Source organism: Magnolia sinica, chromosome 19 (assembly GCF_029962835.1).
Source record: "Magnolia sinica isolate HGM2019 chromosome 19, MsV1, whole genome shotgun sequence".
Classification (NCBI taxonomy): domain Eukaryota; kingdom Viridiplantae; phylum Streptophyta; class Magnoliopsida; order Magnoliales; family Magnoliaceae; genus Magnolia; species Magnolia sinica.
Window position 1 is genome coordinate 66,501,729 of NC_080591.1, and position 144,179 is coordinate 66,645,907.

General features: G+C 39.5%; 2 protein-coding genes, 1 long non-coding RNA gene and 1 other non-coding gene across 7 annotated transcripts; 1 reads left to right on the plus strand and 3 right to left on the minus strand.

Moving 5' to 3' along the window:
- Nucleotides 1-10,517: 10,517 nt before the first annotated feature.
- LOC131235266 (vacuolar iron transporter homolog 4-like) lies at nt 10,518-11,343 on the minus strand. The gene has a single exon (XM_058232402.1). It carries the CDS (start codon nt 11,295-11,297, stop codon nt 10,710-10,712), a length of 588 nt encoding a protein of 195 aa, XP_058088385.1. The 5' UTR covers nt 11,298-11,343; the 3' UTR covers nt 10,518-10,709.
- Nucleotides 11,344-28,771: 17,428 nt separating this feature from the next.
- On the minus strand, nt 28,772-31,878 carry LOC131235525 (uncharacterized). The gene is made up of 3 exons (XR_009166190.1): nt 31,535-31,878; nt 31,375-31,440; nt 28,772-29,100 (listed from the first exon to the last, which is right to left on the minus strand). It is a non-coding gene; the product is annotated as an uncharacterized LOC131235525 (long non-coding RNA).
- Nucleotides 31,879-48,579: 16,701 nt separating this feature from the next.
- Nucleotides 48,580-84,780, minus strand: LOC131235646 (cellulose synthase-like protein H1). Of its 4 annotated transcripts, none has more exons than XM_058232913.1 (9): nt 84,477-84,780; nt 84,053-84,377; nt 73,468-73,593; nt 72,010-72,126; nt 69,939-70,151; nt 57,744-57,882; nt 57,332-57,504; nt 53,507-53,857; nt 48,580-49,494 (listed from the first exon to the last, which is right to left on the minus strand). In XM_058232913.1, the coding sequence occupies exons 1-9, from the start codon at nt 84,731-84,733 to the stop codon at nt 48,946-48,948; spliced, it is 2,250 nt and encodes a 749-aa protein (XP_058088896.1). In that variant the 5' UTR covers nt 84,734-84,780; the 3' UTR covers nt 48,580-48,945. The 4 variants fall into 4 exon arrangements, with proteins under 4 accessions (XP_058088896.1, XP_058088897.1, XP_058088898.1 ...); XM_058232914.1 differs by having other exon boundaries at nt 57,332-57,501; nt 84,477-84,779; XM_058232915.1 differs by lacking the exon at nt 73,468-73,593.
- Nucleotides 84,781-106,946: 22,166 nt separating this feature from the next.
- LOC131235802 (small nucleolar RNA R71) lies at nt 106,947-107,053 on the plus strand. The gene has a single exon (XR_009166323.1). It is a non-coding gene; the product is annotated as a small nucleolar RNA R71 (small nucleolar RNA).
- Nucleotides 107,054-144,179: the final 37,126 nt, after the last annotated feature.

Below are 144,179 nucleotides of genomic sequence, written 5' to 3' on the forward strand. Positions count from 1 at the left end.
GTAAAAATCCGAAGCCTTTCGCAACAAGATGCGGAAGGGAGTTTCCAAAACTATAAATAGGGGTGCTTAGGGCTTTTCTAGGTAAACTTATTATTTATAGACAGTCGTGATGTCTACTAGTGCGCAAGCTTTTCGGCCAAAAATAGTAAGTGTCCTATTTGGCTTCACCAAACCGTTCTCCTAATTATTCTAAGCTCTTTTCACGTTGGGCGCAACTCCTAAAGCCCGACGGATGAAGAGTTATAATCAAACTAAAACTTACTATTTATAGTAAAAACGAAATTAAAACAGGGAAACGACCGCTGATTCAGGGGTTTTTCACAATTTCGGCCTGTGCAACCCGGCGTAGCGGGGTTGGTTGGCTTCAATAGCTCGTTCAACCCCAAAATCATATATTTTACGTCAGATAACTCATTCTGAATTGCAAGATATGTCCGATTTAAGGTTCGATGGTCTGGATCACTTCTGTCGTCGATCGGGCCTTTTCTGATCCATCTTGGCCATGTAACTGTCGGCGACCCGCTCTACATCAGTCTCCTCCACTTCAAAAGAACTCGTCCTCGAGTTCTCATCATGCTCCGGTTCATGATACTCGGTTAAGTCCGCGACATTGAAAGTCCGTGAGATTGCCATGTCATCTAGGAGATCAACAACATAAGTGTTGTCATTGATCTTTCGGATGATTGGTACCGGTCCAATCTTTTTATTTTTCGACTTGTTGTACGTCCTGGTCGGAAATCTCTCTTTGCGCAGATGGACCATAACGCGGTCGCCCACCTCGAACACTTTTTGTCACCGATGCTTGTCCGCTTGTTCTTTGTACTTCTCATTCGAGGCATGTAGCTTGGTCTGTACTTCTGCATGGATGCCCATGATCTTGTCTGTCATATGTTCTACTGCAATACTCGTGCCTGGGTGCTTGGGCAGAGGGACCAAGTCAAGTGTGTGGCGAGGCACTCGTCCGTAGATAATCTAGAACGGTGATCTCCCTATCGAGCGGTTCACCATATTGTTGAATGCAAACTCTGCTTGAGACAAGGCCAAATCTCACTGCTTCGATTTTTCTCCTGAAATACGGTAAAGGAGGTTTCCCAACGTGCGATTCACAACTTCGGTCTGCCCATCAGTTTGTGGGTGGTAAGTACTGCTGAACTAAAGTCATGTATCGAATCGATTACATAAAGTCCGCCAAAAGTGGCTAATGAACTTCGTGTCACAATCGGAAGTAATGGTCTTGGGGACCCGGTGTAGCCGTACGACCTCCCTGAAAAATAGATTAACCACGTGTGTTGCATCAAGGGTCTTCTTGCATGGGATAAAGTGCGCCATCTTGGAGAAACGATCTACCACCACGAACACCGAATCCATGTCGCGTTGTATTCATGGGAGACCAAGCACGAAGTCCATTGATAAATCCTCTCAAAGAGTGTTAGGCACAGGTAACGGGGTGTAGAGGCCCGTATTCTAAGATTACCCATTGGAGGTCTGACAAACATGGCAACGTTGTACGGCTTTTCCCACATCGGGTACTAATTGTGGCCAGTAATACCGCTCTTCCACAAGAGCTCGCGTCTTGTCTCGCCCCAGGTGTCCACCAAGGCCACCTCCATGTAGCTCCGGAATAATCTGCTCTCTCAGAGAACTTTGGGGGATGTACAATCGATTCCCTTTGAAGAGAAAATCGTCATGTATATGAAGGTCACTGGAGTGACCTTCTTGGCACTTCATCCAAGAATCTTTGAAGTCCTCATCCTCGGCATACAGCTCCTTGAGACAGTCGAAGCCGACCACCTCGTTGCTCATCGTAACAGTAGTGATGCACGACGACTAAGTGCATCATCCACCTTGTTCTGCTGCCCTAACTTGTGCTTCAGAACGAACGTGAATTCCTATAAAAATGTAACCCATCTAGCATGCACACGATTTACATTAGTCTAACTATTAATAAACTTTAATGCTTGATGGTCAATATACAAAACAAACTCTCTTTGAATCAGATAATGCCGTCAATGTCACAGCGCCTGAACAACTGCGTACAACTCAAGCTCATAAGTCGACCACTTCTTTCGGGCTTCGCTAAGCTTCTTGCTGTAGAAGGCTACCGGCCTGCCTTCCTGTGATAATACTCCTCCAATTCCGACGTATGAAGCGTCACGCTCAACCTCAAACAATTTGTCGAAATTAGGAAGCACCAAAACCGGTGTTGTATACAAACGGTGCTTGATCTCATGAAAGCTCTTGTCAGCTTTATCGGTCCACTGGAATAGTCCTTTTTTCATGCAATCTGTTATAGGCGCGATTATGGTACTAAAATCTCGCACAAATCGACGATAAAAAGTCGCCAACTCGTGAAAATTCCTCACCTCATGAATGTTTGTCGGGATCGTGTATTCCCTAATAACTCGCACATTTTCATCGTCCATAGAATGCCTGTGGATGTTACAACAAATCCTAGAAACAACAAGTTGTTAGTTAAAAAACTACACTTCTTCAAGTTGAGGTACAACTTGTTAATTTGTAGGACCTGCAGCACCTGCCTGAGATGTTTCCTGTGCTCCGCCTCATCCTGGCTATATATCCATATGTCATCAAAATATACTACCACAAATCGGCCAGTGAACGGTTTTAGAACTTGATTCATCAAACGCATAAAAGTACTTGGTGATTTCGATAGGCCGAAGGGCATGACCAGCCACTCATACAACCCTTCCTTGGTCTTGAATGTCGTTTTCCACTCATCACAAGGTCGAATACGAATCTGATGGTACCCGCTCTTTAAATCTAGTTTAGAGAACACCTTGGCCCCTTCTAACATATCGAGCATGTCATCCAACCGTGGTATTGGGAATCGATATTTGATGGTAATTTTGTTAATTATCTGGCTGTCAACACACATGCGCCATCTTCCATCTTTTTTTGGCGTTAATAATGCTAGTACGACACATGGGCTCATGCTCTCTCTCAAGAGACTCTTACGGATCAATTCCTCCACTTGCCCCTGAAGTATCTCACACTCCTTCGGACTTATCCAATAATGAGAGCAGTTGGGCAGGCTAGCCCCAGGAACGAGGTCTATGTGATGTTGGATGTTCCTCATAGGGGAGCAATCCATCAGGTAAATCCTCAAGCCAGATTTCTTTGAATTCATTTAGCAACAGTCTTAAACTTGGAGGGATGTTTGAGGGTTCTTCTTCCTCGCCCTTCACCACTACAGCGTATACCTCGCCGGTTTTCTTGGATTCCTCCATAAAATTTCGAATGGTCAAGAGGGAACTCCCCTCCACTTCAGAGGCTTCGGGGTGGTTCTCTGGTGCCATAGGGGTAAGGATTATTTTTCGACTATCCTTGACGAATACGTAAATATTATCTCGTCCCCGATGGGTCGCATCACGGTCCGACTTTCAGGGTCGACCAAGTAACATATGACAAGCTTCCATATCGACCACGTCACAAAGTATTTGATCTTTATAATTTTTGCCAATTGAAAACGAGATAGTGCATTGTTCAGTTACCTTGGTCTCATTCAACTTTTTTTATCCAATCAATTGAGTACGAGGAAGGATGTTTCATCGTTGGTAGCCGCAACTCGTCCACCATCACTCTTGAGACGATGTTCTCGTTACTACCACTGTCCATTATCACATCACAGACCTTTCCATTGACGGTACACCAAGTACGAAATATATTGTGTCGTTGTGGATGTAATTCCTTTTATGGGGCATACAACAATCGCCTCACAACTAAAAATTCACCACGATCATCGCCCGTCATTTTATCGCCACCTGCTATTTCTTCAGTGATTTGTTCATGTTCATCAAAGCAATGGTCTCCCTTTGCGGCCTCATCTTCAGTGCCCCCTTCGTTTATAGTCAAGTGTGCTGCAGGACGTTGAGGACAAGTGTTTGATAAGTGGCCTGGTTGGCCACAGCGGTAACAATTGTTCAACCTTGGCCGAGCAGAAGGATTCGGAATCCTACTCGGAATCACTGTTGTAGGTGCTGCATGTTGAGGTCTGGATGAGCCGCTCCCCATATCACAGTTTGCGGTTGTAGGAAGTTGAGGTACTGGGTCTTTTCCTCGTGGCAGCACTGGATCCTGCGTGGGACCCGTCATAGGGGGTCGAGTTGAAGGATATGAATGAGCAGGGGCTCTTGCAAGTTGTGTTTCTGCCCTACCCGTGAATTGAACTGCTTCATCCATAGTCCTGACTGGGTACATCTGAACTCGGTCCTGAATTGTCAGTCGCAACCCACCTATAAATCGTGCCACCTTCTGTGACTCAGATTCTGACAGATCATTTCGCGTAGCCAGCCGTTGAAATTCTTCAGTATAATCTGTAACTGTTCGATTTCCTTGTCTGCAATTTTAATATTGCTAGAATAATATCTGCTCATAATCACTGGAGAGAAATCAAGATTGAAGAAGACGTCTTATCCGTGGCCATGATGAGATAGGCACCTTATTCTGGCGGGCTCGTGAGAGTTATAATTGTTCCCACCATGCAGAAGTACCAGATTTTAATTTAAACGCTACCAATTTTACCATTTTATGATTTGACACGTCCATGTAATCAAAATATCTCTCTACCAATCGAGAAAATCTTCTATACATAATAAACCGTTAAAACTAGGAAGTTCGGCCTTACCTCGATAGTCTCTTTCAGCATGATTTAGATGATCACCTCTATGGATTGGTCGCCTAGCAAAACCCTCATTAAGGTCCTCGTCGCTAGAACTTGAATCATCTAGTGTGGCCCTACGGTTTGCCACTGGTAGTGCTCTACGAAAATCAGAGTTGCGTCGTACAGCAACCATGGGTGGTGGAGCCACCATGGGTGGGAGAGCAACCAAAGGTGGTGGAGCATCACCTAGGGCTCGAGGCGGGAGTAGCGCATCTGCAAGATGGTCGAGAGTTGCTTGCAACCCTTGCATGGTCAACTGACTCTCCCGGTGGAAAGCTTCCATTCTTTCTGAAAGATAACGAATCCCTGGATCACCGTCCACAGGATTTTGATTCATACCTTCATTGATTGTCATCGACCCGAGAGGAATCCTCGCTCTGATACCAATTGACGCAGGGATGAACGTGATGAGGATAACTACTCTAAATCAACAGAGCTTCTCTGGACTCCTCACAAAGACTTCTCGAATCCACGAGGAAAGAAAGCAGAAAATAGAAATAAATTTTAAGAAATTCGAAATTGATTAATTGATGAATAAAAACGAGTTCACAACCCTTTAAATAGGGGTACCAAGCAATGAGAAATAAATTAGAATCAAACTACAACTCAAACTCCTAGAATCCGCGACTTACTATAAATAGTAAACTTACTATTTATAGACGGTCGTGATGTCTACTAGTGCGCAAGGTTTTCGGCCAAAAATAGTAAGTGTCCTATTTGGCTTCACCAAACCGTTCTCCTAATTATTCTAAGCTCTTTTCACGTTGGGCGCAACTCCTAAAGCCCGACGGATGAAGAGTTATAATCAAACTAAAACTTACTATTTATAGTAAAAACGAAATTAAAACAGAGAAACGACCGTCAATCCAGGGGTTTTTCGCAATTCCGGGCTATGCAACCCGGTATAGCGGGGTTGGTTGGCTTCAGTAGCTCGTTCTACCTCAAAATCATATATTTTACATCAGATAACTCATTCCGGATTGCAAGATACGCCCGATTTAAGGTTCAATGGTCTGGATCACTTCTGTCATCGACCGGGCCTTTTCTGATCCATCTTGGCCATGTAACTGTCCGCGACCTGCTCTACATCATTTATGCACCAGGTGGTCCTCACGCTTTTGCCAGCCTATTAGAAGGGTTGGAATTTACATGCACTAAACATATTAGAAGTTATGGATTGGAGTGGGGACATTCTTGTGCTCCCACTTTTGCAATTTTTGTTAATTTGGTGGAATTTAGTACATGCATCAGGAGCCGTGGAGCTCACCTTTGTATATGTCCTTTATCCATCCTTTTTCCATGCTCTTCATTTGTTTGTCCATTTCATTTTAAGGCATGAGTTCAAAAATGAAGCAGATTCAAAGCTCAAGTAGACCACACAATAAGAAACAGTGGTGATTGAAGACCCACCATAAGGGCTAGAAAAGAGGGTTTTGGATCAAGCTGATATTTGTGTTTTCCCTTCACCCAAGTTTGTGTGACCCTATCGATGGGCTCGCCTTGGGAAGGTATCACTAGTGGTGTCATTGTTCTTGTTGTTTCCAATTGTCTGGTTCACTTGAGCTTTGAATCTGCCTCATTGAACTGAGTTTCGATCCCTGAGGAACTTGAGTTCCTCAATCTTTCCAAAATTGGAAAACTCATCTTCAAGCTGTTCCTTTGTGACAGATGAACTGATTGCTCCAACCCAAAGAAGCAAATCCTCTGCATTGACAGCATCAAGCAAGCAATAGCCTATGGCATAAATCAATCATACATTGAGTAGGCCTTATCTTATGACTATGGGTCAAAATGAGATGAAATTTGATTCGAATGATATTTTCAATGTGCTCTTCGAAATAGATTAGTCAGATTTTACATATTTTATTCAAATCTGACCAGATTGATTGTGAACCATTCGCGGGTTGGTCATGGCCGTTTATAGATTGTTCTGGACAATGATTGTTCTGAAATCAAATTAAGTTGAAAATTGCTATCTTGCCCAATTGGAATACTCTAAAAACATTCATTGTGTTAGACCACTGCCGAAGGGGTGGCTCGATCATGGATATCTTCAAGATATTGGACAGTTTCTTCTTTCGAATTACAGTAAGGAACAGCGGATTTAAGCATTGAGATCACCTCTGGATCAGATGGAACTTGGTTGCCCTTCGATGGGGAGCGTGTCTACCTCATTTTACCATTCAAAACCTGCAAGAGGAGGTTGGAATATGGTCTGATTCTTGCTGGACAGAGCAGAGTTGCTGCAGCTTAGAGTAAAAAGGAAAGAAATGAGTAAAAGAGAGAAGAGCCTAAAAAGTGCAACAGCAAAAAAAACAGTGTGTTGCAGGTAGACACACTTTAGATTTGTCATATCCTATAAATCATGTTGGACCGGTTATCATGTGGACCATCAAGTACTTCAAATGTAAGTCCATGACCATCCCTTTTCTATGGACAAGCTTGGCCATTCTGACTGATGGATAAACTAGATTTCAAAGCAACATGGACACCTCATAGTGATTAGAGGACACATTTTTATTTTTTATTTTTTAATAAAATCACACAACATACACCTTATAGCTTGCCTGGCGAATGTCCTTGATCATGCATGCGATTTGGTCGTGCAGCAACTTAATGGTACCATTCCTCCATATGAAAATCCAAGAGTATTTGCTCACATCAAAATGAATTCACCCTCACATCATTTGTAGGGTCTTGGACATTCTTTAAGTAAGACTCAATGTGAGCGTGACCTGACCCCAAAAATCATTCATATCCAACCATCAAAAGGCCAAACTGTTGTCATAACTAAAAATGGATGGGTAAGGAAAAAGAAAGACGAGTGCAAACACACACACACAGAAATAGTGCTGTCAAGGGAGAACAGACACTTTGAGAAATAGTGCAGAGAGAGAGAGAGAGAGAGAGAGAGAGAGAGAGAGAGAGAGAGAGAGACTTTGAGAAATAGTGCTGTCAAGGGAGAACAGGCACAAGGTTAAAAGTCGAATGCCATTTTAAAGCAAGCCAGGCTTAGACTTTGGTATCCAAAATCCCGTCAACTCAGCCCAACCATTAAGGGTTTGGGCTATTTTATTTTAATATTCCCTTCTCCTTCTCTCTTCCAAACAACACCTCCCCCCTCTCCTGCATGTTGTTGATTGATATATTAAATCTGTAAATCAACATGTTTGTCGATGACAGTTCGATGCCATCGAGCATACTTCAATGCCATCGAAGTCCTGCTCGATGACATCGCAAAAATCCAAAATTTCCCTAGTTGGTTGCTAGACACTCCAGGTGTCATGTTCGATGCCATCAAAGGAAGTTCGATGACATCGAAGTCATGCTCGATGCCATCATGAAAATCTGGAATTTTCATGTTTAGTCATTGAAACGTTTTGGTGTTAGTTGGATGCAATAAAAAACTGTTCGATGATATCAAAGGCTGTTTGATTGCGCAAAGTTAAACAAAGTTGCGTATCTACGGAATTTGTTTACGATTTCGATTGTAATTCTCCCAAAGGCTATATATATGGGTGTAATAGGGATTAGGGTGTATCAAGGAGCTTTTTAATTCGTTCTTAGGATTTTCAAGGGCTTGTAAGGAGAGATTTGAGGCTTATTTGAATCGTGTATTCTCTTTATCTCTTCTAATTTATGCTTTCATATCGATATATGTCACTTAGTGCCGTTTTCCCGAAAGGATTTTTTCACATTAAATTCGGAGTCTTTGTGATTGGATTTGATTGTGTGATTGTAATACTTTACTTGATTCATCTCTGTGTGCTTCCGCGGTCCCCCAACACATGTGACAGGCAATCCTAACCTTTCAATATGGCCTGCAAACATATGGTCAGGAGGCCCGTGTTAGATATTAGAGATATCCTCGTGGAAGTACTTCTAGCTGGCTTATTTAGCGGGATAGGAATGAGAATTGCATCGAACGAATTTTTATTTCACTATAAGTCCCTTGCCTGTCATGCACAAGTGGTATCGGTGCCCTATTGGATGTAATCTTCTTCTGTGGGATAGATGGCCTTTGCAAAAATACGTAGTGTCTAATGCGAGTGCCATCAACAGAAGTCTTGGTGTCATAAAAAATATTGTAGCTCTTGGCATGTTCATCTTTTAAAAGATTAATCTCCCCAAGTATATGGATTGTTGAAGACATTTCTAAGTACAATGTCGTCTCTTAGGTCTCATAAAGATAGGTTGATATGGATAACATTTCCTAATAATTGTTTATGAGTTGAATTAACACATGAAAGAGCGTGATAAGGAAGATCACTCTCTACCTTTAGTGTGCAAAACCTTGAATCAATACGGTTATTTTAAAAATCCACAAGAAGACCCAAAAAAAAAAAAAAAAAGAAAGAAATTCAGAATTTTATTAAACAATAATGCTCACTTAAAAAAAGCGAAACTCTAATTATGAGTATTAATTCGACTAAACTAAAATTTACCCGAAATAGTAAAATTTAATAAAAATTGAAAGTCTTAATTTAATGATGTCGAATGATTCCTAACATGATTAGAAGCAAATCGAAAGTCTTAATTTAATGATGTCGAATGATTCCTAACATGATTAGAAGCAAATCGAAGTCTTAATTTAATGATGTTGAATGATTCCTAACATGATTAGAAGCAAATCCCAAGGGCATATTTGAGAGCGTGGATTTGGAAACCCCTGAATTTGAAACCCCTTCAATTTGAAATCCTTCTATACTGTTTCGCACCCTGAATTCAAAATCCCATGTAATCCAAAAGTACCTATGCATGGTATACTTACACGAGTTTGAATTTAATTACTAAATCAACATTAATATCTCTAATTAGTGTATGTATGTAATGTTTGACACAATAGTTGTAATAAGCCCATTGAAATATATATTTTGCCTGAAAATGATGAAATTTCAAGTCTCGAGATAGGCCACGAGCATAAGATCACATTCAAGTGACTAACCAATGATTTTTAACCGTTGATTTACATTGACAATGTTTGGACTACGCAACATCATATTAAAGTAATTACGTGGTGCAATTAATAATCTAATTGTTTTGGGATATCATCAGTGGGCCATGTGCCCACTAGATTAATAGTCTAGTGACACATGTTACACATGTAACTCTTGAAAAGATTTTAGATTAATCCAAGCTTTCACCATAGATTTCAAACTCACTCTTTGAGGGATTTGAAACCCCCGGTTACTTTATGGTGCCAAACATACCAGGGGATTTGAAAATCTCCTTCAACACCACCCCCTAATGACCCCTAAGAAGATTGCATAAATGTTCAAACTAAAACTTACTAAAAATAGTAAGTTTCTCCTAAAATTGCAATTTTGAATTAGAAGTGTTTTTTTTTTTTTTTTGGCAAAATGGTAGCAGCACACTTAAGGGGGTCAATTAACCTCGGTTGGTCTGTTCCAGTTAAAATTCATAAGTTGTGCATATGTAATAATACCTTGATCAAAAGTCATCGCCAATTTAAATGAATTTCTTCAATCAGAATGTGCCTGGTCCTAGTTAAATCATGCCCTATGTAAGAATGGACCTGGATCCGACATATTAAGTCCGCTTCCGTTCGAACTTCCTTCAGTCCAGCTGTGCCAAGAATAGGTCTGAGGCCCGCTCTGCACCGTGAATCTGCTTGGAATTTGGTGAATTTATACTCTTATTTGGAAAGCTCTTTTTCACAAGATTTTGGCCGTGCGAATTCGAACTCTTGTGAAATTGAGTGGATTTGAAATCAGAGCTTCGATATGATTTGGGAGTTCTAAAAGAGCACTTTGGAGGATTTGATTCCCTTCAAATCCAAATTCTTTTAATTCCTACTAACCAAACCCCCCAAAAATAATAATCCCAGGTGATCATAGATTACATGAACAAGACTCTCCACCATCTAATGGCATGCCAAACTTGCTAACTTCAGAAAGACAGAAAAGAAAAAGAAAAAGGAAAAAAAAAAAAAAAAAAAAAAGGAAAGAGGGGAGGAAAAGCAGAAGAAGAGAAGCATACCTACAGAAGAAAAGAAGCACACCTATCTTTACAGCACATGAGACTCAAACAACTTCATTAACCCAAAAGTGACAAACATAGCTAACCAACCACCTACCAACAACCTCACACAAGACCTAACCACCGGCACCCTCCCCAACTTCGCACCCACCACTCCAAGCACCATCAACGCCAAGCTCACCGCTCCGACCACCACCGCTAACCTCACCTTGTATGGCGTTATAAACGCAGCCGCCAGAATCGGCACCATCGCCGCCACTGAGAAAGCCAGAGCTGACAGCAGAGCCACCTGCACCGTGCTACTCAACTTCACCTCTCCCTTATATTCCTCTCTCTTCATCTGGGCTACCTCTATACCCACTTGCCAGTAGACTCTGAAAAACTTTCTTATGGCAGTGTTAGAAGTCCCTGCAATGAGGCCGGCGAACCCGGAGAGGACCATGGCCCTTTTGTCCTCCTTCAAAGCACCGACTCCCATCATAAGCGAGGCCGTGAACAGCAGCCCTTCGATGGCGGATCGCATCCATTGCGCCTTCTGGGAGCTGTTGATGTTGGTATCAGCTGCTTGCCTTTGGACTCCGGAAGGCTGGTGATTTGATTGCTCAAGGACCGCCATAATCACATGTTAAAAAAATTGGGGGAGGATTTGGTGCTGGGAGTTTGTGGAGATGGTGAAGGAAGTTCGTGGTGCCAGAGACCCAGGGCTATTTATAGTGGAAGACTCTGGAGCCCGGGTTGGGTGAGTCCCTGACCGTGGGGTCCACCTGATGTACATGGTGTACATCCACGCCACTTATCAGTTTTTTCCCTGATTTTAAGGCATGGTCCCGAAAAATGAGGGGGATCTAAGTTTTAAGTAGACCACAAAGTGGAGATTAATTTCCCCCCGTTAAAACCTTTTGGGCCCATCCATTTGAAGAGATCATTTAAGAAATGATCCAAAGCTCAAGTGGACCGAAAAAAAAACAAACAGTCAGATTGAAAATTTTCGTTCCAGCTAATATTTATGTTTTCCCTTACTCCATGTCTTTATTAACCTATAAATGGGTTGGATCTTAAATAAACATCATGGTGGCCCTAGGAAGGTTTCAACGGTGGTTGTCATTGTCACGCTATTTTCTGAGGTGGGGTCTACTTGAACCATGGATCTACCTCATTTGTTAGCTCATGCCCTACAAGGAACTCTCCAAATGGATGGATGGTGTGGATACAACACACAACATGGTAGGGCCCAAAGAACGTGGTGACATCACTTCTTGAGTTCAGTAGTTAATCCAAAGGCTCGGAGGCCATCCCACTTCATTTTGGGAAACGGATTGGCTACTCATCTTGCCACCACCGGTTGGTGCTCTGTGGGCCCCACCATGATGTATGTGTTTCATCCATGTCATCCACTCATTCTTCCATGTCATTTTATGGTATAAGCCCAAAAACGAGTTTGATCCAAATCTCTAGTGGACCACACAGTTGGCCCTCAGAGGTTTTTAATGGTGTAATTCAATCACTACTGTTTTCCCATGGTGTGGTCCACCTCATATTTAAATCTACCTCATTTTTGAAATCAAGCCCTAAAATTATATTTCAAAATGGATGGACGGCATGGATAAAACACATACATCATGGTAGGGTCCACATAGCACCGACCACTAGCCAAACCCCCCCTCATGTTAGTGTACAAAATCCATTCTCCCTAAGGGGAGGATGAGGAGGGTTGGTTGGATCAGGTGGGATGGAATTGCATTGCAAGATTTTTGTCAATTTTGAAATTTACTACAAATGTGGCTGATGCAGGGATGAAAGCAATGAGGCCGATCACCGTCTTTCCCATCACTGTCTTCCCCAAGGATAACTACTTTGAGTTCACAGAGCTTGTCTTGACTCCTCGGAGAGACTCCTCAAATCCACAAGGAAAAAACCAAAGAAAATAGTTATAAATTTTCTAAAATTTGTAATTTGATTGATGAATGAAATAAACGAGTTCCCAACCCTTTAAATATAGATACCAAGCAATGAGAGAAATTTCATAATCATACTACAACTAAAACTCCTAGAATTTGCAACTTACTATTTATGGTCGTGATGTCTACTAGTGCGCAAGGTTTTCGGCCAAAAATAATAAGTGTCCTATTTGGCTTCACCAAGTTATTCTCCTAATTATTCTAAGCACTTTTCACATTGGGCGCAACTCATGAATCCCAACGGATGAAGAGTTATAATCAAACTAAAACTAACTATTTATAGTAAAAACGAAATTAGAATAGGAAAGCGACTTTTGATCTGATGGTATTTTGCAAATCCGGCTTGCGCAACCTGATGTAGCAGGTTGGGTGGCTAAAGCAACTCGTTCTACCTCAAAATCATATATTTTACGTATGATAACTCATTCCAGATTGCGAGATACGCCCGATTTAAGGTTTGACAATCCGGATCACTTCGGTCATCAACCAGGCCTTTTCTGATCCATCTTGGCCATGAAACTGTCTGCGACCCACTCTACATCAATAGCCCTACATTAATGGACACATTTTATTCATGTCGTCCATCCATGTCCTTTACATGTGACATTATGGTTATATGTGTTGGCGGGATTTTACTTAATCCAGTGTTTTTCCAGTAGCAAGAATTTTATCCCCAACATAGGGATTAGATGGCCAAACCATGATATTTCCGGTCGTGCAATTATTGTGTAATAATGGTGTTAATCACATCTAATACAATTCCATACCATTTAATCTCATGGACTAAGTAGGCACAAGGGCCATCCTTAATGAACGTATTCTATACCTATGTAGTCAATGTATTTTGCCTAATTATTTTAGAGCATATGTGCAAAAAAAAAAAAAAAAGTATATACAAATCTCAAGTGGCTTATATTATATGAAATAGTGGTGATTGAACACCCCTATTATTAAAAACTTTTTTTTTTTCTTCGTAATGTTTAATTTTCATCCAACTTGTCGATAAGGTCAAATGTGTAGGATCTCTACTCATGCCTCGGTCTTAGACTTATAAGAGTTTCAACACTGAGGTCATGGGATTGAGTACCTATTGTGGTTGAGGTGTGAGTGCATGAAAAAAAAATAATCATATAAATCATAGACAAAGTTTTTTTTTTTTTTTTTTTTTTAAAAAAAAAAACCACTTGAAACAAAGCTTTTGCCGCTCATTAATGGTCAATCACCACGGTCTCCTAAGCTATGGTTGGACTAGGAATTGGAACTGCTTCATTTTTTAACTCACGCTCTCCATGTGGATATAGAATACATGCATGGGTGGGTTCCAAATTAAGGGCATACCATCTTGGGTGAAGTTGAGGCCCACCTAATCTCCTCCTACATAAGTTTGAATTAAGCTGCTATTTGTGTTTTCTCTTGGTTTAGATCTATGTGACCTTATCAACATTTGGACGTCAAATAAACACTTAAGCCTAAAGAATTTAGCGGTGCACATTCAATAACCACTGTTTTTCTGTGATATGGTCCACTTGAGATTTATATCTAACTCTAAAATAAGCTGAAAAAAACCTGATGAATGGCACGGATATACAACATATATATCAAGGCAGGACCCACCGTTAGGGCTTGGCCAACTACTCTGTCGCCCTTGCCTCACCTAACCTGCTCCACTACAGAGATGAAGTACACCCTATCCACGTGAAAATGATCGGGAACTTCCCTCGGTGCCATAAGCTTCCCTAAGGGGTTGTTTGATCTTCAATTTCCCATGGTAAATACATGGAAATTGACCAGAACGACTGCCTCCATCTGTTTAATGGAGATGAAAGTCCCGAGAATTCTGTCTTGAAAATTGATCAGGAGAAAAGCCTGATGTTACTGAATTTAATTCGTGGGCCCACTATGATATACGTAATTTATCAATGCCTTCCATCCGTTTTAATAGCACATTTTAGGGCAGGAGCTCAAAAATGGGACAGATCCAAACATGGAATGTTACATACTTCTGGAAAAAAAAAATGGTCCTAAAGATGTTGACCGTTGAAAGTTGTTCTCTCTAAGGCCCACATTGATGTTTATTTGTCATCCAAATTGTTCATAAGGTCACAATCAATTTTTTTTTTAAAGACATTCCTTGCCCATACACACAATCACCTATTAAGGCGAGACCATTCACAAAGTCATGGATAAAGGGAAAACAAAAATATCAGCTTGATCCAAAACTTCTAAAGCCCTTGACAAGCTTTCAATGATAGGTGTTAAATTTCTTATGTTTCTTTTGGTGTGGTCCACTTGAGCTTGGGATTGTTGATCGCTCGATTTTTTATTTTTTTTAATTATGTGGGCGTGCTGGAATCGATACAACGGCTCAATCCAAATTGATCAACTTTGACTCCCAAGCATCAAAATAAGCATATATGTCTAATATGAATGTATATGACCAGATTCTAAGAAGATTGGTCACTTACTCAGCCACTTGTATAAATTTATAACGATCAGGTGACAACTGGAGGGTGGGGTTCTTTCGTAGAAGATGAGTTACTTTGTGCCTTTCACAAGAAAAGATTTTTAGAATACCAGTGCAAATCAAACAAAAGAAAAAACTCAAAATCAGTCATTAGGAGCAATTGCAAGAATACGTCTCTTAAAAGAACTACTTGATATTGGGTAAAGAACAAATCTAGCGTACGAGTGTTTACTTTGATTACAACTACAGATTATAGTTAAGAATTACCACTACTAAATTATTGATACTCTTAGGATAAGTTGAGATAAAGTAAATTGATAGGTTTGTTTGTTTGGTTTGATTGGTGTGGGGCAATCCTTCCTTGTCACATTTTTCTACTATTTATAGATTTCTACCATGGCTTATTTATCTAGATCCTTCTTCCATTACTACAACGGTTACAATAGTTAAAAAGCCCCTCTCTAGATCATTCTCTTGTTACATTTCTCTTTTGCGACTATTCCTCTTCCGAACGACTCTCGACTCCGTGCTTTACTTTTGTCGGCCAAGGTTCTGTTTTGGTTGCCCTCAGCTACCTTTTATATCTTAAACAGCTCGACCACACTTCTTGTATATCAACTGTAACATTTTGTCGACCATCCACTAATGTGTAGAATTAGACTTACGCCAACTGTAAACCCGTAAAAAGCGCTCCAAATCTTTGAAGATCCTTCTATCCACTTCATATTTCTCATACAATGTCACATGTCACCCTCCTATTGGCTTTCTCAAAATTGCTAGAAATAGGGACAACATTTCCCCCCACGTTGCTTCGCCTTTGATGAAAATGTGACAATGACGTTGTTCCGTTGTCCGATACCATAAATGTAATCGGTTGTTAATCCACGTGTTGTTTCCCTATTGATTCTACTCGACCAATGTCATATCAAAAGATATTCTTTGCCTCACGCTTCACACTTCTAAGCTATTTATGCAACACGTCGCTTAAAGCGTATCATACGAGGAGTCATGATCACATCTTCGTTAATGCACATATATCATAACTGATACATAAACAACTTTGAAGTCGGTGCTTTGCCCCTCTCATTCTTTCTTCTCTCTTTGGCACTAGTACTTCTCGATTTCCTCTTCTCAAATCATTGCTATGGCTACGTCTTCTTCTTCTTCTGTCTAGCTTTCCATTTGAAATCCTTCATTAAAGACATTGGTATCTTATCGTCCAAAGTGATTAATGATCTCCTCTTCAATACTCTAACTGACCTAGACACTACAGTGTTGACACTTGGTTCTGCTTTCCATCTCGCAGTCACTTATGAACACCTTCGCTAAATCAAATACAATTTTTCAAAGTGCCTTAATGAAGTTCTGCTTATTCAATCAGACGATCTTCTGAATCCTTCCAATGCATTCAAGTCCCAGCGAGAATGGCTGAAACCAATGAATGCATGGGCTTAGTGGTTTGCTCACGTTAAAGCACAACATGGTGATACGTGGAAGCAAGTAGGAATTTATGAGTACATTAAACTTTCTCTGCACGAATTTTCAACCAATCCCTTCCTTCTTGCAACAGCATCAACCTTTCGAAGTTGATCAATCAATACATTCCATTTCAGATGCGGCCCCATGAGTCCATCGGTCATTGATGTATATGCATTCACTCACCTTCTTCATTTTAATGAATCTGTCTACCTAGGCTTCGCTTTGAAAACTCCACATCCCTTCACTCTCCAAGACAAGACTAGCAAGGCATACTTTTCCTTCATGGCTCTTTGACGTAAGTCTCGGGATGAGATAGATGAACAAGAACATACGGCATTTCTGCTGATGTGGATTTGCCGTTTTCTGTTATGTGTGAGCACTCTATAAATCACTAAGGAATATATTCACTTGGCCGAGGCGCTTGCTCAGGGACATAAACTTGCCCTTGACCCTTTCGTGCTCGATCACCTTTACCGTAGCATGTATGAAGCAACCACTAAAGGATTCTACCAATCTGGTGGGCCTATCTGGCTTGTTCAGATGTGATTTTAACACGGGGTTTGCAGTTCACATGCTACACATGCATTTGTGTATAACGTACATTGTAATAATGAAATCAATCTTCCATGGTCATTTTAAACTTTCCATTTTCATTCAAATTGCTACGCAAGGGATGATGATGATCCAGTTTTGAGTTGAATAAACACTAACCCCTCCAAAAACCAGAGAAAGCTAAATAACTGATAATTCCTCCCAGCACGAAATTGACAGATTTTTTATAAGGTGATGGATAGACTACTTTCCAATATGAAACATATAGATCATGCGCAGATTCAACACACAGGTCCAAGTAGGGTTTGCAAGTGCATATAAGATTTTCTAGTGTCAGAAGATTGGGAAGAGCAGTATCTGGGTGTTAATCAAATGATCATCCCTCAGCCTGTTTTGGACAAATGCCAGATAACCCTAGATACGAATGAGGATTTATGGGTCCCACTTCCCTTTTGCTTCAATCTTATGTGGCTTGAGTAGGAAAGCTCTATTGATAAGGTGAAAACCTGGATCTTTTAGCACTGAGGGGTGGGTTGGTCACAGGCTAAAGATGAAACTGAAGAAACTAAAAAAGGCTGCATAACGGGATAGAGGAGCATCTTGGCATTTGGTCATCATAAAAGTGCCAATTCTTCAGGAAATCCACAACGTTGATTGCAAAGAAGAAGCAGTGACATTGACAATCGGTAAAAATGAAGAGAAAAACTATCAAGTTTGATTACAAGATAAAGGTCTGAGAAGAAGAAATCATGCAGGGCCAAAGATCTAGAGCAGTTAGGTTTAAGGGAGGGAATAGAAATACGAAATTCTTCCATAGAATCATGAGTACGAGGAGAAGGCAAAACAGAATTAGCAGTCTTGTTGTGGATGGTGGGGGCTGCAGTGGAGTTTTACTCTGAGCTTCTATCTGATGAAGGTTGGAATTGTCCTTGGCTTGATAATTGCAATTTAACCACATTAGTGAAGAAGAATCTGATTGGTTAGAAAGGTTGTTTGTGGAAGATGAGGACAAGCAAGAGGTGTTAGATCTTGGAACAGATGAGGCATCTGGTCCGGATGGCTACCCCATCACATTTTTACAAGTGTTTTAGGAGGAAACAAAAGGGGGCCTTTTGGAATTTATTTCATAACTTTATCATAGAAGAAACATATCAAAAGAAATGGGAGCATCCTTCATTGGGCCAATCCTAAGAAGGGGCAGAGAACTTAAGGGACTTCAGACCAATCAGCTTGATTGCTAGTCTGAATAAATTTCTAGTAAAAGTCCTTGTGCGGAGGCTAAGGTCAGTGTTGGAGGTTATCTCTGTCGCAGGGGCCTTTTATGCATGCTAGACAAAAATAGATAGTGCTCTAATTGCACATGGTGCATCAACTCTTGGCACAAAGTAGATAAGCCGGGCATTATTTGCAAGTTTGACATGGCGAAACCATCATGAACTAGGACTTCTTGCAGCATGTGCGCAGGAGATTGGGATCCAGAATTAGATGAAGACAATGGATGTATGCTTGTGGTTCTTCACCAACTTATTTTGTTCTCATTAATTTTTTGAAAGGTTGCTATTTTATTAAAAGGCATAGACGGGAGATCTACATCAAAGAGAAACAAACGGAGACAACTCGGCCAAAAGACTATGGATAAAATATTAAAAAAAAAAAAAAAAAAACCTTGACACAATCAACCCATGCTATAATATCCATATTCTCCCTACTTAAGAGTAAAGACTGCCTCTAGCTACTTGCACCGATTACAAAAGCCTCTATCATTCCTTCTTGTCCAAATGGCCCATGGACCGGCAAGAAGAGCAAGCCTCCACAGCTTCCTCCCTTTGTTGCCCACACCACCACCATGCCAAGCGAGATACACTTGACTAATCCTTTTAGGCATCGCCCGATGCACCTGGAACAGACTTAAGGATTCTATCCCAAATTTCCTTGGTGAATACACAATGTGAAAAGAGATAGTTAACAGTTTCAGTATCTCGCAGGCACATAATACAACCATTGGGAATAATCATTTGCCTCTTTTGCAGATTGTCTACCGTAAGAACCTTATTTCTACCCACCAGCCAAGCAAACACTGCTACCTCCAGGGGACCACCATAAGACCAGATGAAAGCCATGGGAGCCTCAGCTAACCTGCCCCCTTGAAAGCCTGTAAGGAACTAATTCAGAACTTTCTGGACTTTTCCCATCTCCAAACCCAATTATCCTCATCTGATTGGTATAGGAACCTATTCTGAAGCAGAGATAGCAACCTAATCCTATCCTCTAATTCTTCCTCTGATGGCTTCCTTCTGCATATAGTTGTCAAACAGTGGAACTACCAGTTGTGGAACAACGCTGAAAAACTAAGATGCTCAGATCCAGTGCTAACCTGGCCAAGGAAAACCAATTTGAGTGGTCTATCACCCCATCCTCCCAAAAATGGGTGCAAGAACTGTCTCCTGGAATAAAGTTGACCCTTTTTTAAATCTACTTGCGACCCTCGCAACTGCCTTCCAAGTAGATGAAACTTTTGTGAAGGGGAGAGTCCCTGGTGAACCACCCTCCAATCATGGTTCCATATTTACATGCAATCACCTCTTTCCATAAGCTAGTGTCTTCCATCCAAATCTCCACAACCATTTACCCAAGATGGCCAAGTTCATTTACCTTAGGTACCTTAACCTCGCTCCGCCCTCTGAAACCAGTTTGCAAACCTCCTTCCATTGAATCAAATTAAATTTGTGCTTACCTTCCGCTCTGGCTGAAGATGGGAAACAGGATTCATGTCGCCTACCCCAATTAATTGGTATAAGGCTTGGATGATGATGATGATGATTCAAAGGTATTTTGGTTCTATTCATGTTGCATATAAATGGATATCAGTCCTCAATTTAATAATTATGAATGCACATTCTGCAGAGCAAATTTCTTTTAAGCACTGTAGATATTTCTAGATTGTGGGCCCTCTCATTCTCTCCCAAAGGCTTTTTTCTCTCTACATGGTATCAAAGCAAAGCCAAAAAAAAAAACTCCAAGGTTTCTCTTCTCGTCCTCCCTTCTTGATCTCTCTCTCTTTTATCTCTTTCGGCTTCTTTTTTCTCTTCCTTTTGTTCTTCTTTTCAGACTTTTCGCTCAATTTGAGAGTCGTTGCAGCCTAAGAAACGATTGAAAGTGATTAACAAGGAGGGATCTTACAGCAGTTTCTGATTTCCTTTTTAGTTGTTGGACATTCAGTTTTGTTAAGGTTTTGGAGTGTTTTCTTCCAGTTTTTCCATTAACTGGTTTGTGGCAGCTAGGATTTGCTGGATAATTTTGTTTGGACATTTTTTTAGGTTTTTTCATCCTGATTTACAGCAAGCCTTTTCAGGCTAGCAATCAGTTATTTGAGATTGTTTTTTTTTTAAGATTGTCACGATCTGTTGATATCAGGTGACTATAGCAGTTTGTTTTGTTTTTTCATAACTGATACATAAACAACTTTGAAGTCGGTGCTTCGCCCCTCTCATTCTTTCTTCTCTCTTTGGCATTAATACTTCTCAATTTCCTCTTCTCAAATCATCACTATGGCTACATCTTCTTCTACTTCTGTCCAGCTTTCCATTTGAAATCCTTCATTAAAGACATTGATATCTTGTCATCCAAAGTGATTAATGATCTCCTCTTCAATACTCTAACTGACCTAGACACTACAGTGTTGACACTTGATTCTGCTTTCCATCTGACAGTCACTTATGAACACCTTCGCTAAATCGAATACAGTTTTTCGAAGTGCCTTAATGAAATTCTGCTTGTTCAATCAGATGGTCTTTTGAATCCTTCCAATGCATTCAAGTCCGGGCGACAATAGCCGAAACCAATGAATGCATGGGCTTAGTGGTTTGCTCACGTTGAAGCACAACATGGTGATACATGGAAGCAAGTAGGAATTTATGAGTACATTAAACTTTCTCTGCACGAATTTTCAACCAATCCCTTCCTTCTTGCAGCAGCATCAACCTTTCGGAGTTGATCGATCAATACATTCCATTTCAGATGCGGCCCCATGGGTCCATCGGTCATGGATGTATGTGCATTCACTCACCTTCTTCCTTTTAACGAATCTGTCTACCTAGGCTTCGCTTTGAAAACTCCACATCCCTTCACTCTCCAAGACAGACCAGCAAGGCATACTTTTCCTTCATGGCTCTTTGACGTAAGTCTCGGCATGAGATAGATGAACAAGAACATACGGCGTTTCTACTGATGTGGATTTGCCGTTTTCTGTTATGTGTGAGCACTCTATAAATCACTAAAGAATATATTCACTTGGCCGAGGCGCTTGCTCAGGGACATAAACTTGCCCTTGACCCTTTCGTGCTCGATTACCTTTACCGTAGCATGTATGAAGCAACCATTAAAGGATTCTACCAATCTGGTGGGCCTATCTGGTTTGTTCAGATGTGATTTTAACACGGGGTTTGCAGTTCACATGCTACACATGCATTTGTGTATAAATTACATTGTCACAATGAAATCAATCTTCCGTGGTCATTTTAAACTTTCCATTTTCACTCAAATTGCTATGCAAGGGATGATGATGATCCAGTTTTGAGTTGAATAAACACTAACCCCTCCAAAAACCAGAGAAAGCTAAATAACTGATAATTCCTCCCAGCACGAAACTGACAGATTTTTTCTAAGGTGATGGATAGACTACTTTCCAATATGAAACATATAGATCATGCACAGATTCAACACAGGTCCAAGTAGGGTTTGCAAGTGTATATAAGATTTTCTAGTGTCAGAAGATTGGGAAGAGCAGTATCTGGGTGTTAATCAAATGATCATCCCTCAGCCTGTTTTGGACAAATGCCAAATAACTCTAGATACGAATGAGGATTTATGGGTCCCACTTCCCTTTTGCTTCAATCTTATGTGGCTTGAGTAGGAAAGCTCTATTGATAAGGTGAAAGCCTGGCGAGGATCTTTTAGCACTGAGGGGTGGGCTGGTCACAGGCTAAAGACGAAACTGAAGGAACTAAAAAAGGCTGCATAATGGGATAGAGGAGCATCTTGGCATTTGGTCATCATAAAAGTGCCAATTCTTCAGGAAATCCACAACCTTGATTGCAAAGAAGAAGCAGTGACATTGGCAATCGGTAAAAACGAAGAGAGAATCTATCAAGTTTGATTATAAGATAAAGGTCTGAGAAGAAGAAATCATGCAGGGCCAAAGATCTAGAGCAGTTAGGTTTAAGGGAGGGAATAGAAATATGAAATTCTTCCATAGAATCATGAGTAGGAGGAGAAGGCAAAACAGAATTAGCAGTCTTGTTGTGGATGGTGGGGGGTGCAGTGGAGTTTTACTCTGAGCTTCTATCTGATGAAGGTTGGAATTGTCCTTGGCTTGATAATTGCAATTTAACCACATTAGTGAAGAAGAATCGGATTGGTTAGAAAGGTTGTTTGTGGAAGATGAGGACAAGCAAGAGGTGTTAGATCTTGGAACAGATAAGGCATCTGGTCCAGATGGCTACCCCATCACATTTTTACAAGTGTTTTAGGAGGAAACAAAAGGGGGCCTTTTGGAATTTATTTCGTAACTTTATCATAGAAGAAACATATCAAAAGAAATGGAAGCATCCTTCATTGGGCCAATTCTAAGAAGAGGCAGAGAACTTAAGGGACTTCAGACCAATCATCTTGATTGCTAGTCTGAATAAAATTCTAGTAAAAGTCCTTGTGGAGAGTAAAAGTCCTTGTGGGAGGCTAAGGTCAGTGTTGGAGGTTATCTCTGTCCAGGGGCCTTTTATGCATGGTAGACAAAAATAGATGGAGCTCTAATTGCACATGGTGCATCAACTCCTGGCACAAAGTAGATAAGCCGGGCATTATTTGCAAGTTTGACTTGGCGAAACCATATGATATCATGAACTAGGACTTCTTGCAGCATGTGCGCAGGAGATTGGGATCCAGAATTAGATGAAGACAATGGATGTATGCTTGTGTTTCTTCACCAACTTATTTTGTTCTCACTAATTTTTTGAAAGGTTGCTATTTTATTAAAAGGCATAGACGAGAGATCTACATCAAAGAGAAACAAACGGAGCCAACTCGGCCAAAAGACTATGGATAAAATATATTTTAAAAAAAAAATTTGACACAATCAACCCTTGCTATAATATCCATATTCTCCCTACTAAAGAGTAAAGACTGCCTCTAGCTACTTGCACTGATTACAAAAGCCTCTATCATTCCTTCTTGTCCAAATGGCCCACGGACCGGCAAGAAGAGAAAGCCTCCACAGCTTCCTCCCTTTGTTGCCCGCGCCACCACCATGCCAAGCGAGAAACACTTGACTAATCCTTTTAGGCATCGCCCGATGCACCTGGAACAGACTTAAGGATTCTATCCAAAATTTCCTTGGTGAATACACAATGCGAAAAGAGATGGTTAACAGTTTCAGTATCTCACAGGCACATAATACAACCATGGGGAATAATCATTTGCCTCTTCTACAGATTGTCCACCGTAAGAACCTTATTTCTACCCACCAGCCAAGCAAACACTGCTACCTCCAGGGGACCACCATACCGGATGAAAGCCATGGGAGCCTCAGCTAACCTGCCCCCTTGAAAGCCTGTAAGGAACTAATTCATAAATTTCTGGACTTTTCCCATCTCCAAACCCAATTATCCTCATCTGATTGGCATAGGAACCTATTCTGAAGCAGAGATAGCAACCTAATCATATCCTCTAATTCTTGCTCCGATGGCTTCCTTCTGCATATAGGAGTCAAACAGTGGAACTACCAGTTGTGGAACAACGCTGCGAGACTAAGATGCTCGGATCCAGTGCTAACCTGGCCAAGGAAAACCAATTTGAGTGGTCTATCACCCCATCCTCCCAAAAATGGGTGCAAGAACTGTCTCCTGGAATAAAGTTGACCCTTTTTTAAATCTACTTGCAACCAGTGTTCGAGTTGTCGGTATCGCTACAAGTTTTGCTGGCCGGAGATAAAGATATAATATCGTTATCGCCGATAATATCGCCGATAACCGGAAATGCAGGGAAAAGGGGAAAATATGGAGAAAATGGTGGAATTTTTCAGTGAAACTTCAGGACATGCCTAAATACACATATTTATATATTCAGGAATGAAAATTTTGCAAAAAGAATGCTTTAAATTAGAAGTTTCCATTTAATGGGGGCCAAAAAAGTATGCGTTGTCGTAAGAAATCACTCAAACAGTAACCAAAATTAGTTTATATAATACAAATGCAAGCTTACAACAATTAAGACATACAAAAGTAAATGAATTGGAAAAAAATACACATTTCTGCCCATGTTTCATCCCCACATAGAGTGACGAGGTGGCTCGTAATCATTGTCCGGATCCTGTGGCAGTTGAGAGTGGTACTGCTCCTCAACATATTGGCAGTACTGTTCCCAGGTCATCCTCTGCTCATACCAATTGAGGAACTATCTTATGTACCTCTGATAGTCATCCTCCCCAAATTAATGGGTGGTATAGATACAACACATGCATCATGGTTGGGTCCACATAGGGATCGATACCATGTGTTGAAAGGAATCGGATTGCGTACTGAGTTACTCAGTACGCTCTTATCGTACTAAGTAAAATCTGTTGGGCCCATTGTGAATGTATGTGGTTCATCCACGCCATCCATCCGTTTTCTTAGCTCATTTAAGCAGTTGAAACCAAATTTGAAGCACATACAAAGCTCAAAGTGGACCATAGAAAAGGAAATAGTGGGAATAATGATTTCCACCGTTGAAACCTTGCTAGGCCCCAGAGTGATGTTTATTTATCATCCAACCTGTTTATAACATTAAAAAAAACATGGATTAAGGGAAAACACAAATATAAGCTTAATCCAAAACTTCAGTGGCCCTCAAGAAATTTACAATGGTAGATATTCAATTCACACTGTTTCGGTGGTGTGGTCCATTTGAGCTTTTGATATGCTTCATTTTTTGGCTTAAATCATAAAATTATATGGTAATATGAATGGAAGGAATGGATAAAATATATAAATCACGGTGGACCTAACAGAGTTTACTCAGTACGGTCAATCCGCCTCCGTGTTGAAACAGGTATCACCACTCAGGCTGCATTTTGAGCTGTGCTTCTGGGCGTCTTTGGCTACAGCTTTTATCTGTAGCCAATCCAGAAATCAGCTTCCCTCCTGATTTCAACAATACGTTCTAAGTTGGGCCCACTTTTCCCTTGCCATGCTCTGTGGGCCCCACCATGAGGTATGTATTTCATCCATGCCATCCATCTATTTTTATAAATTATATTATGATAAGAAAAAAAAAAGGATGTATATCCCATTCTCAATTGGACCACATTAAAAGAAACAGTGTTGAATGAACTTTGACCATTAAAAACTTTTTGGGGACCATAAAGATTTTGGAACAACCAGATCTTTGTTTTTTCCCTTCATCTGAGTCTTCATGAGCTAATTAACAGATTGGATGTCAACTAAACAATACAGTGGGCCTTAGGAGGATTTAAATGGTGTATATCCAATCACTACTGTTTTCCCGTTGTGTGGTCCACCTGAGACTTAGATCTACCTCATTTTTTGAGGAAAGCTCTAAAATAATATTTAAAAATTAATGAACAGCGTGGATACAACAGATGCATCATGGTGGAGCCTATATAGCACCTGCCTGCACCAAAGTCCAAGCCGTGGTAGGTGGTGAGATTCCAACAGTGAAAGTGAAGCAACCGCTTGCATCATCAAAGCCCACCTGTGGGTCCACCATGATTTATGTAATTTATCCACTCCGTCCATCTATTTTAACAGATAATTTTAGGTCTTGAGCCTAAAAATTAAATTTATCGAAACCTCAAGTGGACCACACCATAGGAAACAGTAAGAATTGAACATTTACCGTTGAAAACATCTTGGGGGCCACAGAAGTTTTGGATCAAACTTCTATTTGTTTTTTCCCTTCATCCATGTCTGTGTGATCTTATGAACAGGTTGGATGAGAAATAAACATCACCGTGGGCCCTAGAAAATTTTTAACGGTGGATGTCATTCTTCAAACTGTTTTCAATGGTGTGGTCCACTTGATCTTTTGGTACCCTTAAGTTTTTGTCTCAACCCCTAAAATAATATAGAAAAACGGATGGACCGCATGGATGGACCAGATGCATTCTCGGTGGGCCCAACTGAGTGTGCTCAGTACGATAAAAGCGTACAGAGTAACCCGGTACGCAATCCTATTCACCCCGCGGCCCTCCCGATCCCCAATTTGGGAAAAAAACCTCAAATCCCTCTCCCATTTTGAAATTTTCAAAAATTCCTTCCTTCCCACCGATTTCTCCGAGGTTTTCGACCGCAAATCTCTCTTCCTCATCACAAATTTTTAAAAAAAACCTCTATTTTCGAAGAAATCTCGGCCCGCAAGTGGCTTCCGCAGCTTACAGAGGATTCTTCGACGGGAAAAAAAGAATTTTTTGGGGTTAAATCTTACCAGAAATGCCGATCTGCACTCGACAGCAGCTGAATCCACGTCTTCCTCCAAATCCGGGCGAAAAAACAGGTATTTCTTCTTCTTTTTTTTTTTGTGATTTTGTCGCCGACAACCCCCCCTTTTATCGATAAAAGTGGGTTGTTGGCTACAGTTCCCACCCGTGGTTGGTGGGAACAGCGATATATCGGACGTATTTTGAAAATACCGATAATATCGACGAGATTTCGGCGAAATCTGGAAACGAAACGAAATTTTGGGGTTTCGGTGTCGCTGCACTGGCGACACCGAAATTATCGGCGACAATTTGTACACTGCTTGCAACCTTCACAACTGCCTTCCAAGTAGATGAAACTTTTGTGAAGGGGAGAGTCCCTGGTGAACCACCCTCCAATCATGGTTCCATATTTACATGCAATCACCTCTTTCCATAAGCTAGTGTCTTCCATCCAAATCTCCACAACCATTTACCCAAGATGGCCAAGTTCATTTACCTTAGGTCCCTTAACCTCGCTCCGCCCTCTGAAACCAGTTTGCAAACCTCCTTCCATTGAATCAAATTAAATTTGTGCTTACCTTCCACTCTGGCTGAAGATGGGAAACAGGATTCATGTCGCCTACCCCAATTAATTGGTATAAGGCTTCAATGATGATGATGATTCAAAGGTATTTTGGTTCTATTCATGTTGCATATAAATGGATATCAGTCCTCAATTTAATAATTATGAATGCACATTCTGCAGAGCAAATTTCTTTTAAGCACTGTAAATATTTCTAGATTGTGGGCCCTCTCATTCTCTCCCAAAGGCTTTTTTCTCTCTACATGGTATCAAAGCAAAGGAAAAAAAAAAAAAAAACTCCAAGGTTTCTCTTCTCATCCTCCCTTCTTGATCTCTCTCTTTTATCTCTTTCGGCTTCTTTTTTCTCTTCCTTTTGTTCTTCTTTTCAAACTTTTCGCTCAATTTGAGAGTCGTTGCAGCCTATGAAATGATTGGAAGTGATTAATGAGGAGGGATCTTACAGCAGTTTCTGATTTTCTTTAGAGTTGTTGGACATTCAGTTTTGTTAAGGTTTTGGAGTGTTTTCTTCCAGTTTTTGCATTAACTGGTTTGTGGCAGCTAGGATTTGCTGGATAATTTTGTTTGGACATTTTTTTAGGTTTTTTCATCCTGATTTACAGCAAGCCTTTTCAGGCTAGCAATCAGTTATTTGAGATGGTTTTTTTTTTTAAGATTATCACGATCTGTTGATATCAGGTGACTATAGCAGTTTTTTTTTTTTTTTTTTTTAATTGATTAGAGTGAAGTCTTGATATTTAGTACTCATGTAATCGTTTGGGATTAAATATAACTTCATCATCATCATCTGAGACAGTTGATCCCATCACCGAAGTTACGATGTTTATCAGGAAATTCGTTATTTGAGACAATGAGAAATTGGTGTCTAATTATTATGCTAAGGTACAAGGTTTGCAGCAGTAATTGTCTTTCTTGGATGATCTTCAATCTATTTATTCTAAAAATACCATATGTGTATAAAAGAAGTGTTGAGTAACAAAAAAAAATGGGGGACATTTGAATTATTGGCAGGTCTTAATTTTGATAAAATCTTACGATTTACAATACAGTTTGCAATTCAATACAATTCAACCCTTATTATGATTTGGGATACAATAACGATTTTGACAACATTCTCATATGTAATATCTTGTAAGCACGCATTTGATACTCTGCAGAATTGATGTGAAAAAATTGGCGCCAGCATAGACCATAGGCTAGGCAGAGAGCCTTTGGCATATCCATCAAAAGCCATTACCAACGCCCTGGACTTCAGTTGAAGGCATTGGTGGAACCAAAGGTCACAAACTACTCAAAAATCCATCAGCAGTAGATACAATCATAAGTACAGATTTAAAAGCCATCTGGACAGTCTTTAATGTTTTATCAAAAAACATTGAGGATAGGGATGGTATGTCCATGACATGGAATGGGAGTATGGGACAGGTATAAGTCCTTGTCCTACTCGCATGTCAATGAAGGTAGTTCTTTTTGCTTCTCGTCTAGAATTGTAATAGGCCATGATCCCGGGAGGAACGTCACTCCGATCTAAACCTATCATGGTCTCTGCAGTCCTTAGGGGACAAACATTCAATCCCGCATTACATGTTGACCAATTATTCTCATGATGATGTAGTGTTCTACAAGCATGTTTCATGTGTAACAGAAAATAAAATAGAAAATGAACTTCCAATCAAAATATACAAGGAGAAACTGTGTTGTGCAACAGAAAATATACAGTAGAAACTTATTATATCAAGCAATAAAATGGAAATATAAATACTTGCGTAGAAAAGCTTAATAAGGATAAACAGCAAGGAGTAAAGTTTTAAAATGTCTCCAGCGCCGCATAGATCTCGTGAGCCAAGATGATGGCATTGAACCGGCAATATCCACAGCAAAATTGGGATGACTACTGAATTTAGAATAATTATACTGCAGTTGAGAATTTAAAAGAGTTTAACCAAAATATGCACAAGATGAACAAGATATTCCAACATCCAATGAATAATTCAAATATATAGGAGAATGCTTGCATGGTACAAGTACTACCGCTGTTAGTGATGGTAGCTGGCTATTGTGGGGCCCATGTGATGTGTGTCCATCAGATCCACCCCATCCATCAGGGTCATCCTTTGATGTTAGACCATGGTGCCGAAAATCAACCTAGCTAGAAAATCATGCGGGCCACGCAAAGTGGACAATCAAGCGGGGATGCACAACCAATAAAAACTCCCCAGAATTTTGTGGGGCCCACCATGTCGCGCATATGTATCCAAGCCATTTATGAGAGACGCCTCCAAGATGAAGGGTTTGCCATTGTTCCCTATGTTGTGGCCTGCTTAAGTCTTGGATCTACCTAATTGTTGGGCTCTACATTGAACATGAAGAGGCTAACATGATGGACAGTGCAGAACATATGCACGCACCATGTGGGCCCCACAAGAGCTCAGGGGCACCACAAGTTGTGGTTCATATTGGTACTATGTGAGTGCATTTGGGTGCAGGCGGGAGCGAGTGTGTGTGTGTGTGTGGTTATGCATGCCCCACTATACATATAGGAAAATAATTTCATGCTAACCTTTGCATTTTGGTGCAAATGTTTTTTTTTTTTTTTGTGGGCCCCACCATGATGTGTTGATGGCATCCACTCCAACCATCAAAAGGGCCCTCCCCTATTTGGCCATGGACCAAAAAAACAGGTTAATCAATTACTTAGGTGGGCCACAAGACAGGAAATATTTGAGGTGGAATGCCCACCCATGGTTGGAAAAGGTTCCCTCCATGCAACAATGTTATCGTATTTCTCATCCTCCTAACCATCTAAGTCTTTTGGCCCAAGGTAGATCCTTGTTTCTTCCCTTGACTCAATTGATATTCCCTCTACCAACCGACAAGCATCTAACAGAGCATGTTGGAAGGAAGTAATGGATGCACAAATTAGTGCCTTGTAAGAGAATGATACAAGAGACCTTAACCTTAGCCTTCTATTATATATGAGTGTTCTATATGTAACTTAGACTTGATGTATATTCTGCTGTATAAAGCAAGATTAATTGCTTCAAGCTACAAACATGACTATGGCATTGATTATGAAGAAACTTTTGTTCTAGTAGCCAAAATGACCATCGTACAACCATAATTACTCTCTTACCTATTCACAAATGGACTCGTTTTTCTTCTTTTTTTTGAAAGCCACTAACATATGGACAAGTTCCAAATGGATGTGAAGAATGCCTTCCTTCTTAGTCATCTAAGGAAGACTATACATGCAACCTCCCCCTTTGTACCACCATGACAAGAAATCGTTGCATAGCTTGAAGCAAGCTCCTCACACATGGTTTGAATGGTTCCAACATGTATTCTTGATGTTGGATATGTACAAAAGCTCTCATGAGTCATGACTATTCATAACTTAACCTCCTTTTGTATATGGACGACATCCTCATCATGGGAGATAATCATACGATACAAATTGTGAAAAAGCTTCTCAATCAAGCATGCAAGATCCAGGATTTTGGGCCACTAATATACTTCTTGGGTTTAAAAGTTCAGTACTCATCCCTTAGGTATGGTTGTTGATCAAAAGTAGACTTCATCAACCAGCTCCCCATCATTTTCTCTTATTGGTTTTACTCTTATTATAATCTCATTCTTAATTATATCATCTTAGTCTTTCCATATATACATCTCAACATCTCCATTTCTAAAATGCCCATCCAAAAATATCCTATACTTATGTTACCTCCTAATCACCCAACTTTTCCTCATTTCACATAGCTGGTTGTTACCTCCTAATCACCCAAACTCCTCGTTTCACATAGCTGGTTGACACATAGAAATTGCATTCCTCTAATTCTATTAGAAATATTCCCATTAATCACTCCATCATTTTGAATTATAAGCCCAACATAAAAGAACCAGTCATGTCGAGAAATCTCCTGGCATCGATTTGAACTGAAGCCTCACATTCCAAATACAATGCGCTTCTAATATTTAAACCTCTAGACTCCAGAACTTTCCTCCAAACCCCCAATTTAGCATTCACCCGCTCTCTAGTATCGTGCACTTTTAATATATAGCATCCGCCCGCTTCCAAATAAGATGCACTTCTAATATTTAAACACCCCATTCTGCAAAACTGCAAAAATCCTTTTAAAAAATGCAATCGAAAGTAAAAACACATAGGGAAGGATTACTAAAGGATACCTTCCTAAGAAGATCAGCCCGTTCAAGAGAAAGCACTGCCCAGTACGTTTCAACAGCTCCCGCGAACTACAGAGGGGGGAAAACTCAAATTAAAGAGGGAAAGAGATATCGTTCAAAATCCAGTCAGGAATCTACGAAGAACAGGGAAAGAGATGCAAACCAGCTACAGAAGAAAAAGACCCTGTGAAGACAACAAGCCTATCTGAAGCCCGCGAGCCATAGAAGCCCCGCCAGCTTAACGTACACCCCCGGAGCATCCGTATAGAGAGAGAGAGAGAGAGAGAGAGTATTTTGAAATCGGAGAATTTATATGATACGACTCGTATCTGCACAGTATACGCGGCTTTTAAAGTATGATAATTGGGCCCGTGAATCGGAAATCCAGACCATTGTTCTAATTTGTGTCCCACCATGGACAAACAATGTATTAAAGATCTCCTAGATTCAGAGATCTTAACGATCTATGTTGTTAATTTTTCCAGTTGCATGTGGACCAATGTTGTATTTGTCTTCATCATGGTCACATATCCCAAGGCCGGGATGATATTATCATAGAGATTTTTGGGCATTGTACATTCACCCCGTGAAACGTAAACGGATTGGCTACTCCCCCTGCCACCAGCCCGGTAGCTAATGGTCGGTGCTCTGTGGGCCTCACCATGATGTATGTGTTTAGTCCATTTTTACATATCATTTTAGGACTTGGAGCTCAAAAATGAGAAGGAAGTAGATCTCATGTGGACCACACGACGGGAAAAAAATAGTGATTGGATATCCACCGTTAATATCCTCCTAAAGCCCAGCGTACTGTTTATTTGACATCCAATATCTTGATTAGGTCATACAGACCCAGATGAAGGTTAAAAAAAAAAACAGAGATAAGCTTGATCCAAAACTTTATGGCCCCAGAATGTTTTTAATGGTCCATGTTCATTCAACACTGTTTCCTATAATGTGGTCCACTTGAGATTGGTATATACCTGACTTTTAGTCTCATACCCTAAAATGATCTAGAAAGATAGATGGACAACATGGACGAAACTCATAGATCATGGTGGGACCCACAGAACACCTGGCTGGTGGGATTCACTTGACCCTTGGATCAGTCTGATTTCTGGGCTCATATTCTAAAATGATCTGAAAAAGTGAATGAACGAAACACAGACATTATGGTGGCCCACAGAGCCCCCTAAAGACCGAGTCCGTCCTCGCATCGCAGGGGTAGGACACCATCCGCGTCCCGTATCGTACGATTCCTATTCGAACCGATGGTTTTTTGCTTCAAGGAAACTGTAATCCACGCAGATTGATAATAGCGTTCGCTCGCGTAAGATGGTGATAGCTTCGCGTTACACGTGTCAATATGTCATTCTTACTTGAAATCTGGACTGTTTATCAATGGAAAAGCTTAAACAAATTATCCTGTGTCATCAAATTTTGATAAATATACATTAACTATGGGAAAGTTTTCTCACCGTCCGTTTTTTTTCGTATAAGAATGATACGAAGGATCAGTGAACAAATCAAATAAATATATATTTTGTGCGAAATGGATGAACGGATCAGATTTCTAACGGCGTTTAGATCGTGCCTCATAAGAAGAAGAGAGTTTTATACTCTAGCGGAATATAACCATGTATAATCATGTGTACAGGCAATGCACATATAGCATACTTTTAAATAAATCTTAACCGTAAAATTGTCCCCTACTCAAATTGGAAGGCTGAACCAAAAATAATTGTGTTTGTTATTGTTGTACCTTTAAAATTAAAAGAAAATAAAATTTAAAAAAAAAAAAACATTTTTAGAACAGTGATTAGTAAAGAACGTGTCATTGGAAGAGAAGTATAAATCACGTTTAGGATCTTTAAAGATATTTTGAGTATATGTTGCAGAGTTATAGCTGATGCTGATCAAAGTATTATATGTCATAATAGTGTAATTGAGAAGCTCAGATGTAAGACGTGGTCGAGAAAAATTGGTGCTGAGGCTGGAACCAAGCAACGTCTAGAAGACCAAAGTAGTGCCAAAGCCTTTGGCATCGAGTGAATGCGGAGAGGAGAAACATCTGGATGACCACCGTAAGAAGATTTATATATAGCAAAGTAATTTGAATAAGCAAAGTATCTCATACCAACCCAATCAAATAAATAAATAAAATCTATCTTTCAACAATCATTCATGTTCTTTAACATAATCAATCATTTATGTTCCTTAGCATAATTAGCCTTTTACGTTCTTTAAGATAACCAAGTAGCTAGATCTTACATTAAGAGTAGCCGCAATAATAAGCTATAATCCAAGTATGTATTCATATGCTAGACAATTTTCATTTTTTTTTCTTCAAAAAGGAAACTTCATATCATAAGAGTGAATTACAGGGACTGTACTTCGGGAAGACCCAAAGGCACCAAAATAAAAACCTTTAGGTCCGCTTATCATAAAAGAAAGACTATACATGATCAACCATCCTAATGGCTCCCAAGCCAGCTTTATCTAACACCACCAATCCGCGGATCTCACATGGGAGGTCCTTCTGGGTGTGGAAGACCCTATTGTTTTGGGTCGAGCTGCCAAGACGGGCCAGGCCATCCGCTGGCCCGTTCCCCTCTCTAAGTGTGTGAATGAAGCGGAAAGAACCCCTCAAATTGAGGGCGGCGATCCACGCCACCCAATAATGCCACTTCCGACCCGGCCGAGTAACTCGATTGAGCATGTCCACGACCAATTTTGAGTCCGACTCAACCATAACATTCCAGAGGCCTAAGTTAGCACAGAAAGATAGGCCCTCGTACACCACCTGGAGTTCCACCTTGTTATTGGAACTTAAGTCCTAACCATGTGAGAAAGCAAAGACCATTTCACCCTCCTCATTCCTACAAAGCCCTCCCCCGCCTGACGAACCTGGGTTATGCAGGGAAGACCCATCAACATTTAGCTTTACCCACCCGCGATCCGGCCTCCTCCAAACTACCACTTCAAATCTCTTGGCCGTTGGTGTGGCCACAGGAATGTGAAAATTCCTCAACTGGAGGTGGGTCAGCCCGAGATGAAGGGTTGGTGTGGGCCTGATCGCCCCCTCTAAACGTCCTGCCTAACCACCAGTTGGTTCTAGTAATCACAGCCCTGATGCTCAGATTTTTACTGTCGAACTTGGAAGAGTTACGCGCCTTCCAGACCTCCCAAAGCAGGAAAATGGGGGTTAGGCGGCGTATATGGATAAGGTGGGCACCTGGCGGCAAAGCCCCCCACCATTGTGCAAGCCTGGCCTGAGGGGAGACATGGTCGGCGAGGGAAATACCAAAGATCCTGCTGAAATGCCGCCACACTACCGACGCCAGCTGACCCGAAACGAACAGGTGCCCCATGGATTCTTAATCACCGGCATGAGGGGAGCACTCGCAGCAAGACACCATCGAGACGCCCTTCGACTGGATGCGGTCATCTGGCCTCTAAATGAAGACCGAAATTTTTTACGGACTTGAGAGTGCCAAACCCACTTCGACTAGGCCCTACTCTCTCTAACCTGTCTGAAATTTGACCACGCGGACTGAACTGAAAACTCACCTGACGGGGTGAAAGGCCAGACTTGGGCGTCATTAGAATCCGACGTGCAAAGGCCACTATGGCATATAAACTGAAAAACCTCCTATGGTAGGTACTCCAGAATTGCTGAGGGTGAAGACGTGACTTGTCTACTAATAAAATCCTTGACCTACATGGTTCTCAAGGCAGGCGGGACCTACTTGATAACGACATCCTGCAAGGGGCCAATCCCAGTCCAATTCGAGCCCCAAAGATTGCAATCTCCCCTCTCAATAAGGCAACGAGCGTTGGCAGCAAGGAAAGGAAACAGAGCAAGTAGACTGCTCCAAAAAGGGGATGACGTTGATCTGTTCTGCTTGGATTGGTTGATGTCGAAGCCAACTACGGTGGGACAGCCATACCTTGCTCTCATATATGTTGCCTAGATACTCTTGCTATTACCTTGAGATATCGCCCAGGCCATCTTCATTCTAAGGGCCTACATCATGTCTTGCAGCCTCCTTATGCCCAGACCACCTTCCGATATCGGGGCCGTAATATTTTTCCAACTGGACCAATGTAACTTTTTCTTTCCATTTTTCCAGCCCCAGAAGAAATTGGCAAAACTCTTCTCCATATCCGATAAGCACCTGAGTGGGATAGGAGTGGTCGCCATTGTATGGACCGGAATGCTGGCCAGAACGTGTTTAATGAGAGTGGCACAACTAGCTTGGGATAGAATTCCGGTGTTTCAGCCATCTACCGTGGCCATGATCTTGTCCAGGAGGGGCTTAAAGGCTTCCCTGGTGCATCTACCAATTGCTATGGGGCTTAAAGGCTTCCTTGGTGCGTCCATGACAAGGGCGCTTTTGGGATGTTGAGGAGGCTACCGATCCTTCTGACACGCCCAATGGGAAGCTTGGAGGAGCAGAAAAAAGCACTATTAGCGTAGTTAATCTTCTGGCCCGAAACCCTCTGGTAGGAGGAAAGAAAATCATTAATCACTGCCAGCGAGGTTGTGGAACCGTTGGCGAATAACAAGGTATCATCCGCATATAATAGGTGAGAAATGGGAGGCCAAGCTCTGTTGAGCTTAAACAGCTAACAGATCCCCTGGCTAAATAAAGCACGAATGCCCCTGCTGAAAACTTTCACTGCAATTATGAAAAGGCTGGGTAACAGTGGGTCGCCCTGACGCAGTACACACGAGGACTTGAAATAGCCTTTGGCCTGGTCAAACTGAGAACCAACAATTATCCCAGCATTTTTCCACCAAAGAAACCCAACTCCTGTTGAAACCAAACCGAAGAAGAACCTGCTTGAGGAAATTTCAGCTGACCCGGTCATATTCTTTCTCCATATCGAGTTTGATGGCAATGTTCCCTCCTCGCACTTTCCGATTTAACTCTCTGAAGACCTCTTGAGCCAACGCAATATTCTCAGCGATGTTCCGGCCCTGAATGAATGAACCTTGTTCCGAGGAGATGAGATGAGGGAGGACGCCGGCTAATTTGGAGGCAATAACCTTTGAGAAGATCTTATAAACGCAATTGTAAAGGCTGATGGGCCTGAAATGGTCGAAGGCCAAGGGGGAAGCTAACTTTGGGATTAAGTAGATTAAGGAGGAGGTGAATGCTCTCAGAAAATCTCACCCTTTAAACACGGAAACTGTAGCAGCCAGGAGGTCAGAGCTAACAATCTGCCAGCAGCCTTTGAAGAAGGATCCACCGAATCCATTAGGGCCAGGGGCGTCGTCAGATGGCAACGAGAAAACAGCCAAACGCACTTCCTCCAAGGTCGGAGTTCGCAGCAACTCCACGTTGTCAGCAGCAGAAACAGAGCAAGGGATGTGGGACAGCAGACCGTCCGCTTGCTGGACATGACTCTGATCAGTGTCAACTGGCTGCTCAGCCATCAGCAGGTTGTTGAAGAAATTTACTACCTCAGTCTGGATGGCCTCTGGGGTAGTACGCAATGTTGCCTCGTCCAACCTAATTTCCTTTATGTCTGCTCTCCTTGCCCGTTCCATGGCTGACAGATGGAAGAATTTGGTGTTGCGGTCTCCCTCTGTAAGCCAGTTATTTCAGGCCTTCTGCTTCCAGAAAATCTCCTTCGCTAATTCCCACCTCGCCAGGGAAAGCTTTGCTTCCAAAATAGCTTCATCAGCGGGAGGAGCGGCATCCGTTTGCTGACTGCCTTCCAGCAGCTCCAGAAACTGCTCCGCCTCTTTCTGCTTAACAAAGACATTCTGAAACTTCTCCCTGTTCCAGAGTTTCAGAGTTTGTTTCACTTTCCTAAGTTTAAGCATGAGCAAGATCATTGGAGACTCCACATGCTCACTTGCCCAGGCATTCTTGACGATATCCAAGAAGTCCTAATGTAACAGCCACATGCGCTGGAAGCAGAAAGGCTTGGCCCAGGTTGGCGTAGGGCCCGAGAAATTTAGCAGCAGTGGGGCATGGTCCGAACTTACACACGGCAGATGGGCCACTTGGAAGTGGGGGAAACTCCCTATCCAATCAGTGTTGTACAGGGTTCTGTCTAGCCTAGCCCATACCCTGACAATCCCACCTTAGTTGTTACTCCAAGTGAACCTATTGCTTAAGAAACCCGCGTCAGTCAGCCCCACATTGTTGATGGCCGCGGAAAATTCCTCATCTCCTGCGCTGAAACGGGACCTTCTATCACGCCTTTCTTCAGGAGTAGTAACTGCGTTGAAGTCTCCACACACGACCCACGGGCCAGCTACTACTCTGCTAATGTCTGATAAGTCTTCCCATAACCTGCGTCTCGCAATTCTAGTACATTTGGCATACACAAAGGGAAAAAAGTACAGACACATGCACATCATCATAGAACATCTAATAGAAAGCAATTGGTCAGAACAAAAATTGAGCCACAACATTTATGGAAGAATGGAAAAAGACCCATATTTTCTCGCCGGCCTCCCCGTTGGACAGGGAGGAGTGGAAGCCCAGCTTTAGACTAGTTGCTACTCTTCTCCCATCCCTGAGCATGGGCTCTAGGATGGCAACAATTCTTGGCTTATACTCAGCGATAAGCCTCTTCAGAGTTCTAATAGTAGGGGCATTCCTACGCCACAAGTGTTCCACACTAGGCAACTATCCATCAGTGATACACCCGGCATGGACAGCCTGCCTCTTCAGCCGCCTTAATCGGTCCCTCCAGTTGGACATGGGGTTCTAGGAGGCAGAAGACTTGCCTTATATCTGCCCCTCGATCTACCTCTAGTTGTCTTAGCTCGTTTAGGAACTAAGGAAGTGGAAATTGCATTTACCTCTTGAACTGGGGAATGGACTGGAAAACCTACTGCACTGGTGGGGACTGCAGCTGTCATCTGATGAGAAATCTCCTAATCGACTTCTTGTGGTTCCCCTCTGGTTCCATTCTGGAAGGTAGCATCTGGATCCTCACTGTATAGCCCTGTGTTAGCAGTTAAGCGGTAACCACTTCCAATGTCCATGGCACAAGTCGCAAACAGGGATAAGTCCACCATGATGTTGATTTCCTCGTTCGCCTTATGGTTTGCCTGTGGGTACCTATAGGTCGCATTCAATTCAGACTGAGGGACAAGACCAGAGGATTCCCACATTCACCTTTTGTAAGACCCGTATCCTAGCCTGTACTATTCCGTAGGCTTCCGCAGTCATCCCGGTCGAATTCCGGCGACCTGCGATCGGTTATCGGCGTTTGCGCGCGACCCTGAGATGTGTCCTGTATGTCTGAGTCGGATCGACCCGAGACTTATACCAGTGTGACCGCGCCGTCGCCGCGGTTCTGACGCCGCATCTCGCTCGCTGAGGCGATACCCATGCCAGGATAGGTGGGCCTGCGTTCAGTTCGAGGAAAACGCCGCGCGTTGCAATTCCGAGAATCCATCACATCAATCCCATCAATCAATCAATGTACAAATCAAGTACATTCCATCACAAGTCATCACTCACCCATACCTCTTTCTTCACCAAGTCAACAATACCCATGCCTAACCATCCCCTTTTACCAAAAGTCAAAGAAACCATACCTTCCATCCCATCTCCCTCACATCTCCTCTCTCTTTCTCATTTTCTCATTTCAAGCAAATCTCATGAGAGAACCCACGTTCAAGCTCCATGGGAGTGAGCTAGTGTGGCCCACCTTCCTACCACCCAATCCCACCACCCTAAGCCCATCTCAACCGTTGAAGTCCATCCTTTATAGCTCTAGCATGCTTTGGCGGATGAAGGAGGAGAAAATCATAGGTGGGTGCTTCTCTCTCCCTCTTCCTCTCTTTTTTTTTTTCATTTGTTTAGTGTGTGAATATGTGAATGTGTGGCCCATATAATGGGTTGTGTGATGTCCAAATCGTTCATCAAATGGACCTCGCCTTGATGTCTGTATTACCCACATCATCCAACCATTTGGGTGGCCCACCTGGACAGCATGTCTGTGGGTGAGGCCCACCTTAATGTATGTTTTGAACACTGTCCAGCTTCTAGGGAGACAGACGTTGTAACTGTGAAGTGTTCACTGACAGTGGATGTGGTGTATTAATGTCCATAAAAAAAAAAGAAAAAAAGAAAAAGAAAAAAAGGGATTTTTGGGTGTGCCACTCATGCAGGCCCCATCTCGATATATGTTTCTAATCCAAGCCATCCATTATGTTCCCCAGCTCCTTTTAGGCGTTGGGCCGAAAAATGGAGCCAATTTCACTTTCTGGCGGGCCATAGCATGGAAAATGGTAGTTTTCACCGTTAAAATACACTATAAGGTTTTTCTACCCCAAAATATACCGAATACTGGGCTTGTTTGACTTGTCTTGAGCCGCAGCGACCAATGGTTGGGTCGGATTCCCCTGATGCGGGCCCCACATATGAAAAACCTCAGAAAAACCATATTTTCAATAAAATGAAATAAACAAAAGGTAAGGTGCAGCCTCTGCTACTGGCAGGCCTTAGGACGCGCAGGCGCGGGCGTCCTGGCGTCCTACGCTAGACGTGAACAGGCAGGGTCGTGGGTCCCTGCTGTGGGCCCTACCATGATGTGTGTCGTATCATCAATACCGTGCATTTGGGTGGTCCCCTTAGGGAAGTGGGCCACCCCGAACATCAGCTTAATACATGGCTCAGGCGGCCCACATCATTGGAAATAGTGGGATTGAACGTCAGCCATTGAAACCCTGTTTGGGTATTACGGAAGTTTTGGATTAATATGGAATTTGTCTCTCCTCTTCATCCAGGCCCGTCTGATCTTATTAATGGGTTGGATTGCAAATAGACACTATAGTGGGCCCCACGTGAAACTCACCCTGAAATATGTATTTTGTAGCCACGGTGCTAGTGATACCACCGTGATGTATGTCCTGTACGTACCCACCGTCCAAAGGCAGGGACGGGGGACCTGCTGTGCCACGTGTGGCTACCCACACCGTCCTTCTGTGTGGAGCCCACCTTTGATGTAAATATTCTATATCCATATCCCGTCTGTACAGTGGTGGGACCAACCCCACGTGTGGGGCCATGCCCTGATGCATGAGTCATCTGGGTTGTCCTAGGCCTGGACGTTGTTTTAAGGGCCCTGATGTGCGTGGGACCCGCCTTGGGAAAGCAGACTGACTAGTGTACTTATCACAGCTATTTTCAGCTGTTGAAGTACGTCACCAATATCTGTAGACCCCACCGTGCAGCTGATTTGAATCCAGGTCGTTCATCTGATGGGCCAACGTGATGTATGGGTCTTATCCACACCGTCCAGCACCCTGGACGGTGGAACTCACCTCTGATGCACCTGTTGTATTTTAACCGTCCATCCACATGTGGCCCATCCTCACCATCTACTGTTTGGACGGTGGGAATCCCACATGGATTGTATATGTTTTATATCCCTGCTGTTCGTGCAGGAGACGTGGGGCTACCTTGATGTGGCTGGTGGGCCACGCGTATGTGGACCCCACTCATCCACGCTATCCTTTTCATCTGGACCATCCGTCCATCAACTACATAGCTAATGTACTGACGTCAACAACCCTGTTGGGTCCCTCATGATGTATGTGTTGTATCCGCGCCGTCCATCCATTTTGAAAGCTCATTTCATGGCGTGAGCTAAATAATGAGTTAGATCCATAGCTCATGTAGACCCTGCCCTTGATGCATGTGTTGCATCCAAACCGTCCAACCATTTGGCAAGCTTGTCTTCACAGGCTTGAGATTAAAAATAAGTCAGATCTAAAGTTCAAGTGGACCCCACCATTTAAGGTAGTGGACATTGACGTCCATCATTCAAAATTTCTAAGGGCCATGAGAGTTTCCTATTAAGCTGATAATTGTTCCACTTCATCTATCATTACGTTAAATTTATGAACTTAATGGATAGGAAACATATGTTATGCTGGACCTTAGGAACTTAAATGGTGGAAAATCATTATCACTACTTTTATTGGGATGTGGCCCATTGATATACATAGGGCCCATTGGTGTGGCCCATTTGATGTACGTCTGACCATGTGAGAAGGCCCATCTTGATGTATTGTGGCCCGTTCAGTGGGGCCCACCTTAATGTATAGGAGGCCCATGTTATGAGGCCCACTTTGATGTATTTTGTGGCCCATTTGTTGGGCCCACTTTGATGTATTTTGCGGTCCATTCGAGGTGCCCAACCTGATGCATGCACTCCATATTCACAGCTGCTGGACGGTGGGGCCTTCCTTACTATATGTTGTTATATGTGTTGAATAAGCATTCTGTCCATATGCAGTGTGGGCCAGCATGATGTATTTATTTATCCTCACCGCCCAATTTCTGGTCGTGGGATGTGGAACCCATGTGACATATGTATTTCGTTCCATGCAATCCACCTGTGTGAGGCCCACCTTGATGCATCCGTTGTACATATGGATCCCACGTGATATATATGTTTTTATATCCATACTGTCCAACTATTTGGATGGGATGCACCGTAATGTATTTTTATCCAGGGCAGGTACCCCATTATGACGTATATCAGGGCCCATGAGTTGAGGCCCATTGAGATGTATTCAAAGCCCATTGATATGGTCCATTGTAATGTATTTGGAACCCGTGAGCAGAGCCCACCTCATCTGTTCCACCCTAACCGTCCAGGTCATATAGGGCCAGACTTGATGTATGTTTTATTCACGCCGTCCGTGGGATGTGTGACTCACTAAATGTATGTATTCTATATCCACACTAACCATCTGGTGGGGCCCATCTGCCGCTTGTGCAGGGCCTATCTATTGTGCATTTGTGCGGCTCATTGATGCAAGGCCCGTTATGATATGTTCGAGGCCCACGGTTGAGGCCCATTAGGATGTGTTTATGGCCCATTTGGTAAGGTCCACAAAGATGTATTTTTGGCCCATGGGTCGAGGCCCATTGCGACGTATTTCTGGCCCGTATGTCGTGTCCCATCATGACACGTTTCCAGCCCAGTTATCGAGGCCCAACTTGATGTGTGTAAGGCCCATTAGTGCAGCTCATTGATGCGGCCTAATGATGCGACCACCGTGATATGCATATTAGGCTAATGGTGCGGCCCAATATATCGACCCACTGTGATGTGTAAGCCACGTGTTGCATGTGTAACGCTCACCTGTGATGACTATTTAAGGCCACCTGTTGGATATTTAGGCCCACCTTATGTTTGACTCTATGTGGACCACTGCTTGGGAGTAGTGTTGGTTGAATGTCCACATTTTTGGGTAATGATGGTTAAACGCCCGCATGGTGACCTTCCCTTAGGCCTTGTTAGGCCCATTCTCTTCGTACGATAATCTAAATAAGTGGGCCCCCATTCGCCATAGATAGAGGGCTCCGTGCTATCAGATTGATATGACAACGGCCGAGAGTCGATCTTTACATTATTGATGATTAGTTGTCCATTTATGGACCCCGCCTTCTTTATACATGTTGATTATCGGTACCGATTATCGAGGCCGATTGTTGAGGCCCAATGCAATGTATATGCGGCCCGTATTTGAGGACCGTTGTGATGTGCATCCAGGCCTTGTTTAAGGTCTAATATGATGTATATGAGGCCTATGCGATGAGGTCGATTGTCGATACCGGTTGTTGATACTGATTATGAGTATGTGACAGCATAGCATCATGATACATGCCCATGCGATCATCTGCATGTTTGTTATGAGATGTGGTTGGTCATTGCATATGTCATTGAGCATGTTGTTATGAGACTCCCTGATAGGCGGAGGTTGTCTCACATGAGCGCATGATATGCGCAGGATTGATGCATGACTGAATTGTATGACTCATGCATCTTGCTTTATGATTACTATACGCCCTAGTGATATCAGGGTCGTAGCCTCCACAGGCATATCGTGGATGGCCAAATGGGACACCGGAAATGTTTGGTTATAGTATACGGGCGCCATAGATGTCCCTGGGTGAAAATCCCTAAACCTCCGTGGCCAGGAGACGCCCCAACGTCGAGACCGAGTGGATACATGAGCGCCCGAGTGCCGAATACCAGGAGGCCGCGTCTCCCACTGTGTCGTGGTCGGTTGGGAGGGGGTGTGGCCTTACCCGCCCGAGGGTAGGGGGCAATACTAGGCTGAGTTTGACCAGCTCGTAAATGGGTCCGCTATCGACGTGCCGGATAGGTATTGGCAGACTATTGGTCAGGCGGATAGTGAGGTTTCTTACGCTCACTTGGACTGTGCGGCTAGGAGAGCGACAGTGCCATTTGGAGTGTACTAAACCCCGATGATGATCCCAGAGATGAACTGTACTGATATGTGGATTTAGTGAGTAGGAGTTGCATACTCATTCATGCATTCACTATCCACTCGGGTTGGTGGTGCGCAACTATTTGTTACGTGTGCCTTCGCAATGGCCATGATTTCGGTTGGGGTGCGCGACTAACCTGAGATCAGGAGTTTACCACATTGAGTCTGACTATCCAAATTTAGGTATGGGACTGGTTTGGATAGAAGTCCCTTGTGATGGACCCCATAGCTTGCGACACTACGTACTATCATCCCGACCTCACACTCCGGCATGGTCATCTCATTCACACCGCATATGACATTTATATGGTCTAGATACGGCTGACGTTATTCATGAACACTTCAGGAATTGTATATTGCATCGCATTCTTGGCATCTGACATTTGACTTTTTATGACTCCTTATTTGCATAGCTATTCTATATTGCTTACTCTGTTATCTTATGATTTATGATCTCGTCAGTATTTCTGCTTACTTTGATAATTCATGATCTTGTCAATCTTTCTGCTTATTCTGGTAATGAATGATTTATGGATTACCACTATTTTCGGCATTGTATTGAATACTTGACACTTATCTTGTGCACACACTTACACCACCCTCTAAGCTTTCTATAAGCTTATGCACGATAGATGCGTGCAGGAGATGTTAGGTTGCAGCATTGTTGAGCTTGGAGTGTGCAGCGGTCTTCTGGAGCTTGATTTTCGATTTATGTATTTCCTTATAGCATTGTACTCAACTGATTATATTAGTGGATATGTGATGTTGATATTGCTTTTGTGAATTGGGTAATCTTGTGGTTGTGCTTATTTCGAGTTAAATGTACAAAAAAATATTCCTCCTTGTAGGATCCCAAGATTGGAATCTGACGTATCGACGCTGGGAGCCAAGAATGGGGTACTACGGAGGCTGTCGGCACCGGATTCGGCAATCGGAAATTTTGTGAATCCGATTTCTGGGTTTGGGGCGTGACACCTTTCCTCTTCATCCCCACTTTCACAATCTTTGTAGGAGGGGGAACTTGATACTGATCTGGCCCTAACCTGATGCCCCTTTGGCCAGGCAGTGGCAGGATGGGAAGTTGAACTTCTGCTGATGGCTGGGGGCTCCTCACCAAATTCTGATCTACCACTTGAGGCCAGACAATATCCCACTTACCTTGGCTTGAGTCGAGCATCTGGTCTACTTCTGCAACAGTTTCTGTCGCAGTGGTAGACCCATCAAACATGGACGCGTGCTGATTACATATATCTGCACTGTGGTTCAGATGAGAAGGTTCTGTCGCGGGCAATTTCTGAATTAATATGTCGGAGTGTTCCTCGAAGGATAAGTCAGGAGCCTCTACTTGGGAATTTCTACAGGCAGAAGGTTGGCGTTCTGTCTCTATGCCAGAAGATAGCTCTTGGGCATTTCTACAGACAGGTGGTCTGTGCTCCGACCCTTTTTTAGCATCTGTCTCTTGGGCATTTCTGCAAACAGAAGATATGTGTTCCGTCTCTGTGCCAAAAATCAACTCTTGGGCATTTGTACAGACAGGAGGTTTGAGCTCCGACCCAATGCCAGCATCCATCTCGTGGGCATTTCTACAAACAGAAGGTCTGCGCTCTGACGCTATACTAGAGGCCGGGACGAAACTCCTATTGACCCACTCTCTGGTGGTTTCCACAGGCCGTGAGCTGGATTACTTCCTCCTTTTCGATCTCTGAATGTTAGAGAGTGGTTCGAGCTCCACTCCCACACAAAACGGACTCCCATCAACTATCAGCTTTTGAGTCCAGCTGAACAAAGCTCCCTGATGTAGGATGACCTTGACCCGAGTAAACGCTTAAAAGAGGCCGTACCTGGAATTAGGGTCGATTTGGGTAACAATCCCGTATTTGTGGCTAAGCTCACGGACAATTTTCATTACAATACAAGCATTTCTTCTTTCAAAAAAGTGTTTTGTAGTTATTCCATGCGATCGATTGTAAGTGTTTCCTTTTTGTTTACTTTTGTATTTAAAAGTCCTTTTGTATGAAGGCAATATGCACCCCATTCTCAGATGACAAACTATACCCTCTGATAATCGCTGATTATTTAAGAAAAAAACATCTTATAAGTGGTTGAATAGACGACTAATCTTCTCATATCTTAGTCATATACACATAATTCTGATGTATATGCTTATTTTGGTGCTTGGGATCAAAAGTTGTTCTGTTGAAATTAGGCCGCATAGTCGATTCTGGCATAGCCGTAAATACTACACGTGACTGAATTTTGTTTGTGCCTATCGTTGCCAATTCTTGTGAAAGCCAATCAAAGCGAGTTATGTATGATCTAGATGGATTTGCATGGTGTATTTGGAGATCTGCGGGAACATATGAAGAAGATCATATGATGATACAGTTGGAGCACATTGAGCAACACCACGATATTACTTAAGTGGTCAATTGAAGAACTATCGTGCAGAAGCGGTTACAGGATATATGGCTGAAGTAGAAGCAAAAAAGCCCATGTAATGCTCAAACGGTTATAATAACTGTCAGAATGTGGGAAGGATCTAGATGACCAAGGTAGGGTTATAAATAGCAAATGAATTTAGTAAGAAAATTTTGTCTCATACTAACCTAATCAAACCTAATATTACCTTTCAATTATCCATTATTTTACATTCCTTAGTGTAATAACTCTACTTCCTGCCAAATCAATTACATATCCTAGTGAATCTTTTACTTTTCGCTCGACGTACTTTTCGCTCGACGTTTACATTCTATAGTGTAATCCGTAACGTTAATCAAGTAGCTGGTAATCTTAGTTGTAATTTGAGTCTATGTTCACACGTTAGATTAAGTTCTCCATCCAGGACGATGTCTTGTAGCTGTTTTCTACGATTGATTGTAAGAATCCCTTTCTCATTTCTCTTTTATTTATATCAAAAAAGTCCTTTTGTACAGAAGGCAAAGGTGTAACCCACCATCAGAGGATGAACCCTACCCTTTGAATATCGTTTGATCCTATTTACACATTAAGATAAAAAATAAAAATAAATTTATAGGTCTTAAGGCAAAATGATAAGGTGGAATCTAGTTTCTTTCTATCTTTAAACTATGGTCTCTATAATTTTTAAAATAGTGGTCTTCTATAGTTAGAGCATAGAGAATTGAGATAAAGAGAAATGCTTCAGTGATCCTAAACTATAGTACTCCTAATTGCATCGGTTCACCAGAGCAGTCCAGTTAGATCAATCTGAACCGTCTTATTGAGAACAAATTTCATTGACTAGCATGCAAAAATCACACTGACTGGCTGATTCATCCATCCTTGATTTGGACTTATTTTCCATACCCATCCCTTTCCAAGCCATGGATGGGATGGTCATCATGATTGCCTAACAAAATTGATTTTTAGAATCATAAAGAAATTGATAGCGAGCCCGAACAAATAGATGGATCAAATCGTTCGTTAGACCTATTTTTGTGTATATAATCTTGATCGTCCATATTAAAGGCCATTGATCAAATGGCTAACATTTGCCAGATTGGTGTAATGTTTGTCTTGTAGGCCATAAAATTTGGATTGGACCTAATGAGCTGTTTGGGTCAATGAATTGAGTTTTCTAAGTGTCACGATGCAATTAGGAGTGTTGTAACTGATAGTGCTCTGAAAGCACTGGAGCGTTTCTCAAAGAAAAATGCTGATATGTTTAGATGGTTTCCATTTAGGTACAGGTTAGTTGTACGTAAGGTGGCTGCTCAGCTCATGCTCACGACTGCTAATACTTTTAAGTAGTAACTCTAAGATAGTCAACCGTTCACATTCAACAATGCATGCTAGCATATGAATCGATTTGATTTTGGAGCTAGTGTTATAATTGTATCGCGGAATTGATGGATGGTTTATGCATCAATAATGGAGATTCAATGTTATAATATTAAAGGTGTACTTGGGAAGACATTCCCATTGCCTCGATGTCACCGACCGAAATCCTAATCTTCTGTTTTTAATACCTTAAGGAGAACCTCTCAATGAAACTAGGATTTTCTCTCTCTATATTAATGAGGGGATCACAACATGTATTTATAGAAAAGAAGGTCAAAGAAGCTTACCCATCACACTTCTCTCCTTTAGGATCTCCACACCATAGGTTTTTATATTCAGCTTAATAATCGTGTATAAAGACCACGGTTTCCCGCCCCAACGTTATTTGTAATGATTACAACTATAGTGGAGCCCACTGAATTGCTCAATCTGGATAATCCAACAATTATATCTAAATCGATGATCATGTGTGGCCCACCTAATAAGAGTCTTACAGCTAGGCCTCAATTTACTAGAAGCTCACTAATGGAGGTTTGGTTTTCAGCACACATTTGCCTAATTTTATCCCACTGCCTATGTAGTGTGGCAACTGTGTTGGACTGGATGGAACCTATGGGCCTGAATTCTTCCAAGCCTGGTAACTAATTATGCTAAAGACATGCCCAACACCAATTCCTACTTTGAAGTGGCATACCTGCCCTCAGCCCGAGTCCATTCCATTGGGTAACTGATGGCTGAGCCTCGTACAGGTCCTCAGCTTGTGGGATGATGGATTGGGACGTGAAGTGGGTGGGCCCGTCTGGCCCACTTGCGATTGAACTCCTTTCCAGGAAATGTCTTGCAATGCACAAACACATATGCATGCATATAGAACTCTATCAGGAATGCATATAGAACTCTACAAGGAAAAGTCCCAATCATAACTTTGGTATCTATGGAATTGTGAATCATTTCCATGTCTGCCGTTTGGGAATAACTTCATTGCATTACAAAAAACCTGTGCCAAAAACAAACAAACACAGCTACTCACCACACAGGGCATTGTCCAGGCATTAACTTTCTGATTGTGGGGGTCCACGGATGATAGATCCAAACCCACAAGATTTTATGGTACGCACCCAGAAGAATAACAAAGCATCATTTTTTTGCAAGGAGAAATAACAAACATCGTTTCTTCTACTTACAGGTAGGTGTGCATACAAACAAGGTTTTCAAAAGCTAAAACATCATTTCTTTAGAAAGGTGTAAACAGCATCCTATTCTTACCAATGGAGCTCAAATCCCAATAGGCCAAATAATTGGACCATTGTAGATGGCTGATATCTGCAAGAATCCAATCGAAAAACCTCTGATCAATTGACATATGCATGCTGGCAAGTGGGCCCTTTGTCATAATACATGTAAAAAAAAAAAAAACTTGGTTACACCAAATATCTTAAGATAGAAACTAAGTAGCTATAAAGCACTTCAGTAATTTAGCTTAGAAGGCTCTAACCCTTGCACACAAAGCGTACAAAGAATAGTGCCAAAATGGCTGCTTTGAGTATGACTGGCCAGGGAATCCCATAACTTCCTTTCCGAAAAAGCCCCTTCACAAAAGGCAAGAAGCTGAGCAACACCCACAAGCTACAGAGTATCTCCCCAGGCCCGGACCCAGATGCACCAAAGACCGGTCGTGCTGGTTGCACCCGTAGCAAGCCCGCCACAAGTGCCGATGTGTGCACAAACACGAGAGTCACTCCAGGCACGAAGATTGGAGAAGAGTCGAAGGTGAACCGTCCAGCGTCGCTGTCAAGATTAGAGTCATGGGTATTTTCATCTTTTCTTGTAACCTCAAAGACAGCTGGTGATATGCCTAGGAGATCGAGACAGAAGCCTATGGCACCGAACAACCATGCAGACACAGTGATTATTCTTGACATTCTCTGATTGTTCCACCATCCACGGAAGGAATAACCAAAACTGCAGTATTCTACCAGAGTATATATGTTGTAAATGGCGAAAAGGGCAATGGGGATCAATATTGCAGGTTCTGATACCTGCAAGTGTGAAATAAGTGCATTTTTAGAAAATATGGAGAGACGCTAGCTCAGTATTTTAAGACCTGGACCAGTCAGGCTGGTTGGAAGTCCAACATTTGTACTACTTTTTGGATTGGAACCATCAGCCTTTTGGTTTGTTCAAATTTGTAAAATATTTTTTAAAAAAAATAATTTTGTTAGCTTGTTAGTGCAAGCTACTGTCAGTTGACACTTCACTGTCCCTACTAGGTATCGATACCAAGACCTCAATTGTTGAAACGAGGTATCTTTCGCTCAGTCTACCACTTGAGCTATGGATCAGGGTGTAATTTTGTAAAATATTTTTATCAATTACGTGCCTCCGTTATTCGCATGCTACTTGATAAGACTCTAATCAAGCCTTTTGGTTTGTTCAATTTTGTGGCCTACTTGATAAGGCCGTTTTCATAGTGCGAAACGAGGTGTGCGTATGCACACACGCCCGATTAAAGGTTTCCGTGCCAGATTTCTCACTAGCACACATGCATACAGACTTGGCATAGTTCAATATACTTGACAAGAGTCAATGTTGAGCAAAGATATATAAGCCCATTTTCTTCTCCCATTCTATTCAATAGGAGACAGAAAAAAGTACAGAAGGACAAAAAACCAAACAAACACTTTAGCTTTAAAAAAAAGACAGATTTTATTAAAATACACATAATATTGGACACATCATACATGGACCAATTTGTAAAATCACAAATGACCTAAGTATTTGCTTAGATGAATGACGAATGACAGCACTGTTCATTTTTTCTTAAGTATCCATTTGTATGCCGCCAATTTCAATTGGCTTGTGCCTGTTTGGAAAGAGAGAATCCAAAACGTGGATACTACAAAGCCCTGTGGAATCTTCAGGAATTCCCGTGGGACACACCTGGGACCTAATTTTGGTAGGCCTCGATGAAATAGTTCTAGCTTAAAATCAGGCTGCTCCAATGAAGGAGTGGACCATGCATACATGTCAATGATTGTTGATTCACGTGTATGATGCTGACTGTTGTTCATCTTTTTCAACCTAATGCTTCATGGGCCTACTCTCGATTGGCCCATTCTTAAACACGCATGCCACACATACGAGGGGCTTGTCTTTGACGAATGGACGCTGCAGACAGAACGCCTCTTTTAAAAATGCTGATGCCAGCCAGGTTTGCTGGAATAGATCCCTATGTTTTGAGATAGGATGCCTTGGTATTCAACTTCTGGATTGGGTTCTTTTAAATGACCCAAGCTGTTTTATACAATTAGCTTCACTTGGATAGGGTTGGCTTGATAAAAATAATAATAATCTTGCATTGAAATATTTTAACGCTAAAAAAAAAAAACCACACGCACACACACTCACGCTAGTGGAATTTCACCACCTATGGATACTTGAACCCTTGACCAGGTGTTGAAACTCCTGAGAGTCTACCACCCGAGCAAGAGCAAGGATCCTGAAATATGGATACCTGAAATATTTTAACACTTTGTTCAAAGTTTAAGGAGATTGTCCTTCCGAGCTTGGCATGGAGGGGACTTAGGCAAATTAAAAAGGCAAGGTCATTTGTAGATTGGCTCTATTGGCTGGTATGTGTCAATTTGGAAGGAAAAAAATAATCGTTGTTTCAGAAATTAGAGTGGACTGGTCTCAACTTGCTTTGATAGAACACGGTAGTTAGTCCAGGGTGGGTTATCTCTATAAATATTGTAGATTCTAATTTCTCTTTTTCAGCTTTTTGGTTTGTTTTGTAATTTTTTGTAATTAGCTTTGTTAGATCAATAAATCAGACTGGCCTGATTTATGAGACAAGGCATTTATAACTCCCTTGAGTTCACCAAGCTTGCATAGTGCTGTGAGCTACTAGAAAAGCTTTGTGGGCCCACCATGGTGTATGTGTTTTATCCATGCCATCCATTCATTTTTAATAGCTCATTTTAGGGCATGAGGCCAAAAATGAAGTAGATCCAAACCTAAGCTGGGTCATACCATAGGAAACAATGGTGATTGAACACCCGCCATTAATAACTTCTTGGGGGCTACAAAAGTTTTGTATCAAGCTGATATGTGTTTTCCCTTCATCCAGGTCTGTGTGACCTAATCAATATGTTGGATGGCAAATAAACATTAAAGTGGACCCTAGGAAGTTTTTAATGGAAGACGTTCAATCAACACTGTTTCCTGTGGTGTGGTCCACCTGAGACTTGGATCTGCTTCATTTTTGGGCTCATGCCATTAAATGAGTTGTAAAAATGGATGGGCGATGTGGATATATAAAACAAATGCATCATAGTAGGGCCCACAGAGCTTTCCCAGTGGCACACAATTTCTAACGACGGTGCTGTGTACCAATCCAAGTCCTCACCAAACACTAATGACGGGCCTGTTTGGATTTATGTATAGTATTGTTCTACATTGTATATTTGTACAGCAGAGGTATACGACATAGAAGAGTACGTATTCTTTCATTTTTCAGAAGAAAAGCAGACTGTTTGGATTAGAGTAGATTCGGATGAGTATATAAAGGCAATGGATTAATCGATGCTTGGATAAGACGTATAATGGCGAAATGCATAAAGTCCAAAACGATTTCATAATATTTTTCACATGTACATAACTGTCACTAGTGCCCCCAGTTGAACCAGTCCGTGAAAAGGAGAAGGAAATGACAATGAAGGTGTAAATCTGGATATGAACCACTGGACTATTCGAAACTAAAACTAAATTTTCCAGTGCAATGCGATGAAGGCGTTGCACTATTCGATGGACTGCTCCCTAACATTACTAACGTCTCTAATAAGTACACTGGCTTGGCGATGTATTCGAGGGTGGTGTAGACGCCAGATTAGAATTCGGAATCAAATACTTTGAAAACATTATTTTATTTATCAATACAATGTAAAACAATTTGAGCCGTAAATCCAAACAGGCCTTAATATATTCTTTTCCAGTCAATTGTACAACTCAACAATAAGACCCACTAATATAGCACATGCTAGTGGCACACATCGAACATTTGAGAGCCCATGTGGTGGGTCATTTGAGTGCTCAATGGAGGTGAAAAAGGAATGTAAAATCAGTGCACAGTTAAGAAGTTGTTGACAATAAATAATATCCCATTTATTAAGTATGCATGGGAAAGGATTCATGGGAAAAAGGACAGGAGCTTGGGAACTTTGATATTGTGTCATGGGAATTGGTTAGGAGGTTATTAGTAGGTGTTTACCAAAAAGCTAATTATTGACTTTCTAGGTTTCCAGGGTCATTTAGCTTTAATGCCAAGTGATTTTGCTGTAATCTTATCAGGTTGATTTTCAAAACCCCATCGTGGTGAAATCCCATTGTGGTGTGGGTGCATGGGCATACATGTGAAAAAAATAAAATAATAACAATAAAGAAAAAGCTAGTTGTTGACTTTCTTGCCTTCTAGGGTCATTTAGCTTTAATGTTACATGATTTTGTTGTAATCTTATGAGGTTGCAAGGTTATTGAGTAGGAATTTATTCTTGGGAACCAGTGTAACGTAAAAGGGGCTCTAAAGTAATTTTATATAAGAGTCAAGAGAAAAATGAATTTAAAAATTCAGTTCTCTCTCTTTCTTTCTTTCTTTTTTTTCTTTTTTTTTTTCTTTTTTTTTTTTTGAGTTAGCTTGTTAGTACACACCCATGTCAGTACACACACTCCATGTTAGCCACCCCCGCTAGGGATCGATACCAAGACCTCAAGTGTTGAAATGAGGTATCTCCATTCAGTCTGCCAGTTGAGCTATGGATCTGGGTGTATTTAAAAATTCAGTTCTATTTTTGAATAAGTTGTCCATGTTTTAATAAAGCTTTTTTCACTTGTAATGGGTGCTTATATATGAAACAAGAAGTTTGTTCTTTCCTCTAAGCTTTGATGAATTTTTCACTTATTTTAGCATCATGTCACCCACAAAATAAACAGTCTGAATCTTGTGCACTTTTGCCACTTATTAAAATAAGAAAGAGAAAAAGCGAGAGAAAATACCTTAGGAAGGAAAGTTGTGTTGGTGAGCAGACAAAAGGCCACTAGGAGAGAGTAGCATAACTCTGGGAGTGAGCGGAGGGCCCATATGGTAGGGATCATGTACCCCAAACACTGTCGGAGCCGTAGCTTCGTGGTGAAAGTGCCAATCAATGGACTGTGCTTCCCGATGAGAATTTGTAGAAGGCCGGTGGCCCACCTCTTGTGCTGGGTCATGCAAGAGGGCCCACCTGAGGGTGTACACCCAAGAAACGCTGGTGGCTTTGGACTACAATACGTTGACTCCCAACCCCTGCCGTGTATTTTCATTCCCGTGATGACATCTTCATTTGTGGATCCGTACACTAGGCCCACCTGCACAAACCACCTCATGAACAGTTCCATAAGATTTTCTGAAGAGAGGAATGAGGACTGGTCAGGTACAGCTTGACTAACCAGGGCTTTCCTGCCAACATCCATGCCATATATAAGATCACCTGACACAAAAATCAGGCCTGTCCAGTCATCAGGTGGTCCATAACTATACGTTGAGTCAGACCCTTGATCAATAACTATATGTCAAGCCAGACTTTTGGTTGTCCATTAATTCCAATGGTGTGGCTAAGCTTGAGAAGTGGACTAGCCTGATTTTTGTGAAAACTAATCTTCATGAAGGGGCCTACCATTTGCATCAACCGAGTTTTTAGGAAGCCGGCATGTTCACAGGATACTTCTAGCTATATGGTCAATTCTTGAGAGGACTTGTTGGATCCTCTCACCCGATAACAAGGTGTTTTGTATTCATTATGATCCGACTGTAAAGCTCGATATATATAGATAACAGCCATAACTGTTACGCGATATGGGAGTAAAAGAAGATAGTTTTTTGGGATCATATCAGCTGCTATGTGTGAAAAATGACCACCTTTTTTCTATTTAAATCTAATTTCTTCTCATTTTTTCACTGTTCTCATTTTTAAACTTTTTTAAATTATTATTTTACAGCAGATTTTAATTACCCTTATTATAGTTTTTAGGATTAAAACCATAGATTAAAGCGATTTGTGTGAATAGAAGCATTGATGGCCTTTTTAAAAAAAAGAAGTGATATTTATGCTTCTTTTTTTTTCTTTTTTTTTCAATTTCTAGTTTTAATGCTTAATTGTGATGTGATATTAGAGATACATACCATATTCATAAATTCACCAAACAACCAAATGCAATACTCTTATCAAAGAGTGGACCGTTACACTACCATAAACATATTCAAATTAAAAAATAAATACATATTTGAAATATTTACATTATTCTAGATTTTTTAAATATTTTTTCAGAATTTTTTGAAAAAAAAATTTCGGGGATCATAATGGTTGTTATGCCCCCGTATTAGCCATTACGGCCGATGCCCATATCAATAACGGTGGTGACTGTTACGACCACCATTACTGATAAGAAATACCTCACCCAAAAAGATTCATGCTTATTTTGCATTTGCAAGTCCATCAGTTTAGTGATCCTGGCTAACTCAACCACTCATCAATTGGTTGACTAGTTGAGTAGATTGACTCCATTCAACATGACTTTGCAGGGCTCAAATCGAGTTAGTCCCTGGTTAATTTTTTTTTCTTCCTATTTTCTTTCTGTTTTAAGTGAGGGCCCTTGGATTTTAAACTCTAAGAATGCCAATGTCTTGTTTACTTTAGTTATTTTATAAATTATAACAATTATTAACTATTTTAAATAGTTGTTCATATCTTGAGTCAAGTCAAGCAAGCTATCTTGACTCCCAATGTTTACTTGAGTTATTTTTAGGTTTTTGAACTATGTTGCAAATAGATGTATGTTTGTAAAAAGACCCAACATCGGTGCCTAGGATCTTCAATCATGATAAAATTTCAAGGCATATGTCCATTCATGTTAGTTTGAATCAGACCAATGGTTTGAATTACAGTTGAAAATGCGAAAGCTCAACTAAATGAGCCACACACATCTATGAACTTTTGTTGAGTCTTTCCAAGTTTTTAATGTCGAGCCTAGTTTTCTCGAGTTATGACTGAATCAAATTTTTCTTCAATCTTGGAGAAATACTAAAATCTAGTCGACTCAAGACAACTCAACTCAAGTGAGCACACCCACTGATAATATTTATAATTGAACCATTAAACACCTTGAAAAATCCAAGTATGCACACACAAGTATATGCTCGTGAGCACACCCACTGATAATATTGATAATATCTCAATGTTATCGATATCGCAATATGCATGACATTGAGGCCACAATCTTTTGTTTTCTTTCCAATTGTTGATGACTTCTTAGTGAAATATTGTGTGTTATTGATATTTTGCAATATTGATGGATGTTTGGATGGAAGGTTGTATAGTTAAATAAGCCGGATGGGATGGTTAGACTGATTTCTTACAACATCACATGCTTTTAAGGTCCCATTAAATGGAAACTTGTTATGTTCGCATTCTTTTTACAATTATTTTTTTTAATATGCAAATTATCCTAAAGTTTCATTGAAAATTCCACCGTTTTTCCCATGTTTCCCGGCATTTCTAGTCATCAGCAATGTTATTGACAATATCAATATTGTTTCCGTATCCCTAGCCAGTGAAACTTGTAGTGATATCGGTAGTTCGAATACTGCTAGGGACTCAGCGTAGTTGGTTCGGATAAGCAAAGAAATGAGCCAATTCATGTTGTGGATTAGTCCTATATACGACTAGATTGAGTATTTTTACAGCCCATCGGAGTTTTGCATTTACTATCCATCAAATTGCAAAAACTTGGCCTAAGTCAATTCTTTGTAGAAGTTGCTAAAATCAGGAGCAATCCTTGGTAGAGGTGAAGGGGTTTTCTTTCCTTTTATAATAATGTTTTCAAGATTTCATATTTACTTTATATTCTTTCTAACTTAAATTCCTTAACTGAATTGTATTTTATTATTCTCCTTCTTTAAAAATCATAATATTCTTCTTCTTTATAAGCCCAATACTTCTTTTTCTCACAACATGCAATACTAGAGCGGTAAAAGCATTTTCAACAAAAAACTACACTTATTTAAAGGAATTATGCTCTTGGTATTTAGGTTCTGTGCTACGAAATAACAAAATCTTAGAAGAAATAAGTCTTCCAATCAAAGGAGATTTTCTTGTTGAATAAGTAATTTTTTTCTTTTTACTTCCAATGGTATTAGTTGGTCAACCTCCAATCTAATAGTCAAGATCTCCAAGTCAATGCGAATTTTGAGCTATGGACACTCCACAGCAGGGCCTGCTTGATGGATAGTTCAAATCTAATCCTTTTTTGTTATGTATATTATTTGCATCAAGGATACCAACGAGAGACATAGCTCATTCATCATTTTAATACATTGACCTTCTCTTCTAGAAACACTTTCACCTCTTCAAAAACTACTGTTTTGCCACTTGGGACCACTCCATTATGCTAATAAGAAGTTTTAACTAATGTTGTGCACTTGGCGTCTACTCCATGCCATTGGTAATGTTGTTGTTGCTTTGTCATTGTTGTGTTAATCAATCAAGTTCTTTCCTTTTTTCTTTTTTAAATTTGAACTAAAATTCATTTAAAAGTAGTTAAAAATTAGGAGACTAGGCAAGCCACCACACTGACTTATCTGAGCCTTAAATCATTAATGGATCGATCAGAGTACAATTCCTAGTTTCCTAACAATGTATGAAACAATTATGAAAGTGCTTTCTACATAAGAAAACTGAAAAAAAAGAAAAAAAAAAAAGAAAAAGAGAGAGAGAGAGAGAGGAAAAAAAAAGAAGAACATTAGTTAGTGAAGTCTTAATTAAGGAGAACCATGTCCATACTCACCTCTTGACCCCAACTAGTATTGAATTCGTACTGGCATCCAGAGACCACATTAGCCGCCTTAAGGGCACTTGAAAGATCACGCATGTTAAGCTTTTCTTCACTTGTACCCAATATTATTTTAGCAACCGATTCTACAAACTCTTTCGAATATCCAAACCTTCTTTGTAGATCTTCTTTGTGCAATTTCCATGACAAAAGAATTTGAATATGAAGAAAAGTTATTAAGTTATAGTTGGGTGCACAATCAAATTGAATTGCAATTATTAGTCTAGTAAAGATGGAAATAGAAAAATCGTAATTAACTCAGAATTATAGGTGGTATCCTCCCTCCTTTTGGTAAAAAAATACAATTTATTTATTTATCCAAATGTGATCCAAATAGGAAAAAGAAAATTGTGGTTCATTCCCTTACCTTTCATTGAATTAAGATTTGCCTTTTTAATTTCTTCATCATCAGGTGGAAGCCAACCATAGATGACTTTTCTTCTATGAAAGCATCCTGTCCCACCATACAGTGGGCCTTGAATTCCCGCCATCCCATTCATCAAAAGCTACACAAGGCATTGTGCAAAGAAAATTTATCAAAGATTTAATTGGAAACATGAAAAGAGAGTACATCAGACCTTTTAGTCTTGTTGTTGTTGGCATGTGTATGGCCATAAAACCCTTGGTTGTACTATATAGAATCTATTATATAAAAAGTTATTTTCAAATCAAATTTTAAATATACAAACAGAGAGATATTAGTTGATTGTGCCAATTTTATGCTACAACACAAAAAACAGAGATCTCAAGAGCTCATAGTGATCACTGTCTCAATTCTGCATTATCATAGATTTGATTGCGCAGTATAAATATTACTTGTGGCCTTATTCTAGTAATAAAAGTGCATGTAAATTCTATGGATATTTGATTATACACTAACATATGTTGATGAGCTCATCACTAAATGCTAATTGCTTGTATATGATTATGAATGATCATTTGGTTCTTATTATATCACCAAGATATGCATGCCATTGATAGTGAGGCATACTTATCAATGCCAATAAGGAGACTGGGGGGGGGGGGGGGAGTGGCAATGCATAAAACACCAACACTTTGTAGAACCGACCAAATTGTATATGTGAAATCTAATCCGTCCATTATGTGAGACCCTTGTATTCACCATGCATAAAAAGATAAATCTTATGGGCCACAAGAATGTGAACAACATCAAATTGCCCCTAAGATCCCTAAGGGTTGCACGTTGAAGTTTTGAAATAGGCTGCTTTTCCTGTGAGTCACACCTAATGAATGGGTTTGATGAAAGATACTATAGTCACCCCAAACAAACCTATGGTTGTTGTCTCATGCCTGTCATTCCCTATGGCATGGCCCACTTAATTTATTATGGATTTGGCTAATTTTTTCTTCAACGCCTAGCATTGAGGAGTACACATGGTGAATAGATTAGATGCCACATAGACAACATGGTGGGCCCAGAGAGCTCAAGTGCTTTGTGGGCCTTATTTTTGGAGGACATACTCGACCAAAAACTACATCTCACATTGAAGAGAGCAGTGGATCTCATCCAGTTAATTCTACATTTATAACTTAACAACCATGTATGTTTGGAGAAATGATTGCGCTTACTCAAAAAGAGTATTCTGAGTTGCTAAAAAATCTACATGATCATCTTGTTCCTACTACTTTTGCTGTTACTTTCATTCCTAGGGTTACAATCATGACCTCAAGTATGGCCTAGTAAGATCTAAGTTCCCTACTCCATGGGTCATTAACTCTCGAGCATCTGACCATATGTGTAATGCCTCACATATTTCATCATACTTAATCCTAGCAAATGCATGGGTTTAGCATTAAATAATCATACAAATTCAATTAGATACCCTTACGAAGCTAATGAATACGTCCGATCACCCAAATCTTGGGCCAAACCTTGTGATTTATTCATTTATAGTCAAGATATAGGCAACTCACCGTCAATTAATTAGAATAACCGTAGCTTAATGAAGATCCACCTAAAATCAACATAACTAATGGATTATATCTTAACTATCCTATGTACATATCCTAAATTGATCAAATTATAGCCTAAGAATCAATGGCTTGGGATAATCAGGGCCAAATCACTATTTTCGAATCTCATGGAGACCAAATGGTAAACTTAGATAATCCCGACCCTATCTATCATACACAAGAAACCCTACTTCTTAAATCACCTTAGAAACGACCAAATTAACCAAACAAGCTCTAGACCGCTCGTTAATGGGCCATCGACCATGAAGTTATAGAAAACATTCGTCTTAGCGGGCTTGACATTCCATATGGTTTGGATGGCTCAAATCGTATGTTGAATCGTTCAACTTGGAGCTAAAAGAGATCACATGAGATTGCGTGAAGAAACTTAGTAGAGGATGAAAGTTTCCTAGATATTTCTAATATAAAAAAAAAAACTAGTTACAGTAATTTGAAATTATTTAATATTGAGACATTTAGACCGTTGGTTCGTGATCAAATCGAAGATATTAACCTTAACTATCGTTCTACGAATATCTCTATATCCACGACCCCGATCGACAATCAGCGACCGTCGAATTGATCTCTTAATCATAATCGTCGATTGACATCTCTAAATTGCAGGGTGAGAATAGCCTTGCATAGATTACCACCTGGAGTAACCATTTCATGGCTTAGATCGACCTGTCCACTACAAAGTGGACCCTAAAAGCTAAAATCAGCCTACTCTTCTATTAATAAACCATTAGTCTCATTTCCAAGGCAACCAAATCCCTAAATATGATTATAAATACCTTCTTTTTTAGCAATCTCCCTTTCCATATGAATTTTTCTTAATTAAGAAATGTTAGAGAGTGTTAAAGGGGGATAGTTGTATTGAGAGAAGAGAGAGAGAGAGAGAGAGAGAGAGAGAGAGAGAGAGAGAGAGAGAGAGAGAGAGAGAGAGAGAGAGCTGGAATTTGGGGATTTTGTGCTAGAAGGGAGGTATTGCTGAAATTCCTCCATAAGGGTTGCCAAATCCTCCACCTAATCAACTCATACCTGAAATTGGAGGTAAATCTACATCCTACAATGCAATTGATAAATTAACTTGTAAATTTCCTTATTAATTGAAATTTATTTGAAATTGGTATAGGGAATTTAGGCCTTTCCCAAATCTCAAACCTTAGGTTTAGTCAGATCTAGAAATTCCCTTCAAAGGTGAGGATTATTCCTTTTAAGTTTTCCTCTATCAGGCCTTAATAGTTACAGTTAGTGATTTCTTAATTTTGATGAAACTGCCTATGCTACTAATGCTAGAATTGCTCTATTATCATAATCCATATGTTAATTTCTGCTGAGTTGATAATATGTTTGATGAAATGTCTGCTTTATATGAAGTTATGAAATTAGAATTCATCTATGCCACTTGTTGTAATTGATCTTCTTAGACTGATGATCATGTATTTGTGAATAAACCTACTTGACTTAACATGAAGTTGTGTTAGACTGATATGTGCTTATGACTATGTACATGATAATATGTATATGGATTGTTGTGGATCAAGCTCTTTTAACAGTGGACTGCCTATCTTTCGAATGACCATCACAGGCTTATTCAGTTGGCCGAGCCATAACACGGTCAATCAACAGTAGTCAGGGCTACACCGGTTGTTTTACGCCCAATGCTGGCTTATGCACTTGCAATCATTTTCCCTTTAAACTGATTTTCCTGCTATAGGACTTGAATTTGTTTATTTATTTTTGGAACGGTGGATATTTTATTAACAAAAGCCGCAACCAAAGAATACAAGAAACAAAACCTAGAAAAGAAATTACAACTCTTGCCAACAATCAGGAAAATGGATAATACCTTTTCGCTCATTCCATCACATGCCTTTTCGCCCTACACCTCCAAAAGTTGCCCTGCCTGATTCCTGAAGCACCAATTATTCCTTTCTAGTTAAACGAACCAAATACCCACTATTAAGCATAGACACCAAACTTTTTTCTCTGTCTTTCCTAAACTGCCTCCATGCCACATCAAGACTAGGTGAGCAATAGTTCTCGGTCAAACCCATGAAATGCCAACAATTCATGAATGCATTCTAACATCCTACTAGCAAACGAACATTGTATTAAAATTTGATCCACCAATTCCTCATTTTGATAGCACATTAAACATACATTCGAGAGTATCATCTTTCTCTTGCGAAGATTATCGACCGTAAGAACTTTATTGCAAGCCACAAGCTAATCTAGAGCCACAACCTTTGGAGCACCATAATCCACACATAGGCTGACAGACTGACCCCATCATTGGGCCCTCCACCACTAAGCAATCTGAAAAAGGAGTTCACTCAGAACTAACAAATTTCTCTAATAACCAAATCAACAAATTCGATTATGATAGTATTGGATGAATATTAGAGTGCAACTGCAACAACTTGACCATTCATTGGTCTCAACATCATCCAAATTTCTTCTGCATGGCAGACCCCAAATAACTTCCTCACCATGAAAACTAAAACAGTTAACAACCACAATATTTGCCTCTACTGGAAGCTTTGTTAGACACGAGAAAGCCACACTGAATCTCTGCTCTCCTAACCATATATCCTCACAAAACCTAATTTTTAACCCATTTTCCAAGAAGAATCCTATCCCTTCCCACACCGTATCTTTTAATAAGGCCATTGATTTTCAAAGATGTGAGGATTTGCATGACAATGAGGAACGAGTCCACTAACCCCCTCCTTTAACCTCATACTTCCTACCCACCACTTCTCTCCACAAACACCCTCATCCACCCCAATCCTCCATACCCCTTTTCGTAGCAAAGCTAAACTCACAACCTCTAAGCTTCTTAACCCGACCCCCCTTGATCCCAAGGCTTACAGACATCCTCCCATTTCATAAGAGATAAAATCTATGTTTTTCTTTTGCTCCCTTCCAAAGAAAGTCCCACCTAATATTTTCCAATTTGACTAAAACAGATTTCAAATATTTAAAGGACCACATGAAATATATTGGAAGATTCAACATCGCCACCTTGATTAGGGTCAATCTCTCTCTTAGAGATAAATGTCTACTCTTCCATTGAGACAACATTCTTTCAAATATCTCTATAACCTTATCTTAAAGGTCTTAGCTAACTTTTCGACACATAAGAGAAGACCAAGATTTAGATAAGTAGATGGGAAAGATCATTCCCTACACCCGAGTAAACTAGTAAAAAAGGCCACCTCCTTCCCTGAAAATTTCACCCCCAATTACTTGCTTTTACTGATTTTTTTTTGAAAGTTTACTTGCTTTTAACGATATTAACTTTTAAACCCAAAACCACTTCAAAGTATATTAGAATCATCGACAGATTATCCACCAATGATTCCTCAGCCTCACACCATAATAACCCATGTATTTTAGGGAAACATTTTTTTCTTCTGATGATGGTGTGCCTATAGATACTCACGCACACACACACCTACATCCATCTCGAGCTTACACACACACACATTATAATATGCTCAATCATTCATCGGTTCAACCATTGAGATGACTCTTTATGGATCGAATAAGCCATCCAATTGTTCATTTTTACTTTGGATCATCATATCATCATTAAATGGATGAAAAATTCAATTAAGCTATTTCCAACCATTCATCAATGACTTTGAACATTTCATTTTGATCCAAATACACTAAGGAATATTTTACACCGTTAAAATCTAATTCTAATCGCTATAAATACACAATTGATTATTTAAAGTTTTCTATAGTATACACGTTCCTACTCTACACTATCCTTTAGAAAACTTACTTGTGCGAGTCTAATCGTGATGAAAATTTAACCAATACTTATTCAACCCAGTTGAACCATACATTATCAATCTTAGTGCCAAATTTATAAGATCAACTGTCAATCAGAATTTTCATCATACCCGCTGATGACCTGCCTAAAAATCAGACAACGACCATCATTATGATCCACAAACGACCCCCAACGAATTTATCAGTTCACTTTTCACATTGGCCCATGTCTGGACCTAGTTCCAAAGTCAACATATCCTCAAGGAAGAATCCTACAGAATCTTTAGTTTCTAAAACCAAAAAGGTTTTAATAAGTTTATATACCCTATATTGTACACCCTCCACTCGATAGATCACAATTCGATAGTCAATTTGAGAAACTGATCGCACATCTACACCTAGACACATCTAGAAACCCTAAAGAGACCTTGTGGACCCTCAATTTGAGATTTTAAAAGCGAATTAACTGTAAAATTTCAAGTTCAATCTGTTAAAACCATCTGATCTATAATAACGAATTAAACCACCTTTTGACGATCTAAACCGCACATTAGGCAGGCCATTGAACACCATGATCGTCAACCAAGCTGCACCTACCCCCTGTTTGTTCACACATATAAATCATAATGTAGATGTGTAGTAAATGTGCATGGAAGAAAAAATCTATGATCTGAAAGAGTTCATCTTCATAAAATCTATACCGTCCATTCGGAAGATCATAACCACCCGATGTAGAATTACTCGGATTAGCTACCAAGAGCTAACATGTGATCTTCTAAAATCTTTTTCTCATTTCTTTGATTCTTTACGTCGAAAGTCATAGAAATCGCAAGAAACCGAACAGATCCCCACCGTTGAGATTATGGGACCCACTATTACGTTCCAGCATTGAAACTCAATCAGAAGAACCAATACAATAACTCATGTTCTCTCATTTTTCTTTTTCGTGTTCGTCGATAAAATGTGGCAGGTGGAAGCTTTCAAAACTAGAACCCACCAACCAAACCAATAAAAACCTGATTTCTTGCATCCTAAGCTTAATATCATCGATCTGAACGGTCCAACATAAGTGAAACAGAAAAATCCGTCATGTGTGAAGATGCGCCAATAGATCCACCCATCTTCTTTGTTAAAGAATTACAACCACAAGTTCTTAAACAACCCAGATCTAATATATAATCCGTTCATAGAAAAGACCACTTGATCACCATATGATCATCAGTTTCTCAAACCAAGATTAAAAACCAATGGTTAGATACAAAAGAAAAAAATTGAATGTTAGCAGCGTCGGAACTTTCGAGCGCAAGAGTCGTTCGTAAATCCCTTTGAATGTGTGATTCTAGAACCTTTGAGAGACGCTAAGAGAACCTTATAAAAACCTCTCAACTAAAAGGGAGAGGACACACCGAAATCAAGAAAAAGCGTATTCCAGCAACAAATCGAGAGAGAGAGAGAGAGAGAGAGAGAGAGAGAGAGAGAGAGAGAGAGAGAGAGAGAGAGAGAGAGAGAGCCAAGTCGAGTCGGGTTCAGGTTAGCAAACAGCGAGTTGTCTCATGTTGCTTTAACATTGTAACCTAAGATTAATACAGTCCATTTAATTTCAGTTTGTTTATACCAGTTGCTAGTTTTTATGAAATTCTAAATTCTCATTTTATTTTTATCCCATTGACGTACAAGATTGAAACTCTATTGTATGAAAATTTAACTTGTTATTTTTCTAGTTTTTAACCATGATTATGTCTAAGAACACGAGTTATTGTCTTCGATTTTGAAATTATTTTATGAAAGTCATATTTCATGTTGATTTTAGCAAATTGTGTAGAAATTGTTAATTATGTTGCATATTGAGAATCTTGTAATTATTTGAGATTTCAATTGAATTTTTTATGCCATGGAAAAGATGAAAGTTGAGAGCTTGGTTTATTTTGAAAAGCAATGGGAAGCATTTGTATGATTTCAAGAAAATTCATATATTCCATATTGAGAACTCTAGTGATGTACATTGAGACCCTTGGGTGAAAACCCCCAATTCTTATTGGTACCTTTTTGGTTATTCCATTGATCGAGGTCGGTTGTGTCAGCACTCAGGTGTGCAACATAACACTTACATAGGCCAGGTGGAGGCTTCATTGATTAAGGTCGGTTGGGTAGGCACCCAGGTGTGTGCAGCAAGCTAGCTACACAGGTCAGACAGAGGTTTTGCTTGACTGTGCTGAATTAGTCCCTCATTGAGAGCCAAGTGGATTCACTTGCAGGAGGGTGGATGCCTCTCGCGACCAATGTTGTAGCTAACAGTGTTAGCTAACTGAATTAAAATGACCTTGGATATTCTAGTGATTACTGTATTGAGACAGTTGATCATACTCGCATATCCTATCTTGCATATACGTTTCTAAAAGCATGGTTTATATATTTATTTTTAATTAAAACTAGATAAATTTTATTCCTATGAAATTTTCTTTATACGCTTTTGAACTTTGAGTACATGTGATAAACTATGCGAGACTATCTCACCGGGCTATGTAGATCACTCTTTTGAGACTATTCGGTTTGAGTTGCAGAGTTAGAGGAGACTTTCCAAGATGAGGAGGAATGCTAGAGATTTACTTCGTAGTTTATTTCTTTTTTGTAATTGAATGATTGATGTACTAAGGTCTCTATAGCTGACAATTTAATTCAATTATTGACGAGTTGATTAGTAGGTTAGTGAATGACGATTGATTATTTAAACATGGATATTATGACTGTGGATAGGGTTGTACACAAACCGAGTTAGCTCAGTTAGCTCGCTCGACTCGACTCGAAAAAGCTCGATTCAACTCGGTTCGAAAATGAGTTTGAGCTGATTTTTTGAGCTCGAAAAAATTTCAAACTGAGTTCGAGCATGCCCGAGCTTGACTTGACTCGGATCGAACCCCAACTCAAATCGAACCAGTTCGGTGACTCGGTTACTTTGATATTGATGTTGCTCATCAAGTGTTTGATGAAATGACTCAATGAAGTGTCAGCTGGTGGCAAGGAAGGTATGTATATGAAAAAAATACCCTTTTTCTTGATTTTGATGTTGCCTACAAGGTGTTTGATGAAATACCTGTAAATAGTTGTTGTTGTTTTACATACAGTAAGAAATTGAAAGTGCACTCCATGTGTTTGGGAAAATGCCATACAAGCTCGATCTTGGCTCAAACTCGGCTCAAACTAGCCCAAGCTGCTGACTGAACCAAGCCGAGCTGGCCAGTCAGGCTCGAGGACCGAGCCAAGCCAAGTTCGAGCTAGGTTCAGCTAGTGGAAGAGCCGAGTCGAGTCAAGCTATGCCAAGCTCAACTCGGTTCGACTCGTGTACACCTCTAACTGTGGATGATAATTTAATATAGATTACTTTCTTGGTATAAGTAGTAGATGAATGTGAATGTGAGTGCGAATGCAAATGGGAAAGTGGATATACATGCGATGTGAATTGTTTAAGCATTCATTCATTATTTATCTCACTCCCTCAAATTCGGAATTAGAGTTATTATACTCGAATACCGGATTTTGGGGCGTGACACATAATAAGAATTTATGAACATGGTTGTATGTCTCTAATATTTACACATCACAATCAAGAATTAGAACTAGAGATTCAAAAAAGCATAAGTACCACTCTTTCGATTTTTTATTTTTTATTTTTTGTTAAAATGGCCTTCAAAGCTTCTATTAACCCAAATCACTTCAATCTATGGTTTTAATCTTAAACACTATAGTAAGAGTTATCGAAATCTATTGTAGAATAATATAGGAAAGTTTTTGAAATGAGAAAAGTGAAAAAATGGATACAAATAGAAAAAAGTGATCATTTTTTAACCGTAGGGGGTAACTGTCTTTATGCCCCATAACAGCTGATGCAGTCCTAAAAAACCAACCGCCCGTTTCACTCTCATATTGCGTAACAGTCACAGTCGTTACTTATATGTATCATCCTTTATGACCATGTCGTAATGGATAAAAAGAACCTTTGAAAAACGCATGCTGACGTAGAGGGTAAAGACACGCATGTGCCATATCAACTAGTAATATGCCAAACTTTGCTAGATATACTCCTTCAACTTCATCTCGATTCTCCATTGATAGCCCATCTATCTCTGACTATTGATTATACTCTGCTTCCTCTTGTCGCATCCTCACCCAAACTTTCACATCTCCAACTCTAATTAGCATTTTCTCTAGTGTTTGTTGAACCTTCATCTTCTTAATTTGAATCCTTACAAATTGGAGCTACTCACAATCAACCGATTGTGGATCTATCAACACTACCATCCCCAGACACCCTTCGATCTCCATGAATACTCCATTAATCCAAACTTCTAGTGGAAGGTCTCATATCTGGAACTAATTTGTTAACAGAAGAGATCCCTCCCCGACCACACACATAACAATATCGATAAAAAGGACAAAATATACAAACCACAACATATAGATTTATGTGGTTCCCTTTTGGTAAGTCCATGGATTCACATCGATCCACTATGCTCAATGACAAAAACGAAGAAGCTTCTCTTAATACAATGACGGCTCTCTCTCTCTCTCTCTCTCTCTCTCTCTCTCTCTCTCTCATGATAGAATATATATTACTTCAAACGAACTAGGGTTTACATAAAAACTCCATGTGAAAATATGAAATTCCCCTCTGAGCCGAGCAGGGAGCTTAGTACAGAGTTTGACCTGCGAAAGTGATGGTTAAATGAATAGTACGCCTCTGATGATCAGGCTCCATATATCATTACACAATTTATCTCCCACCCTAAGACAAACCAATCCTCCCATCTTTGAATTTGTCACACCATATCATCCCGATGTAAATTACAGGACGTGAAGAACCTATTAGCCTCCAGCTGGGGGCAAAATGAGATGTATAATGTATCTTCTTTCAAAAATTTTATCACTGTATCTTTTGGATCAACGCGACACTTTTAATTTAACCAGTCCCTAATTTCTTCTTCGAAAGTACTTAGTCTTCCCGTAGCAACAAAGAAAAACTCAAATGATTTCATCGATTCTTTTAAAATATTTTCATGGCTTATTACTTCTAGTCCCTCCTTCGATTCCACTTGCTAGGCCCCTTTCCTTTGTTGTGATTTAGAAACCCCCTTACCTATATCCATCGTTGCCCCAATACTAGATCCTCTGCCACCAACTCTTTTTATGATTTACTAATTCCCTTCACATGATACTCCATTACAACCTTCAGAAACGATCCTAATGTCTCCTTCCACATATTAACACCCATTTGTTTGTTCTCCAACTGCCTCGCTCCTTCCCTATTCTTCCTCTTTGGGCAAAAATGGATTTTTTGAACACCCAGTTTCCTACCTCCAAACATTTCTCCATCCAATAGCTTCACAACCTTTTTCACTTATGCCTTCTGACTCATTCAGATGAATGCAAATCCACAATGAATTAAAGCATTCCTGACGCTGGGGATGATGACCTCCATAACCTTCCCCGCCCTTTTAAAAACTCATTCAAAGTTAATTGGAGCCCAACCATTCAGCAAACCAACCATAAATAGTGTTGGATACTTTGGTATATCACTCACCCCCATCCCCCCTTTCGATTAATCATTTGTTTCCTTCCTCGAACCTCTGTCCATCCCCCGTGACTATCCTTCTTAGTTACCCCTATATTTTTTGCCCTTTAAATATCCTCTGATTTTATTGAAAGATCAACAAACACTATATTTCCATCCTTTCGAATCTCCTCTTATTCTAGTGCATGATTAGCAAATCTTAACGATGTAGGTCAGACATTGCTTTTCGAACTCCCAATTTTGAAACCTATTTTTTCCACTCCATTTTCAAATAATGAAAATACAAATAAAAATACGAGGACTCGAATTTGTTTGCATGTTCCCATCACCATTTGAACCACATCGACCTCTCACTTTATATTAGGTCAGGCCTTCTGACAGGACTTTTTTTTTGTGTAGAGCCTTCTCATGAAACTTTTTTCCTATTCTGCCAGGCCTTTTGACCATATTTGCTTTCCTACTATGCCCGCCTTTGGTCAGACATATTTCTGCACCTCAACTACTTGGCCTAACCTATTTTGTTTTCACTATTGAGCATCTGAAATTTTCAATCTTACCATCTTAATTTGATATTTGGATTTCATTGCTTAACTGAATATGCAAATTTTAATCATTGTGCACTCCTATGCTCCTGAAGCAATTGGTAATTGTTGTCTTTAAATCTATTTTGGTAATTGTCATTCATCAAATTAGATCTATTCTTACAATTGCCAACTTAAGTTGTAACCTTCCTTGCTTGCCATTCATGCTACCCGTCACTACTCATCACTACTCTGATTTTGTTGATATGAAAGTTTTATTGTATTTCTAAATAAACATGTTAATATTCTATCATTTCAAAATCAAGTTACTCCTTGAGCCCCTTAACTTTAAAGTGGGGGTCATTAGAACAGTCGACGGACTAGACAGCTGTACAATGTTTTATGTTAGATCCTACAAGTAGATTACATTAGATCCTAGGTTATTTTTAAGTCATCTCTTAAGATTTGATAAGATAGACCCCAAATGCAAAATTTTCAACAATGTAGCCTTGAAGTTCAAACTCTCCACCCCCATCCTAATGAGAGAGAGAGAGATGATCATTCAACTATGAAGTATTTTTTTAGTCAGGCAACAAGATGACCCATGACTGATTGGTCAAATAGGTCTAGTTTTGATAGACTCGTGATTCCTTATATCTTTGAAAGTTTTAAAGCATATAAAGAAAGGGAAAGGTGATAGTGGCTTACGTACTTGCACTAAGACTAGCATACTTGTTCCAAACGGATCATCCTTATGACAGTCATAAAATTCTTGTGGGAATTGCACAAACCCGCTCTCTCTTTCTTTCTCAAATCCAAACAAAAGGCACATTGCATGAAGGACCACTTGTGGGTTGTTAGTAAACATGTCACAGTCCATGTTCACTATAAATGGGGCATTTGTCATTATTCCTGAGATTCTCATCTGCAAACAACAAAATAATATTAATATTTTTTTTGAAGAATGAAAATTAATAGTAATAATAATTTCAATAACAACAATAATGACAAGAATGTTAAGAGAATGATCACATGGAGTCAAGCTCCATGGGGCCACTGTGATGGGTGCATGATGCTCACCTTATCCACCAAGTGCACCCCATGTTTGGCATTGGGGACAAAAAATCAAGCCAATCCATAACTTAGGAGGATCACATGTATAATTTGGGATCTAGGATGAAGACGATGGTACTCACTAATGTATGGAGTGGATGTCATCATGGTGGGGGCCCATAGAGCTCATATCCATGGTAACCTAGCATGGAGTTGACTCCATGTGGCCATTCCCATAATGATAAGAGCTTTTTTTTTGTTAGCATGTTAGTACACCCCACTGTCAGTTCACACTTCACTGTTAGCCACCTAATGATAAGAGCTTGGATCCAATACAAAGCCTTGGATGATAAGATTAATGTACTAAATGCATTTAAGTGCTTCCAAGTGCGCCTAAGTTCATTAATGGGTATCTAGTGTTGTCTAGGCATGTCTATATGCATCCAAGCACATTGTACTTGGATGTATTTTGTATGTCAAGCTGATTAACGTGCAAAAGCTTTGTATTTGATCTGGCCTCTAATAATAATGAGGCCAGATCAATATAAAGCTTTGTACTTTTGACCTAACATAGAAAAGTGCGTTCAGTCGATGACTCACATTTTAAAAAAAGCCTAAAGTACGCTCTAAATATATTAAAAATTGATCATACGTTGTTTCAAATCTTAAGGTTAAGGACTCTCCTAAAAACTAATTGTGTGAAAAAATCATCTAAAATTACTGGTGTTATATATAGATATTATAATTTTGTTATAGTTTTGGTTCATTTCTAACACTTTCAAGTGATGTTCATTTTTTTTTTCTTGCTAAATATTATTGTTAGGTGAATATGAAATTGTTAACGAGTCCATGTTGGTTATGGTAGAAAGGCATAATGCGGTATGAAATCTTGGTTTTGGTGAGGTGGTGACACAAATGCTTAAAAGCTACCTTAGGACCACCAACATTTGTCACCACAATATTATGAATTTGGCCAGTATGATGATTTTGGCACATAATCAAATAATTAGGATGATCGTTGATTTTTATTTTTATTTTTATTTTTTTGTGGAAAAATCATAAGCCATTGAAAATTTCCCTTTTAGTTATCACCAATTCAACTAAGTAAATTGATGCATCTTTTCAAGAATGATGAAACTAAGATTATCGGTTGTTCCCATCATCTAACCACATCTACAATAATAATAATAATAATAATATAGTAGTAGTAGTAGTAGTAGGGTGAGATAAAATGATAGTGACTCAATGACCATACTTATGACATAGTTGTACATCAACCTAGGCCATCAATTATTAACCAACTACATATGGAGCATAATCTAAAAATTACACCAAAAAGATCGTAGCAACCATCTGATTTTTTTCTCTTAGAATTTAGACTATTGAGTATTCTACTTTTGACATCGACTTCATAACCATCAATAAGATGGATGGGATTGTTTAATCAGTGAGAATTTAGACATATTCTTCATCCATAATGTGAACCACAACTGGATAGTTTGAATGATCGCACATCAATGCCACATTTGAAGACAATGACCCCACCGCGGGATCAATTATAAAAAATAAAAAATAAAAAATAAAAAATAAAAAATAAAAAACTATCATAGAAAAACTGTTGTTATTATTATTATTATTGATGATGATGTTGTTGTTGTTATAACAACACTTTCATCTCCATTATCATAATTATTTAAACTATCGGTAGATTCCACTAATGTAATAATTACCAAAACATTCAACGCCCCTGCTTTGAAATTGTGATGGTGCTTTGGCCTCTTCTCTCTTGAAACATAAATAATATGTGGCAACCCATCTGGATCATTGTCTTTGTTTTCCCATATCACCTGTAAAATTTATAACACAAATATAAACACCAATTATGCAAAATGAATTATACGATATGTTTCATAACTTTGTCAAGTAGATGATTTCAATTCTGACAAGCGAGCCCTTGGTTCAATGCTCCATAATTTATTTGTTGAGTCCCACCATGGATGAAGATTGCTAATAGAATATCCTTGTAGAAAATATTAAGACCCTTTTCATGCAGACATCAACTATTTTTGTACTTCTATTCCTAATTCTCTATATATAGCCCACAAATTGAAATATTAAGATTTTTCCAATGACATAGATTTTTAAGAAAAATCCATTCAAGTAGAACATAATAAGCCAATGTTCTTGATTGTCGCATCACAGATTTTTAAGAAAAATCCATTCAAGTAGAACATAATAAGCCAATGGTCTTGATTGTCGCATCACAATTTGAATAGTTGGAATTGAAAATTGGTGCATTCCATGCAAGATTAGGGGTGCAAATTGGCTGGGTAGACCTAATGCGTCATTGGACTTGACCAACAATCATTAGATCTAAGTCTAAAATTTACATCCATGGGTGGACATGGGGTCCAAAAATTCAACTCAAACTATTAATTGGGCTAAGTATGGGTCCTCTCATAATCAATTTGACTCTGCCCTAAATTTTAAATGAGTCCGATTTAGATCAAACTAAAATGAAGCTGAATCATACCTAGACCCTTGTGAAGACCAAGTAGTTAATTAAGCACATGAATTTTTTTTTTTCTTTGTTTTCTTTTGGGTTAGGCTATAGCAATAGTTTACCACATTTTTTCCTAAAAGGTCATTACCCAACCACCACTTTTGACAATTTGAACCATGCAAATCGTAGGCCCCATTGTCGATGTAGAATATACTAAAAGCCACACTAATTTAACAACACTGGGTATTTGATTTTACCTATTGAATATGAACCGCTAGCCATTTTATTTGTTGTCATCAAAATTGCTTGTCAACACTAATTGATGGTATGGAATATTATTTATGTAAAAACCCAATTGTAATTTCTATACTTGACCCATACCTGACCTAAACCTAACCAATGTGATAAATGGATCGGGTTCTAGGTCAAGAAGGCCCAAACCCAACCCATTACATTATGGTTTGACTATTTTTGAGTTTGATCTGACCTAGATCCAAACATAAATTACAATGGGTTGTATTTTAGGTCCAAAATTTTGACCCAAATCTTGAATGGGCTAGGTCTAGGCCTTGTCGATTCGATATAATACATTTCAACTCACAAAATATAAAGAAAACATTATATATTTCATATTTTAAATGAAACATTCTTATAAAAACTTGCTACAAAATCATGCAACCAATACCTTTACTATACTTGCATGATTTCCACGTTCAATTTCATAGAAATCCATGAAATCATTGTTTAGATTGCATGGGATGGATTTTTGAGCTGCCTCTGAAATTTTTTGGCTTAGTTCTTCATAATCATCCTGCATACAAAGATGAAAAGACATTTTAAAACCAATTTCAAGTGTTATTAAGACAATGGTTGTAGTTGAGTTGCTTACCATAACATATGTCCAAATAGTAACATTAGATTACATCATGTTATTGTGGGTTGTGCACCATGGACATGGATTGGACCAAATGAATAATCTACATCAATGAATATCAATTGCCAGCATGTCCATTGAACATCAAAGAACAAGCCTAGTAATTGTCAACAAAATCCCAAGGAGAAGTTTCCTGAGACCCGAGAATTCTAATGGGAGATGTGAATCTTTCAAACCATGGATATATTTTTTAGATTTTTAGGATTGCTCAAAGATAATGATGCCAATAGGGTCTTTCCTTATATGAGGGAGTGCAAAAAAAATTTAATATAAAGATGAAGATTTTGTAAGAAAGAAAAATAGAGAGTGGCATATTTACTTAAATTTAAAAAAAAAAAAACCTGGGGGAAGGTAGGAGAAATTGAGCCTAAGAATATTATTTCTGGCTTCTCAAATAAGAGGCCTACTGTTCATCTTCCTCTTTAAGGTTTGAAGTTTTACACGTTCTAGCAATGGCATCACAATACAGAAAAATTTACCACAGCATGATAGTTGTCTATATGACTGCAAAGACCCTAGATGAAAACAAATTGTTTTAATTTGAAGAGCCAAAGAAGAAAAATGTCAAGGGCGATTGGATGGTTGTGTTATCAATAAAAATCAAAGATCAGTCTAAATATTCCTCATCAAAATCATTATAACTATCAATACTAAGAATTAAAATGGGAGCTGGTGGGTTTTTCAGGTTTTCTTGGGTTAATTAATGATTGCTAACCCCCTTAGCCACCAATCCACCATCCCAACTATCATATCTTCAACACTAACATGGTGAAATGATCCTCAAAATTTTAGAAACACTAATCCTCCTCTAATATTATGTTAATTATCTTCAAAATTATTTTTGAAAATAAATATTATTGATAGTATTACTAACACAGGAAAAAACTAATTATGGGCTTGATTAACAAGTTACTATAGAAATTAATTTAGATCTCCTCCACAAGTAGCTTGAACATGGGCCTCATGGCCATTGATCCAACATTTGTGTGCAACTTCTTACACCAAACCACTGACAACCCAACCTATATTTTTGATGTTGTGCTTGGATCTAGTAAAACTTAATACACAACATGCGCTTATGTGTGTTTTAGTGTCTCACTGCATCTAAGTAAATTTAAGTGTTGTCGAAGTATGCTCAAGTGCATCTTCTACTTAGACGAATTTACATGCACTTACAAACTATATTAATTCGATGCACTTACTTGCAATTAAATGCAGTTACACCCACTTACATGCCCTTTGGTGCACTTTTGTACATTAAAATTGGCACTTATGCACCAAGGTTTGCATTTCATCCAAACTCACTTTTTATAGTACCATAACAAGTAGTTGTACCATTTGCTACAAAACCAAATAAGGTCACTATTTATGGGTTGGATGTGAATACTAACTCTTACTGCACATACACACATACATACCTATACATATGCATACAAACATATAAGTATACGAATGTATACAATATGAGATACATGTGTTTGGACAAGATTTGACGGCACTAAATTAACGGCATAGAAGTAGCCACGTGGCAAGCACGATATCTTCACAACGTGTGCTGAATATACGGAAGACAACTCATTGATGAGCAAATCCTCGAAGAGTTATGGTGTTGATATAATTCATGGATAAGGGCGAGTAACTGACACACCCCCGAAATTCGGAACTCGAGTACGGTGACTCTAATCTTGAGTTCCAGGTTGTAAACTAAGTTTTATACATTCGTACATTCATATTAATATTTAAATCATCATCATTACCATTCGAATCATTATTCAAACATATCAAACCATAATTAAACATCTAACTGTGGTAATTCAAATTCATAAAACTAAATCCTAATGTTTACTATGTCTACCTGTCACTCCATTCCTCAATTATATATCTATTAAATAGCTTTTGTAAAATAAAAATAAAAATGTATAATCACTAAATTCAAAAGAAAATAGCTGCTAGTTTTGACTTATATCTTATGATATTTGAACTGATCGATTTATTTCAATACTTCGCCCCGTTTAACGGATATAAATATGATGGACAATTAGATGATGGGTTAAAATTAAAGTAATTAGATGGTTAGGACCTTAATCATGTATACATATTATTATATAGTCAGTTTTATTAATGGATAAGTACAAAGGTGGTTTTTGAAGTATCCAATGTAAGCCTATCCACCGTTAGATTCTCATGTGACTTGTACACATGTGTGGGATTTTTAAATCAGATGTATTCAGATGTGTTCAAGTGGATATGAAGATCTTGTAGTCGATTTAGTATGATCGGGTGGCCCAAAAGCGAAGTGGACGCTCAAATATCTTTATCTAGTGATGATTAGTTGTTTAGACGATTGATTTGATAAAGAATCAAGAATGCTAGGATTTATAAGGGTCTAAAGTTCACGATAGTGTACATGTATTTCTAAGGAAAAATCTGTGCTAAATTAGATACACAGGAAAGTACTCATGTACCTACTTGTGCACGGAAATCTTTAGGATATTACAGTAACCGCTAGGGTTATGTTAACATCAGGGCACATTCGAGAGTCCGTTATCATTATAAGGGTGCATTCGACAAAGGCAAGCAATGATCGAATTGAGGTAACTGTTACTTTACAGATGATGATATGTGATTTTGTCACATGAGTAGCAATTATTCTCACGACATCTAGGAGCCTATAAATAGCAGAGAAGAATTCAAAGAAAGGATCACATCATTAATTCTAAACCCAACCATAAACAATCAATCTAGTACAATGCTACTTATCTAGTCCTTCGGAACACTTATTATTCACATTTCTCTTTTGTAGTCGAACCCTTAGCTTCTAAGAGTAACTCAATTTGTCCCCGCTTCAAGCCGGACTGACTTAATCGTAGCTAGTAGCTATAATTCCTTTCTATCTGTGCCTGCATGCCAGATCTAAAGGAAAACTATAGTCATAGGAATCATCCACTTATGCTCATACGTTGGGTCAATAGTAACTTGTAACTTCAGCATTGCCCATTCCTCACTCATCAGCATGCTGCTTAGTCAAGCACCTTGTTGCTCTCAACCAGGTCAGTGATCCCATTTTAGTGTTAAGTCTCAATTTTTTGCCTCCATTTTCACTTTTTGTTTAATCATACAATTGTTGCACCTTTGAAAGTTGTTGGTTTTCAAGGCAAAAAAAAAAAACTTATTAGAGGAAAACCCCTAACATCTATAAATTTTTCGATTAGCGCAATGACATTTGACCGAATAGATGGTTGGTCTCCATATCATTCGACCAAGCAGTGCTCTATCTTGAAGCCAGGGGTCGGTGGCATTCGGTTTGAGTTGGACCACAAATTGGTTCTGGTATGCCCGCAAATATCTCACTTGTACCATGTGGCCAAATTTCAGACTAATAACATGTCTTTATTATAAAGGAAGAGCCATATAAAATAGAGGTCTCAAGTCTTCTTTATTGTAAAAGACTATAGGTGGTGTTTGAATCACAAGTTACTTTACATGAGCTACATATGCCTCAAGTAGCTTATCTTAGTTTCTATTATTCAACAAATAAGTGTGTTTGGTAAAAAACATACTTATCAACTAAAAAGTAAAAAAATCTATTTGGTTTCTAATATCACATAAGTACTTATTCCTCAAGTTTTCTTCATCCACCCTTAATATCCACCATCCATTAATGTGGGCCCAACATTTGATTTGGACCATTCATTATTTTGGGCCCAACTTGACCATGTTTTCAATGTGAACCGTCCATCGTGTGGGGCCTACCTTCAATGTGGACCATCCACCTTGCGGAGCCCACCTTCGATGTGGGCTATCCATTATATGGGGCCCACCTTGGATGTGGGTTGTCCATCAAGCGAGCCCACCTTTAATGTAAACCATCCATCATGGAGGGCCCAACTCAAAGTGGGTTGTCCATTAAGTCAACTTGCCTTGGATGTGGATCATTCATCATTAGGGGCCAACCTTCGATATGAACTATCCTTATGTGGAGCCCACCTTTAACATCCATTGCCCATCATGTGGAGCCCACCTTTGATGTGGACCGTCCAGCATATGTAGCCCATCTATAACGTGGGACATTCATCATTAGGACCTTTAATGTGGACCATCCATTATGTGGAGGCCACCTTTGATGCGGTGTAAACACTCTACCTTGGGCTGACAACCTAATCAAGTTAGATGGAATCCCCAATCCAAACCCTAAACCCTATGAACCAACCCTAAACCTAGTCAACTCAGTAAAAACATAACCTTACAAGAAACCTAGTCAAGACCGGACGACTCACTGAGTAATCTCGTCGAGTCAACCCACCGAGTCAACTCATTTGACCAACTCATGTAGTCAGCCTACCTAGTCAACTTACCTTGTCAAACCAAGCCCAAGGTCCAACTTAGTTCAAGCCTACATTCAAAGCCCAATCGAGATAAGAAAGTAACCCCATTTGGTCAGAGCCCCCCACACGTGCAAGAGAGCTCACCTGCCAAAAGCATGAAAGCCCAAAGGGCCGCTTGCCATATGGTAACTCTCTAGTTTTGGCAGATAGCCCCATCTGTGTGCTCTATGTCCTTTTACAAGCCTCATACGTATGACAATGTGGATTAACTCAAATACTCCCTTTCCAAAATTACAACTTATGTTATCTATTCAACCCATGAGATCTTGCCGCATGGAAATCTTAAATCAGCCATTCAAACCCTTTTTAACCTCAAGCTTGCAACAAGTAAATAAAAATTAGGTTGGGAGGCTATAAATTGCCACTTTTCCTTCATATTTCAAGCATCCCTCACTCCTTTAGAAATCCCTTGAGCCCTTAGCCTAGTCATTCCATCCCTCCACTAATGAGAAAGAGCCATATGAAATAATTCAACCTAGGTTAAGCTTAACCCAACCTAATCTATAGCCTCTTGAGACATTAAGATCTCTATCCAACTCACTCAATCTAATCCTTGAGATACTACTGTCCATCCAGCCACCCAATCTTCAATCAACTTCATCAAATCTTAGCATTAGCATTGTGCAACACTTATTTCCTTTTGAACCGCCTTTTTCATCAAATTTACCATTTCTGCATTACATTGCATCTTACACTCAGTCAGTATAAATGTATGCTCCATATCTTACTGACTTAATCGGATCCCACCCACTAGAAATTTTCACTGACAGGTTATTTCCTTTGGCAAGTGGAGGGGTTAGGGTAAATTTATCTAGCTCAAACCTAAGCATGTCATAAGCTTTGTATTCAACACAACATTCCACATACCTTGCGTTGTTTATGCACGAGGACCAATCCATAACCCTCAAGAATAGTCAGATCTTTTGAAGTAGAGACTGTACGATAGTATAGGTAGACCGGGTGCCTAACACCTTCCCTCACTGTAATCGTGGTCCCTTACCTTGAATCTCTTATCACAAACCAACGAATCATCTGAGGGTTGAGAATCTACAGATCCTCTCTCCTAGCATTTTTATAGGGTCTAGCCGACAGTAGAAACGAAGTAACTGGCTAGTGTTGACTCCGATCAAATGTAATACTCTTTTAATAGCATTTGTGAAGCCCTTGGAAAAAGCACCCATGGAAGCACGAGTCGATTCCACCCCCAAGATTCAACATCCACATGTAGATTGTCCATTATGTTGGCCATCCATCATGTGGGCCCCACCATTAAAATAAAATTTCCATCATATGGGGCCTACCTTCGATGTCCACCACCCATCATGTGGGGCCTACCTTTGATGTGGATCCCCAATTGTGTGGGCCTCACCTTTGATGTGGGTCGTCCATCATGCAGGGCTCACCTTGGATGTGGGCCATTCATCATTAGGGGGCTGACCTTTGATGTGGATCGTCCATTATATGAGGCCCACCTTGATATGGGTCATTGATCATGTGGGGCCCACCTTCAATGTTATTGTTCGTTATGCGGGGCCACCTTCAATATCCACCACTCCTCATGTGAAGCCCACCTTGGATGTGGATCATCCATCATGTGGGCCCCACCTTAAATATGGGTTGTCTATCATGCTGGGCTACTTTGGATGTGGGTCATTCATCATTAGGGGCCTACCTTTGATATGGACAATCCATTATATGGGCTCACCTTGATCTGGGTTAGCCATAATGTGGGGCCCATCTTTAATATAGACCATCCATTGTATGGGCCCCACCTTTGATGTGGACCATCCATCATATGGATAGAGAAATTAAAAATTGAAAAGATAGAGGACTAGGAGGTTGCCTCAACTCACGGTGCCACCTCAGCCTGAGGAGGAGGCATTCGGAGACCAAACTCAGGGGGGATAGGCCTTAAAGGACCAGACTTAGCGGGCTCAGCAGATGATAGAGACCTGGAGTTAGAAACACCATCCACTGACCCCTCCCAAAAGTGATCAGAGATGGTAGGTACCCCGGAATCCTCCCTAGAAAACATTAGGGAGAATAAAAAAAGAGAGGAGGAATGGAGAGGAAGAAAGACACACAAGAAGAAGAACACTCTGGCACAAGGACTCTTAGGGGGTGTTTAGTGCATGATATTGGGAAGGATTAGGAGGGATAGGATTCAAAAAATGTAATTATTACATATGACAGGGATTGTCCCCTATTACCATGGGATAAGCCTAATTCCATGTTATGTTTGTAATACGGTGGGATTCACTCTTTGGTTTGTTGTACATTGAATAGATATACCCACCATCATTTGAAACTATTGAAAATAACACGTGTTATATCCAAACCGTTTATCTATTTTGTAACCTCGTTTTATGGCATGACCCTAAAAATGAGGCAGATCCAAAACTTATGTGGCCCCAAAGAAGTTTTCAATAGTAGGTGTTCAATCCCCGCTGCTTTCTATGGTGGGGTTCACTTGAGCTTTAGATCTACCTGATTTTTTAGCCCATGCTCTAAAACGATCTTGAAAAATGGGTGGATGGTGTAGATATAGGCCACACATCATGGTGGGACCTACACAACTTGCTAACATTGAGTGGAAATAGCACGGGACCAAATGCAATTCCATCTACTCTAATTCCAAGTTTTTCCATTCTTCCCAAACATTGAGTGGAATTGGCATGGGACCAAATGCAATTCCATCCCACCTAATCCCATCTAATACCATGCGCCAAACGCCCCCTTAAGGAATAGAGGAAGTAGAAGACTGGGAAAGCAAGGTTGAAGCACTAGCAAGTTGGCGAGCTCAAATTTCTTGAAAAAATTAATGAAAAAAAGAAGAAGAAGAAGAAGAAGAAGAGAGAGGACGCGGATTAGATACTGACAAGGTCAGTAGCCAAATCGCTACTGAAGTGACGTCACCAAGCTCAATGAACCCTACCATGATGCATATGTTGTATCCATACCGTCCATCCATTTGGAGAGAGCATTTTATGGCATTAGAAAAATAATGAGATATATCTAAAGTTCAAGTGGACCCACCATAGAAAACCGTGGGAGAAGTAACACCGACCGTTGAAACATTTATAGGGCCTACCATGATGGATTTTTGAAATCCAACCTATTCATAAGTTAACATAGAGATAGATGAAGTGAAAAAAAAAAAAAAAAATCATCTTGATCGGAAACTTCTGTGGCCCCTAAGAAGTTTTGAACAGTGGATGTCATTGTCCCAATTGTTTTCTATGGTGGGGTCCACTTGAACTTTAGATCTATCTCATTATTTTTCTAATGCCATAAAATGATCTGTCCAAATGGATGGATGGTATGGATACAACACATGCATCATGGTAGGGTTCAATGAGCTTGGTGACGTCACTTCAGTAGCGAGTTGGCTACTGACCTTGTCAGTATCTAATCCATGTCCGCCTCATGGAATTTATAGGATTCTCCGGTGCCACAATTATTTCTTATTTCTGTACAGTACTGCGTGTCAACATGAGATTCGGGGTGACTTTTAAACTGATGCGCCCCTCCATACGGCAACATAGGGTTCACCTAAGCAAAAGCCCGATTGCCTGGTTGAAACTTTCACCCTCTCTGACAACTTTCAGATTATCTGCCCTCATCTCCTATTGCTCTTAACGTTTAGGGCGTGTTTGGCTGGCTGAATTAGACGGGATTAGGAGGGATGGGATCGTTTTTAAGGTAATGATGATCATGTCAGTGGATGGGTTGAAGTTCCATGGTATTGCTATATCCCAGGACTGAAAGTGATAGGCTGTTTGGGCGGGTTGGAAAATCCAGGGATTATATGTGTGAAGGTGTTTGGATGTTACATGGGATTGGACTAATCCACTGGGGCAAAACTGCCATGCACGTTTGGATATTTGGATGAGGGATCCAGGATTGTTTCCAAATTAGAAGCATTTGCTCATGGTACGCTGGACGGACGCAGATTGCCTCCTACCCACGCCCAGTTTGGAATTCCGTCCAGGCAGGGATCTGTGGGGCCACCGTGATGAAATTTTTTTATCCACGCCTTTCATAGTTGTTGCTCAAATTCTTATAAGATATGATGCAAAAAACAAAGCAGGTCCAAAGCTTTTGTGGCCCCACAGAGGTTTCAATGGTGGGCGTTCAATCCCCACTGTTTCCTGTCATGTGGCCCACCTGAGTTATGGATCTGCCTCTTTTTTGGACTCCTAGCCCATTTTGAGCTTGCAAAACTGATGGACAGAGTGGATTTCTCACGGAGATTGCAGTGGGCCCCACATAGCTACTGCTAGCAGGAACTTCCTGTTGGTGGGGCACACGCAAGTCACGTCCGCAAGCGAATGCAGACGAGAGAGAACAAAAATGGCCAGAACATATCAAAAGGAGGAGAAAATCAATGACCGTCACTATGCAATCCACATTCAAAAGCAAAAAAATAAAAAATAAATAAATACAAAAGAAATATATATTTTTTTTTTTTAAAAAAAAAGGAAAACAAAATGCAGCGAGCGAATGCAAGCAGAGGAGCTTACACAGATAAGCAACCCTAGGATTAATCGATTCGATTTCATTGGCTACACGAAGAATCGGAGCAATCTCCACAAGCGACGATGGCACGACTTCACTGTTGAAGATTGAAGAATCCCCCAACGCGCCAGCAGTCTGCGTCCTCTGCAGCCGCCTCTGCGGCATCTGTTCCGAACCAAGGAGGGATTTCGCAATCCCTCCGTATCCTCAATATCCGGCGACGAATCCAAGGAGGGATTTCGCAATCCCTCCATATCCTCCTCAGGTCCGGACGATGGAACTGGACTGACTGAAATCCATCGCCGTCCAAGCAGGCATCAAATGGGGTCAGGAGGGATTTTACAATTCTATCCCTCCAAATTCCGCGGGCCAAACACGCCCGTTTAAAAGGCTGATCTTAACGGAAACGGATTGGCTACTCCCCCTGACACCAGCCAATGGCTGGTGGTCGGTGCTCCGTGGGACCCACCATGATGTATGTGATTCATCCATGCCGTCCATCTATTTTAACAGATCATTTTACTATTTGAAAACAAAAATGAACTATATTCCAATCTTAAGTGGACGACATTACAGGAAACAGTGTTGAATGAGCGTTCACCTTTAAAAACATTTTCGGGCCATAAAAGTTTTGGATCAAGCTGATTTTTGTTTTTTCGCTTCATCGGGGGCTGTATGACCTAATCAACAAATTGGATGTCAAATAAACAGTACAGTGGGCCTTAGGAGGATTTTAATAATGAATGTCCAATCAATATTGTTTTCATGTGGTGTGGTCCACCTCAGATTTATACACCCTCATTTTTGGGATCAAGCCATAAAATGATCTGTAAAAATGGATGAACGGAAAGGATGAAACACATACATCATAGTGGGGTCCACAGAGCACCGACCACCAGCCACGGGGCTGGTGTCAGGGGGAGTAGCCAATCCGTTCCCGATCTTAACCGTCGCGGATTGCGTTCTACCCCCGAACGGGCAGTTCTGTGAATAGGCCCACTGTGATGTATCTGTACATCCAAGCCGTTCATCCCTTTTCTCAGATCATTTTAAGCATTGGATACAAAAATGAGGCAGATCCAACGCTCAAGTGGACCACACCAAATAATATGCTTGGTTGCATTAAATGCAAGAATCATCTGTGCTGTAGTACATTTGAGGGTTAGATCTGCCTCATTTTTGCGCTTGATCTGAGAAAAGGAATGGGCGGCTTGGATGCACAGATACATCACGGTGGGCCCGCCATGGCCCGTTCGGGGCTAGAGACGGGCGGGGGTAGGACGCAATCCACGTCCGATCTTATCTACCTCTCTAGACACGTACACGAAAGTTATGTCTTATATGCGTTTCTATGTAGCTGTACGCAGATATATACAGGGAAGTGACGTTAGCAACATATCACACTCCACTCACACGCAAATGTATTTGGTTACCTTCATTTTCCGCCATTCGTTCAAAAAATCCGATGAATCTCCTGCGAGTATTTGAGGTTCCTTTGAGAAATACATGAAAGGAGCTCTCACTCCAACACTGTATTTCTTACAAAATGGAACCCATAACTTGGCAAACTTGGAAGCTTCGATCAAAGCATAGAAGGTGATGATCGACCCACCATCATCCGAAACATAGCAAGCCAGCTTGTTAGCAGGATAATCAACCGCCAGCAATGAAATCACAGTATTCATGGTTTTGATGGGTGGCTCGAGCGAGCTGTCCGCAGTCGTTACAAACATGTCCAAAGCAGGAACTTCTTCGAACCTACAAAGAAAGCAAGCAAAAAGAAACTGAAATAGAACATGTAAAGGAAGCTCCCGTTGCTAATTCATCCTTTTATGATTTTTTTTTTTTTGTTAGTACCTCTTTAAGAAGCGGTCTGGGTATGTTTTGTAATCGACAGAGTTCCATCTGGTGCTCGTGTTCAAGATCCAGATGAAGGTAAAACAGGTCTCGCAAAGTAATGCGAGTTGCCAAACGAAGCTATGACTGCAAAGGTTAAGGAGGCGATATAGGAGGAGAGAGATGAGGAGGAATAAGATGAGAAGATCGGCAACTCGCCTTATAATATTATTACGAGGGATTTTCTCTTGGAGAGGAAGAGAGATGGGGTTAGCCATAATGGATGGATTTGTGAGCCTTTGTGTGTCCTTTATATAAAGGTTATGTTAGTGTGACGAATTCTAGAAATATTTACGACGCTGCTGAGTCATCTTTCCTGGTTAGTTTGTTAAACGTGGGAAAACGACTTAAAAGTGTATTAAATGCTTGGATGCACATTGGTAGCAGTCTACCAGAGGTAGGCCTACTGGACGTGTGGGCTGCCAGATGAGCCAAACGACTAGGGAAACGGATTGGCTACTCCGCCTGCCACCGGCCCCATGGCTGCTGGTCAGTGCTATGTGGGCGCCCCACTATGATGTATGTGTTTCATCCATTCCGTTCATCCATTTTTACAGATTATTTTAGACTTCTATACCAAAAATAGGAGAGATATAAATCTCAAGTGGACCACACCACAGGAAAACAATGGTGATTGGATATCCACCATTAAAATTTTCCTAAGGCCCACTGTACTGTTTATTTGACATCCAATCTTTTGATTAGGTCATAAAGGACCAGATGAGGGAAAAACCAAAGATCATTGGCTGGTGAGGGGGGAAGTTGCCCATCTGTTTCATAAATAGGAAGCGGATTGGCTGGTGTACCTCACACCAGCTATATTGCTGCTTTAGGTACGTGTCGTGCCAAGACAAGCACTGATGCTCGCTCCTGGAGCTCGCGGTTCAAAGGAGATTAAAGTTACATAGTCCTACGGTGATGTATTTATTATATCTATACTGTTTATATATTTTTAGAGATCATTTTAAACTATTTTCCAAGTCATGTCTAAAGATCATCTGGATCATACTATAAATAGCAGCAGAGATAATGACTTTCACCGTTAAAAAAATTTGTAGGGCCTACCATAATGTTTATTTGACATCCAACCTACTCATAAGGTCACAAATATCCGAATGAAGAGGAAAAACAAATTTTATATTGATTTAAAACTTCCTGCGACCTTAAAAAAGGTTTTTTTGAAGTGTGATCCACTTGATGGTCACCAAACTTGCTACCGACAATAGAGAAATTGACCACCGTAGGCAAAACCTTTTACCCAGCGGTTTTTATGAAGGAAGACAAACTTAAGTTACCAAGTTAGACTAGCACGTGCGGAAAGCGACTTTGAGGATGAAACTACCCCTCCTTTTTACTGAAGTTGCTTTTCCTCTCCCTTTAACAGAAAACACATGCGCTTTTTCTCAGTACACATCCCTACGTTCCATTGCAACGAAAAACCGACGCACGGCCGTTTTACTTATCATTTTCCTTACTAAAATTCTAACTTTATCATCTCCGCATTATCATTCTACATTTGGCAATTTCTATCTTGGTGAGTGTTACGTAGAATCCTTCAAAGTGGTTGCACCTCCGATCTTCGGAAAGGTACAAATTAATCCCTCATTTGAAAGCATTCGTCCTCAACTTGCATTGAGCGAGGCTACGGTTGCTGGAGGTACAGATATTAAAAAAAAAAAAAAAAAAACCCTAGTGTGGTTTATAGATTCTTTCCTTTGTATTATTGAACAACGATTAACTAAGTACATGTGGAAATTCATCTTGTAATTCAGCAAAGGTGCTTAGTCAAACTTAGCCATTGCACACTTTAATTTGAAGAAAGAACTCACGGAAATTGAGACTAGCGGAAGTCAACGACAATTGATCGACTACTCATCGAATTTTATGTGAAGTTCGGTGAATTTCATGTCAGGCTCTTACAATTTCATTTGTTAGGCTTAGTCAATTTTATGCGTTGATCGTTCAAATTCATGTGAAACTTGTTTAATTCCATTTTAGGGCTCACTCAATTTCATTTTAGAGTCGCTCAATTTCATGTTTGCCCAGCTCAATTTAATGCTATGCTAGCTCAATTCAATGTTTGCCCAGCTCAATTTCATGGTAGGCTCGCTCAATTCAATGTTTGCCCAACTCAATTTCATGCTAGGCTCGCTCAATTCAATGTTCGCCTAACTCAATTTCATGGTAGAATTGCTCAAGTTAATGTTTTCCCAACTCGATCTCATGCTAGGCTCGCTCAATTTAATGTTTGTATTGATAAATTTTATGTTTGTCTCAATGAATTTCATTCTTGTCTCACTCAATTTCATGTTTGTGTTGCTCAATTTCTAGTTTGCCACGCTCACTTTTCAGTTTGCCATGCTCAATTTCAGCTTTCCTTGATCAAATGTAAGTTTGCCTCGCTCAATATATACTTTACCTCGCTCAATTTTCCCTCTTCCCTTACTGAATTTCTTGTTTGCCTCGTACAAAATCTAGGTTGTGTCGCTAAATTTCCAGGCTTCCTTTGCTCAATTATTTATTTTGTGTCGCTCAAATTCGAACTTCCCTCGATCGATTTCATTTTTCCCTCGTTCAATTTGTAGTTTGCCTCACCCAATTTCTAGCCTGTCTCGCTGAACTTTCGCTTTTCCTTCATTGAATATCTAGTTTGCCTCGTTCAATTTATAGGTTGCCTCGTTGAATTTCTAGTTTGCCTCGTTCAATTTATAGGTTGTGTCGCTGAATTTTCATGTTTGCCTTAATCATTTCCATGTTTGCCGCGCTTAATTCTAGTTGAGGTTTATTCCATTTTATCCGAACCTCGCTCAAATTTATCAAGTGCTTGATATTTAGTATTAATGTATATGATGTAATGCTTAAATTCTTATTACTCTAATTCTAATTAACCATGTGTAGAGAATTTAGCCTTGTATCCTCTTATGGTACATTTGTGATTGCTTAAATATAGGTATATTTCTAGTAGATATGACATGAACCGTCAAATTACATTTTATTTTGTCTTATACACCATACAATGTGGAATATTTGTTGAATGTTGAATGAACTTTTAAATATTCCAAATTGCTTAACCATACTTGAGATTGATATGACACATTTGTGGGCCGTCATTTGAGCTTAGAGGAATTATAAGAATCCATCTTAAATTCATGTGTTGATGTTTAATATAATGATTTGATAATATGTACAATTTAAAGAGCAATCTGGACAAAATTTAAGGGATGTACGTGGGTACCATGATGCCATGATGCATAACATCCACCCATGACATATGAGCTTTACCGGGTGCTCAATGTAAGCCACATGCTGCTCCAGTTACTAGAATAGCTAATTGAACCTATATAGAATTTCCTCAGAAGAAGTAAAATTGCGAACCTAGGGACGTAAAAGTTTAGGACCTTAGGAAATTTCAAATTTAGTTGTTTGAACATAGAAATGAAACTTAGGTTCCCTTAAAATCATTAGAATAGCCCTTGAAACTTGGTTGGAATCACTTTGGAATTATGACATTTGAGAAGATAGAGACTCAATATTTTAAATTCTCTAGGAGATTGACTGCATAACCATGAAACCTAGGAACAAAACATAGGTCCCCATTAAAAACTTTTAGAATGATTGTTTGAACTTAGAACTAAACTTAGGAATTATGGGAGAACAAACAATCTGTTATGATGTATATTAGACTAAACAAGAACATTCCTTGAACTTGACCTCCAATGAACTTTTTAGTAACTTAGGATTTGAATTTTACCATAATTTTCCTTTGTTGAAATGACATTGCGAAGACACTCAGTAGATAGTAGGTGAAATGAGTTTAGGCATTGTAAGCAGTTCCTTACCCATTACATTGTACATTAGATCAAATTTAAGCACTCCCTACACTTAAAACCCACACTAGGAGTTAACAATGAAAATTCACTATGAAATCTCATTAGTTAGAGATGATATTTCTCATAACTTTTAGCAATTAGCACTAACTAGAAGCGAATGTATAAAGGTTTGAGAAAAAAATTCCAGCACTAAATGGAGCATATTGAGATTAGGATTTTGTATTTCGAATCCTCAAATACATCTCGTTGATCAGAAACAACATCTCTCGCGTGCTTTAACAATTAGAAATAATTAATAGTGAAATTTTAGGTGAAATTTCAACCCTAGACTCTACTTGTTGAGACTATCTTTGAAAATATATGTAAGTTTAACATATTTTGAACCCAAATCCTCATGTAGAAATGTTAGGTTTGTATATTTTTTTTGAAAGTGTACTAGGCCATCATAGAATTGTCCCTTGTTAAAATAGAAGACTATATGGATATCCCATGATAAATAGCATCACTGAATTTAACAAGCACCACATGAAATCATTCTTATCTCTGAATTTGTAATCCATATAAGCTCTTCTTGTTTATTTAAAAAAAATTAACACATTGTTTACATTTTATTTCCTTAAGTTATGTATCATCGTCATCTATTATGGAACATGAGTACTCGCTCCTCTATTATTTAATCGAGTTTTGTCTTATGGCAAGCTTCCATTGCTTAATGATTCACTAATATAATGTCATTGTATCGGTTTTTAGATAATGTCTACTACGAGAATCATCTGCTATTATGGCGGGAAGATTGAATATGAGAACAAGCGATACTCGTACACTGGTGGGGATTCGAAAACTTTTTCACTACGTGTCGAGACTACGTACGAGGAGCTTCTATCTAGAATTTACAGGATTATTAAGAGTCAACCAACAGATTGTGATATTAGGATGAAAGTAATGTATTCTTGCACAAATGAATCAATCCCTCCAACTGTAATCGCAGATGACGATGACGTGCGAGAGTTCCTGGCAACACAGTTGGAGCATTCGGATAAATTCATTCCCTTAGTCATCGAGACAACGCAACACATTAATTGGAAAACACACATAGATAACTTGCCTGAGGAGCATGGCGTGGAATTTGAATACAGGGCATCTCCATTATAAGTGGTAGTGAGCAATGATCAACTGCCCGAGCCGCCTCAAACATCAAACTTTGTGAGTAGCCAAGTCAGCTGGGCACATGACCTTAACCTCACTTATGAGTATATGGCACTGCCTTTAGCAACAACAGCAGATCTGCCATCATCATCCACCACCCGAGCTGTATGCGTAAGCGACACTTAGCTTTCAGACCTTGCTAAAAGCGGAAACTTCATCACTCGTCAAGTTCCCGTGCCATTTGATGATGCTGCATTCACCAATGCAGCACTGCTAGAATATACAGATTCGTTGGGTGAACCGATCGATATAGCTGTTGGACAAACATTTAAGGACAAGAGTCGATGCCAGTATGTTCTAAGCCAATTTGCAATTCGTAATAAATTCCAGTATAAGGTACTGTACTCAAATTCTAGCAGATTTAGCGTGGTGTGCTTTGAAGATAAATGTAACTGGAGGGTTGACGCAAGTCAGTTGAATGATACCGGGATATTCAAGATACGGAATTATACGTCAGAACACACGTGCGGCATGTCGTGGATGAAGAGTGATCACCGGCAAGCAAGCAGTAAGTTAGCGTGTGATCTGGTTGTTAGCCGCATTGAGCAACGGTTAGGTTTGAGGCCACTTGATATTATCTTCGTTGTGCAAGAGAAATATAATATTCTTATCAGTTATAGGAAGGCATGGAAAGCTAAGGAGCTTGCAATTAAACAGGTGATGGGGTCTTACGAAGACTCTTACAATCAACTCCCCCTGTATCTTGAAAATGAGCGGGACAAACTGAAAAATGAGCGGGACAAACGGGAAAATGAGCGGGACAAACTGGAAAATGAGCAGGGGAAACATGAAATCAGCGGGGCAAACTAGAAAATCATTATGCCCACTATTTCCTATGGTATGATCCACTTGATATTTTGATATGCTTCAATTTGGGGCTCAACCCCTTAATTAGATAGAAACACAGATCGACGGTGTTGATATACTACATGAAACGGATTGACTACTCCCCCTACCACCAGCTAATGGCTGGTGTTTGGTGCTCTGTGGGCCCCATCATGATGTATGTGTTTCAACCATGCTGTTCGTCTTTTTTTATATATCGTTTTATGATATTATACAAAAAAATGTGGTATATCCTGATCTCAATTGGACCACATTATAGGAAACAATGTTTAATGAACATCGACCATTAAAAACCTTTTGGTGGCCATAAAAGTATTGGATCAAGCTGATCTTTGTTTTTAGCCTTCATCTGGGTCTTTATGATGTAATAAACAGATTGGATTTTAGATAAACAGTACAGTTGGCCTCAGGAGGATTTAAATGATGGATATCCAATCACTATTGTTTTCCTGTATTGTGGTACATCTAAGATTTATATCCCTCATATTTTTAGGAAAAAGCCCTGAAATGACAATAGGGAAGGATGAAGATTTCCTACTAAGCAGTTTCAGCAACATAGCCATTGCAATGTTGTCTATGTAATGAAGGACTTGGTCCCATGGCTGGCTAGTGGTAGACTCAGGACATGATTTAAGGTCTAATTTGAGGCCCACATATCCAATCAAATTCTATTGATTAGAATTGGTCCCACATATCCAGAACTGGTAGCCTTATTGTTGGGTTTATGCAAAAAACCATAGAGTATGGGAGGGTTTCATACAACCGTACACATATCTAAGCCCATGCGGTTGTACATAGAAGAAGTAGCTAAGTGGGTTTTTGGAATCATTAAGTTGGGACCTCTTATTAAATTTTCTTTCCTTCATGATGGATGGATTAAGTCGAGTTCGACTCGTGTCGAGGTGGGCCAAGCTCGGCTTGACTCGTCCATGCTGAGTCAAGTCGAGTTCGAGTCGAGTCGAGTTGCAATACACCATGGTCGAACTCGGCTTGAACTCAACTTTACTCGCCTCGAGTTGGCCTTTCAATCCGAGCTGTCTTAGGTTTGATGTTAATTTTGTAGGAGTTGTATATTGTTGTGAATGATGTCTTTACTTCACAGTCATTACCATGCATTTCACGGTCAATTAGGGCGATTTTGTATCTTTTCACGGTAATTTCCATGCATTGTTCAGGTCTGTTCATGACTCTGGAGGTGGATGGCCCGCTCAATTTCCAGTTTGTCCCGCTCAATTTCCTGTTTGGCCCGCTCATTTTCCAGTTTGTCCTGCTCAAATTCTAGTTAGGCCCGCTCAATTTCCAGTTAGGTCCGCTCAATTTCCAGTTTGGCCCGCTCAATTTCCAGTTTAGCTGGCTGAAATTCTAGTTTGGCCCGTTCAATTTCCAATTTGTCCCGCTCATTTCTATGTTTGCCCGCTCAATTTCCAGTTTGTCCCACTCAAATTCCAGTTTATCCCGCTCAATTTCCAGTTTGTCCCGCTCATTTTCCAGTTTGTCCCGCTCAATTTCCAGTTTGGCTCGCTCAATTTCCAGTTTGTCCCACTCAAATTTCAGTTTGTCCCGCTCAATTTCTAGTTTGTCCCGCCCAACTTTCAGCCATAAAATCCTATATGATACGTCAAGTAACTAATTTTGGTTTAGAAGATATTCTTGTTATATGGTTAAAGAAAGAAATGGAAAAAAAAGAGATAAAATTTTGTTTATATGCTTATATATACATATTGATTATAACTATGTGTACGTGGAATAAAATTCTCCATGTCAAAAAAATGGATACGTATAAAATTCTCCATGTCAAAAAAATGGATTAATCGCGGATCTTGGGATTCCACCGCAAGTCGCTGTGACGATCGGAGATCAATCGCGGATTCGGCGATTCCACCCCAACTCACTGTGAGGTTCGCCGATCTATGGCTATGGTTTATAACCGTAGCTATAACCATACCCTGATTTTTTTTTCGTTTCTTTTAGATGGAGAATTTTATTCTACCTATATTTTCTCTTAACACATATTTATAAAAAGTTAATCCCACATGTGACTAGCAGGCAATTTCCTACATTTAAAAATATTATAATCATTCATTCATTTAATTACCACCTGCATAATTATATATACATTCAATGACAATCATTCATTCAATAATGAATCAATTACAATCCTTCATTCAGACTAAAACTTACAATTATCATCATTCGTTTAATAATGAATCAATTACAATCCTTCATTCAATCAATTACAATTACAATTACAATACTGATGAAAATACAAATCTTGGTGAGTCTGTGTGCACTCGCATATGGCCAGGTGCATCCTTCATCCACCCTAGATTGAAAATGGATGCAAGTATCAGTAGTCCACTTGCACATCCGACAACTATACCGATAACTTCTATCGTGTGTCTTCTGTAATTTTTCAAGGGCGAACCACCGTTAGAAGACTCTACAACATAAAAACAGAGAATCAGTCAATTGAAAAAGGATGAAAACTAAATGCAAGGAAAACATAGAATTCCTCTTATGTAAACTGAATTAATGCTCCAAAAAGCGTTCCCACAAACAAATTTTTCAAAAGGACATTCATCCAAACATGCTATGAAATAAATTTCCAGACTAAAAATTTGTTTTCGCTTGGCCTGGCCCTGGCTCATTGACAGTCCTACATGTGACAAGCAGGCATTAAATGAATGTGCGTATTTGAATGCAAAGACCTTTTGGTAATGAATTTGTCTTTTAAAAAAACATTCAATTTATCTGGAGGCTGAATTACTCTCATCAAACCAGTGTTTTCTAATTGCCATGTTTACTTAATGTCATTATTACATTGTTGGGTGCCATGAAGAGGCAGGAAGCCTCCAGAGATATTTTCAAGCCACAACAGCTAAAAAAGGCTAGGATCTTCCAGAGTCTGAGATTTCAGCAAAGATGATATGACCTCAGCAAGCAAGAAATGTGCCACTTGTGTAGAGAAATAGAATAATCATTCAATCACCTATATCTTGTTTGTAGAATGCCTAGGGATATGGAACTTCTTCAAACGCTTTTTAATTTGTTGGGTTCTCCAAAAAAGTGGCCTTGGTCATAGGTGGGAGGATGAAATTGTTGTTTAATCAAGTAGGGCGAATTTTGAGGATGCTTTCATTTGACATAATCTGGTGGATCTAGAAGGAAAGGAATAAGAAATACTTTGAAAATAGAGTATCATTAGAAGTGAGTGAGAGACATGATCAAGAATTTTTTTATCAGTTGGTTGAAATTAGTGAAAATGGGTTTTGTGTCACTTTGGCATCTGTATGGAAAGAGCTTGAACAGCGACAACACAGACAAAAAAATTTAGTTGGTGTTATGAGAAGTGACTAGGGAGAAACAATATGGTGTTTCAGACCGGTGAGACTCGAACAAGGCAGGTGAGTCTCATTTATTTTCTAGGCTGGTTATAGTGGAAAGAGATGTAGAAAATGCAGATCAAATTTCGTTGTTAGCAAAACTAAAAAAGTTGGCATAAGGTATGTGCTGATATTTTTATAATGTTTCGAGGGAAGCTAGTGTGGTCACTGACACACCAACAAAGGAATGCATGTTACCTTTACCTTGATATTGCATTTCGAGTCCCTTAGTTTTCATTGACAGAAGCTGTGTCAATTACAGGAAAATAAACAATAAAAGAAAAAGAAACGGTTGGTTAAAAAAGAAAAAGAAAAAGGTAGTTCTTGGGCTCATTCATGCACATCTCAAACATTGTTCTCGCCCACAAATGTCAATATTGGGCTGTGTCATTGGCTGTTACAACTTAAAACATACAAGATTTAATTTATTTAACTTTCTGTAATCCAGCCAGATTGAACGGGATCCCACAACATTAATAAAGATGATTTCAGAGCCCAAATGAGAGTGAAATGGTAAATTAGTCACTATAGAGAGAGATTTGTGATCAGTCATTTCTTCAAGTTTGCATTTTGAAATGGCTTGCTAGTTCTACCAGGAGATAGATACATGTAGAGCCAACTCCCAGATTGCCCGCTGATTTGCATGACCATTCCTTCAAAACTGAGAATTGCCTTTGAAAACTACCAAACCTCACCAAGAGTATATGACCACGACGCAACCAGCAGTTTAGATAAACCAGATGCAACTGATAACTATTATAGTTTCATTCTTACAACCTAGATCACACAATGTTCCTAATATCGAAGCTCCATTCCAAATAAAATCTTTGAAACAATCAGTGTAATGACAAAAAGAATGAACAAAATTTATAATAGAAGCAAAGGAAATAAGCACTACCAAATGATAGAGCAAAGGTTAGTGCATTATCAAACTAATTCAGTCTATAAGATTCTTCTCCTCCTCATATATACTAGCCTGAAAAAAGAAAACAAGCCCACAAACATGAATGAATTTGTCTAATGACTTGAACTCATTTAACCTAGAGAGCATCCAAGAACCAAGTCCCACAAGTACATATCAAGTTCAATATTGTGCTAAAAGTGAAATTGATCAATTTCTGGACAAAACTAATAGGAAACAAAAAAAAAAATGGGAGATTTAATATTGTTGCAGCATTTTCTTAATGGTCTATATGCAGCTAGCACATCCGTAGCTGGCTCAGATCAATAGCCTAGCTCACCAAACCATGGACTGCTTTTGCAACTTTTTACTGACCAACTGTTTTCTTAACTGATGGGTTGCAAACAAACGATTAAGAAAAAGCTGAAACAAAAATCAAAATTTGATAGAAAAAAGACAAAGATTGGACCTATTTACAATAGTCACTTGCCCATCAGTTGGGTCAGCTTAGCATCAAATTCCTTCTCCAATTCCACCTCTTCTTCCAAATACCTCCACTTCAGCTCAGTCTTCTCATCTTCATGCAATCGTATCAGCTTCTCTCTCTCTCTCTCTCTCTCTCTCTCTCTCTCTCTCTCTCTCTCTGCTTCAAACTCTTTTATCTGATTTGACTGGCTATCAATGAATTGAGCAATCTCCTCAAGCCTACTTTAAGGACTGTTTGGATTTGTGGATTTTTTATTTTTTATTTTTGAAGAAAATGGAGGTTATAAAGCCTTGGGTCAATGTGAAAGAGAAACTCAGAGCAATTTAATAAACAAAGCACACCAAATTGGAAACAGTGTTGAATGAGCGTCGACCATTAAAAACTTTTTGGGGGTCCACTGTGATGTTTGTGAGAAATCCTCCCCAGCTAAGTTCATTCATAGGGTCACAAAGACCTGGATGAGGAAGAAAAATAAATTTCATAATGATCCAAATCTTCTATAACCCCTAAAAGAGTTTCAATGGTAGACGTTCAATTCCCCATTGCCTTATACAGTGTGGTCTACCTGATAGTTAGATCTATCTTATTTTTCATCTCAAGCCTTAATATGAGCTCGTCAAATAGATGGACGGTTTGGATATAACACAGACCTCATTATAGGACCCACAAAAGGCGGTGGGGATTACAACAGCAAAAAAGAAAAAAAAAAGAATGGAAAAAAAATGAAAGAGGAAAGAACTTATGGCTACGGTTTTCTATGACTACGGATTATAACCGTAGCTATAGACCAGCGATCCATCGCAGCTCCCACGATTCCACCGCAAGTCGCTGTCCCGAACGGCGATCAATCGTAGATTCGGCGATTCCACCCCCGATCTATGGCTACAGATTATAACCGTAGCTATAACCGTATCCGTATCCTTTTTTTTTTACATGGGGAATTTTATTCTACCTACATTTTTCTCTAACACATTTATATAAATATGTATATATAAGCATATAAAACCAAAAATTATCGCTTTTTTCATTTCTTTCTTTATTCATATAGTAAGAATATCTTATAAACCAAAATTAGTTACTTGAGGTACCATATATGATTTTATGGCTAAAAGTTGGGCGGGCTCAAACCGACCAACCTGTGACCGACGTAACATTGGGTTGGGCTTGAGCAGGATGTATTGAGTTTAGTCTTAAGGTTGGGCCATACAAACACCAACCCGATAAAACTTAGGCTGGGCTCGAGTTGGGGTCTCGGGTTGCCTGACCCAACACGAACCTGATTAATATATAAGTTCCTTATAAATTTATTATAATTGAGTGCAGATCATTTGTGTTGAAGGCAAAGGAAATTCCAATGCCTCCCCTCAAGCTAACAAGATATGCCGGATTTCCCTCTCCCATATAAATTGCTTGATACAAAATACGACTTGTAATGGAGCAGTTGTCCTATATTTTAGCTTGTTTGTTTAGGAAAAAATGCATGAAAATGATGGTGAAGTGAAGGGAATTGACCGTGAAATGAAACAGAATCACCGGAATTGAACATGATATGCATGGAAATGACCGTGGAGTGGAGCGAATTGACAGTGAAACGTGTGGAAATGACCGTGAAGTGAAGGGAGTTGACCATGAAATGCATGGAAATGACGGTGAATCAACACGGAATCGCCGGGAATGACCGTGAAATGCATGGAAATGACTGTGAAGTAAAGCAAATTGATCGAAAATTGAGAGGACAAAATGAAAATTGAGCAGGACAAACTAGAAATTGAGGGGGCCAAACTGGAAATTGAGCGGGACAAACTAGAAATTGAGCGGACCAAACTGGACATTGAGCGGGCCAAATTGGAAATTGAGCGGGCCAGAGCGGGCCAAACTCGAAATTGAGCGGGACAAACTAGAAATTGAGCGGGACAAACTGAAATTTGAGCAGGCCAAACTGGAAAATGAATGGGACAAACTAGAAATTGAGCGGGCCAAACTGAAAATTGAGCGGGACAAACTAGAAATTGAGCGGGACAAACTAAAAATTGAGCAGCCCAAACTGAAAATTGAGCGGGACAAACTGGAAAATGAGCGGGCCAAACTGGAAATTGAGTGGGATAAACTGGAAATTGAGCGGGACAAACTGAAAATTGAGCGGGCAAACATGGAAATGAGCGGGACAAACTAGAATTTTAGCGGGCCAAACTGGAAATTGAGCGGGCAAACATGGAAATGAACAAGACAAACTAGAATTTCAGTGGGCCAAACTGGAAATTAAGGAGGCAAACATGAAAATGAGCAGGACAAACTGAAAATTGAGCGGGATAAACTAGAAATTGAGCAGGACAAACTAGAAATTGAGAGGGCCAAACTGGAAATTGAGCGGGACAAACTGAAAATACTGTAGGACAGTACAAAGATCATTTCATTATCCACCAAAATTACATAGCATGCTATACATCCACCCATGTACTTCCGGCAAATATGCAGCAAATTTCCAAGTATGTGCATTTCAATCTGAGTTCCTTCTCTAATCACGATGGCCTTGGGAGAGTTGATCCGAGGGATGGGTTGATTGCAAAAGGGTCGATTAAAACTATATTGGGTTATCTTCCTGGCTGGCATAATGATTTCAAAACCAGCAAGATAACCCAATATAGTTTTAATCGACCCTTTTGCAGTCAACCCATCCCTCGGATCAACCCTCCCAAGGCCATCGTGATTAGAGAAGGAACTCAGACTGAAATGCACAGACATGAAAATTTGTTGTCACTCCAAGATTACTGTAAACCTCATACAATGTATATAACATGAAATGGTACATGAGCGGGACAACAATGTACAAAGTATATTCAACAATGAAATTAATACTCCGTATAATACAACATCTTTCCAAAAATCCTCCCATGCCCTGGACAAATATCATCTACGGACTAGAGACAAGCAATCATATGCTATTGACTTCCTCCAATCGGCAGTGAATTTTTGCATGTCTGTTCCCGCTAAAGTGAGACCGCTACACAAAATGTCAATGAATTTCATTACGAATATGCCGCAGTCATAACCATTGTGCTGCTTCGGTGCAGATTCATCCACTCTAACGGACCAATTCTTCCCTTCAAGGGCAGTGCTGTCTCTAGTGGCATGGAAGAGAATGGGGAGTGCAACAGTCATGTTCTTCATCTGCTGCTTATACTTCAGCATTACATTTGTGCATAAGCTATCTACAACAACGATTTCTCTTACTCTAGGATAGATGACCAACAAAAACCAATGTGAATTTTCATAATTTATGGGCGCATAGACCTGTCCATGATTCACAAAATAATATATTAGTCAAAACATGATAGAACACATAACAGTAACAGATGATGTTCTGTGACGAGTGCATTACCCGTTCATAACACCAAATCGCTTTGGCGTATGGTTTATCTCGCTGCTTGGCAATTGCGTAAGCCCGGGTCAGCTGGCCTATTAGCGAGGCCCATTCTGATGCCGATTTCGAGGCCCGGTATGCGATCAAAATCGGCAAACACCCCTCAAGGCTTTGCTGTTACAAACATGCTCAAAGTTCAATACATGTAAGAAAATAAAATCTTCAAACAAATTAAGGTTTGGCGAAATAAACAGTTACCGTAAAATACGTAGGACAGAACTTGCAATCCTGGCGATATGTTATTGAAATGTCGTTATGCCTTTTTTCAAGGAACTCGATGTATATGTCGATAGCCTTATCAATAGGATAGTACGATTTAGTCATAGATTAATTTAACAATTAATTATATGTCAATCAATGCATATAGAGAATAAATTAGTAATGATTACCTCGCTATCAATCCACGTATCTTTCATCCATATCGTACTAAACCATTTCCATGCTGGGATGTCCTTGTTTGCTTCATACCAGTCCTCTACCTCTTTCACCTCATGTGCGGATAATGCTCTGAAAGGATCCATATGTAGAGGAAATGGTATCGGAGAAGTAGCAAAAGCGGTTACTTGGTTGGGTTCGGGAACCGACCCATGGGTTGTGTCGAATGCAGACAGGGACAAGTACATAGACATCTTGTAATATGATGGCTTCGGTATCCTTTTGGTTCTTCTTTCATAAACGGGATGAGAAGTGGATGCATTCAATACATTACCTTTGGCATTACTATACGATTGCACATCTATATCCTCGTATCCAGGTTCTTTATCGTCAATATTATTTACTTCCCCTCTATTCCTCAACTCATCACCCTCCTCCATCACAAAACCTCCCTTTTATGTACGACTACCTTCCTTCTCCTTATTAAACTCCTCCCTCTCATTCGCTAACTTTTCCTTCTCCTCAAAAAATAAGTCTTTCTCCCTCTTAAATTGTTCTTTCTCTTTCAGTAAGGTATCCCTCTCATTAAACATTGCTTCTTTCCTCCTTATCTCTTCCCTCTCTTTTCTCAATTCATCCCTCTCCTTCTTCAATTCCTCTCTCTCATTCTTCAATTCTTCTCTCTCCTTCTTCAACTCTTCCCTCTCAATTCGACATTCCTCCATAAAAAGAACATTCTTCATAATACCCACCCTCAGTCCCTCTCCCTCCACGCCTTTCTTATCATTATCATCTAACTCGTCATCCTCTTCATGATCAATCTCATTACCCTCCTCATCCTCCTCATCATCTTCCTAAGTCTCAGTGAGCTGCAAAATGTATACATGGATATGTCAGAGTAAGGATAACTTAACAATGGTAGATAAAATATAGTTCATTTTTCACAACATCTCACCTGGAAACTGTCACGCACCGAGCGAACGGCATTTGTTTCCCATTCTCGCAGCGTTGGTTCTAATTTCATTACTACAGATGTCTGCAAAAGAACAAAGAGCAACGTTAAATATAAAAGCGTATACGTCAAGTTAAGCAAAGTAGATGGAAGAGATATATATATATATACAAACTTACAGCTCTACTCTCGAAAATAGCATGTATTCTCTTGTACCTCCAACCCTTCCAGCCTCGATATTGAATGAAGCGTGGAATTTGATGGGGAACATATGAAACAACACATTCTTGTAGGGCTGGTAATATCTCTACTGCCCATACCTATTAGAATGAAATTGCACCTGGTTAAAAATTCAAAATTAACTATAGAGGGAAAACATATAGAAAATAAAAGGTGTTCTTACTTGTAAAGGAAGGACACAACCATACACAGTGTACCGAGGGGAACTTGATGCGGCAACGGCTGATTCGATTCCTTGCGGCATTGTATTGTATCTGAAACTACCCCAGGGATACCTATAGAAATCATCTAGCGAGTCCACCAGATGAATATAATCCATGTTACACCTGGTTTTCGATTCGTTTCCCCTAAGAAAGTATTCCACAACTAGAAGTAGGGCAACCTTCATGACGTCTTCATGCTTATTGGTGTCAACTAATCTCTCAAACATATCCATTAGGTGCTTCTTTAATACTGGATATTCTTTAAAGTATGTCTCTTAATGTACTCGTAGTGTAAGAAATATTTGGTACAGTAAGATCTCCAGTCTTAAGACCGGTAATGAGGGCGAAGTCCATCTCGGTAAACTGTAATCGTCTCCCCCTGATCTCAAATACTAGATCACCTTTGTATCTTACAAGAAGAAGGTGAAATAGAGCCCCTATAAATCTAAATGATGTAATATGCAATACAAACGAGAAAGGGGATTGCCTAAATAGATTTAGTCGACTATCGTGCTTCTCTACTCCACCCTTCACCTTGTCAAACCACCATATCAGTGTACACCTAGATGTTAGGTTGGAGATTACAGCAGAATATTCGTTACCTGTAGAGATGAATTGAAAAACATATCAAACATAAAATTCATAAGATAAACATAGTGGACAAAATCAGACATAATTAAAAACAATGTATTTATGATCTTATGAATAGGTTTGATAACAAACAAACAAGTTATCCTTATGAGCATGTTATCCATGTTAACACAATGAACATTGTGATGTATTATTGACATCCTTATACATTGGTGATCTAATATTCACAGACAATGATAGTGTTATGGTTGATGAGTTTATAAAGGCTACTTTGTAAATTTGAAATGACAAATATGGGTCTTATGGCGTATTATCTTGAATCAAGATAAATTAAATACATGATGTAATTTTTACATTTGAGAACACGTATATTCATGAAACTCTAAAAATCATTGAGATGAAAAATTCTAAATTAGTGTGCATACTCATGGAAATTACGTTGAAATTGAGCAACGATAAGAAAAACAATCTAATAGATCCTAAAAGGTTTCAAGTTGTTGATTAGAAGTTTTAAATACTTAACTCATACTAGCCTAAACATCTTGTATATTGTAGAATTACTTAACTACCAAATGAAATTTCTAAGTTAGATTCATTTACAAGTAGGGAAAAAGATTTTGCATCATTTGAAAGGTATACTTGATCATGGTATTTATATGTGTGCTAAAGAATATACTCTTTTTTTCTTCACAAATAGTGATTACGTAGGCCAATTTATATAGACAATAAAAAAGTACGTTAGGCTACTTATTCAGTCACATAATTTTTAAAAAAGAAATATGTGATAACAAACAAACATCACTATTGGGCCCACTACGGTTTCAATGGTGGAAATCATTATGCCCACTGTTTACTGTGGTATCATCCAATTGATCTTTTGATATGCTTCAATTTGGGGTTAAACCGCTTAAATTAGATGGAAGAATGGATGGACAGCGTGGATATACTACGGGCCAAACTGGAAATTGAGCGGGCCAAGCTGGAAATGAAATTGAGCGGGCCAAACTGGAAATTGAGCGGGCCAATCTGAAAATTGAGCGAGACAAACTGAAAATACAATGAGACAATGTATAAAGATGATCATTTCATCATCTACCAAAATTACAAAGTATGTTATACATCCACCCATGCACTTCCAACAAATATGAAATTGAGTGGATCAAACTAGAAAATCAGCGGGACAAACTAGAAAATCATTATGCTCACTGTTTCTCGTGGTATGATCCACTTCATATTTTCATATGCTTCAATTTCAGGCTCAACCCCTTAAATTAGATAGAAAAATGGATGGATGGCGTGGATATACTACATGAAACGGATTAGCTACTCCCCATGCCACCAGCCAATGGCTGGTGTTCGGTGCTCTGTGGGCCCCATCATGATGTATGTGTTTCAACCATGCCGTCCATCTATTTTTATATATCATTTTACGATATTATACAAAAAATGAGGTATATCCTGATCTCAATTGAACCACATTACAGGAAACAGTGTTTAATGAACATCAACCATTAAAAACTTTTTGGTGGCCATAAAAGTATTGGATCAAGATGATCTTTGTTTTTACCCTTCATCTGGGTCTTTATGACGTAATAAACAGATTGGATTTCAGGTAAAGAGTACAGTGGGCCTCAGGACGATTTAAATGATGGATATCCAATCACTATTGTTTTCCTGTATTGTGGTATATTTAAGATTTATATCCCTCTTATTTTTAGGATAAAGCCCTGGATGAACTTTAAAAATGGATGAACGGAATGGATGAAACACATACATCATGGTGGGGCCCACAGAGCACCGACCAGCAGCCATGTACATCATGGTGGGGCCAACGGATCACCGACCACCAGCCACGGGGCTGGTGTTAGGGGGAGTAGCCAATCTATTTCCTATATTAAATACATTCAATGTGGGCCCAACTGAGTTTAAAATATACCTGTGGTGCGTGCTTTCTTCATTGGACGGACCATTTTCAGAAGAAGATAAAATGTTGATAAGGGTAGCCCACAGAAAGGGTGTTTTTTTGTCTTTCTAACGGGTGAGGAAAGGAGGTGAAAGCAATGGCAGTGAAACAGCAGTGGAAAGGGAGAGGAAAAGCAACAGTGAAAAGGAGGGAAAGAAAAAACAAACAGTTGAAAGGGAGAGTAAAAGCAACAGTGCAGGAGTTTTCGTCCTCGTTTTTCGAAAATGGAAAGAGGGAAGTGAGGGAGAGGAAAAGCAATGGCGGTAAAAAGGAGGGGTAGTTTCGTCCTCAAAGTCGCTGTCTGCACGTGCTAGTCTAACTTGGTAACTTAAGTTTGTCTTCTTTCATAAAAACCACTGGGTAAAAGGTTTTGTCAACACTGGTCATTTTCTCCCGACAATACATTAGTCATACAGCTAATTTGAGGTACACCAGCCAAAATCCGCTTGACCAATTAAATCCTACCACATCATATCAATGTTGTAGTGGGTTTTCCTGTCCTAAATCTAGGACATTGATTACTTGCCACCCCCGGCACCACGAGGCAGAGAAGCGCACTGAGGACGCGGATTGCGTCCTAGCCCCGCATGTCTATAGCCTGGCAGTTCTGTGGGTGGGCCCACTGTGATATATTCATTTATCCAACTTGTCCTTCCCTTTTCTAAGATCAGGTTAAAGCATGAGTATAAAATTGACGTATATCTAACGCTCAAATGGACCACACCACGGATGGCTCTTGCATTTAATGCAACTGCCATTTAATGCTTTGTGCATCTAATGCAACTAAGCTTATTATTTGGTGTGGTCCACTTGAGCTTTCGATCGGCATCAATTTTATGCTCATGCCTTAAAATGATATTAGAAAATGGATGAACAGCTTGGATAAACAAATACATCACGGTGGGCCCACCCACGGAACTGGCTGTTCGGAACCAGAGACGGCGGGGATAGGACGTAATCCGCGTCCGCACGTTGCTTCTCTATGGCCGCAGTTTGGGTTTAACTAGTGACGGCATAGTGGTCGGTGCCATGTGGACCCTAACATGATGTATGTGTTTTATCCACGCTGTCCATCAAATTTGAAAGATAATTTTAAGGTAAATGCAAAAAATGAGGTACGTATAAATCTCAGGTGGACCACACCATGATAAAACAGTTGTGATTGAATGTCCACCATTAAAAACCTCCAAAGGCCCACTGTAATGGTTACTGGACATCTAACCTGTTGATTAGGTAATACAGCCATGGATGAAAGGAAATATATATATCTCAGCTTGATCCAAAACTAAGTTTTTAATAACAGGAGTTCAATCAACACTGTGTGGTTCACTTGAGATTTGGATCAACCTCGTTTTTTAGATCATAATATAAAATGATCCGAAAGAATGGGTAGATGGCATGAATGAAACACAAACATCATAGTGGGACCCAAAGAGCACCAACCACTAGCAATTGGCTAGTGGCCGGGTGAGTAGCCGATCCGTTTCCAATGTATATGTTTTGTCGTGGGACGCGGATTGCGTACTACCCCGCCCATCCCTAGCTCCGTATGGGCAGGTTTGTGGTGGGCCCATCATGATGTATCTGTACATCCAAGCAGTCAATCCCTTTTCTTAGATTATTTTAAGTTATCAAGATAAAAATAAGGCAGATTCAACGATCAAGTGGACCACACCAAATAACAAGCTTAGTTGCATTAAAATGCACAAAGCGTTAAATGTCAATTGCATTAAATGCAAGAGTCATCTATGGTGTGATCCATTTGATCGTTAGATCTGCCTCATTTTAATTTTGATGCTTAAAATAATATGAGAAAAGGGATAAACAACCTGGATGAACAAATACATCACGGTGGGCCCGCCCACAGACCTGCCCGTTCAGAGCTAGGGACGGGCTGGCTGGGGTAGTACGCAATCCGCGTCCTTTATCATGCCAATGTCCTGCCACCCTGGTAGACGAGGTGCATTGCATATTACGGTGTGTTTAATTATATCACACAGTTTCGTGGGCCCAATGATGTATGTGTTATCTCCACACCATTTATCCATTTTATGAGATCCTTTTAAGGCATGGGCTCAAAAATGAGGCACATTTAAATAGGAAGTGGGCCATAACACATAAAGCAGTGGGGATTTAATGTCTACTATTGAAATCTTCTCGGGGACCACTAAAGTATGGAGCAGTTGTTTTTTTCCTGAACAGCTTGGATGACATATGTATATCATGATGGCCCTTAGGGGTGTATACGAACCGAGCTAGCTCGGTTAGCTCACTCGACTCAACTCGAAAAAGCTCGATTTGACTCGGTTCCAAGCTGAGTTCGAGCCGAGTTGAACTGATTTTTTGAGCTCAAAAATGAGTTCGAGCCGAGTTCAAGCAGCCCCAGCTCAACTCGACTTGAATCAAATCTAGCTCGAATTGAATTCGGATCGAACCGGTTTGGTGACTCGGTTAGTTTGTCATTGATGTTGCTCACTAACTGTTTGATAAAATGACTTAACGAAATGTGGCTGGTGGCAAGGAAGGTTTGGCCGGTGGCAAGTAAGGTATATACATTAAACAAATACCTTTTTTCTTTTTTTTCTTTTTTTCTTTTTTTTTCCTGTAGTTTTTATGTTACCTAGAGGGTGTTTGATAAAATACCTGTAAAATACCTGTAAAACCATTGCCTTTGTTTGTAAAACAGTGGGTTTTTAAAGTTGCAGTTCAGGTATTTGTGGAAATGCCTCAATGGCGAACTCAGCTCGATCTTAGCTCGAACTCGGCCTGAGCTGCTGATCGAACTAAGCCGAGTTGGCCAGTTAGGCTCAAGGACCGGACCGAGCCGAGCCGAGTTTAAGCTGAGGTCAGCCAGTATTCGAGGGTTTCAACCATCAGAATCATTGTCCTTGTTGCTTTATGTGGTGTGGTTCACATGAGCTTTGGATCTGTCTCATTTTTAGGCCCATGGCCTAATGTGATCTAAAAAACTGAATGAATGGTAGGGATATAATACATATGTACATCATGTTGGAGCCCACAGAACTTAGTGACGATTATACACGCCCATGCAATTAGCTTTCGATCTTCTCTTCCACTTGAATCTCTCACTCCAGTTGTGGTAAATCAAGTGGGATCGGGAGAATCCCCTGAATTTAAATTTCTATACTGTGTGGTTTTCAAAGCCTTAATCCAACGCCAACAAAGGTAATAACCAAACAGTAAGAAGGTTCGAAAAAGTGAAATTTCCAATTCAATCTCATCAAATGCCACCTAATATGGTGCATCAAACACGCTATGTGTCCTTTAATACAAAAGTTAGGCTATTGTGATGAGTTTTTTTTTTTTGAAAGATAAGATTTTGTTAGAAAGTTGAGATTTTTTGGAATGCTGATGAGTCACTGGCCAAACTGCATCCCTCATTTTTTACTCATGTCCTAAGATGAACCGACAATGAATTGAATGAGGTGGATTTCTCACAAAAATCAGTGGCCCCACCTAGCTAATGGTGGCAGGATGGTAGGAAATCCACTTCCTTAAATCAATGCCATCCATTAGGTTTACCACCCCTGTTTTGCACTATGTTCCAAAAATCAGGCAAATTTAACACTCAGGTGGGCCACCTCAAAAAAACACTCCTAAATGCTCTAAATTCCTGTGGTACAGCCTCGAAAGTAGGAAATACCCGGATTGTTGGGTAATTCTCTAATCTGCATGAGGCATGCTAAATCTGGAGGTGTACATTGAGTCGAACCGAGTAGAGCTAGCCTCAGCTTGACTCGGCTCGAACATTGACTGACATCAGCTTGAACTCGGCTCAGCTTGGTCCTCGAGCCTGACTGGCCAACTCAACTTATATTGAGTCAGTCTATACATGGTGCTTGATTTGGGGTATGTGTCCCATGATTGTGTGTTTTCAGCAAGTCTATCCAAATAGTCTCACACATCATCGACATTTTTATTCATGAATTCCCCATTGCACATCGTCTCAACCAATTGGCGCATGGAAGATGTCAGTCCATCATAGAAAAAGTGTGTAATGTATCACGTTTCAAAACCGTGTTGTGGGCATGAACTGACAGGATCCTTGAACCTTTCCCAACATTAGAAGAATCTTTCATCCACCTTTTGGGCAAAGCTCATGATTGATTTTCTAAGGGTGTTCGTTTTATGATGTGGAAAATATTTCTTTATGAACTCCCTTTGCATATCATTCCATGTGCCAATAGATCTAGGACATAGGGAATGCAACCACGTCTTAGCTTTCTCTTTCAAAGAAATGGGAAAGAATTTCAGCCTGATTGTGTCCTTAGACACGTTTGAAAAATATAAAGTGGCTATGATCTCATCAAACTCTTTCAGGTGTAAATATGGTTTTTCTGACTTAAGCCCATGAAATTTATGAAGGAGTTGAATCACCCCTGGCTTGATATCCATGTATCCTGTATTTTCAGGAAAACCATGCATGAGGGCGTGTTCACCCCCACCGGTTGTAAATAATCTCGTAAAGTACGAGGTGGGGGCGCTTCATGCACCTTATTCTCATCCTGGATGTCTTCCACCCTAGGTTGAGGTAGAAGAGTTTGGTTTACAGCCATCACTTCAATTAACTCCGAGGATCTCGAACAGTGTCTAGTCCTGCGATGGATAGTCAACCCCTCAACCAATCCTCCTTCAGTCAAGAGACGTTGAGTGTTGTCACGAACCTGCTTGAGCATGAAACACTCGCAGCCCTCAATTCAGATTCTAAACCTAACCTAAAAAGAAGAAAAGAAATAGAAATTTAGAAAGAAAACAAAAAAAGAGAGAGAGAAAAGAGTTGGAAAGAAGTTACCAAATTCAAAGTTCTTAAGTTAAAAACCTGCAAAACAAAACAAAACAAGTCAATTTCCTAAAATAGAAAGTCTAAAATTAAAAAGTTCCAAGAATAGAAAGTAAACTAGTTTCTAAAAATGAAAAAATTCCTTAAAAATTTCTAAAACAAGTTAGGAAAGTTCTAAACCTAAATTAAAGGGTAAGTTGGTTTCTAAAAACAAAAGAGAACCTAAAAAAAAAAAGTTTCTAAAGATATAAATAAACCTTAACCTAAAAATAAAAAAGGAAGAAAAATTAGAAAGAGATTACCAATTTGGAATGCCTATATCAGGGTCCTACAAAATAGAAAAACCTTAATCTTAACCTAATTCTAAAGCTAGCTAATCCCAGAAAACGTAACCGTCAATCCCCGACAACGGCGCCAAAAACTTGTTCACACCCTAAGTATAGGGTTGTGATGTAGTAATAATCTCAGTAAGACCGAGTTCGAATCTACAGGGACTGAACTTTGTACGTAATCTGAAAGTAACTTGAACTAGAACTAGGCGAAGATGTAATCTAAATCAGGGAAAATTAAAGAAATAATGGTGAAATATCAAACTAAAACTTGTAAAATTTAAAGGTGGGAAACTAGGGTGCCAAGGATCCACTTGTAGAAATCAGGGAGATCTATGCTTGATTCAAGAACCCAACTGGAATCAAAGGAAGATAATTCATCTTCTTATCTTCATTCAGTAGGAAGATAATTCATTAAAATCAACTATGAACTTCCTTTGATCGAGTTTTCAAGAGATGAGAGGTATGAGAATTAGAATTGATTTCATCACAAAACTATGCCCATGAGACAAAGCAAACAACAGAATTTAACTAATTCACAACCAATCTGAGGGATGTATGAATGTTAGGAAGGATTCCATCATCCAAGCATGTCCAAGGGGTGATAGTGAACAATAGGGCTTCCTAACTTCATAATCATAATAATGAAAAGAATATGCTCAAAGCTATTGCAGATTCATTGTAATTTAAGTCACAATAAACCATTAAAAACTAAAAGCATTCCTTATAATCAAACTGAAATCAAAGTAATTCAACTTAAACATGAATTCAAACCATAGAAACCATCCCATCACGCTACAAGCTTTACCTCTTTTCCTAACTAAGAGGTTTAGCCGATCATCACCATGATCAAACTAAAATCTTAGCTAAAAAAATAAAAGGAAGAAGAAACTGAAGATGACAAGGCGGAAAAGAAGAACGCCGGCCGTCTCTACACTTTCTCTCTCTCTCCTTTGCTCCCACATCCCAAGGATGATTCAGAATGCCCCTCTCTACGTTTTCCTTTCCTTTTATAGGCATGAAGGGCGGTGGATAACTCCTTACGCAGCAACGGAATGTGTGCAGCGAAGAAAATGCAGCGACTTGCATTTGGAGTGGATTTTCGGACGGTGAACGCTCTAAGAATGAATTTTAGCTCTATGGTTAGGGTAAAAAACCCCCTCTGAAGGTTTTGAACGGTTTGGATTACCCATTTGACCACAAACAGTGGCATACAACTTCCCGCAACATCCGAAAAAACCAGACGTGCGTTTCTTGCGAAAATTCTTACGCTGACGTATTCGGTGGGCCCTATAGTGATGTTTTTGGTAAAATCCACCCCTTTAATTGGATTCTTGGAGAAATTTCAGTCGGAAATGAGTAGTTTTGGTCGAGTTTTGGTGCAGTCCACTGTATAAAATCAACTCGCCGTCCATCCTGCGTTTTCTGGCGATCCACGTGTGTACGTGTGCATGGGGCCAAAAGACCACCATGGCTATGGTCATGCCCTGCTCTGGAGCATATGGACGATTAAGATCAAGCACATGGGCCACGGTGGTAGCCCACTGTTGATCGCACGGTGGACCGGTTGCATCCGTTGGACGTTCCACGCACGAGAAGAGGGAAGGGACGGGTCAGCGCCTTTGAGTGACCCGTCTTGGTCCTGTGCATGTTGAGTGCACTTGTGTACTCGTGCACCGTCACTGCCAGTGGGGTCCATTGTGATGTTTACGAGAAATCCGCTCCGTTCATCCATTTTACCACCTCATTAAAGGGGTTGGGACCAAAATTGAAGCATATCCAGATATCAGGTGGGCTCTACATTGATGATTTATGGGCTGATCTGTCCATTGGGCCACTTTCAGAGAGATTCAAGGGTTGGATTTTGATGTGTACGGTTAATTTAGGGTCCTCACACCAGATATAAGGTTTTGAGCCGAACAAATGTTGAGAACCCTGTGATCTTACATTTTGGATGATTTTCAGGCATCTTTAGTGTGAATTGCTTGATTTTCTCAGATCTTTGGCATGTAAATTCTTTGATCTCGGTCCCCTGGGGTCCGTCCCTTGCCTTGGTGATTCCTGAGTATTAAATCTAGGCTTTTAGCACTCTTTTAAGTCCAAGCTCCTAAATTCACTTTGCAACTAAAAACATGAATAAAATCGGGCGTTAAACAATATACTGTTCATAAAATCAAGTAATAATTGGGGTCTAATATGCAATATTTGACCCTCAATATACACCCCTATGAATTTGTGGGTAATTCTTTATTCCGGAAGAATAAATTAGATGGCCTATAAACACCACAGCTAGCGTTACCCAAAACTAATGGTGGTCGTTCCATCCCTACTCTTAAATGATTTTAAAATTTTTTTTATTAAAATCATAATAATTTTGCAATAACATTATGAAAAATTAAAATCTACGAGACTTTGATCATCCCTGTCAAATTCTCATGATAACATCACAACATATTCTGTTGCAATGTGGAAAAATAGTGAAATTTAGAACTGTGGACCCCACCTTTTATCTGGCAAGTTTTATGAAGCAATACAAACTTCGTTTGGGAACTTAGACCTACTCGTACGGACAACGAATTTGAGGATGAAAATACCCTTCCTTTCATGGAAACGGATTGGGTACTCCCCCTGCCACCAACCAATGGCGGATGGTCGGTGGTCTGTGGGCCCCACCATGATGTATACTTTTCATCCATGCCGTCCATATATTTTTCCACATCATTTTATGGTATGAGACCAAAAATGAGGTATATGCAAATCTCAAGAGTACCACATTACAGGAAACAGTGTTGAATGAGCGTCGACCATTAAAAACTTTTTGGGGGCCATAAAACTTTTTGAGGGCCCATTGTGATGTTTGTGAGAAGTCCTCCCCGTCTAAGTTCATTCATAGGGTCACAAAGACCTGGACGAAGAGGAAAACAAATTTCGTAATGATCCAAAACTTCTATAACCCCTAAAAGGGTTTCAATGGTAGACGTTCAATTCCTCATTGCCTTTTACAGTGTGGTCTACTTGATAGTTAGATCTATCTTATTTTTCGTCTCAAGCCTTAATATGAGCTCACCAAATAGATGGACGGTTTGGATATAACACAGACCTCATGATGGGACCCATAAAAGCAATAAAGCAAAAAAAAAAAGACTTCAAACATACTATCGCGGCACTGCCGCCGGTACCGCGGCAGTTTGGGAGATTTTTTTTTTTTACAAGGAAAACTTTTTATCCCTTACATTTTTCTCTAATACAAAATTATGTAAATATGTATATAAGTATATAAAAATATTTTTCTATCTTTTAATTCATTTCTTTGCCTATTTATTTAACAAGCATATCTCCTAAACTAGAATGATTTACTTAACGTACCACATATGACTTTGGCTCCACTCCTTGAATCGCCTCATATTTACTCAGCCGCGTTATGCATTGGTTGGATCGAAGTTGAGTTCAAATCATGACAGGATTTTGTTTCGACAGTTGCCCGATTTCAGTCACACCGAGCTTGGGTTCGTTCGGACCGAATTAATTCTCAGTTGAATTGAATGAACTCTGAAATTCATCATTCATCATTGGATCTTTTTGTGCACTTTCGGTTGGAAAATTAAGCGGGCATTTCCACCGAAATTGAATCTGCAGTAGGCCTGAATTAAGACCGCACATTTTCACCGAAATTGAGCGGGCCAAACTGGAAATTGAGCGGGACAAACTGGAAATTGAGCGAGACAAACTGGAAATTGAGCGAGACAAACTGAATTAATTTTCGGTCGAATCGAATGAACTCTAAAATTCATCGTTCATCATTGGAGCTTTTTGTGCACTTTCGGTCGGAAAATTGAGCAGGTATTTCCACCGAAATTGAATCTGCAGTAGGCTTGAATTAAGACCGCACATTTCCATCGAAATTAAGTGGGCCAAACTGGAAATTGAGCGGGCTAAACTGGAAATTGAGCGGGACAAACTGAAAATTGAGCGAGACAAACTGAAAATATAGTGGGACAAAGTATAAAGTTCATTTCATCATCCACTAAAATTACAAAGTATGTTATACATCCACCCATGCACTTCCGGCAAATATGCAGAAAATTTTCAAGTATGTGCATTTCAGTCCGAGTTCTTTTTCTAATCACGATAGCCTTGAGAAGGTTGATCCGAGGGATGGGTTGATAACCCAATATAGTTTTAATCAACCCTTTTGCAGTCAACCCATCCTTCGAATCAACTCTCCAAAGGTCATCGTGATTAGAGAAGGAACTCGGACTGAAATGCACAGACATGGAAATTTTTTGCACTCTAAGATTATTGTAAACCTCAAAAATGTATATCCAATGCTTGCCTGTCCCGCTCAATTTCCAGTTTTCCAGTTTGGCCTACTCAATTTCCAATTTCTCCCTGCTCTATTTCCAGTTTGGCCCGCTCTATTTCCAGTTTGTCCCACTCAATTTCCAGTTTGGCCTGCTCAATTTCCAGTTTGACCGCGAAGTGATTGAAATTGACCACGAAGTGAATGAAATGAATTTTCCACCATTGAAAATAACTAGGTTGGTTGGCTAAATTAGTTTCTCCTACCCCAAAATCATATGTGGTACGTTAAGTAAATCATTCTAGTTTATGAGATATGCTTGTTAAATAAATAGGCAAAGAAATGAATTAAAAGATAGAAAGATATTTTTATATACTTATATATACATGTATATACATAATTATGTATTGGAGAAAAATGCAAGTTCTCTCTCTGTTTTTTTTTTTTGCTGTGTTACTTTTGTGGGTCCCATCATGAGGTCTGTGTTATATCCAAACCGTCCATCTATTTGGCGAGCTCATATTAAGGCTTGAGACGAAAAATAAGATAGATCTAACTATCAAGTGGACCACACTGTAGAAGGCAGTGGGGAATTGAAAGTCTACCATTGAAACCCTTTTAGGGGTTACAGAAGTTTTGGATCATTATGAAATATGTTTTTCCTCTTCATCCCAGCCTTTGTGACCTTATGAATAGATTGGATGGAAAATAAATGTTATGGTGGGCCTACAAAATTTTTAATGGTGAAAATCAATTTCCCCGCTGCTCTTTGTGGTGTGGTCCAGTTGATCTTTGGATATGAATTTTTTTTTTTTTTGGATACTGCTCCGAAATATGGATGAATCGTTGTGGATATAATAAATACATAGCTGTGGGGCCATGTAACTTTGATGTACAACTCTCGGTTGGAGGAGCGTCAGCGCTCGTCTTCGATAGGGAGGGGTATTTTCATCCTCAAATTTGCTGTCCGTCCGAGCATGTCTAAGTTCCAAAACTAAGTTTGTATCGTTTCGTAAAAGCAGCTGGATAAAAGGTGGGGTCCTCAGACATAAATTTCTCCAAAAAAACTCTCACTTGAAATGACTGACTTCCCTGGCAAGTCAGTATCTCTGAAGAAACGTAAGCTTTCTCAGCTTGTCTGAGTGCATGGAGGGTGACCGTCTATGGTGGGAATTACATTCTGACAAACACAAAATGATCCTGGTATGGTGTGAGGTTTTCAGAAGCGGATTGGCTAGTGTGCCTCACACTGGCTATTTAGCTGTTGTATCGACTTCAGCAAATTTTGTGGGCCTATTCATGAGGTATGTGTTATATCCAAATTATCCATCCATTTGGTGCTCTTAAGGCTTGAGATGAAAATAGCAGACCACATTGCAAAAAGCAGCAGGGGATTGAACGTCTGCCATTGAAAGCCTTTTTGAGGTCACAAAAGTTTTGGATCAATATGAAATTTATTTTTCCTCTTAATTCAGGTCCTTGTAACCTTATGAACAGATTGGATGGAAAATAAACATTATGGTGGGCCCTATGAATTGTTTAATGGTGAAAATCATTATCTCCATGGTTATTTATGTTGTGGTCCACATGACCTTTAGATATGATTCAATTTTTGGATAATGCTCTAAAATGATCTCTAAAAATAGATGAATGGTGTAGATATAATAAATACATCACTGTGGGGCCTATATAATTTTGATCTCCTTTGAACCAATCGTACAACTCGAAGCTCGAGAAGTGTTAGTGCTCGTCTTCGTAGACACGTACCTACAGTAGCTATATAGCTGGCATGTGGTACACTAGCCAATCCGCTTCCGGGCTTTTCATGTGTACGATCCTTTCTTTTCGGAAGCGGATTAGCTGGTGTACCTTACACCAAATATATAGCTACTGTATTAACGTTAACAAGTTTTGTGGGTTCCATTATAAAATACGTGTTATATCCAAATCGTTCATCCATTTGGTGAGCTAATCTTAAGGCTTGAGACGAAAAATAAGACATATCTAACTATCAAGTGGACCACACTACTAAAAGCAGCGGGGATTGAACGTCTACCATTGAAACACTTTTTAGGGTCACAGAAGTTTCAAATCAATATGAATTTTTTTTCCCTCTTCATATAAATCTTTGTGACCTTATGAACAAATTGGATGGAAAATAAACGTTATGGTGGGCCCTACAAATTGTTTAATGGTGAAAATCATTATCTCTGCTTCTATTTGTGGTGTGATCCAGATGATCTTTGGATATGATTCATTTTTGGATAATACTCTAAAATGATCTCTAAAAATAGATGAATGGTATAGATATAATAAGTACATCACTGTGGGGTCCATGTAACTTTGATCTCCTTTAAACTATTAGTACAACTCAGAGCTTGAGGAGCGTCAATGCTGGTCTCCGCAGAAGCAGATTGACTAGTGTACCTCACACCGGCTATATAGCTAGTGTATTGATGTCAACAAGTTCTGTGGGTCCCATCATAAGATATGTGTTATATCCAAACTGTCCATCATTTTACGAGCTCGTCTTAAGGCTTGAGACGAAAAATAAGATAGATGGAACTATCAAGTGGACCACACTGCAAAACGCAGTGAGGGATTGAACGTCTACCATTGAAACCCTTTTTGGGGTCACAGAAATTTTGGATCAATATGAAAAATTTTTCCCTTTTCATACAAATATTTGTGACTTTATGAACAGATTAGATAGAAAATAAACGTTATGGTGGGCCCTATGAATTGTTTAACAGTGAAAATCATTTTCTCCACTGCTAGTTGTGGTGTGGTCCAACTGAATTTGGATATGATTCATTTTTTTGGATAATGCTCTAAAATGACTTCTAAAAATAGATAAATGGTGTAGATATAATAAATACATTACCATGGGACCATGTAACTTTGTTCTCCTTTGAACCGTTCGTACAACTTGGAGATCGAGGAGCATCGGTGCTTATCTTCGCACGACACGTACCTATGGCGGGAGCGGATTAAATATGGAATGCTTCAGTAGCCAAGAAGTGACGTGGTGAAATAGGATTGGTAGTATGCAAAGAATCTGTTGCCTGACAATGAATGCTCTTTCCGTTGGAGCTTTGTTAGACTTCTCTCTCCGTTTGTCTGTGCACGCACTCGCCCACGGAGGGGTAAATGCTCTTTTCGTTTGTAACGCCCTGAAATTCGGGGGTCGAGCATAACTCAGCTCCCGAGTTTCAAAACATCACTTATGCAACATATTTGATGATGGATGTATGTTGTCTGTAAGAGTGCATAAAACATGGAATAGATTAAGCCAAACTACAAATATAATTCAGGGATAAGTGAAGAATGCAAGCGGAAGACTTAAAGAAATATATGTGTACATGTGCAAATCCCTGAAATACATATACATACCAGGTCATACTTACAAGTGTTACTATCAAAATTACATGTATTAAATGACATCATCTAATCCCAAAAAGAAATCCCAGAATCCCACGCACATCAGGATATGGCTCACTAGAACCCGCCTGAAAACTGCATAAAAGAAAATGCAGCCTCATCATCCTAGAACTCCTGCTCTGCCTCAGGGGTCGCATCAATATCTGCAACTAAGACAGAGTCTGGTGGGTGTTTAACACCGTCCCGGAACGTGGGAGTGAGTGATCAACTCAGTAGAACAATAAAGCAAAGGTTAACATGTTATCAATTCAATCAAGCAGTAATGATAAAACAGAACAATCAAACATGTCCTAAGTACTCTTGTTAGTGCAAGGATGTATGTAGAATGATGCGTGCACCTCGCCTGTACACCCTCAGCGTCTTCATCTTACGTTACGCATGACATCACCTCAAAGTGCTCCACCTCTTCCAGGCACATGCAATGCGGTGCATGAACATGATTACCAAGTTGTTATTAGTCCTTTTCATACAGTAGGATTGGGAAGCTAAGGTACCTTCCTCATATCACCATCCAAATAATGATCCATTCTAGGGTCGTCAGTCCTAGATAATCTCATATGATCATATGGTTTTAGGTCGCTGCAAAGGGCTCGTCACCAATCAATGCACGCCTATCATACCTTCGTTACTACAATAAGGCTCATCACCTCAATGCGGTATCCAGGTATGCTCGACGTCACTACAAAGGGCTCGTCACCAATTAATGTAGGCCGATAGCACGAATATAGTGTCTCATACCACCATAATCGGCTCACGAGTTTGGTTGCTCACTGGTCACTACGGGGAGGCTCGTCACCCCAGCGTAGGCCGACAGCTCGACCACGGTGTCCCATACCACCATGTCCGGCTCATGAGTCTTAGCGGATCAAGGTACCATGGTTAACAGGATTTCATCGGTAAGTTTGGTACACTAGATTCAAACAATAGCGTCCATACATGGTGAACATACATCGGACAATCGGGTTACTTGACGAACTCGACTAGTACGAGCGCACGTTGGGTTGAACGACATAGAGTGCACAAACACTCCGTGTGGCCAAACCACTGCCGACAACTCTAATACGACTCGGGTTCGTCAAATCACGTCCTACGTGGCGAAAGCAACGTCAGCCACGAACTCAAGGCTGATTACCGATTTCCTGGACTATTCTATAGTCCCAAACACATTCCACTACAACAGATATTCATAGCAACAATTTAGAATAGTAATGGAACAACAACTCAAATCATGTAGTATGTAAGCATTTGAAGAGTATCAACTTAACATGGATTCTCACATAAGTAATACTTGAACTTAAACAACAAGGAATATGACTTGCTTGTGGTAAATCATACACATCAATAGGAGTGTTGAGAATCGCATCTCAACGCCCGCAATTAAGTTAATATGTTGCACTTTAAACCATTCAGACATTTCTACAAACACTTAGAATACATAGTGCAACATACATGACGTATGTTGAAATACACACATTTGGACAATTCCTTTTACCAAGGAGTTGTCGCACATACAATTAGCACAAGTACACGACAAATAATCATGGCAAACACAGGTTCATATTTTATACGTATACGGTACTTTCTACATATACATAGAATACACAAATTTCAATGTAATACATGCACATCAGGAATGTAAAATAAACATAGCATTTAGCATGTGAAATCTTATCCATAACAAGAATAAACCATTAGCTGGCATTGAAAGCCTTGAAAACCATAACCTATACAATTAAAGTCCGCACCTTAAACCAGAAATAGAACACCGAACTGATTCAGACGATATGTCTTCGTCAATGGTGACAAGATAACCTAAGGCAAGAATAGAAATGAGCTACCACAACACATAAACTATTCTAAGCTCTAAAACAGATTAGGGTTAGGTTAACTTACCCAAGGATGAACTTAGAATTGCCGGAATAACGATTCAAAAGTGATGGTTTAAGGATGAAGAAGAACAGGAAAGAATCTAAGATGATTCACCAACTTCTCTCTCACTTGCTCTCTCTTTTCCTCTCTCTTTCTTAGATAGGGTTAGGAAATTCGTATGGAAAAGAGAATGAGGGTTTTAAGGTCTATATATAGGCCTAACATTGATGAAAATAACCCCAGGGCCAAGGTATACTTAGGTTATAACCAAAACAAGCCTCTCTCGATCCAATGAAGCACTTCCGGTGGGCCTTTTTCCACATGCGGTCGGACTTAAGCTCACTGACCATGGATCTAGGTCAGACTGAGTTTTCGTACCGATCGGATCTACAGATCAGCCGTGGTGGACCACACTCAATTCAACGGTCACCGAAACTCGATCAAGACCACAAGCACTATAACCTGCCTGGGCCACCTTCCCTGATTCGAGGGTGAAATTGGGTCAGAATCCAACGGTCAGATTGCTTAAAATCGTCGCGCAAGCGACACGACTCAGATTTCATAAAATCATATTTAATTTCTCACTGTTCTCACACTCTTTACTCCGGACTCAATCAAATCGACCTAGAACATTATCTGGACTTGATTTTTGAGGTGATAGCCAAGTCTAGCATGGTGACCACAACTATCTAAGATCATCGCTATCGGACTTTCGACGCGCGGTCCAGGTCCGATCCAGAACTTCCAAAAATTCCCAAGAGCAACTGGATTTAGCGATGAATCCCAGATTTCAGAGTAACCTAGCGCTAATGATTCTATAGGTTTTGAGTCATGCAGATCAAATTTAAAGTGATTAATGCAAATTTCACAAGCAATCGAGTTTAGCGCTAATTACCCCACAACTAGCTTCTGAGGAAAAATAGAGGTAGTACTCGGGTCTTGGCACAAAATTTTTCGGGTCATTACATCGTTGGACCATTATATATGTATTACATCCACATTGCCCATTCATTTCGTGAAATCATTTTAGGAAATAATCCAAAGAGTGAGAAAGATCCAAATTTCAAGTGCACCCCACCGTAGAAAACAATAGGGATTGAACACTTACCATTAAAACCTCTTTGGGCCATAGAAGCTTTCGATCAAGCTAATATTTATGCTTTACCTTATTTCATGTCTTTTTTAACTTATAAAAAAGTTAGATCTCAAATAAACATCACGGTTAGCCTTGGGAAGGTTTCAACGGTGGTCGTCACCATCCCACTGTTTTCTGTGGTGGGGTCCACTTGAACTTTGGATCTGCCTAATTCTTTGGCCCACTCCCTAAAATGATCTCTCCAAATGGACGGATGGTGTAGATACAACATATACATCATGATAGGGCCTAAAGAACGTGGTGATGTCTTACGAGACTCACTGTAATAACCCAAATAAATCTTAATCGTCAAATTTTAACCATTGATCGACATACCCAATTAGTCCGATATGACCGACGATCTATAAGATCAACTGGTTCAATCTCAACCATTGATTTGGACATATCTAATCCAACTATTCATTAACTAATAAATTCAACCATATATGTAACCATCCACCCAACGATACAACCATCTAACCATCCATATGTTGAAAATCATTGGAACACTTGCCTTTGCATCTGAACTGACCACCCATAATATCGGTCATATGGCCACCCACAATCCTACCCGTCCATCCACAACTATACCTTAGAGTCTAGCCATCGATCGTACAATAACTCATTTGCATATATCTATCCGTCTATCTATGCATACATTAATCCGTCCATCCATTTACATCATACACTTATGCACCAATGAATACTTCACAAATACACCAAACACATCACATACATACCTCTCACGCACACACAAGTAGCCATGCATGCATCATAGCTTACACATACATGTGGCACATGCATGTGGTGCACATAAGATGCATGGCGAATGTGTGCATTTAACCAGCCCACGTTGCAAAAGAAAAAAAAAAGGAAACGTTATGAAAAGAATTGCAAAACGGAAGCATAAATGCATGTGAAGTATTTAGATTTGTGCACGTGGTGTAAACCAAAAGAAAGAAAGAAAAAAAAATGAAAGAAAACTGAAACTTTAAAAGACATTAATAGCACACGTGAGATGCTATCCTTATAAATAAGGAGCAAAGGAAGAGAAGTGGGATGTGGTGAAACGTGAGGTGAGGTGAGGTGCTGTGATGTGAGAAGAGTGAGGAGAGAGAGAGGAGAGAGAGAGAGAGAAAAAAAAGGTATTGCTGGACATTCACGTTGGAAAGAGAGGGAGAGAGAGAAGAGAGAGAAAAAGGAAGAAAGAAAAGAGGAGAGAGAAAAAGGAAGAGAGAGGAAGAAAAGAAAAGAAAAAGAAAAAGAAAGGAAAATACTTCTTTTTAAGAAAAAGTGAGTTTTCTCTCACTTGATATTTATGAAAACTCTATATAATTTAATTTAATTCATTTTATTTGTTAATTCAGTTGTACTTATAATACAAAATTGCCATCTTGGATGTACTTTTTAATTTGACGTAATTACTTACCCTGCTTCTTAAAATGTTGTTTAAATTATTATTTTTGTTGTCATTGCTTTAATATGATTTCATTGAAGTTTTATAGTCTTATTGTTAATCCTATCTAAAAAATAATAATAATAATAATAAATTATTTATTTGCATTTAGATTTTGTTTTGTTAAAAGTTATTGCAAAATCTTGAGTTTATATATATTTTTTATATAGATCTTAAATCGTATAAATCATGTTGCATACTTATCTTTTTAATCAAGACTTAATAAATCACGTTGCATGTTTATTTTTTCATTGTATTTTAACCATGATCTAATAGATTATGTTGAATGTTTATTTTATTTTTATGTAAAATTTTAATTATCTACATACAATTTACATTGATTGAAAATTTTGTTTTTAGTTTATTAAATCAAGTACATCAAGTATTATGGATTGATCGAAGAATAGTAGTCATTGAAGATATTTAGAAATATTTGATTTATGCAATATTAAAATCATGCATCATTAAAATAGTTATGAAACACCAGAAAATAGGTGAGGCGATCAAGTCCTCTGGGTTGAAAATCCCTAAAGCGTAAATAGGTGGGGCGATCAAGACCCTTGGGTTGAAAGTCCCAGAAACCCAACTGGTACCTTTTGGAACCTCTACCGTACCCTTTGAGTGGGTGAGCATGTCAGGATTGCAAAAGGTTCCTACTACCAGGTTCGGTAGAGTAGTAGTTTGACCAGCTAACGTACAAATGGGTCCCTCACCAAGTGCCCTTTGGATGGGTGAGCATGTCATGCAAGAGGTTCCCATTGCCAGGCTAGGTGTTGTATTGGCACAGGTGTTGGCCAACCGGTGTAAACTGGCCCTAATGTTAAAAAGAATAAACCACACCTTTTATTATGGAGTATATCATATGTTGATTTCATTCATTCATGTTTCTTTGAATTTACATTGAAAATTTGTGTTTATTAGATCTCCTCATTTGTTGTTTTACCTAAATAGATATTGTATCTTTTAATACTTTTATTCATGTTATATGAGGTTATTTTGAAACCTGTGTTGAGATTACTCAGTAGGCTTCGCAGCTTACCCTGTTGGGATTTTAAAATTTCAGGATCAGGATCACATGGAGGAGCTTAAAGAGATTTTCTTTTATTTATTTTGTTTCTTTACCATTTTCTAAATAAGTGTAATGAACATTTAGTATGACAACATTACGATGATATGTGTTTGATGATAATCTTGAATAGTCGGAACATGGACATTTTTCTTTAAATAAAGGTTTAATTATTAAAATTTTGGATTGTTATATTTTATGAATGAGGTTATTTTGTCAATATATGCGTGGAATATGAAATGTAAACATACAAGACATAAGTCATGCCTGCGGGTACGGAATCGGGGTCGGATATACCCAGGTGCCGGATTTCGGGGCGTGACAGATTGGTATCAGAGCTCAAGTTTAGAATCATTGAGGACCTAGGGTTTTACTTGAAAACTTAGTCACTTTGAAAATTAGGATATATCCCTTGCGAGTGTTGTTGTAATCAAAACTTAACTTGTAGTATTGTCTTTTAGTGATCCATCCTTATGTGATATCTAAAGCTTATTGTTTGATTTAGAACATGTCTGGGAGCCGGCGTGGAAATAGAGGTAGAGGTCGAGCTAGTCCGGTGGCAGCCACACCGGGGACCACCGAAAGTGGCCAATCACTGGATGGGGTCTTTCGTGCTTCAGGTGACATGGCAGCCATTCTTGGACAACACATTCATCGTGATAATAGAGGAGCCGCCCAAGTTGTGCAGGATGGCATTGGGGGCTTAATAGAGAAGTTTAAGAGATTGAAGCCGCCTACTTTTGAGGGTTTATCGGACCCTATGGAGGCAGAAAAGTGGAAAAAGCAAATAGAGAAGATATTCACTGTTTTAGGATGTGATGAGGAGCAGAAGGTTACACTTGCGGTTTTCATGTTAGAGGGAGAGGCTGACCACTGGTGGGAGACAATTGCTAGAACAATTGAAGAAGATACTGCATGGACATGGGATATGTTCTGTGAGAAGTTCAATGAGAAATACTTTCCTGAGTGTGTACAGGAGCAAAAAGCAGAGGAATTCATAAGCTTAGAACAGGGGGAGATGACTGTAGGCCAGTATGAGTCTAAATTTACTGAATTATCCCGTTTTGCCCCATTTATGATTCAGGATGAAGCTCGCAAAGCTAAGAAGTTTGAGCGAGGTCTGAGAGGGTCAATTCGTAACAAGTTGACTCCACTTAAGCTTAGATTGTATGCCGATGTAGTAGAACGGGCTCTAATGATAGAGCGAGACAACGAAGAATTCTGGAAAAGTCGTAACCAAAAGAGAGAAGCGAAGAGCAATGCTAGGGCTGCATCGAATACATCTCAAACACAGGGTGATGCTTCCAAGAAACTAAAGACGAGGGTAACAAACACCTCAACTCCTGCTCAGCCAATGAACCGATTTATGGGTAAATGTTATAATTACGGAATGGAGGGTCACTCTTCGCGTTTTTGTAAACAACCACCTCAGCAACCACATTATCAGGCGCCCCCGCAGATGCACCCGAGACCTCAGCCATAATTTCAAGCACCTCAACCGCAGTACCAGAGACCCCCATATCATCAAGTATCGGAACAGTATCAGAGAAATTCGCAACAAAGACCCCCTCAGCAGCAACAACGCCCACAACAACAACACCACCAGCCGAGGCAGGAAGGTCAAGCTTCTCGACAACCAGCCCAGGGTCGTGTGTTTACTATAGTACCATCAGATGCAAATGCTAATGGAGCAGTGGTGGAAGGTACCATAATTATCTATTCCTCGTCCGCTCAAGTTTTATTTGATTCAAGAGCTACACATTCTTGTATTTCGACTCTTTTCATGCATACATTGGGTTTATCTCCTGAACTCCTAGATAAGAATTTAGTAATTGCTACACCAATAGGAAGCTCCGTAGTGTTAAATCAGATATGTAGATCTTGCCCTGTCATGGTTGGAGATTCCGTATTGTTAGCCGACCTTATCGTATTAGACATGCAAGAGTTCGATGTTATTCTGGGAATGGATTGGTTAGCTTCGTTCAATGCAAATTTGGATTGTTTTGAGAAGACCGTGGCATTCTCTATTCCTGAGCGACCGAGACTCCAGTTTCTTAGAAAGCAAAAGAATGGACCGTTATGCGATTTCTTAGCACTTTTGGAGGAAGAACCACATGAAGTAGGTATCGATCAAATTCCAATCGTATGTGAGTTTTCCAATGTATTTCAAGACATACCAGGGTTGCCTCCAAGAAGGGAGATCGAATTTGGTATAGATCTTATGCCCGGAGTCTCACCAATCTCCATGGCACCGTACCGTATGACACCAGTAGAGTTGAAGGAACTGAAGGAGCAGATTCAAAAGTTATTGGAGCAGGGTTTCATTTGGCCGAGTACATCACCGTGGGGTGCACCAGTCTTATTTGTAAGGAAGAAAGATGGTTTGATGAGGTTATGTATTGATTATCGCCAACTAAACAAGGTTACCATTAAAAACAAATACCCACTTCCTAGGATAGATGATCTTTTCGATCAGTTGAAAGAAGCCAAGTTTTTCTCCAAAATAGATTTGCGGTCAGGATATCACCAGCTTAGAATTAAAGAAGTAGACATACCAAAGACGGCCTTTAGGACTCGTTATGGCCACTACGAGTTTCTCATGATGCCGTTTGGACTAACAAATGCACCAGCAGTATTTATGGACCTGATGAACAGAGTATTTAAGCCACACCTAGATTGTTTTCTCATAGTATTCATAGATGATATTCTTATATATTCAAAGACCCAGGAAGAACATCAGCAACATCTTAAAGTCACTCTTCAAACCCTGCAGGAACACCGATTATATGCTAAATTTGAAAAGTGTGACTTTTGGAAGGAGGAAGTGAAATTTTTGGGCCATGTAGCTTTGAAGAAGGGTGTATCGGTAGACCCATCAAAGGTAGAAGTAGTATTAAAGTGGGAATAGCCCACGAGTGTGACCGAAATACGTAGTTTTCTTCGTTTAGCAGGGTATTATCGAAGATTTATCAAAGACTTCTCTCGAATTGCGGCACCGTTAACTCAATTGACCAGGAAGGGTGTAAAATTCATTTGGGATGATACTTGTGATCAGGCATTTTCAGAGTTAAAGATTAGGTTGACGACAGCGCCTGTCCTCACCATTCCTTCGAGTGGTGAAAAGTTTGTAATCTTCAGTGATGCTTCATATAGAGGTTTAGGTTGCGTCCTTATGCAACAAGGTAAGGTTGTAGCTTACGCCTCTAGGCAACTGAAAGTGCATGAGCAGAATTACCCTACTCATGACTTGGAGTTGGCAGCCATGGTTTTCGCTCTCAAAGTATGGAGGCATTATCTATATGGGGAGAAGTTTGAGCTATTTTCAGACCATAAGAGTCTGAAGTATCTTTTCTCTCGGAAAGAATTAAATATGAGGCAGCGTCGGTGGATGGAATTCTTGAAGGACTATGACTTCACCCTTCAATATCATCTAGGTAAAGCCAATGTAATAGCAGATGCCTTAAGTCGTAAGCCATACGGAGTAATCGCTCACCTCATGATTCAGAGATGGAAAATGTTAGATACAGTGAAGGATTTTGACATCCAATTGAATCCGCAAGCGTCTGTAGCTCGTCTCTTGAACCTAGCCGCTCAACCTTCCTTAATTAGTAAGGTTATAGAAGCTCAACAACAAGATTCATGGATACAAGCTAAGGTAATAGGAGCTGAAAAAGGTGGTAAGTCAGAATGGAAAGTTGGTACTGATGGTGGATTAAGGTTCCAAGGAAGATTATGTATACCAAATGTGGCTAAATTAAAGAAGGAAATTATGGACGAGGCACACTGCACTAAATTCACAATCCACCCTGGAGGTACGAAGATGTATCACGATATGCGTAGGCAATATTGGTGGAATAATATGAAGAGGGAGATCGCTGATTTTGTAGCCAAATGTCTCACATGTCAACAGGTGAAAGCAGAGCATCAGAAGCCGTCGGGGATGTTACAGCCACTACCGATTTCTGAGTGGAAGTGGGAGCACATATCCATGGATTTCATTATGGGATTGTCATGGACACGTAACAATCATGATGCAGTTTGGGTCATCGTCGACCGGTTAACTAAGTCCACACATTTTCTTCCTATACGTGCTACCTATCCCTTAGAAGAATTATGTAAACTATATATTAAAGAAATAGTTAGACTGCACAGAGTGCCTGTATCTATCGTATCTGATCGGGATTCTAGGTTTGCATCTCGTTTTTGGAGAAGTTTACAGAAGGCACTGGGAACCACTCTTGATTTTAGCACCGCTTTTCACCCTCAGACTGATGGGCAGACTGAAAGAGTGAATCAGATCCTTGAAGACATGCTCCAAGCTTGCGTGCTTGATTTCAAAGGGAGTTGGGATGATCATTTACCATTGATTGAGTTCGCTTATAATAATAGCTACCAGATAAGTATCGGCATGGCGCCATATGATGCTTTGTACGGGAGGCCTTGTAGATCTCCAAATTGTTGGACAGAAGTTGGAGAAGGTAGTTTGCTTGGACCAGAGATTGTGCAAGAGACAACGGAGAAGATTTTTATCATTAGAAACCGTTTGCGCGCAGCCCAAAGTCGTCAGAAGAGTTATGTAGACAATCGCAGAAGATATCTAGAGTTTGCAGTTGGAGATCATGTCTTCTTAAAGATTTCTCCTATGAAGGGCGTTATGAGGTTCGGTAAAAAGGGAAAGTTGGCTCCAAGGTATATAGGTCCGTTTGAGATTCTCGAGAGGGTTGGTGTTGTCGCATATAGGCTTCCTTTACCGCCTCAGTTGTCTGGTATTCATGATGTTTTCCATGTATTGATGTTAAGGAAATATGAGCGGGACGTTTCTCATGTTATAGACTGGCAACCATTAGAGATCCGAGAAGATGCTTCATACATCGAACAACCAGTACGTATTCTTAACCGGAAAGACCAAGTGCTTCGATCTAGAGTTATACCGTTAGTCAAGGTTCAGTGGAGTCACCATACCGAGGAAGAGGCTTCTTGGGAACGCGAGGCTGAGATCCAAGAGAAATACCCTTACCTATTCGCATTATAGGTATGTAAATTTCAAGGACGAAATTTCTTTTAAGGAGGGTAGAATGTAATAACCCAAATAAATCTTAACCGTCAAATTTTAACCATTGATCGACATACCCAATTAGTCCGATATGACCGACGATCTATAAGATCAACTGGTTCAATCTCAACCATTGATTTGGACATATCTAATCCAACTATTCATTAACTAATAAATTCAACCATATATGTAACCATCCACCCAACGATACAACCATCTAACCATCCATATGTTAAAAATCATTAGAACACTTGCCTTTGCATCTGAACTGACCACCCATAATATCGGTCATATGGCCACCCACAATCCTACCTGTCCATCCACAACTATACCTTAGAGTCTAGCCATCGATCGTACAATAACTCATTTGCATATATCTATCCGTCTATCTATGCATACATCAATCCGTCCATCCATCTACATCATACACTTATGCACCAATGAATACTTCACAAATACATCAAACACATCACATACATACCTCTCACGCACACACAAGTAGCCATGCATGCATCATAGCTTACACATACATGTGGCACATGCATGTGGTGCACATAAGATGCATGGCGAATGTGTGCATTTAACCAGCCCACGTTGCAAAAGAAAAAAAAAGGAAACGTTATGAAAAGAATTGCAAAACGGAAGCATAAATGCATGTGAAGTATTTAGATTTGTGCACGTAGTGTAAACCAAAAGAAAGAAAGAAAAAAAAAACAAAAGAAAACTGAAACTTTAAAAGACATTAATAGCACACGTGAGATGCTATCCTTATAAATAAGGAGCAAAGGAAGAGAAGTGGGATGTGGTGAAACGTGTGGTGCTGTGATGTGAGAAGAGTGAGGAGAGAGAGAGAGGGAGAGAGAGGGAGAGAGAGAAGAGAGAGAAAAAGGAAGAAAGAAAAGAGGAGAGAGAAAAAGGAAGAGAGAGGAAGAAAAGAAAAGAAAAAGAAAAAGAAAGGAAAATACTTCTTTTTAAGAAAAAGTGAGTTTTCTCTCACTTGATATTTATGAAAACTCTATATAATTTAATTTAATTCATTTTATTTGTTAATTCAGTTGTACTTATAATACAAAATTGCCATCTTGGATGTACTTTTTAATTTGACGTAATTACTTACCCTGCTTCTTAAAATGTTGTTTAAATTATTATTTTTGTTGTCATTGCTTTAATATGATTTCATTGAAGTTTTATAGTCTTATTGTTAATCCTATCTAAAAAAAAGAAAAGAAAAATTATTTATTTGCATTTAGATTCTGTTTTGTTAAAAGTTATTGCAAAATCTTGAGTTTATATATATATTTTTTATATGGATCTTAAATCATATAAATCATGTTGCATGCTTATCTTTTTAATCAAGATTTAATAAATCACGTTGCATGTTTATTTTTTTACATTGTATTTTAACAATGATCTAATAGATTATGTTGAATGTTTATTTTATTTTTATGTAAAATTTTAATTATCTACATACAATTTACATTAATTGAAAATTTTATTTTTAGTTTATTAAATCATGTACATCAAGTATTATAGATTGACCGAAGAATAGTAGTCATTGAAGATATTTAGAAATATTTGATTTATGCAATATTAAAATCATGCATCATTAAAATAGTTATGAAACACCAGAAAATAGGTGAGGCGATCAAGTCCTCTGGGTTGAAAATCCCTAAAGCGTAAATAGGTGGGGCGATCAAGACCCTTGGGTTGAAAGTCCCAGAAACCCAACTAGTACCTTTTGGAACCTCTACCGTATCCTTTGAGTGAGTGAGCATGTCAGGATTGCAAAAGGTTCCCACTGTGAGGTTCTATAGGGTAGTAGTTTGACCAGCTAACGTACAAATGGGTCCCTCACCAAGTGCCCTTTGGATGGGTGAGCATGTCATGCAAGAGGTTCCCATTGTCAGGCTACGTGTTGTATTGGCGTGGGTGTTGGCCAGCCGGTGTAAACTGGCCCTGGTGTTAAAAAGAATAAACCACACCTTTTATTATGGAGTATATCATATGTTGATTTCATTCATTCATGTTTCTTTGAATTTACATTGAAATTTTGTATTTATTAGATCTCCTCATTTGTTGTTTTACCTAAATAGATATTGTATCTTTTAATACTTTTATTCATGTTATATGAAGTTATTTTGAAACCTGTGTTGAGATTACTCACTAGGCTTCGCAGCTTACCCTGTTGGGATTTTAAAATTTCAGGATCAGGATCACATGGAGGAGCTTAAAGAGATTTTCTTTTATTTATTTTGTTTCTTTACCATTTTCTAAATAAGTGTAATGAACATTTAGTATGACAACATTACGATGATATGTGTTTGATGATAATCTTGAATAGTTGGAACATGGACATTTTTCTTTAAATAAAGGTTTAATTATTAAAATTTTGGATTGTTATATTTTATGAATGAGTTTATTTTGTCAATATATGCGTGGAATATGAAATGTAAACATACAAGACATAAGTCATGCCCGCGGGTACGGAATCGGGGTCGGATATACCCAGGTGCCGGATTTCGGGGCATGACAGATGAATGATGTAGATGGATGGACGGATTAATATATGCATAGATAGACGGATAGATATATGCAAATGAGTTATTGTACGATCGATGGCTAGACTCTAAGGTATAGTTGCGGATGGACGGGTAGGATTGTGGGTGGCCATATAACCGATATTATGGGTGGTCAGTTCAGATGCAAAGGCAAGTGTTCCAATGATTTTCAACATATGGATGGTTAGATGGTTGTACTGTCGTACCCTTTGAGTGGGTGAGCATGTCAGGATTGCAAAAGGTTCCTACTGTGAGGTTCGGTAGGGTAGTAGTCTGACCAGCTAACATACAAATGGGTCCCTCACCAAGTGCCCTTTGGATGGGTGAGCATGTCATGCAAGAGGTTCCCATTGTCAGGCTAGGTGTTGTATTGGCGTGGGAAGTGGGATGTGGTGAAACGTGAGGTGAGGTGAGGTGCTGTGATGTGAGAAGAGTGAGGAGAGAGAGAGAGAGAGAGAGAGAGAGAGAGAGAGAGAGAGAGAGAAGTAGATTGCTGGACATTCACGTTGGAAAGAGAGGGAGAGAGAGAAGAGAGAGAAAAAAGGAAGAAAGAAAAGAAGAGAGAGAAAAAGGAAGAGAGAGGAAGAAAAGAAAAGAAAAAAAAGAAAAAAAGAAAAAGAAAATACTTTAAAGAAAAAGTGAGTTTTCTCTCACTTGATATTTATGAAAACTTTATATAATTTAATTTAATTCATTTTATTTGTTAATTCAATTGTACTTATAATATAAAATTGCCATCTTGGATGTACTTTTTAATTTGACGTAATTACTTACCCTGCTTCTTAAAATGGTGTTTAAATTATTATTTTTGTTGTCATTGCTTTAATATGATTTCATTGAAGTTTTATAGTCTTATTGTTAATCCTATCTAAAAAAAAGAAAAGAAAAATTATTTATTTGCATTTAGATTCTGTTTTGTTAAAAGTTATTGCAAAATCTTGAGTTTATATATATATATATATATATATATATATATATATATATATATATATATATATATATATATTTTATATGGATCTTAAATCATATAAATCATGTTGCATGCTTATCTTTTTAATCAAGATTTAATAAATCACGTTGCATGTTTATTTTTTTACATTGTATTTTAACCATGATCTAATAGATTATGTTGAATGTTTATTTTATTTTTATGTAAAATTTTAATTATCTACATACAATTTACATTGATTGAAAATTTTATTTTTAGTTTATTAAATCATATACATTAAGTATTATGGATTGACCGAAGAATAGTAGTCATTGAAGATATTTAGAAATATTTGATTTATGCAATATTAAAATCATGCATCATTAAAATAGTTATGAAACACCAGAAAATAGGTGAGGCGATCAAGTCCTCTGGGTTGAAAATCCCTAAAGCGTAAATAGGTGGGGCGATCAAGACCCTTAGGTTGAAAGTCCCAAAAACCCAACTGGTACCTTTTGAAACATCTACCGTACCCTTTGAGTGGGTGAGCATGTCAGGATTGCAAAAGGTTCCCACTGCCAGGTTCGGTAGAGTAGTAGTTTGACCAGCTAACGTACAAATGGGTCCCTCACCAAGTACCCTTTGGATGGGTGAGCATGTCATGCAAGAGGTTCCCATTGCCAAGTTAGGTGTTGTATTGGCGCGGGTGTTGGCCAACCGGTATAAACTGTCCCTGATGTTAAAAAGAATAAACCACACCTTTTATTATGGATTATATCATATGTTGATTTCATTCATTCATGTTTCTTTGAATTTACATTGAAATTTTGTGTTTATTACATCTCCTCATTTGTTGTTTTACCTAAATAGATATTGTATCTTTTAATACTTTTATTCATGTTATATGAGGTTATTTTGAAACCTGTGTTGAGATTACTCACTAGGCTTCGCAGCTTACCCTGTTGGGATTTTAAAATTTCAGGATCAGGATCACATGGAGGAGCTTAAAGAGATTTTCTTTTATTTATTTTATTTCTTTACCATTTTCTAAATAAGTGTAATGAACATTTAGTATGACAACATTACGATGATATGTGTTTGATGATAATCTTGAATAGTCGGAACATGGACATTTTTCTTTAAATAAAGGTTTAATTATTAAAATTTTGGATTGTTATATTTTATGAATGAGGTTATTTTGTCAATATATGCGTGGAATATGAAATGTAAACATACAAGACATAAGTCATGCCTGCGGGTACGGAATCGGGGTCGGATATATTCAGGTGTCGGATTTCGGGGCGTGACAGATTGGTATCACAACGCAACATCTTAGAGCCACTCTTCAAACCCTGCAGGAACACCGATTATATGCTAAATTTGAAAAGTGTGACTTTTGAAAGGAGGAAGTGAAATTTTTGGGCCATGTAGTTTCGAAGAAGGGTGTATCAGTAGACCCATCAAAGGTAGAAGCAGTATTAGAGTGGGAACAGCCCACGAGTGTGACCGAAATACGTAGTTTTCTTCGTTTAGTAGGGTATTATCGAAGATTTATCAAAGACTTCTCTCGAATTGCGGCACCGTTAACTCAATTGACCAGGAAGGGTGTAAAATTCATTTGGGATGATACTTGTGATCAGGCATTTTCAGAGTTAAAGATTAGGTTGACGACAGCGCCTGTCCTCACCATTCCTTCGAGTGGTGAAAAGTTTGTAATCTTCAGTGATGCTTCATATAGAGGTTTAGGTTGCGTCCTTATGCAACAAGGTAAGGTTGTAGCTTACGCCTCTAGGCAACTGAAAGTGCATGAGCAGAATTACCCTACTCATGACTTGGAGTTGGCAGCCATGGTTTTCGCTCTCAAAGTATGGAGGCATTATCTATATGGGGAGAAGTTTGAGCTATTTTCAGACCATAAGATTCTGAAGTATCTTTTCTCTCGGAAAGAATTAAATATGAGGCAGCGTCGGTGGATGGAATTCTTGAAGGACTATGACTTCACCCTTCAATATCATCTAGGTAAAGCCAATGTAGTAGCAGATGCCTTAAGTCGTAAGCCACACGGAGTAATCGCTCACCTCATGATTCAGCGATGGAAAATGTTAGATACAGTGAAGGATTTTGACATCCAATTGAATCCGCAAGCGTCTGTAGCTCGTCTCTTGAACCTAGCCGCTCAACCTTCCTTAATTAGTAAGGTTATAGAAGCTCAACAACAAGATTCATGGATACAAGCTAAGGTAATAAGAGCTGAAAAAGGTGGTAAGTCGGAATGGAAAGTTGGTACTGATGGTGGATTAAGGTTCCAAGGAAGATTATGTATACCAAATGTGGCTGAATTAAAGAAGGAAATTATGGACGAGGCACACCGCACTAAATTCACAATCCACCCTGGAGGTACGAAGATGTATCACGATATGCGTAGGCAATATTGGTGGAATAATATGAAGAGGGAGATCGCTGATTTTGTAGCCAAATGTCTCACATGTCAACAGGTGAAAGCAGAGAATCAGAAGCCGTCGGGGATGTTACAGCCACTACCGATTTCTAAGTGGAAGTGGGAGCACATATCCATGGATTTCATTATGGGATTGCCACGGACATGTAACAATCATGATGCAGTTTGGGTCATCGTCGACCGGTTAACTAAGTCCACACATTTTCTTCCTATACGTGCTACCTATCCCCTAGAAGAATTATGTAAACTATATATTAAAGAAATAGTTAGACTGCACGGAGTGCCTGTATCCATCATATCCGATCGGGATTCTAGGTTTACATCTCGTTTTTGGAGAAGTTTACAGAAGGCACTGGGAACCACTCTTGATTTTAGCACCGCTTTTCACCCTCAGACTGATGGGCAGACTGAAAGAGTGAATCAGATCCTTGAAGACATGCTCCGAGCTTGCGTGCTTGATTTCAAAGGGAGTTGGGATGATCATTTACCATTGATCGAGTTCGCTTATAATAATAGCTACCAGACAAGTATCGGCATGGCGCCATATGAGGCTTTGTACGGGAGGCCTTGTAGATCTCCGAATTGTTGGACAGAAGTTGGAGAAGGTAGTTTGCTTGGACCAGAGATTGTGCAAGAGACAACGGAGAAGATTTTTATCATTAGAAACCATTTGCGCGCAGCCCAAAGTCGTCAGAAGAGTTATGCAGACAATCGCAGAAGAGATCTAGAGTTTGGAGTTGGAGATCATGTCTTCTTAAAGATTTCTCCTATGAAGGGCGTTATGAGGTTCGGTAAAAAGGGAAAGTTGGCTCCAAGGTATATAGGTCCGTTTGAGATTCTAGAGAGGGTTGGTGTTATCGCATATAGGCTTGCTTTACCGCCTCAGTTGTCTGGTATTCATGATATTTTCCATGTGTCGATGTTAAGGAAATATGAGTGGGACATTTCTCATGTTATAGACTGGCAACCATTAGAGATCCGAGAAGACGCTTCATACATCGAACACCTAGTATGTATTCTTGACCGGAAGGACCAAGTGCTTCGATGCAGGGTTATACCGTTAATCAAGGTTCAGTGGAGTCACCATACTGAGGAAGAGGCTTCATATGAACGAGAGGCCGAGATCCAAGAGAAATACCCTCACCTATTCGCATTATAGGTATGTAAATTTCGAGGACGAAATTTCTTTTAAGGAGGGTAGAATGTAATAACCCAAATAAATCTTAACCGTCAAATTTTAACCATTGATCGACATACCCAATTAGTCCGATATGACCGACGATCTATAAGATCAACTGGTTCAATCTCAACCATTGATTTGGACATCTAATCCAACTATTCATTAACTAATAAATTCAACCATATATGTAACCATCCACCCAACGATACAACCATCTAACCATCCATATGTTAAAAATCATTGGAACACTTGCCTTTGCATCTGAACTGACCACCCATAATATCGGTCATATGGCCACCCACAATCATACCCGTCCATCCACAACTATACCTTAGAGTCTAGCCATCGATCGTACAATAACTCATTTGCATATATCTATCCGTCTATCTATGCATACATCAATCCGTCCATCCATCTACATCATACACTTATGCACCAATGAATACTTCACAAATACACCAAACACATCACATACATACCTCTCACGCACACACAAGTAGCCATGCATGCATCATAGCTTACACATACATGTGGCACATGCATGTAGTGCACATAAGATGCATGGCGAATGTGTGCATTTAACCAGCCCACATTGCAAAAGAAAAAAAAAAGGAAACGTTATGAAAAGAATTGCAAAACGGAAGCATAAATGCATGTGAAGTATTTAGATTTATGCACGTAGTGTAAACCAAAAGAAAGAAAGAAAAAAAAAACGAAAGAAAACTGAAACTTTAAAAGACATTAATAGCACACGTGAGATGCTATCCTTATAAATAAGGAGCAAAGGAAGAGAAGTGGGATGTGGTGAAACGTGAGGTGAGGTGAGGTGTTGTGATGTGAGAAGAGTGAGGAGAGAGAGAGAGAGAGAGAGAGAGAGAGAGAGAGAGAGAGAGAGAGAGAGAGAGAGAGAAAAGGTATTGCTGGACATTCACGTTGGAAAGAGAGGGAGAGCGAGAAGAGAGAGAAAAAGGAAGAAAGAAAAGAGGAGAGAGAAAAAGGAAGAGAGAGGAAGAAAAGAAAAGAAAAAGAAAAAGAAAGGAAAATACTTCTTTTTAAGAAAAAGTGAGTTTTCTCTCACTTGATATTTATGAAAACTCTATATAATTTAATTTAATTCATTTTATTTGTTAATTCAGTTGTACTTATAATACAAAATTGCCATCTTAGATGTACTTTTTAATTTAAAGTAATTACTTACCCTGCTTCTTAAAATGTTGTTTAAATTATTATTTTTGTTGTCATTGCTTTAATATAATTTCATTGAAGTTTTATAGTCTTATTGTTAATCCTATCTTAAAAACAAAAAATTATTTATTTGCATTTAGATTTTGTTTTGTTAAAAGTTATTGCAAAATCTTGAGTTTATATTTATATATTTTTTATAGATCTTAAATCATATAAATCATGTTGCATGCTTATCTTTTTAATCAAGATTTAATAAATCACGTTGCATGTTTATTTTTTTACATTGTATTTTAACAATGATCTAATAGATCATGTTGAATGTTTATTTTATTTTTATGTAAAATTTTAATTATCTACATACAATTTACATTGATTGAAAATTTTATTTTTAGTTTATTAAATCAAGTACATCAAGTATTATGGATTGACCGAAGAATAGTAGTCATTGAAGATATTTAGAAATATTTGATTTATGCAATATTAAAATAGTTATGAAACACCAGAAAATAGGTGAGGCGATCAAGTCCTCTGGGTTGAAAATCCCTAAAGCGTAAATAGGTGGGATGATCAAGACCCTTGGGTTGAAAGTCCCAAAAACCCAACTGGTACCTTTTGGAACATCTACCGTACCCTTTGAGTGGGTGAGCATGTCAGGATTGCAAAAGGTTCCCACTGCCAGGTTCGGTAGAGTAGTAGTTTGACCAGCTAACGTACAAATGGGTCCCTTACCAAGTGCCCTTTGGATGGGTGAGCATGTCATGCAAGAGGTTCCCATTGCCAGGTTAGGTGTTGTATTGGCACGGGTGTTGGCCAACCGGTGTAAACTGGCCCTGATGTTAAAAAGAATAAATCACACCTTTTATTATGGAGTATATCATATGTTGATTTCATTCATTCATGTTTCTTTGAATTTACATTGAAATTTTGTGTTTATTAGATCTCCTCATTTGTTGTTTTACCTAAATAGATATTGTATCTTTTAATACTTTTATTCATGTTATATGAGGTTATTTTGAAACCTGTGTTGAGATTACTCACTAGGCTTTGCAGCTTACCCTGTTGGGATTTTAAAATTTCAGGATCAGGATCACATGGAGGAGCTTAAAGAGATTTTCTTTTATTTATTTTGTTTCTTTACCATTTTCTAAATAAGTTTAATGAACATTTAGTATGACAACATTACGATGATATGTGCTTGATGATAATCTTGAATAGTCGGAACATGGACATTTTTCTTTAAATAAAGGTTTAATTATTAAAATTTTGGATTGTTATATTTTATGAATGAAGTTATTTTGTCAATATATGCGTGGAATATGAAATGTAAACATACAAGACATAAGTCATGCCTGCGGGTATGGAATCGGGGTCGGATATACCCAGGTGCCAGATTTCGGGGCGTGACACTCACTGCCATCTGGTTGAGTAGCCAGCCAGCTTCCCTACTCTATATAATTTAAAGAATTAAAAATCCCATTCCCCGTAAATTGCTAAAATGCCCTCACATAGAGTATTAAAAGTAGTAACATGTCTAGGTGGCGCCACAGTGATGTTTTTGATAAATCTATCTGGGCATTTAGTTTTTTTTTTTTAAAAAAAAAAAATTATGTTACGACATGGACCTAACAATAAATATTGATCCAAACCCCGAGTGGGCCACACGATAGGGAGGTGAGGATTGAGTTTCCGTTGTTGAAATATTCAGGCGGCCACAAAAGTTTTGAATTATGCTAATGTTTTTATAATTTCAGTTCATCCATGTAAGAATAACCTCATGAAGCATATGGATGGCATATATACATCATGGTGGACCCGGGAAATTTTCACCGATAGGAATTCCCCCCACTTATTGTTTCCAGCCGTACAGCCACATGAGTTTTAGATCTACCTCATTTTTGGGCCTGCATTATAAGATGGTATGGAAAAAAGGATGGACGGTGTGGATTTCTCACAAACATCACAGTGTGCCCTACCTAGCTTACCATTGAAGGAAGTTCATGCTGATGGCTTAGGCTGCAATCCGCATCCATTGGAAACGGAAGCCGGTTAGCTACTTAGTCAGACCGTAGCGAGTCTGGCCACCATTGTGACGTCACCATGTTCTTTAGGCCCATCATGATGTAGGTGTTTTATCCACACTATCCATCCATTTGGAGAGATCATTTTAGAGAGTGAGCCAAAGAATTAGGTTAATCTAAAGTTCAAGTGGACCCCACCAAGGAACAAAGTGGGACAGTGACAGCCACCTTATGAAACCTTCCAAGTGCCAACCATGATGTTTATTTAAGATCCAACTTTTTTACAAGTTAAAAAAGACATGAAATAAGGTAAAGCATATATATTAGCTTGATCGAAAGCTTCCGTGGCCCAAAGAGGTTTTAATGGTAAGTTTAATCCCCATTGTTTTCTATAGTGGGGTGCACTTAAAATTTGTATCTTTTTCACTCTTTGGATTATGCTCTAAAATAATATTGCCGAATGAGTGTGCGGTGTGGATAAAATACATATATCATAATAGCTCCCATGGAAAGTGGTGACGTTACTTCAGTGGGAGAGCCAAGAAAAGAAATGACTTGAAAATGATCTACGGTTGAGCGTGTGCAATGTCAAACGGAGAGAGACGTATAAGATAAAACACTTAACGTCACCTGACCCCACGTAACCGTCCGGGCGAGGGTAGGACGCAATTCGCGTCCGAGACGTATAACGGAGCTTCCAACCCAGTAGCTACTGAAGTGTTTGTATCGAATCCGCTCCCACGTACACTAGCCACATTAGCCAATTCGCTTCCCGTCTTCACACGACACGTGCACGTAGCAGCTACATAGCTGATGTGTGGTACATCTGGCAATCCGCTTCGTCCCTTCTCTTCCTCCCTATCATTTATTTTTTACTTTTTAATCTTAAGAATAGAACATGTCAAATCATTTGTATGATCTCTAAATCCATACCGACTTTTCTATTCTCGACGTGTCACTTCATCACACGTCTGACAGCTGGAGTGAACAGCGTACCATTTGTGGACGCGGATTGGTCAGTGCTCCGTGGGCCCACCGTGATGTAGGTGTTTCATTCACACTATTCATCTATTTTCTTCATATCACGTGGTATGAGACAAAAAAAATAAAAGATAGATCCAAATCTCAAGTGGACCACATTTTAGGAAATAGTGTTGATTGAGATCCCTCTATTAAAATTTTCTTAGGCAGCACAAAAGTTTTGGATCTGATATATGCTTTTTTTTTTTCCTTCATCTAGGTCTGTAGCCTAGTATATGGGTTGGATATCCAATAAACATTACAGTGAGCCGTGGGAGATTTTTAATGGTGGGCATTCAATTACTAATGTTTTCCTGTGATGTGGTCCACCTGAGATTTAGATCTGCCTATTTTTTGGATTAAGCCATAAAATGATCTGGAAAAATGGATGGACCGCATGGATAAAACAAGTACATTATAATGGAGCCCATGGAGCACCGACCAGTGCCACTAGCCAAACTGCGGCCATCCTCGGCATGGTACACTGCACAATTTGGAAGATTTTAATGATGGTTTTAGTTGTACAATTTGGAAGATTTTAATGGTGGGTTTTAATTGCGTAGCCCATCTGAGTTTTAGATTTCTAGGCAACTTAAGGCAGCATTTTCATTTAATTAAGAACCATTGGTGGGTTTTCTATTACGTGGAGCACTATCTGTTTTTTGGAGAGTTGAAAAAATAGAAAAAGCACCATTCAGTTTTGCACTAGGCAGTGCTTGGAGAGAGAGTAATGTTGTGAGGAAGCCAAGCAAATGGGGTAATATTAAAAAGATAAAGAGCAACACTCTAAACGAGAGACTGAGTAGCCGCCGGATTTGGTAAAAACTCTCTCAGGACATAGTTTTCCTCCCCACCACTCATCATATTTAGGGCCTGTTTGGCCGGGCAAATCCCATGGTATTATGAGGGATGGGATCAATTTTAAGGTAATGATGGTGGTGTCAGTGGATTGTTGAGAATCCCACGGGATGGACCAATCCCGGGACGGAATTGGATGGTCTGTTTGGGACGTTTGTGAGATGTGGGCCATATCCCGGGATCAGGACGTCTGGCCTGTTTGGGTAGGCATGGGATTGCAGTAATCCCTCATTCTTCTATGTACATACAATGCTACAGTTCTAATCTATTAAATAAATAAATAAATAAAAAGGGATCCAAGTTGTGGTCGAAGCAGAAGACATGGACCCTACTCCCGGTACTCCCGGCATTGAAGATGACAGTGTAGGTTTTGGATCCACGCCGACTGGGGGCTACGACATTACGAGTGGTGAGGAATTGGGTGTCAGTGGTGGTGGATTGGATGAGGAGGAGAAGCACAGAGATAAGGATGACAATCGGGTAGAGGTGAGAGATGACGTATTCATCTAGTCGGGTCTGCTTTATCATGTCGGGTGTGGAAGGAGTAGTGAAGGGGAGCTATAAGAGGGATGAAAGAAAAATCAATGGGATCGGCTCGAGGACGGAAAAAGGATGGCAGCGAATCCCAGAGGGATTTCCGTGGGACTATACCATACTGAGGGTTATAGCCCTACCCAAACATGGACGCGGGATGGACATGTGGGATATCGCAATCCCATCCCTCCTAATACCATGGGATTTGCCCGGCCAAATAGGCCCTTAGAGGGTGTGGATGGTCTGTGTCCTCAGGGCACAAAAAAATTCTGGGCCGTCTAATTTTCACTCCCAAATAAATTGTTTACTACACGATACAACTTACCATGTGTGAAACTTTTTTAGACTTCACCATAATTTATATGTTAGATTTATGAAATTGTATGAATTATTTATCACGATATGTGGAAGTTTAGCAGAGCTTAAAATTATAGCTAAGTCATAAAAGAGAGTGAATATGACCACTAAAAAATTATATGTCAATTAAAATCAATAACACTTAGGCTTTCAAGCCAAGGGATTCAAATGCATAGACTACAAATGGTACGACAAGTTGAGCCACTAGTCTATGTATAATATAGATATCTTATATATGCGTGTGTAATCAACTAAATGCCTAGTATACAATTCATTCAAGCATTTATATAATTCAATCAATTAAACCCATAAGCTTGAATAGAAATGTGTACAAATCACAATCACAAATACAAAGATATATAGTAGTTCGACTACTTACCTTTTCTCCTTCAGGTGGACACACTCTTCTCAAGTGTACCGAATTTTACTATCTTGGAGGTTTCCAATAGGTTTACCTCTGACCTTTACAATAGTTTTTAATAGGCTCACCACAAACCTTCGGTCCTACACAAGAACCTACACGTATATACCCGTGTTGATAGAACATGAACACACCCGTCTCAGTGGACTATGCTTTCACCCGTGCCAATGGCTCCTGTAGAGACTTAGTTGGTTTTCTATCGGCTAACCAACAACCAATGTAGTCCTAATTCAAGTACCTACATATACTCCCGTCAAAGGTTGCCATAGAGACTAACACGTATACACTCGTGCTTGGTGGTGATCCTACATGAGAACCTACACGTTTACACCTATCTCAGTGCCCTACGTACACACCCATATCCAGTTGCAATACAATCCTACACAAGGACTTATGCGAGTTTGGATCATAAACTATATACTCAATCATATACAAGGAAAGAGTATGCAGACTCTAAAAATGACAACCTTACTTGTCAGATTGAGCTCCATTTTAGCGCGTTTTTTAGAGTGTCTTCTTTTCTTGAACCCTTTTCTTTTGTACTCTCCCGATCTTTGAAGTCGGTATTCTTCTTTTTCTTCCTTGAATCGACTACCTTACACTTGATGCTCCGATAAGGCTACCAAGGTAATAGGAGTCAGGTTGAATCCCCAACAACTATCAACAACTATGAGATAGTTGGTTCTAATTGAATTATGAGGCAGAAAGCTTGTTTGACACTTTCGCCTACTTTCAATCGATCGATCGGAGATTAATCCAAAATAGGGCAGAAAGCTTGCTGGGCATTTTGCACACTTTGATTGATCGTGACTGATTGAATGTTTGCTCAATTGATCGAAGATCAATTGAACTTATGCATATGTTTTTCTTTCATTTACACATGATCTAGCTGACACAAACTTGATGACTAAGGATTTTTCTATATAGAACAAGTCATATAAGATAGGTTGTTTTAGACCTAAAGGGGCCTAGGGCTAGGATTACCAAGGCACCTCATGATTTAGCTGTTGTCTTCGTCCTTGATACTTCAAGTCTTCGAGTCTTTAATCTTCAATGTCTTCCTATGGAGGCACGATCGACTTAAGAGACCCTAACTTATGTCAATGACAAAACCAAAGCACTAACAATCTTTCCATTTGTCAATTACATGACAAAAACTGACATAGACCTTGTCATGCTCTATACCAATGACAAATCAAAACAACTCAAAAATATTACATGCCAAATATAAAGATTTACAACTCAATTACAAATAAGACATGACATGTAGACTCTCGTTATGCTCCCCCTCAAATGCTTCCACTAACTTCATCACTTTCCTGCAACAAAATGGAACTTATAAAACAATATTCTACTTATTTTGGTGGGACTTGATCTTTCTCTCCCTTCTTGTCAGTAAATGACAAAGAGTTAATTCCATAAATATACACTAATAAGCATAGAAAATGAAAAGCTCTATAAGTCACAATTTATCTACAAACATATATTAACAAGGGAATATAAGGTGCATATAAACATTAAATAACATGGAGCATATATAATATGATCATTCAAAAGATATACCTATCAAGCAACATGAACAATGATACAACGAAACTACCAGAAGGCTAAATGAGGCTAAATGTCCCCTGATTTTTGCCAAGTTAGATTTAAAAAATCCTCAGAATTTTTTCGCTAAAATTATTTTATTTTATCACCTAGTGATATCTAATACTCGATCCTAATCTATACATGGGTTTTATTGGTAAAGAACTACACAAATTTGATTAATCTGCCGTAGAAAGCTAACTAATATACCTGATCACCAAAACCTTGGGCCTAAGCTTGTGATCTATTCATTAAAGGCCCAAATCTAGATGACCCACCATTGATCGATCAAATTAACCATAACTTAATGAAGATCTACCTAAAACCAAGATAATCGTACAAAGGAATTGAATTAACCAAATTACCCCGTGACCTTCAAATCAATGGTTTAGGGTAATAGGGGCCGCATCACCATTTCTGCTAATTGCGAATAGCCCACATCATGAACTTAGGATCCAAACATAGTTTATGGCACCTAATAAATTTTGCTATTTAATTTATTCTAGAAATGCATGAATTAACCAAACAAGTTTTAGACTGCTCGTTAGTGGATCGCCGAACACGACTTGAAATTCATCGCAGGACATTAAGCCAAGATCGCGCCTTCAATCGTTTAACTTGAACTCGCAAGGGATGTGTAAATGCCCTTAGAAATGATTGAAAGCTTAAGCTAATTGTTCCCGTCTCATCTTTGTTGAATTTGTGACCTTTGGACCGTTAGATCACGATTCAATTAAGGACACTAATCTAAATTAATATCCTATAAATATCCATATAGCCACAACTCCGATCGACGACCGATGATCATTGAACTAATCTCTTATCATAACCGTTGATCGGTGTGTCCAATTACGGGGTGATGAAATCCTTGTATAGATCACCACCTAGGGCAACTATCATATGTCGTAGATTGACCCATACACCCTCTAGAGGACCCTAACAACTATAATTAATCTCTCATAAGGTTATATAACATATAACCTTACCTCTATGGCCAAATAAATTACATTTGGCACTATAAATACCAATCTATTTTACTCACTTCCCTAGCAAATGAGAAAAAGATAGAGGGTGAAGAGGGAGAGAGAGCTTGGTTTGAGTGATTCTTGTTCTAAGAGGGAGTGATTGCTAAAACATTGCTCTATGAGCCACACTATCATCTGCTAGATCTACCTCTACTTAGAATTGGAGGTAATATATCCACACCTTACCTTACAATTGAGCAATCGTATATTAGATTCCCTATTCTTATGTGGATTTCCTTCAATTTAGTTTAGAAATCATAGTTTTCACCAAATCCCTAACCCTAGGTGCTTGGAGATTAATAAATCTCTTCCTAAGGTGTGGACCATTCTTTTACATTTCCTTTTATCAATCTTTTATATAATGATTTTTAGTCGTTGATAAGATTAAAATTTCATAATTATTTACCACAGCACGTGAAAGCTTAGTGGAGCTTAGAATTACGGCTAAGTCCTAAAGAGGAGGGGGGAGGGTTGAATGGGAACACTTAAAATTCTTGCCTAATTAAAATAATTTATCAATTTAAATTAATAAGGAAAATAATACTTATGCTTCTAAGCTAAGTGGGTCCAATTACATAAACTACAATAAATGCAACAATATACATAACCAGTCTATATAATGACATAAGTGATCTTATATGTGCATCCAAGTTAAATGCCTAGCATACAATCCAATTCAAGCATTCATATAATTCAACTAATTAAACAATATGCATGAATAGAATTACAAACATTCACAATTGTAAACACAAGGATATATAGTGGTTCGACTACTTGCCTATTCTACTCCCGACGGATGCACTCGAGTATACCAGATTTCACTATCTTAGAAGTTTTCAATAGGTTCACCCATAACCTTTCCAACCCTACATAAAGACGTATAATGGTTTTTTACATAACAACCAATAACCCCAATCCTAATTAAAGGACCTACGTTTTACTCCCACTGAAGGCTCCCATGGAGACTAATACGTACACACCCCTATTCGGTGAATTCGGTCCTACACAAGAACCTATTCGAGTTTAGATCTCAAACTTTATACTCAATCCTACACAAGGAGTATACATGGACTATAACAAATGACTAGAGTCGGGCATCGAGTCGAGTCGGACCGAGTTAGGGCTGACTCGACTCGATCCGGTTTTAAAATAAGCTTGACCTAAACTCGATCTAACTCGATACCGAGTCCAGCATGCCTGACTCGATTCGAGTTTGGTCTGGTCTGGATTGATCCGAATCGAGTCCGATTCAGTCAGAAGTACCAAGTCGGGTCGAGTTGGCACCGAGTCGGATTGAGAGATGAGGGAAGGAGGGAATGAAGAGGAGAGAGAGGAGGAGGTTGATGGTGGTGGGTGGTTGCTGGGCTTGGAAGAGGAGGATGAGGGAGGGAGGGAGAGAGTGGAGAGGAGAGAGAGGAGGAGGGTGATGGTGGTGGGTGGTTGTTGGGCTTGGAGGAGGAAGATGAGGGAGGGAGAGAGAGAGAGTTTGGGATCGGGTCGGGGTAGGGTGCGGCGGGTAGGGTTAGAGAGTTGAGTCGAGTTGGGTTTTGGATCGAGTTGAGCTAACTAGATTGAGTTTTGGGTTAAGTTACTAGGTAACTTGAACTCAACTTAGTTTGAGTTTGGATTGGGCGAAGCCTACTCGGTTCGAATCGACTCATCCATTCAGTTTGGGTCTTGTCGATCT

What these genes read in the sequence shown, in the direction of transcription:
- LOC131235646 (XM_058232913.1), bottom strand. Translation starts at nt 84,733, where the DNA reads ATGGCTAACCCCATCTCTCTTCCTCTCCAAGAGAAAATCCCTCGTAAT. An exon ending in ATCATGCAAGTATAGTAAAG is followed by an intron (nt 72,127 to 73,467) that starts GTATTGGTTGCA and finishes TAAATTTTACAG; the next exon opens with GTGATATGGGAAAACAAAGA. An exon ending in AAATCTTAATTCAATGAAAG is followed by an intron (nt 57,505 to 57,743) that starts GTAAGGGAATGA and finishes AATTGCACAAAG; the next exon opens with AAGATCTACAAAGAAGGTTT.
- LOC131235266 (XM_058232402.1), bottom strand. Translation starts at nt 11,297, where the DNA reads ATGGCGGTCCTTGAGCAATCAAATCACCAGCCTTCCGGAGTCCAAAGG.